The 121,896-nt window shown below is 39.2% G+C and overlaps 1 protein-coding gene and 1 non-coding gene across 2 annotated transcripts; both read left to right on the top strand.

Moving 5' to 3' along the window:
* Positions 1-690: 690 nt before the first annotated feature.
* On the top strand, positions 691-74,880 carry Impg2 (interphotoreceptor matrix proteoglycan 2). Its single transcript, XM_045148419.1, has 20 exons — positions 691-703; positions 5,362-5,589; positions 11,319-11,485; positions 17,455-17,486; positions 17,586-17,609; positions 20,017-20,066; positions 22,581-22,666; positions 27,024-27,185; positions 32,467-32,525; positions 35,444-35,464; positions 40,418-40,662; positions 46,407-46,489; positions 54,353-54,656; positions 55,619-56,910; positions 57,420-57,639; positions 64,259-64,469; positions 65,940-66,128; positions 67,761-67,959; positions 68,427-68,506; positions 71,127-74,880. Exons 1-20 carry the CDS (start codon positions 691-693, stop codon positions 71,137-71,139), a joined length of 3,678 nt encoding a protein of 1,225 aa, XP_045004354.1. The 3' UTR covers positions 71,140-74,880.
* Positions 74,881-116,872: 41,992 nt separating this feature from the next.
* Positions 116,873-116,979, top strand: LOC123460343. Its single transcript, XR_006636908.1, has one exon. It is a non-coding gene; the product is annotated as a U6 spliceosomal RNA (small nuclear RNA).
* Positions 116,980-121,896: the final 4,917 nt, after the last annotated feature.

Raw genomic sequence — 121,896 nt, 5'->3', positions numbered from 1 at the left:
ATACTCTTATCTTTCCCCTGCTACTTGTATGCTGGGGGCCCTCAGTGGAATTATTGGTATTCATTGTGAGGCCTCAATCAGTTCTTGTGAAGTAGTGGGGGGCATGCCTCAGGGTACTCCTACCCACTCTGTGGCTCTTAAAGTTTTTCTGGCTCTTCTGTTGGCAGTCTGATTTAGTGTTGAGCTCTCTATAGCCTCTGAATTTCTGCTTTGATAGCTTTTGATTGATCACTGTGTCTGTCACCATCATCCTAGAGTTGGTTGTCAAGCCAGCAGTAAGAGCAGTAGTCATGTTTCCACTTCCTCTACAATTTCTTCTGGGCCCTGGCAAATGTAATTTAGGTGACACATCTTGTGGTGGACAGTCAGCTGTCTTTTTTTCTTATCAATGGATCTTCGTTCTCCCCCATATTTCCTACCTTCTGTAAAATAAAACAGATTCTCTAACCAAGAGTGAGAGCAGCTTAGGTTAAAGTGGATGTGCAAAGTTATTTGAGAAACTTTGGTGTGCAAGTCTACTCTTGTTGTCTAGTGGCAAATATTCATTTTTGAGACACTTATGAATATGAGTAATTTTAATATTTTCTGGCAAGAATAATGGAGTATATGGTATTTTGGTATATGAGGGACTACAGTTTAAGGAATATGTTTGTGTGTTGGGGTGGGGTGTTAATGAAAGGTGGTAGCGAGATGGAGAAAGAACGTTTGTAGAGAAGGTGACACTAGTTCAAAATTAAAACTCTTAGAATTGGAAAAAAAGGAAGCCATTTTTAAAATACCTGTGTGCATGCATGCATGTGTATGTAGCCCATTACTAGACTGGAGCTCACAAACTAGTCTAGGGTGACTGGCCAGCAAGCTCCAGGGATCCTCTATCTTTGCCTCCAGAGTCCTTAGGTTACAATTATCTGCTACCATGGCCAACATTTTTATGTGGGTACCAGGCATTAACTCAGTTGCTCATGCTTGTAAGGCAAACACTATACCACCTAAACTATCTCCTCCCCAGCTCAATTAAAAAAAAAAATAGTCATATACAATCAAATAAGAAGGACTTGAATAAGTTAAATACCTCTTAAAATTAGCTTTCATATCAGGAAGATAAAATGATCTTTTTTAAGATCTTGTTTATAGAGCCCATACTAATCTACTTCCCATCTGTTTCCCATCCTCATCTTCCCATTGTACTTTGCCTTTTAGTCAAAGTGAATTGGTTATCATGCTGGACTTCTCTCTGTAGTTGCTTACAACTAAGCTGATTCTTATGGAATTTTTCAAAACATACCGTTAAAAGACATAGTTGTAGCTGGGTGTGGTGGCACGTGCCTTTAATCCCAGCACTCAGGAGGCAGAGGCAGGAGGATCAATTAGAATTCAAGGCCACAGTGAGACTACCAGGTCACCCTAAGCTAGAGTGGGACCCTGCTTCAAAAAAAAATGACATAGTTGTATATAAGGCTGCTGCTATGGACTGTGTCCACCCAGATGGTCTCTTCTGTATATGCCTTTTAGAAACTGCAGAAACCAATCCTCAAAAGGCTCCATATGGTTACGTACTTCATTTGAAATTATCATGATAAAAGCAGTGTGATGTGTTCTTCTACAAGCTAGACATGCAAGCAGGTTATGCACTGTTATTCCATGTTTATGAAACTTCCTTTAAATCTACAACTGTATCTCATTCTGCGTGGTTAGAATTGTTTCTAACTAGGTTCATCATTCTATATATTCATCTAAACTTAGTATTTGAATATAATTTGTAACTTGTAACACTTCTAGTCTCAAGCATTTTGGATAATAATACCTAGACTATTTTGCTAGACAAAATGTTTACCCATTCATGTTCTGAAAGTGCGTCTTCACTTCTGAGCCATATTGCACATAGTTATTCTTTCCTAAAACAACCTGTCACTTCTTGTAGTGAACTTTATTTTTTCAAAATTGGACTCAACATTCACCCTTCACATGTTTATAGAATGATTAATTACACAGAATAATTCACTCTCCTGTTCCCTCATAAAAATTTTAATCTACTTATCTAATAATTTTGATACGTTATTTGCATACCTGTTTCCCTTGTATGTTATAAGACCTTCAAATACTGAAACTGGATTAAGTATATTAGCAGTAAAGCATTCAATAAGTGATCTGGGGCTGGAGAGATGGCTTAGCCGTTAAGCACTTGCCTGTGAAGCCTAAGGACCCTACTTTGAGGCTCCATTCCCCAGGACCCACATTAGCCAGATTCCTGAAAACTCAAGAAATATTATTTAAGAAATTAAACATTAGAGAACATATTTTGTCAGTAATAAAGTTTGTACAAGTTGTTAAGACTTTCAAGGTTTTATGTAACCTACAACAATTAACCATCTACAATATATTCTGTACATATGCATGCACTACATGTTTAACATATGTTCCTATGTTTTAAATATTGTTTACACTAATTAAATTTATGAACTGGCTTTTCTAACTTTATTGATCCTGAACACAGTTCTTTCTGGTCAGTCAGTCCTACTAACTACCACCTTTTTTGTTTGTTTGTTTGTTTTTTTCCAGGTAAGGTCTCACTCTAGCCTAGGCTGACCTGGAATTCCCTCTGTAGTCTCAAGGTGGCCTTGAACTCACAGTGATCCTCCTACCTGTGCCTCCTGAGTGCTGGAATTAAAAGTGTGCGCCACCACGTCTGTCTGGCAACTACCACCAGTTTTGCCCACTGAAATGCTAACTAGGCCACCAAGGCCCCAGCTGAAATGTTACCTTTTTCAGTATTACCTCTACCTACTTTTTCTAGTTGTAGTTTGAGTTTTGAATGTTACAGTTAAAAGTTACAAATTACATGAAATATTAAGTTAAAATGAATTTATAGAATAATGAACCTATTTAGAAACTAATGGACCCAGCTGATTTTTTTATACTATTGTGTAGTTTTCTGAAATTTTACGAATTATATTTTGGGCTGGTGTGGTGGTGCATGCCGTTAATCTCAGCACTTGGGAGGCAGAGGTAGGAAGATCGCTGTGAGTTCAGATGACATAGTGAATTCCAGGTCAGCCTGGGCTAGAGTGAGACCCTACCTTGAAAAACCAAAAAAAAAAAAAAAAAGGTCTTATTATATTGTAATATGACTAGTACACACTGTGTTAGTCTCAACAATATTTCATGTTCCTTAGCTCTTTCATTAAATGCATGACATAAGTAGAGAGTATTATGTATAATTTCTTAGTGTGTTAAAGAGCTCAATTAAATGTCAAGTGGTAAAGACAGTATTTCAGTTAAGATTTTATCAGTTAAAATACAGAAATGTTTGCATACTGCAGTGATTCTCAGAAGTCTTCAGCTTTTTGAACTAGACCACTGAAAATAATAGTTTTTGACTAGTATTTGTTATGTAAGACATCTCCTGTGTTGTCAACAAGAAATATTCACTAAGAATTTTGTTGGGGCTGGAGAGATTACTCAGTAGCTAAGGCAGTTGCCTACAAAGCCTAAGGACCTGAGTTCAGTTCCCAAGTACACGTGTAAAGCCACATGCACAAGGTATTGCATGTGTCTGAAGTTGGTTTTCAGTGGCTGGAGGCCCTGACATGCCCATTTTCTCCCCCCCGCTTCTCTTTCTCTCTCTCAAGTAAATAAATATAAATGAATTTAGTTAAAGCATTTTCCTTTTTCTAACTGATATGGTAAAGCTTATCAAATAATTTTATAAATTTGTTAATATTTTTGCCAGATGCCAGTAGAGCCCCTGCCTAAGCCCCATAAAAGCAGACCCTTGGAGTGTCTCTTAGTAGACAGTTTCTTTCTGTTGTCTTGTCCACTGTGGCTGTACTACATATATATAATAAACTCTCCAGGTCTGCATTGTTCTGTCTTGGAGAATTCTTTCACTTCCTGTGTCGCCATTGTCCTTCAAGGCACGGGTCTCTCAATTGATAGCAAATTAGGCTACAAGGTTATCTTTATACCAATCATTTATATTAATATGTGTCAGGCATCTTGTGTGGATTAAATGAGTTTGTTTATTTAATTCTCATAGTAGCTCTACCATGAGTTTGCTTTACTATGCTTAACATATTTTTATACCAGTTTTTTTCTTTATTAGTTATAGACATATTCAGTGTGTAAACAGCACATGTGGGTACCATCCTTACCCTCGTTCCTGTCCTCCCCCTCTCCAGGAACCCTCCTCATTGGGGATGCCAGTTACCTGCATGGGGATGTGGCTCGTGCATTGTGGGGGTAGCCCTCAGTTATGGGGAAGAGGCAACGTCTCTGCTAACACAGTTTTTAATATATAAGGATGAAGACAAAATAAGTGGCTTCAATAAAAAACTTTCAGGTTTTTCTGTCAAGGAGGGAAATAAACATTTTAGGCTTATATACTTTCAGGCCTAGGAAAATACAGATAGCATATGAATCTATCATATTTGGCCAACAAACTCAGAGAATTTGGAGGAAAAAAACCTGAATTATATGTGAACATAGTTACTTGTACAAGAGCTGCCTGTTAAAGACAAGGAGAGTGTTAGTAAAGAGCTTAGCTAGCTAGATTAGAAGAAAACTGCCTCTCCCCATCTGTTCTAATTAGCTTATCTCTTCTGCTTTTATAGCATGCTGATTAGTTAAGAAGTGTGATCTATTTTGAGAGGACACTTTTTACTTACACCAATTTACAATGATTTTGGAGTGGTTGTCTGTTCTCAAACATAAATTTTTAGCTGTTAGGCCTTTTCTGTGACAATTTGTTATTGGAAATTTCAAGGCTTTGATGTTCACTTAAAGATCTTGCCCTCTCCTCATTTCTGTTTGGTTTGGGCCCAAATGATTATGTTTCCTGTTTTGGGGAAGACTTCTCTTGGTATTTTGATCTTTTTCTTGCTAGAAAGAAGCTTTTCATCACTAACAGGTAATTGAAAATTGATGTTTATTTTAGGTTTCTATTTATTTGTATTATATCTCTTAAAATAGTATTTGATTGACTGTTATTAGAAATTATAGAAATATGACTGTATTAATCTTTGACATTGCTTCATTAACTTTTTAAAATATATTCTGCAATTTGAAATCCCCTCTTCATTAATTATTTCTGGTTCAAACCTTACTTCCTTTTACTTCTTGTGTTGAAATTAGATGTATATTCCATTTCAAAGGCAATCCTGAATTCAAGGGCTAGGAATTAGCTGGTTAAGATTAAATTCCTCTTTCCTTTGATATGCATGACTGTACTCTGAGCCTTGTCTTCAAGGTCCAAACATGGTGCAAAGACCAGATTGTCTCCATTACCTTTTTGTGCATCTACTTTCCTCACCAGAAGCCTGAACTCTGTTTTCACTCTATAGTTACAATCCTTATTTTCTTTAGAAGAGACTCCAGAATCCAGGAGTGCAGTTTCTTCTCTCTCAATTGAAGACTCTACAGCTCCTTCTCCACCGACCGGGGTTAAACAGCTTGTGGATTCTAGAGAGGCTGAAGGACAGTGGGTGTTTAGAAGGCGGCGATCTATTCTCTTCCCAAATGGAGTAAAAGTTTGCCCAAATGACAGTGTTACAGAGGCTGTGGCAAGCCATGTGAAGTATTTTAAAATCCGAGGTAAGCAAACAGCCAAACCCTTGTGTTCCTTAATGGTAATCACACAAAGAATCATCACTTGTGCTTCATGTAAGAATTTCTGATAATTTAGATAAAATTGAGAAAAGGGCTTGCTTCAAATATATTAATATAATTGCAGAGAAGAGCTTATATAAGAGGAAATATTTAAAGCACTTCAAAAATATTATTGGACAAACTGATTTATACTCTTCATTATGGCATATTTATGGTACATATATTATTGTCTGGCTATACCTAACTATAATTCATGGGGTTATCAGTTATGAGTTGTGACACCACCAGTTAGTCATTGTGTGTATGAGTGTGTGTGTGTGTGTGAGAAAGAGAGAGAGAGCAATGCCTCTGGATATGTTTTCCTACCTTATGGCTCTTACAATCTTTTTGCCCTCTCTTACACAATGTTTCCCTGAGCCTTGGTGAGTGTGTTCTAAGTCTACTTCAGTGATAAACTCTCAGCAACTTCTGGATCTGCTTTGATACATTTTGAGTCTCCTCAGTGTCTATCACCATCACCCTGGTGCAGATTGTCATGCTTGCTGTGAGAACAGCACTCTTGTTTATCTTGCCAATTCCTCTGTGGTTTCACCTGGGCCCTGGCTGATGTTTGAAAGGTGGCTCATCTCATAATATGGAGTCAGCTATCTTTTCTGATCACATTGATAGATTTGGGTTGTCCCTGGTTTTCACTGCCTTCTATAAAATGGAGAGTGAAAGCTGCATAGGTTAAAGGAGACAAGCACAGTTAAGAGAGATTTTCATAGGTATAGCTTCTCTTTAGGGGATCATGATTTTGGTTTTGGATCTGGCTATGCTTAATCCAGGATCATAAAAGTTTTCTTCTATGTTTTTCTGTAAAGTTTAGGTTTTAGTTTGCATGCTTAGGTCTATAGTGTACTTTGAATTAATTTACATATGTGATATATATGGATCATAGTGACTTATTCTAGAACTATTTGTTAAAATGATGATCATTTCTTGCCTTTGTACCTTCTATATCTATTTCTGTTCTCGCCTCTGCCTCCCAAGTGCTGGGATTAAAGGTGTGTATCACCACACCTGGCTGCATTAGTTTAATTTTATACCAATGTCTATTCTTTCTTGTTTATTGTAAACTTTATAAGTCTTTGGATTAAGTAGTGTAACTTCTTCAATTATGACCTTTTTCATACTTATTTGCTTTTTTAAAAAATTAGTTTTGTACCCAGTGTAGAGTCAAGTTGGTGCCATCATTAGCCTCCTCCCTGCCCTCCTCCCTCCACAGGGACCCTCCTCTTTGGGGAATATGGGTTGTGCATTGTGGGGCTAACCATCAGTTATGGGTAGGAAGCAATGTCTCTGTGTAGCTTCCAAATCAAGAGCAGTTGGTTACCCACCATGGCTGTGTGCCACTATTGCACTTGTGTGAGCACCATGTCAGATTGTTTGATGCTGAGATGCTTAGACCACGAGTTGCTTGGGCAGATGTTGGTCATTTTCCCCCAGTTGCTCTTGTAGCACCTCCTGGCACTAGATGAGCTAACTGTCTGGGGACTGACTCTCTTCCAGATTTCAGCCAGGTCATTCCATGTTCTGTACCAACAGTGTATGGTGTCTTTGGCAGCAGGATCTTACCACTAACCTTTGGTGGGTCATGAAGTACTCTGTCAGAAATCTGTCTTCTTTTGGGAAAACTTGTAGGTCTCTCTGATCAAGAGCTAATTGTAGATGATAGCCACATGCTGGTACTGGGAGTTATAGGTCAGTGCCCAAGAAGAGAAGGAAGAAAAAGATAAGTGATATAAAATATATAGAGAGGGAAGAGGGAGGGAGGGAGGGAGAGAGAGAGAGAGAGAGAGAGAAACAGAAACAGGAGAAGATTAAGGTCAGTCTTCATCATACCCTCTCCAGGGCCTTGTGGTTCAGGTGTTCCCTCTAAGGGCCTGGTGAATGTTTAACCATTTACTCTGTCTTTTAGGATGAAGAATTTTATGGTACCATTGCTTTTGGGTCCAGTTTTATGTCTCTCATCCCGAATGTTACCCTTTCCTCCTGTCCCACCCACCCTGTTGTCTGGTCTTTGAGATGCTTGTTAGGTATGTTGGCATCTTGGGTAAATTCATGTTAGGAGCCATATGTGAGTGAGAGTATGGAGCAATTATCTTTCTGTGATTGGGTGAGTTCACTGAGAATGATCTGTTCCAGGGGTGTATTAGAACTGACCTGTCAATTTCCACAAAAAAGTTTCTAGTCAAGCTCCAGGATAATGTTATAAAAAAAAAAAAAGAGGTGGATGGTGATGGTGTCCCCAAAGGATGATACCTGAGGTTGCCCTCTAGCTTTATGAGTATGTGTTACTAAGGACTTAGATCTCTAGATGCTGCCTGGTAAGTGTGTATCTTCTTACAGCAATCTCTGCCTGTTCGTCTTTTCCTTCTCCCTTATCTTTCTTTGGCTCTTCCCTCCCATTCCAGTCTGCCTATTGCCTCCAGTACTCTGCACAGCTGAATTGATTACAGGATAGCAGCACATTCAGTGCTATGCAAAATAGTCTGGGGGCTGGAGAGATGGCTTAATGGTTAATAGTGTTTGCTTGCAAAAGAGTCTGCATGGCCCCACCATGGTGGACTAAACCCCTCTGAAATTTTGAGTCAAAATAAATCTTTCCTCCTTTTTTTTTTGGTTTTTCGAGGTAGGGTCTCACTGTAGCCCAGCTGACCTGGAATTCACTATGGAGTCTCAGGGTGGCCTCAAACTCATGGCAATCCTCCTACCTCTGCCTCCCAAGTGCTGGGATTAAAGGCGTGCGCCACCACGCCCGGCCAAAATCTTTCCTTCTTTATGTTATTTACACCCACTGTTGTGGTCACAGTGATGCAATATAATTAATACATACTACTTGTAGCCTTTCAGATTTATGTTTTGGAATTACTTGGAAAGTACATTTAATTAGTTTTTTATTTTTATACAGCAGCATATATCTTCTAAATATCCATTTTTATTTTATTTTATTTTTTATGGGAGGAAAGGGTTTATTTCACCCTTATGTTTTCATTGGGAAGCTTCATTGTGGTAGAGAAAAGCAATTGGCTTACAACATTACACATTGCAGCAGAGACAGAATAGTCTACTTTATTTATTTATTTAGTTAGTTATTTCCTTTCTTCCTTTCTTTGTTTTCTTTACTTTTCATTTTTTAGGCAAGATCTTGTGTATCCTATGCTGGCCTCAAATTTTCTATGTAGCTGAGACTGGGTTGAAGTCATCCTCTAACCTTCATCTCTTGATTACTGTGATTACAGGCTTCTGCCATCACACCTGGCCTCATATACAGTTCTTTTCTTTTCTCCTTTCTTTCTTTCTTTTTTTCTTTTTTTTGGTTTTATGAGATAGGGTATCGCTTTAGCCCAGGCTGGCCTGAACTTCACTAGGTAGTCTCAGGTGGTCTTGAACTCACAGTGATTTACCTACCTCAGCTTCCCATGTGCTGGAATTAAAGGCACACATCACCACACCTGGTTTTACATGCATTTCTAATATTAATATAATTTATTTTTTAGAGTAATTTTAGGTTTAGAGAAAAATTGGACAGGATGTCCACAGAGTTACCATATCCTTTCCTTCAGACTCTCCAACTGTCACATTTTATACCCAGATAGTACATATTACAATTGATATGCTAGTATTGAAATATTACTATTAACTAAAATTCAGGGTTCATACATTAGAGTTCACTGTGGCACATTTCCATTAGATTTTAGTAATTGTATAATGACATTTACACACCATTATAGTGTTATACACAACAATTTCATTGCCCTAAATATCCTCTATGCTCATTTAGTCATTTCTTTCTCAGCCCTGTCTTTTCTAGGATATCACTGGGATCACACAGTATAAATTCATTTCAGATTGGCTTCCTTGATTTGGCAATATACATAGTTTTCATAGCTTGAAAGCTCATTTCCTTTTATAATTAAAAGAGTTTGTTACCCCATTTATCTGTTGAAGGACATCTTTATCACCTCCAAGTTTTGGCAAACAGAAATAAAGCTACTTTAAACATCTGCATGTAAGGTTTTATTTAGGGAAATACCAAGGAGTACAATTTAATTTAATTTTACTTTTGTTTTGAGCTGACTTGGAATTCACTGTGTAGTCTTAGGCTAGCCTTGAACTTACAATGATCTGCTGACTTCTGCCTCTTGACTGCTGGGATTAAAGAAATGTGCCACCATGCCCAGCTAATTATTTTATTTTTATGAATAAAGATAACTCATTATCTTCTGTTTTCAGATATGAGACATTGCAGCTTGAGAATGATAACTCTAAGTGAAAATCCCCTTCCTGATTTTATGAAATACTTTCAAATCTTATAAGCCTTCAGGAGTTCCAAATATTCCCTTTTGATTTCAACTAAAGATGTATGATAAGTTTTTCAAAGAGTAGATGCACTTCATTTCTGTTTCTTTGTTTTGTCAGAATGGTCTAAGGTATTTTAAAATGTCTATCCCTTGAAAAGCTGAGACTTTAGAAGACACATTTATTTATTTGTGAAAGAGAGATGTATCAGATGCATGTATTTTAAATACTTTTCACTAGATGTCTGGTTTGCCTATTTATTTTGATTAATAATGTTTCTGTGTGGTGTGTGTACAAGTATATGTGCTTATATATGTGTGTGTGCATGAGAAAGAAAGGTGGGGAGAGAATGAGCATGACAGGGCCTCTTGCAGCTGCAAGCAAGCTCCAGATGCATGCACCACTTTGTGCATCTGGCTTTATATTAGTACCAGGGATTGAACCCAGCCTTTCAGACTTTGTAAACAAGCACATTTTCTTTTTAAAATTTATTTATTTATTTGAGAGCGACAGACAGAGAAAGAGGTAGAGAGAGAGAGAGAATATGAGCATGCCAGGACCTCCAGCCACTGCAAATGAACCTCAGATGCGTATACCCCCTGGTGCATCTGGCTAATGTGGGTCCTGGGAAATCGAGCCTCAAATCAGGGTCCATACGCTTCACAGGGAAGTGCTTAACTGCTAAGCCATTTTTCCAGCCCTACTTTTTCTTTTTAAAAATATTTTATTTGCTTATTTGCAAACAGGCAGGTAGAGATAGATAGATAGATGATAGATAAATGAGGAAGAGAGAGAGAATGGGCACTCCAGGGCCTCTATTCCCTGCAAACAACCTCCAGATGCACACACCACTTTGTGCATCTGGCTTACATGGGTACTGGGGAATTAAACTCAGGTTGGTAGGCTTTTCAGGCAATCACCTTAACTGCTGAGCCACCTCTCCAGCCTGTAGGCAAACACTTTTAACTGCTGAGCCATCTCCAGTCATTATTTAATGAGGTTACTTGTAAAACAAAGGAAAGTTAAAATTATGGCCTGTTAGGAAAACATGAGTAAATTCAGTATAGTCAATGGTAGCTACACTTTTGTAAGATATAAATGTGGATTTTCTTTAAAGCAATGGGGAACAAACTCATGACAAGGTCAATTAATCTCCTTTGTAAAGAAAAAGATTAGTGCATTTTTTTTTTCAGAACTGAAAAGTTTAAACTGGATGGCTTTAATGGAATAACATTCTCATGGTCTTTTAGAACAGGCAGTGTGGTCATGAGTGTCTTAGAGGATGTGAATGATTTGTTCTGTCCTAACTGTGAGAACCCCAGAGACATGTTTGCTTTTCCTAAAAATATTTCTCTCTGTCCATTTCCTAGTGTGCCAGGAAGCTGTCTGGGAAGCCTTTAGGACTTTTTGGGATCGACTTCCTGGGCGTGAAGAATATAATTACTGGATGACTTTGTGTGAAGATGGAACCACAAGTATATTTGAAATGGGCACAAATTTTAGTCAGTCTAGTGAACATAGGAACTTAATCATGAAGGTAAGTGCCACATGGAGGAAGGCATTTTTGTGTTTGAGCAGAAGAGGGTAGTTCAATTAAGGTATGTGAGTGAGTTGCCTTAGGGCACAGCTTGGTCTCTTAGGCCTTGTAAGAAACATGGTTAATCCAGGTAACAGTCTCAGCCTTATTTATACATACAAATATTTGGAAATAATATTCATCAAAAGCTTAAACTAAAAATAGGGATCTTTGAGTGTTAAACATTTTTGTAGAATTAATTTACATATTAATTCATAATGGAAGCCAATCATTCTAATTAAAACTGGATAGTCTATTTAACAAATGTTTAGTAAGAGATAAATATTGTAATTTAATATTTAGTTATTTTCATTGGTTTCGGTATATTTCCCATAGCAAAGGATAAATAAATATACACATAGGTAATTATTTGCCCACTTTTTTTTTTCACCACATAGCATGAATGTATTTATATCAAGTAAATGAATCTTCATAGATAATAGTAAATTGTTCACAGTATTTGGTATTCACTTCAAGTCCTATTTGTTCATGTGAGGATCCATTTTTCAGTGGAGCAGATTTAGCACTCATAATTCTTTGAGCTCCCATACTTCTTTTTTATTTTATATTATTTTTTTGGTTTTTTGAGATAAGGTCTCACTCTAGCCCAGGCTGACTTGGAATTCACTACAGAGTCTCAGGGTGGCCTTGAACTCACAGTGATCCTCCTACCTCTGCCTCCCGAGTGCTGGGATTAAAGGCGTGTGCCACCACGCCTGGCACTTCTTTATTTTTAATAATATAGTCCTTTCATTTTATTATTAGTTATATAGTCAGATAATTCCTCTACTGGACTATGAGTCAAAAAGCAGTAACTATAGAATTTCATATTAATTTTAACATTCTCATGATATAGTAAGTATGTCGTAGATACTTGTGGAAATAAAAGTGCATAAACAGGACTGGAGAGATGGCTTACTGGTTAAGGAAATTGCCTGTAACACCAGAGGACCAAGGTTCAATTCCCCAGGACCTACATAAGCCAGATGCACAAGGTGCATCTCAAGTTCATTTGTAGCAGTTGGAGGTCCTGGTTTGCTCATTATCTTTCTCTCTCTCACACACACTCTCTCTATCTGCCTCTGTCTGTCTTTTTTTTTTTTATTAGTTATGTACACAGTATATATACTGCCATCTTGGTACCATCGTTAGCCTCCTTCCTGTCCTACCCCCTCCACAGGGACCCTTCTCATTGGGAAATGTGGGTCCTGCACTGTGGGGTTAGCATCAGTTATGAGTAAGAGACAATGTCTCTGTGCATAATGTCCCAACATGTGGCTCTAACAATCATTCTGCCCTCTCTTCCACAAATTTCCCTGAGCCATGTTGGGTTTGTTTTAGATCTACTTCAGTGATCTGGTCTTGGGAGCCTTTGTGTTTCTGGATCTCTATTTTTATAGGAGTTGATTATTCTCTGTGTCTATCTCTTTCACCCTTGAGTTGGTAACTGGTTCACCAAGAAAGCAGCACTCTTGCTCATTTCCCCAACTGCTCTGGTTTCAGCTGGGGCCCTGGTGAGGTGTGATGGGTTGATTCTCTCCTCAGGATTCTCCAATGGAGAGTGAAGTGAGCACCAGATAAATGAGATAACCATTATTATTTTAGAGAGACCTTAATATATGTAGGCCCTCTTGTAGCCCACAATTGGTGGGACCTTGATAATGGGTAGTGGGCTCAATTTTGGATATGGTTCTGACTTATTTCCCAGCTCCAGCTATGGGTTCCATTCCATTAAGCAGATCAGTTAGCCAAATCAAGAGCAGCTGGTTTCCCACCATGGCAGTGTGCCACTATTGCACTTGTGTGAGCATCATGTCAGGTTGTTTGCTGCTGAATAGGTTAGACCACGAGTTGCTTGGACAGATGTTGGTCATTTTCCCCAGTTGCTCATGTAGCACCTTCTGACCCTAGATGAGCTAACTGTCTGGGGACTGATGCTCTTCCGGATTCCAGCCAGGTCACTCCATGTTCCATACCAATAGCATATGGTGTCTTCAGCAGTAGGGTCTCACCACTAACCTTCAGTGGGTCATCAAGTACTCTGACAGAAATATGTCTTCTTTTGGGAAACCTTTTAGATCTCTCTAATCAACAGCTCATTGTGGATGTTAACCACATGCTGGTACTGGGAGTAACAGGTCAGCACCCAAGAAAAGAAGGAAGAAAAAGATAAGTAATGTAAAAGAAATAGAGAGAAGAGGGAGGGAGGGAGGGAGGGAAGAAGAGAGAGAGAGAGAGGGAGAGAGAGAGAGAGAGAGAGAAGATTAAGGTTAGTCTTCTTCATACCCTCTCTAGGGCCCTGTGATTCAGGTGTTCCCTCTAAGGACCTGATGAAGCTTCAACCATTTAGACTGTATTTTAGGATGTAGAATTTTATGGTACCATTGCCATTTTGGGTCCAGTTTTGTGTCCCCCAACCTCACCCTTACCCTTCCCTCCCATGCTGTCCTCCCTGTTATCCAGTCTTGGAGATGCTTATTGGGTATGTCAGTATCTTGGGCAGATTCAGGTTAGGAGCAACAGTTGAGTGAGACAATGCAACAATTGTGTTTCTGTAATTGGGTGAGTTCTCTGAGAATGATCTGTTCCAGGTTCCACTATTTTTCTTCCAATTCCATTGTCATTTTTCCTTACAGCTGTATAGAATTCCCTCATGTAGATATACCACATCTTGGTTATCCATTCATCTAATGATGGACATTTGGGTTGATCCCAGTTCTTAGCTATTATGAATTGCATAGCTATTAACATGGTTGGGAAAATACCTCTGAAATGAGGCATGGAGCTTTTGGGGTACTTTCCCAGTAATGGAATAACTGGGTCTGTTGGTAACTCTATAGTCAACCTTTTTAGGAGTCTCCATATTGCTTTCCATAGTGGTTGTACCATCTTACATTCCTACCATCAGTGAATGAGGGTTCCTTTCTCTCCACATCTTTAGCAGCATTTGTTTTCATTTGATTTTTTGTTTGCTATACTTACTGGGGTAAGGTAGAATTTCATAGTTGTTTTAATTTGCATCTCCCTTATGATTAGGGATGTTGAACATTTCCTTAAGTGTGTGTTTGCCATTTGTATTTCTTCCTCTGAGAACCCCCTGTCCAGTTTCCTGACCCATATTGTGAGTGGGTTGTTTGACTTTTTATTGTTTAGGTTTTTGAGTTCTTTGTAGATTTTAGAAATTAGGACTCAGTTGTATAGCCGGTAAAAATTTTCTCCTGTTATGTGGGTAATCTAATGGCTCTGCTTATTGTATATTTGTCTGTGAAGAAATTGTTCAGCTTCATGAGATCCCAATGGTTGATTTATTGTTTAAGTTATTGAGTTACTGGGGTTTTGTTCAGGAAGTCTTTTCCCATTCCTATATCACAGAAAGTTCTTCCTATTTTTTCTTCCAGTAGTAGCTGAGTTTCTGGTCTTATATTGATTTTGTATCCTGCTACTTTACTGAAGGAGTTAATCACCTTTAAGAGTTTTGAGATGGAAGTTCTCAGGTCATTTATGTGTAGAATCATGTCATCTGAAAATAGGGCTAACTTATTTCCTTCCTTTCCAATTTGTATCCCTTTTTATTTTTTCTCCTGTCTTATCACTTGAGGTAGGATTTACAGTACTATACTGAAGAGCAAAGGTAAGAGTGGACACCCCTGTCTTGTTCCTGATCTCAATGGGAATTCCTTCAGTCTCTCCCCATTAAGTATTATTTGATACCTCTCTCTTCCACATAAATAAAATATTAAAAAATTATATAAGCAGTAGCTTATATAATAATGTCTTGTCTACTTGCTAAAATTTGTAAACTTTATGAATATTATTTATAATATTGGCTGTAAATATTGAATATAACTAAAATAATTATTTCAGAGGACCTGAAAAATCTTTGTTAGATGAATAGCTATGAACTATATGTGTTTAAGTCTAATCAAATCAGATTAGGTCATCTTAAAAAGGAAGATATATTATCACTTTTTATTTTTAAACTTTTATTCATAGCAAAGTCAACTATTATTTTGCCAGTTGACCCTACAGTAGTGATTTCATTAAGTGAGGAAAGCTGGGGAGAGAGGGATACTTTAGAAAACATGGTTGGGGTGGCTGGAGAGTTGGCTTAGTGGTTAAGCACTTGCCTGTGAAGCCTGAGGACCCCAGTTCAAGGTTTGATTCCCCAGAACCTATGTAAGCCAGATGCACAAAGTGGCATATGCATCTGGAGTTCACTTGCAGTAGCTGGAGGCCCTGGGGCGCTCAATTCTCTTTCTCTCACTATCTGTGGCTCTCAAATAAATAAATAAAAATAAACAACAACAACAACAACAACAAAAAACCCAAACATGGTTGGCCAAAGACAAATTGTGGCAGTAGGAACTTGAAGCAACTTGTTACACTCTGTCTGCAATCAGGAAGTAGAGAGAGATGAAAGCTGAATGCCTACTCTATTTTTTCCTTTTTATTCAGTCCAGAATCCCAGCCCATGGAATGATGCTACCAGTCAGGGTTTGTCTTCCTACTATAATTAACTTAATCTAGAAACTCCCTACATACATACCCAGAGATTTGTCTTCTGGATGATTCCAGATATTGTCAAATTGATAATCAATATTAACCATCATAGTCTCTGAGGGAAAAAAATCCAGTTACTGATATGATTTGTATTTTTGTCTGAATTCTGAGGAAATAAACATCATTTTTATCTACATAGTTATATTTTTGTGGATGAGAGTTATAAATCCATTACATTACAGAATTCTTTGATTCTAAGTCCATAGCAGGATAATATAAAATCCTATCATTCTATAACTTTGTACCTTTATTAATAATTAGCAAGTAAAGCTTGTTAATATGTACCCATTAAGAGAAAGAATAGTGGTTAAAGGTGCTTGCTTGCAAAGTCTGATGGCCTGGGTTTGATTTCCCAGTACCCTGTAAAGCCAGATGCACAAAGTAGCACATGCCTCGGGAGTTTATTTGTAGTGGTAAAAAGGCCCTTGCACACCCATTATCTTTCTCTCAAATAAATGAAAATATTTTTAAAAAGAGAGCACAGGGCTGGGTGTGGTGGTGCACACCTTTATTTTTTATTTATTTATTTATTTTTTTAAATTTAATTTATTAGTTTTTATTTCAGTGAATATAGGCAGTTTGGTACTATTATTTAGGCTCATCTGTGATCTACCCCCTCCCATTAGACCCTCCTTGTTAATGAAAATGGGTCGTGCATTGTGGAGTTAGCCCCCAGTTATTGGTATGATAAATGTCTCTGCAAATCATGACCCAACATGTAACTCTGACATTCTTTCCGCCCCCTCTTCCGCAAGATTTCCCTGAGCCATGTTGGCTTCATTTTTGGTCTGCTTCAGTGCTGAGGTGTTGGGGGCCTCTGAGGCTTTGGCTCTCTGATTTGGTAGGAGTTGATTTTTCTCTGCGTTGATCTCCTTCCCCTTTGTGCTGGTATCCGGTTCACAGGAAAACAGCACCCTTGCTTATTTCGCCAGTTGTCCTTAGTTTCAGTTGGGCCCCGGTGCACACCTTTAATCTCAACACTCAGGAGGCAGAGGTAGGAGGATCTCTGTGAGTTTGAGGCCAACGTGAGAGTACATAGTGAATTCCAGGTCAGGTTGGGAGAGAGAGAGAGAGAGAGAGAGAGAGAGAGAGAGAGAGAGAGAGAGAGAGAGAGAGGGAGGGAGAGGGAGAGAGAGATGGCACGAGCAAACACAGTAACTTTTGGGCACATAAACAGACACCAAGTATTAGGATGTTACCAGTCATAAAACACTTGGCATCATTAGTACATACTTACTTTGTTTGTTTGTCTTTGAAGAATAATAACATAGATTCCCCCAAGTTAGGACATTAATGTCTATGGGGTAAGTTTTATTTACTGCTTCATAATTGTGGCTAACTTAGTCACTTCATATCTTTGTCTTGCATAGAAACTGACTTACACAAAGGAAACTGTTAGCAGGTGAGTATGTATTTTATCCCTAAATTCACATTTGGCAACATAAACATTCTTTTCCCCAAACTCAAAAACTTTAATTATTCCTTTTCTTTTTTCTTTCAGTTCCTGCCAGGACCAGGTTTGTGGGTAAGTTTCAAATGTTCTTCCTCATCTTGAGGCCATCTTCCTTTTCAGGACACCACATTTTGAATTTGTAAATAATCTAGGAAATTCAGATGATTTGAATAGAGATATAGTATGTAGATTTAAAGTTGGTTTTACCATCTTAGTAGCTTCATGGTTGATTACACAGTAAATCCTCAAGATCTTGAGAAGATTAAGTAAGTAAGCAGTGTCTGAAGATCCAGCATGAAGAACAGAGTCAAAACACAGTTGGAGTATGTATACAGGATGTAATTTGGTATTTTGAGGTTTTTATATAGAGCATGAGACCCTACTTTGAAAAAAAAAAACTAATAGAAGATAGACTTGTTGGAAAGAAGAAAGGATTCAGTGGAGGGGGATTTGAGAAAGAGAAAAGGAAGAATGGTGGGAGGGAGATTATAATATGATACATTGTCTGTAAGTCTGGAAGTTGGCAGTCTTAGGGTGGCCTCGAATTCACAGTGATCCTCCTATCTGTGCCACCTGACTTCTGGGATTAAAGGTGTGTGCCACCATACCTGCCCCCGAATTGTTTTTTTTAAATGAGAGAGGAGAGAGAGAATCAGAGAGAGAGAGAGATGGGGGGGGGGTGAATTGGTGCACCAGGGCCTCTAGCCACTGCACACGAACTCCAGATGCATGTGCCACCTTGTGCATCTGACTTATGTGGGACCTGGAGAATTGAACCTGGGTCCTTAGGCTTCGCAGGCATGTGCCTTAACAGCTAAGCCATCCCTCAAGCCCCCCCAAAATGTATTTCTAATGTCTCTTAGCAAGCACTATTTTTAACTTTTTTGTGTATTTTATTTATTTATTTAGTTGAGAGCAACAAAGAGAGCAAGGAAGAGAGAGAGAGAGAGAGAGAGAGAGAGAGAGAGAGAGAGAGAGAGAGAGAGAATGGGTACACCAGGGCTTCCAGCCACTGCAAACAAACTCCAGACATGTGCGCCCCCTTGTGTATCTGGCTAATGTGGGTCCTGGGGAATTGAGCCTCGAACCAGGGTCCTTAGGCTTCACAGGCCAGTGCTTAACCGCTAAGCCATCTCTCCAGCCCACAAGCACTGTTTTTAGATGTTGGAGGTATACTAGGAATATGGAATGACAGGTCTCTCATCTCAGAGTAAATTTATTATTTTTATTAAGTGTATATTTGGCACTAGGATTCAAATGTAAACCCTTGCACATTCTAGGAAAGTACTCTACCACTGAACTATGTCCCCAGCCCCTTAGGAGGATTTTTATGTTTAAATTGCAATACTTGGAATCAAACCCAGCGTCTCACACACACTAGTCAAGTACCCTTCTACTGAATTATATTTCAGTCTGGAATTGAGATTCTATCCTAAATGCCATCTTGTTTAATAAGTAGAATTTTATGTGACAATGGGTTGTTTATTGTCTTATCCAGCTTGGTAGCTGTCATAGTCAGCTCCACACTGCTGGGATCCAAACCAGAAACAGTGAATAGGAGGAATGGGATTTATTTCAGTCTTACAGATCCAGGGGAAGTTCCATAGTGGTGGAGGAAGCTGACTCCACTTCACAGATCCACACAGAGATAAAAACCACCACCAGCACCAAAAAAGGAGCAAAAATCTAATAAAAGCAGCATGGAACCAGGCAGAGCGTGGCTGGAATTCATCCCCACCCACAGTGATGTGCTCGCTACTCCCTATCCTTTAGCATGAGTCTGCCTACTCGGGCAGAAGCTTCAGCTCAATTTTTTTTTTTGTTTGGTTTTTTGAGGCAGGGTCTCACTCTAGCTCAGGATGACCTGGAATTCACTATGGAGTCTCAGGGTGGCCTTGAACTCTCCGCGATCCTCCTACCTGTGCCTCCCGAGTGCTGGGATTAAAGGTGTGCGCCACCACACCTGGCTTCAGCTCAATTTTAATAACACTTATCTATTGGGGGACATTGGTTCAAACTACCACAGTAGCCGTTAGCCACAGGAGAACATTGAGGAGGTTGGATGCAGCTGGGTGAATAAGGACCTGAATTTCTATGTGCTTAATTCTAATTCATTTAAAATACTATGCCAGTGGCTACCATAATATCAATATTATTCCATGGGATTAATGGGTTCCAACCAATATAAAGTATGCAAATAAGAAAAATTACTTCACACAGTGATTTGAACTAAAGAGAAGAAAACAGGTGATGAGATATGGCTATGGAGGTACTTGACATAGTATGACTGTGACTGAGGTAGCCATCAAGTAATGTAAAATAAATGAATTATCGTGTCATGATCTTTTAAACTTTACTGCTTGGTGTCTTGTTTAGCAGCCAAAGGTGTTGTTTCCTTTTGGTAAGCAAACTCCAAATCTTATAATGCTTCCTCATATGTTTCTGTAAGTTTATTAGCTGCAAACTGTTTTTTTTCTAGGCCTGAATTGTCATCTCCAATTCCTGTGGATGATGCTTCAACACTGGGAGGTACAATTTTTTTTTTTTTTTTGCTTTCATTCACTTCTTTTTTTAAAGTTTAAGATAATGTTTTAAGCAGGTGCAGTTTTTTGATTTATATCTTAAAAGTATCATATTTTTCTTTTTATTATATACTGCTCAAGAGACTTAAGGAAAAGTAATTATTTTTAAGTTGTTTTATAATAGTATGTTGTGGGTAGTTAACAATCTTTGTTAAGTGTCTGGTTTGGATGTTCGTGCCAGCAGCGTGGAGCTGACCATGACAGCTACCATGTTGTGTAAGGCATTAAAGAGTAATTGAGCTTAATTGATGGCTCACCTGAGCCCCTGCCATCCAAGCACGAGGACATGGGCGCAGATCCTCAGCAACTCTGTAAAATTCAGGGCGTGGTAGCACATACCTATAACCCTAGTGCTGCGATGGCAAAGACAGGATCTTTAGAACTTGCTGGCTTTCCAGTCTCATCCAACCAGTGAGTCCTGGGTTAATCAAGAGACCCTGTCAAAACAAAAGCTGGAGAGCCAATAAGAAAGACATCTGGCATTGACCTGTGGTCTCTAGGCACATGCACATACATGCATGTGCATCTGTGCACACACTTGTGCCTAGACACAAATGTGCACAAACACAAGACAGTTTTTTTTTTGTTAAATGTCATATGAATAGACCACAGCTTCAAACAAAAGTATGATATAATAAATTATTTTAAGGCAGATACACGGTTAACTACAAAGGTAGAAACTTTCACCAAGACACATCTTTGTCTTGAGCTTTCCCTGAGTAAGGATTTTTCTGATTGTGTTGTGTGGAATATTTTAACATGTTCCTTTGAGCTCTGTATTTCTTATAAAGGTAATCTACCTACCTAGGAACTCACTAATTCAAATAGAGTAGCTAGCCAGAAGGCCCCAGGAATCCTCCTGCCTCTGCCTGCCCAGTACTGGGGTTACAGGCACATTGTACCGCACCTGGTATTTTATGTGTGTCCTGGGTGTCCAGACTCAGCTCGTCATACCTGCATGTCAAGCACTTTGTTAACTGAGCCATAAGCCTCCCCAGTCCCTCTTCTTTTGCTAGGAATTGAACATAAAAACATCTTTTATGCCAGGAAGGTATTCTACCACTAGTCTACATCCCAAATCTGTGTTATTTTTTAAAAACCATATTTTTATTGAATTTATTTATTTGCAAGCATTGAGAAAGAGAGAAGAGAAACAGATGGAGAGAATGGGCATGCCATGGCCTCCAGCCACTGCAAATGAACTTAAGATGCATGTGCCACTTTGTGCATCTGGCTTTGTGTGGGTACTGGGGAATTGAACCTGGGTCCTTTGACTTTGTAGGCAAGCACCTTAAATGCTAAGCAATTTCTCTAACCTGCATGTGTTATTTTTATTTATTTGTTTATTTATTTTTGAACACTTTTTATTGACAATGTCCACAGCTTGTGTTATTTTTAAACAAAACCTACAATGGGCTGAAGACATGGCTCAGTGGTTATGAGCACCTATGCAAGTACGAGGTCCTGAGGAGGCTAGAGAACGCTTGAGATTGATCTCCAGGAACCACGTAAACAGTTGGGCATGGCTAAGCACCTCTGTAATCCTGGTCCCATGAGAAGCAGAGACTGAAGAGATTCTGGGGCTTACAAAAACAAACAGCCGGGTGTGGTGGCACAAACCTTTAATCCCAGCACTGGGGAGGCAGAGATAGGAGGCTCTCAATGAGTTCAAGGCCACCCTGAGATTACATAGTGACTTCCAGGTCAGCCTGAGCTCGAGTGAGACCCAACCTCGAAAAAAAAAACAAAACAAACAAACAGACAAACAAACAAAAAACCCCATAAAACAAAACCACCACCACCAACTAAACAACTACCCCCTTCCCTCGCCCTCCCCTCCCCCTGTCCCACAAGCTACAAAATCAGTAAGATTCCTGTTCAAGTAACAACGGCTAGGTGAGCACTGGAACAGGATGCCTGATGTTCCACTCTGGCTGCACAAGCAAGCACACCCTGCTACAGGCAAGTTTGCAGGGTGCTACATGGGCACATACACTTGTATACTCCATACAAACATGCCACGCACACACACACACCACATTATATGCCCCTTGCAAAAAATATACTTCTTTCCATTAGAAATTTCAAGCAAATACAAAATAGAATAGCATGATGTACCCCCCTTTCAATGACTGCCAAATAATGATCAATCTATCATTTCACTCGCTTCCTTTCTCTTTCAATGCCTGCTCCCTTTACTAGGTAGGTCCTTTAGGATAGACACTTTCTAGTTTTCTCATCTATCTGAGAGCCTGGCATACTAAAAAATACTTGTTCTATGTGTCATAATTATTTGTTGTTCTAGGAAGACTCTATGCCAATATACCTTGATGTTAAAATGGAAGGAATTATCAGTATAAAAAAGCAAAAGATTTATAAGAATGGCTTGTAAGGTCATCCCTTTATCATGCAATATTAATTTTGACTTACTCAGTGACTAATATGTAGTTTGTTTCTCTAGGTTCCACTTTCAGTGCTCCATATCCAGGGGTGGCCTCCTCCCATGAAGATGTCTTAGATAGGAGTTTGGAGTCACCAAAGGAGAGTGTGAGTAATATATATATATATATATATATTTTAAATTTATTTGAGAGTGACAGACAAAGAGAGAAAGAGGCAGAGAGAGAGAGAGAATGGGCATGCCAGGGCCTCCAGCCATTGCAAATGAACTCCAGACACGTGCGCCACCTTGTGCATCTGGCTAACATGGGTCCCAGGGAATCAAGCCTCAAACCGGGGTCCTTAGGCTTCACAGGCAAGTGTTCAATCACTAAGCCATTTCTCCAGCCCCATACTCTGATGTTTTTAAATTTACTTTCTAATATGGAGATCAGAAGTTAAGAGTTAATATACCATTGCTGTACACAAACTTCATATGGTACCTTGATATGAAAATATTATGATTCTAAAATCAGTATGTTAAAAAAAATCTGACATTTGGGGCTGGAGAGATGACTCAGCAGTTAGGGCAGTTGCTTGCAAAGCCTAAGGACATGGGTTGATTTCCTGTTACACATGTAAAGCCAGATGCATGAAGTGGCACATACATCTAGAGTTTACTTGCAGTGGCTAGAGGCCCTGGTGCATCCATTCTCTGTCTCTCTTCTGTCTCTTTCTGCTCACAAATGAATAATAAATAAAAATATTTTTTGAAATATGACATTCCTTGGAGACCTGAATAAATCTGTCATATTCATAGGTTTTATTGAGAGAGGGCTTTAAGTTATAAGAAATGACTTGTGGACCAGGAAATTCTGATAGTGATAAACCTATATTTATCTAGCCCTTAATATATCATCTTCACCTTCTCTTCTTTAGACAGAAAGAGTATAGATTTTATGCAGTTCAAAATTCAAAAAGTGCCATGCATTAAAAATATACCATTATTAATAGGAATGTGTCTACTAAGCAACACTAAATCCTACATCTACACTTTTATCACAAAAGTTACAGATTAAGTAAAAAATTACATTCTGCCCAGGCAGATAAAAGCATTTTGTTTGAAGTTTTGTTAAATTATGCATTTAGAAAATGAAGAATTATATGTCCTGGCTTATTTTCATGGAGCAAACTCTGACATAAAATATTCCCTAGAAAAATGCAATAGTACTGTGCCTTCCTTTCCCAATGTGGACATTTTAACCAATATGAAGTCAAGTTCAGTCACTCCATTTTGCCTTCCCACCTTCTTTGTCATGAACAAATCTGGTAGTAACTTGGAATCCTTTGAATGATGTCCAAATCAATTCTTTGATTCTAACTAAGTACAACTACATCCAAAGCAGGTGATGTCAGAAAATATTGTCATTCCATAAACAGTTGTGAATGAATGAATAATAAAAGTGACATTGTATTTCTGAACTTGAGGTGGAATGGCTGAGAATTTACTATAATAGAAATGAAGGAAATATCTACAATCAGAACATTAATATCTAAAACCAAGAAGAGAATTTGAGTCAATTTATACAGTCACTAGGAAACAAAACACCATAGAGATCTAGTTGAGATAATCTTTCATTTTCTTTGTATATATGCTCAATAGCAGAATTACTAGACCATATGGTAGCTCTATTTTCTGTTTTTTGAAGAACTTCTGACCATTTTTCACAATGGTCATTAACTAATTTATATTCCCACTGACAATGTATAAGGACTCTCCTTTTATTCCCATCTTCACCAGTGTTTCCTTTTTTTGTGTGTGTGGTCTTTGGAGAGAGAAACCTTGTGGCTTTAATTTGCTTTTCCCTGATGACTACTGATATTATGAATTTTTATATTTTCTTTTGAGAAATATTTATTCCGATGGTTTGCCCTTTGAGTTCTTTATATATTCTGAATATTAATATACCATTAGATATACAGTTTATAAATATTTTCTCCTACCTGTGGGTTGTGTCTTTACTCGATTAATCATTTCCTTTGCTGTACAGATGCTTCTTCGTCCTGCATTTTAGGCGTTTTCAGCAGCAAAGCACTCAAGATATTTCTTTTACACAAATACTAGACATGGAATCTCTGTCCAAATTTAGCTAGATGAAAGTTTAATATGCAAAATGCAGTCTTGAGTAAGTTTCCATAAGACGATGAGTTTTTCTTGATATTAGTCTTGGTATGACTGAGCAGTGTGATGCAGTTACTTGAAGAAAAACTAGTAAAGGCTAGTTCAATTTTAGCACACATTAGTAGAAATACAGAATCCACTTTATGGTGGTGGTAGTATTACCATATCTTAATTAATTAGAACTTATTTGTGGATGTCACAGTCTAAAGGAAATAGTAAGATCCTGAGAAAAGTCAGGAAGAGAGAGCTAGTGAGAAGTCAGGGGAGATGTGGTAACTGCCTTCACATATTTGAAAGGACCTCTGGGGCTGTAGTTTTTTACCCAGATTATAGAATTTAAACTAATAATGGAACTAACAGGGAAGTATAAATGGACTTAATATTAAGACTTTTCCAACTATATTAGCTTTTGGAAGTCTCTGAAAGACATGCCCATCAACAGTGATAGCCTTTTGTCAGGGATACTGTAAATTCAAGCATCAGAAAGGATGGGGCAATATTCAAGGTTTTATTTCCATTCTGAAACTCGAAGGTCTCTGATTACATGATCTATTAGATGAAAAATTTACACTGAAGATAAAAATTACCAATATCTCTTCCTAACTCTGCTTGCTGAGAGTCTTGTCATTCATCCTTCCCATGTTTCCTTATGCATCAAAAGTGAGGGACTTGGGTTAAAAGAGCTCAGGGGTCCCTTGTATGCAGCCATTATTACTAAGTGTAGTAATGAGGTAGAGTTCATTCCTTCTGTATTGATTAAATGGAGTTCTTCTGGAAGAAACAACTGTTACCTCACACTCATTTATTTATTCAGTCTTTTATCTATATGAGTGGATTTATGAATTTCTTATTATTTGGAATATATGCCTTTAGTAATTTTGTTGCTCCAATTATTTCATATTTGGCCACTGGAATATCTGTATTTTTTTTTTTTTGAGACAGAGTCTTGGAGTTTCACTCTGTAGCTCACAATAGCTTAGAAGTTACATGGAGTCCAGGCCGATCTTGAACTTTTGCCAGTGCTGCCTCAGTCTCCTGACTGTGGGATTATAGGTATTAACCATTATGTCCAGCTTCTGCATTTTGTGAGGGTGGAGGTGCTGCTGGGATTGAACCCAGCACCTTGCACATGCTAGACAAGTGCCCACCAGCCAAGAACAAGATTTAAAAGTTACAGAGTGCTACACAAAGTGAGGCCGAGTTTTCTTTATGTAGCTTCAACTAAAATAGCAATTAATTGAGTATAGAAATAAATATGAGAATTCATCTGTCTTGTATTAAGCCAAATATATAGGAATTGGTATAAATATAAACAATGTCATACTTCTCATTATTTTATTTTATTTTTTTGGTTTTTTGAGGTAGGGTCTCACTCTGGTCCAGGCTGACCTGGAATTAACTCTGTAGTCTCAGGGTGGCCTTGAACTCACGGTGATCCTCCTACCTTTGCCTCCCAAGTGCTGGGATTAAAGGTGTGCGCCACCACGCCCGGCTTATTATTTTTAATTTTACAGAACAAGCTGTTTATTGATTTACACATATGTATGTATGATATTTGCTGTATGCATATGTGTATTCAGATGCATGGGTACCATGTGCATGCATGCAGAGGCCAGAGGTGTCCTTTTTATTTCTCATTCATATATTTCTTTCTTTAAGATGGGATTTCTCCCTCAACCAAGAGCTGATTTCTGTGAGCAAGTCTGTGGTCCCCTTTGCCACTCTCCATCACAGATGGATGGATGTGGCACTGCCTGGCTTTTTACATGGGCTCTGGGCTGTCAAGCTTGGTGGTCTTTGGCTAGAGGGGCCCCATGCTTAAGCAGCAGGCGCTCTTAACTGCTGAATCTTTTCTTTAGTCCAAGGCTATTTATTTTGACAGGTATTGGTATATTTTGTCATGTTAAATGGGTTAACATATGTTTTTAAAATATCTTTTGATGTTTTGTTGGTAAATATTTATGGGCATAATACATATGAAATAGCACTTCTTTGAGTTGCTCAGTTACTTTTTAATATTTTAAAAGGATTATAGGACCAAAATATTTGGGAACTCTTACTCACTTTGATGGTTCCCATGGAAAGTTTTCTACCTTCTTTCTACTCACTGAAGTTGTCAGTGAGTGTTCACAGGAATACAAATGCACAGTGATTTTAATAGTAGCCTATATCCTAAAGTCTACCATTTTGTTCCAAAATCAGATACTGCATGAAAAAAAAAAAAAAAAAAAAACATCTTCAGAACTTGATTTGGTGAAATGTCTGGAATTTTGTGGGCAACCATTTGACATATTTTGAATGAAAAAATGAATACTGATATTTATTATCCTCTTCTTAATCCAGATTAGCAATGAAATTGAGAATGTGACAGAAGAACCTGAAGGACCAGCAGCTGAACAGATGGCGGAGTTCAGCATCAAGCTCTTGGGGAAGCAGTACCGTGAAGAGCTGCGGGACCCCAGCAGCGCTCACTACCAGCACCTTGAACAGGAGTTTATTTCAGAGGTGAGCGATTTTTGTTTGGTTAATTTGTTTGATTGGATAAACATTGCGGTCTTCTGGGAATATAAGTTTCTCCTATCCACAACACTGTTTAAAGGTAATTATAAGATTTAAGCTGCCTATCTACTTGATTCCTACAGTGATGACTTAGCCACTTCTTTAGAAAGCTCTGTGAAAACTTCATAGAAAAGTACATTCTTTCATAGAAATAAAATTTTTCTTTCCACTAACAAATAAACTCTTTTTCTAATTTATCGTAGCCAAGGAAGATTGTGTTTTATGCTATAATTTCTTTGTATGTGTGTGGTATGTATGCATGCTCCTATGTGCATGGGCATATGAGTGTGTGCAGACCAGAGGTTGATGTACGGTGTCTTCTTCTGTTGTGTCTCCTCCTTGCTCTTTGTGACAGGGGCTCTTGCTGAGCCTAGACTCTCCATTTGGCTGGACTAGCTGGCCAATGAGTTCTAGGACTTCCCTATCCCTGCCTCCTCAGCACTTAAATTACAAGCAGGCAACACCATACCCAGCATTTAGGATTCCAAACTTAAGTCCTCTTTCTTTCTCAGAGAGAGAGAAACCTCTTGACATTGCAAACAAACTGTAGACCTTGTGCCACTTTGTGCATCTTGCTTCATGTGGGTACTAGGGAATCAAACCCTGACCATCAGGATTTGTAAGCAAGTGCCTTTAACTGCTAAGCCATTTCTCTAGCCCAAAAGATATGTGTTCTCTAGTCCAAACTATATGTGTTCAGATGTTATTCTTGGTGTTCATAAACTTGTGGTTCCTGAAGTTTAATTTTTTTAAAATTTATTTGCAAGTGTGTGTGGGCTGGGGTGAGCATGTCAGGGACTTCTGCCACTGCAGTTGAATTCCAGATACATGTACCACTTTGTGCATCTGACTTTTTTTTTTAATTAATTAATTAATTTATTTGAGAGCGACAGACACAGAGAGAAAGACAGATAGAGGGAGAGAGAGAGAATGGGCGCGCCAGGGCTTCCTGCCTCTGCAAACGAACTCCAGATGTGTGCGCCCCCTTGTGCATCTGGCTAACATGGGACCTGGGGAACTGAGCCTCGAACCGGGGTCCTTAGGCTTCACAGGCAAGCGCTTAACCACTAGGCCATCTCTCCAGCCCTGCATCTGACTTTTACATGAGCACTGGGGCATTGAAACTGGGCCTCAGGCCTGTGTGAGCAAGCACCTTAACCTCTGAGCCGGTGCCCAGCCCTCCAGGTCCTCACTTTTGCACAGCACGTTCTTTACCCCTGAGCCATCTCCCCAGCCACTGTGTGCTATCACTGGGATTGACAATATTTGGAGAAATGAAGTTTTCTGAAAAGCTATGTATTGTATATTATTTTCTGAAAGGAACATTAAATTTAATTTTCCTCTTTAGTACCCTTGCCTTAATTTGAAAAAATGTTTAGTAATTAACACATGGTAATGCATATGCCAACTTTAGAAACACAAAAAGAAATATGGTAAAAATAAATTTCTCTCTTCTCTCTGAGTTCTGGTAAGAGGTAGTTTTAAAAAGAGATTTAAAAAATAATCTCAGATTAAACCATGTCATAACTTACTTTGTAGAGGAATTCCGGATAGGATATGAACTCAAGGCTTTTCCAATAAAAATCCCCCATACCTGGTCTACTTCTAATATCTTTTGGCATGTGTAGCTAAGCATTGAATGCCCATACACCCCTGTCTATTCATGACAGGACACATCGTTATTTTTTTTCTCTTGTTTATTTCTTTTCCATTCTCACTTGATTGATTTCTCCTTGGCCAAATTTGTCAGTTTCATTACCATAGATTAATTTCCTTCCACAGACATTGTGTCCAAATTGGAAATAAAAATACGTATCTTTTAGCCAAACAGTATCATTGTAGCCATCATATATGGAAGTATAGTCCAGACAATTCATTTTCCTAACTGTGCAGCCAAGTTTCAAAGCTTTATGATATGTGGGAGAAGTGTCAGCCAGGCCAGTGGCCACCTGGCATTGGATAGTGTCTTGAATTAGCTGTCTAGTCTTCTTGCCCTTGGATTAAGGAACCTTTAACAAGTCTTTGTGCTTGGGTAAACAACTACATGGGATGCCTAGAGATTTAGAGAAGATCTAGTAAGGACTCTGACAAACATCTCCAGTCAATAGTTATGAGAGATGGTAATGCATGAGGTGATTTGTGAGAGTGATGAATGGTCTGTGCCTACCATGAAACAACTCCTGCTCTGACCTACCTCTGTGTCACCATCACCTCCTTACTTGGTGTGAACTGTCTACCAGTATAACAATATGTTTCTCTATGTGCAGCAGCAGAGGGGTGTGTGTGTGTTAGGGTGGCATGTCCTGAAGGAACTTGTCACTCTACTTAGAGAGCCCTCTAGCTCTCTCTTTCAATGGCATAGTCATGTTTCCTTCATACTGCATCCCAAATAATATTGGAAGTCATGTAGAGAATGGAAGGCTGTTTGGAAGGGATGACATTGAGCAGCTACTACCCCCCCCTTTTTGAGGTGGGGTCTCACTCTAGCCAAGGCTGACCTGGAATTCACTATGTAGTCTCAAGCTGGCCTTGAACTCATTGTGATCCTCCTATTTCTGCCTCCCAAATTCTGGGATTAAAGGTGTGTGTCCTCATGCCCAGCTTAATGAAGAGAAAGGTTAGAGGAATAAAGAGTATGATAAAGTTGTGATAACACCGAGTACATCAGACAGGGAAAGATAGTGTGACAAATGTGGAAGGATTGGTCCCCAAAGGGTAGTCACCGTACCAAAGTAGTATCTCTCCAGTGTAGCCATGTGGATAAGTATCTTCATTTTCCAGACAAGGTTTCAGAGGCCAAGTGACTTACCCATGGCTATTCCAAGTGTCTCTGTGATCAGAATATAAAGCTAAGTCTCCTTTTGCCTGTCAAAGTCATCCTTTCTTTTTACCCTGTACAGAAATCCCCTATTTTAATTCAGAGTAAGTTAGTGAATTTCTTAGTTTCAAACATGTCTTGAGGTGGGAGAAACAGGAAAAAGCAATGCAGTTCAATGGAAAGAATGCTGACTTCAGTGCTAGAGATATGTGGATGTAAGTAAATTCTGATTCAGTCACCAAATATATGACCCTGACCAACCCAAATTAGTTGCCGTCTCAGTGTCTCAGCTTTCTCATTTATAAAGTTAGGATAATATGTGTGCTTTGGTAGTGTTCCAAGGATTTTAGAAGTAAAATTGCAAAGCACAGACATAGCAATCACTCAGTAAGTTGTACCTGTTATTAATATTGGTAGATAAAGTTAAATGACTTTTTGCACTGGAGCCGTGTACATTGCTAACTAGATGCAATGACTTATAACACTGGTGTGTGTTTAGACTCAACAGATGGCAAACTGAAGGCCTGGGCAGGCTTAATATTAACAGCATTTTGCAGTTAATGGGGTACTTTCATGAATGTTCATTTTAATGTTAAAAGGCCGACGTGGCTGAAGGCAGGGCCGACTTAGTTCCTTGAGGGAAGGTTTGGTGCACAGTCACTGTGAGAAAGCATAGAGCTGGTGCTGAGTGGTCCTGACTTTGATTCCTTCTCCTATTACTCTATCTCTATCCTGCTAAAACTTCCTCTTACCTCTTAAGGAGTAAAACAAGACAAGCTACTGAATTCTTTATTCTTAGGGTATGAAGATCTTCAGCAAACCAAGATTTAAAAAAAATTCTACTCTCTTGATTTTATGAGGACTTGGTTAAAAGCAGATACTCACAGATATCTTCAAAGTTCATTGACTCATTTCTATTGTTCTTGTGTTATATCCACAGTAACCCACCTGGTGAGCCACTTTTAGAAATGTTATGAATTAAATGTACAATTTTGTTAAAATATGTATTTGTAAAATCTGGTTATTTTTTAGATCCTCAGCTTAACATTCTTTCTCCCTCTTCCAGTCACCAAGCTTATGTTGAGTTGCATGTCTGGATTTTAAAGACCTGGTATTAAAACCAGACCTTGTGGATGTGATGCTTATAGGTTGATCTTTTGACCAGCTGAGTAACCTGGCTACTGCTTCTTAACCTCCTTAGTGACAATCAGTCTATGAGGCTTCTATCTTGGTGTTAATTCTGGGCCTGTGTGCTTTTTTCCCCCCAAGTTCTGGGTTTGTTCATGGTTTTGTGTTGTAGAAACAGGAAACAGGTGCTATCAGGCACTTTTAACACTTAGAGAAGCAGACATTTGACTCTATTGGTGTGTGTTAGGGCCAGATTTCTTTTCTTTTCAATATTTTTTATTAAGTTGAGAGAAAGAAGCAAAGAGAGAGAGAGAGAGAGAGAGAGAGAGAGAGAGAGAGAGAGAGAGGCAGATAGAAAGCGAATGGCTGTGCCAGGTCCTCCAGCCACTGCAGACAAACTCCAGATACATGTGCCACCTTGTGCATCTGACTTACATGGGTCCTGGGGAATCAAACCTAGGTTCTTTAGCTTTGCAGGCAAGTACCTTAACTGCTAAGCTATTTCTCCAGCCCCTAGGGCCAGATTTCTAACCCAAACAATAACATTTGAAAATGCTATTATAAAAAACTAATGTAGCTTCCACATATTATCATGTTAAGAGAGTTAAGATAGTGCTTTACCAAAAAAAAAAAAATGTGTGTTTTATATTTTTTTTGTGTGTGTAGAGGACATATAATGTGTGGTGCATGCACATGCATTTGCAGATGTGTGTGCCCTATGCACACCCATGCAGAGGCTGGGAGAAATGTTGGGTGCTCTTCTCTTTTCACTCATCTGCCTGTTTCATTGAGACAGTCTCTCAGTCAGCCCAAAGCTCTCCTTGTTTTCAGTGAGCACCAGGGGTTCTCCAGTCTCTGCCCTCTGCAGAGACTCCAGGGCTACAGAATCTGCGAGCCATACCCAGCTTTTATGTAGGAGTTGGGAAACTGAGCTTGGGTGGTCTCAGACCCTCCAGACCCTCATGTTTGTCTGGCAAGCACTCTACCCAGCTGATCCATCTTTCCAGCCTTTCTATAATTTTTAAAAAATTAAAATTAAAGCACAATAAAATCATGGAAGACAAAGAAAAAAAGAAAAATGTGATAATACTGTGGTAAACACTATGTTCTAACATTATAACTATTGTAATATTTTAATTTTGGGACTCATGTATATCTATCTATGTGTATAAGCTTTGATAGTTGTTAACAATATACTTTTTATTCTGCTCTTACAATCATTTTTAATATACTTTTTCATACATCATTATATCATTCATATTTTTATTTTTTTTTTAACAGGTTGAGAATGCATTTACTGGGCTGCCAGGATACAGGAATATTCATGTTCTTGAATTTAGGTAAATGGATTTACTCTAAAGATGCATGTGTACAGAAGTCAAACAATAGATGATTGAATGCTGTAATTCAGTGCTATTTCTTAGTTTTGTTTTTTTCACAGTAGGGTCTCACTCAAGCCCAGGCTACCACATCTGGCTATTTCTTAGTTTTTTGGTGTGTGTGTGTGTGTGTGTGTGTGTGTGTGTTACTGAGGGTTGTTCCTGTGGCTTCACACATGCATGTAATTGCTCTGCCACTGAGCCATGTCCCTAACCATCTTAGTATTTTTAAATGCTAATTTTTTTCAGGCAAAAGTGAGTTAGTAAAAGTCAAAGTAATTCAACCTCCACAGGTTTTCACCAAATGCTTCTCCACTTGTGAATAAGCTTAGATGAGAGCTTGAGCACTCCAGGCCTCTGAAGAGCCCCCTCCCACGTGGCAGCATGTGAAAGGGTTCATGGCTTTTGGAGCCAACTGGCCTGGCTCTGAATTTATGCTGGGTGGTTTGGGGTACATCACTGTTTCCACTTTCCATTAATATAAAAATTTACCTATAAACCCTGCTTTATTTAAAATGTTTTTGAGATACTTTGGGCAAATTAGTTACCTACTGTGTTCCTTAGTTTCTTTGTATGTAACATGTGGCTAGTAATAGTCCTTAATGAATCTTAGTGAGGATTAAGTCAATTTAAAAAATGTTTATCAGGTGGGTGTGGTGGCTCATGCCTTTAATCCCAGCACTTGGGAGGCAGAGGTAGGAAGATCATCGTGAGTTCAAGGCCACCCTGAGACTACAGAGTAATTCCAGGTCAGCCTGAACTAGAGTGAGACCCTACCTCGACAAACAAAAGAATCAAACAGACAAAGTTTTAGGTATATGGAAAGTTCTGTGTTGATGTCTGCTACAGAAAATTGCAAAGGAAGGTTTGGATATAGACTCTGCTCCTTTTCACAAGTTTAAAAAAAATTTTTTTTTTGTTCATTTTTATTTATTTATTTGAGAGTGACAGAGGCAGATATATATATATATATATATATGGAGAGAGAGAGAGAGAGAGAGAGAGAACGAGCGAGCCAATGAGCACGCCAGGGCTTCCAGCGACTGCAAACGAACTCCAGATGTGTGCGCCCCCTTGTGCATCTGGCTAACGTGGGTCCTGAAGAACTGAGCCTCCAACCGGGGTCCTTAGGCTTCACAGGCAAGTGCTTAACCACTAAGCCATCTCTCCAGCCCGCTTTTCACAAGTTTTAAAAACATGATCCAAGCCAGGCGTGGTGGCGCACACCTTTAATCCCAGCACTTGGGAGGCAGAGGTAGGAGGATTGCCGTGAGTTCAAGGCCACCCTGAGACTACAGAGTTAATTCCAGGTCAGCCTGGACCAGAGTGAGACCCTACCTCAAAAAAAAAAAAAAAAAAAACCAAAAAAAGAAAACATGATCCACTTGAGTGGGACTGACTGCTCTCTATATCAGAAACTATATTATATTATAAAGTGTGTTTTACTTGTCTTTTTTAAAAAGGTTCTAGTTATTATATTTTTATTTGTATTTATTTATCTGAGAAAGAGAGAAAGAGGGAGGGAGGGAGGGAGGGAGGGAGGGAGAGAGAGAGAGAGAGAGAGAGAGAGAGAGAGAGAGAGAGAGAGATATTTTGAGAGAATGAGTGTACCACGGCTTCTAGCCACTGCAAATGAATTCCAGATGAATGCTTCAACTTGTGCATCTGGCTTATGTGGGTCCTGGGGAATCAAACCTGGATACTTAGGTTTTGCAGGAAAGCACTTTAGCCCATAAACCATCTCTCTAGCCCTTTCTTTTACTTTATAATAACACAAGTAAGTTTGACCCAGGAGTGCATAGCTAGAAACCATATTTCCTAACATCTCATTTTGTGGGCTTGATTATATGTTATCAGTGATAGTGTATGAGTGGAAGTGAAGTGTGTGAATTCCTGCTTTAATTTCTCTGAATTTCTGCTCACCCTTTTCCCCCACAAGCTGGAACATAGATATATTAAGCTTTAAATATAGATTAATACCAAGATGAACAGAACTTTGACCCCTGAGTACTTTTTCTAAAGCACAAATGTTCCTTCAACTTGTATTGCTGATCAATACCAGTGGAATTTACATGAGAACTTTTTGCCTTCTTTTAAGTCACTTCACTTGGGACACTACTTTGCTTATAACTAATCTACTGTCATGCTTGTCTTTTTGGAGGTGATTGGAGGCTCCTTTGTTCTCTTTGTGGATGATGATAACTGTTCTCTGATCTGCTGCCTTACTTTGGTGGAGCACAGCAAAATGTGGGAGAGATAATTTCATTGTTTCATGCATGTTTGAAAATATATGATACTCTTATTGAGTTACTAGTTTAATTAGGGTTGGAATTATAACTGATAAATAATTTTTCTTTAGGATTTAAAATTATTATTCTATTTTGTTGATTATTCTAGAAAGAATTTATTGTGACTTTGAGTCCCCCCTACCTCTCTCTTGGGTTATAGGACCATCACTTTTACAGTAAGATTCTGAATCTCCCAGTGCCTTAATATATGAATGTATACATATTATTTTATTTTCATTTACTTTAATACTACATAACACACTTTGTCTCCATAAAGAAGGTTCCCAGTTTTATTGACAACAACCAAAGTCCTCTGGTCATTTTCCAGAGCTTATTTATAAAGGGACAAATCAAATATTAATTATTTAAAAATCATTTAGGCAAAGATTGTAATGGCCATTGACTTTAAATTAAAAAAAAAATTTTTTTCTGTAATCTATAGGACTGTGCCAGTATCTGATACTGGATGGAATTTTTGTTTAAGAAGGCATTTTATAGCAAATCAGAAAAAAATATATAAAGAACCTGTACTTTGATGAATGATGTGACAACTATAATTGTCTTGAACTCTGTTACTTTTCTTATTTTCAGGTCTCCTAAGGAAAATGTCAGGTAAAGTTCCTTTTTTGGTACTTTCTATACTGTTCATTGAGTCATGAGGTAGTTTAGAAACTTTGGCATCCATAGATGCAGAGAAACATAGCTGAGTTCTTTACTCACTTCCAATACCACTGTGTGTCTCTTTAAAGTCTGATAGGAGATGAGATGTCTGAGTGTCTCTGAAATTTTGATTAACTTTGATGATATGTAATACCACCATTTTTCCTTTTTAAAATGTGTACATTCAAATAGCCAAGGATATTTAAAATGAGTAAATAAGGACAGGTGAACTTTACCTTCATGTCTTTGATGTTTAGAAGTGTCTTGTGCACATGTCTGTTCAGTGGAGTTCAGAAGTGCACCACAATAGTGCAGTGGTGGTTGTGTTTGCTCAGCTGAGGTTATTGAGTATGGAGAGCCAGCACAGCTTCCTTCAACCAGACACTGTTCTTTAGACTTTCTTGGCCTCTTGTTTTTCTTTTGTACTCTTTTCTTGGGGGGGGGGCCGTGTAGGGGCATTTGGGGTAGGGTCTTACTGTAGTCCAGGTTGACCTAGAATTCACTATGTTATCTAAGGCTGGCCTCAAATTCCTACCTTAGCCTCCTGAGTGCTGGGATTAAATGAGTGTGCTACCACACCTAGTAGAGAGAGACAGAGAGTGGGCATGCCAGGGCCTCTAGCCATTGAAAATGAACTCCAGATGCATGTGACATTTTGTGTCTCTGTCTTTATGTGGGTACTTGGGAATTGAACTTGGGTCATTAGACTTTGCAGGCAAGTGGATTAACTGCTGAGCCATCTCTTTCCAGCCTAGCCTCTTGTCTTTCTTTTACTCTTTCTCTCATCCTGAGACATCTTTGTATTCTATTACTTGCCAGAACTCAGTCATTCTTGGTCACAGAGAAGTTCTTGGCCCTAGGAACAAGTACATAGTTTCTCAGTACTTAAAGTATTTCTTTGAGTTCTTTTTCCAGGACAGAAACATGATAATATATACAGCATCTCTCCCAATCATTTTGTCTTCTTTAATAAATTGTCTTTACTAGAAAAGGCAGATTAAAATAGACATGTTATTAGATGGCCAATGAAGACACTGGGGAGCAAATCATGTTTGTTTTTTTTTTTTTTTTGTAAAAGGTAAAGCCATTCATTTAACCCAGGCTGCCTGATTTGCATAAAGTTCATGATTCAGGAATATCTCTCTTGATATTCTCCCCATGATATTTAAAAGCCATACAAGGGTCATGGTAGGTTTCCAATAAATGCTCAAGTCTCCTTGTCTGCTTTTCTGTGTGATAAGAACTAAGTAAAGTTTTCATTGACACAATCTTTTCTTCATCCTGTTCTTTATCATCATAACCATCTTCATCACTGCTACCACTACAAGTAAGCATAATAGTTTGTGCAAAAATCTTAAGGAGAAGTCCAACCTTTTGGATATATATACATGGTCTGTCTGAGCCTGTAAAGAGAATGACATCCTCACAGAACTGGGCACTGAAGCAATGGCTCTAAAATGATTCCTAAGATACAAATGTAAGGAGATAATATGAATTCTCTATAGATTAAAACTGTTCTTTTTATACATAGGGTCTGAAAATGTTTCACATTAAGTTGGGAGTCATTTACTATCCTTTCAGTGGCATAAGTTCAAATTGTCTTATCTGTTCACATTAGTGAGAAACCTTGCCATGTTTTCATTATTTTAAAAAGTATTTATTGAGGTTCTATGAGCTAGGCATTATTCTAGATGTTTGGAACACAGAGGTGAATAATAATTGTATTTGTATGAATGGTGGGACAGATAGAACATAACCTACATCTTTCAGTGTTATGCAGAAGTTCCTTGAGGAGGTGACATCTCAGCTAAGGCAAAAAAGACATGGCTAGGTCAAGAAGGTGTGTGTATCTCTATGTTCATGTGTATGTGGGGGATACCTGTTATGGGAAGTAGTAAGACATTTCAGAGAGTAGGACATAGGACATACAAAGATCTAGAGACCAGTAGTTTGTGGGGTTTGTGGTCTGTTAGTCCGTCTATCAGAATGGCTGAAGGCTCCTGAAAAGCAATGGGGAATGTGATGTGGTGAGTGAGTTCTGGCCAGCAGGTGTCTCTCTTACTGTTTTTTTAGTTCAGCTTGAAACTGTCACTTGGTTATCTCAGCATGTTTTACAGAATTTCATATCTTTTTTAAATTTTTTTGTTCATTATTTATTTATTTATTTGAGAGTGACAGACACAGAGAGAAAGACAGATAGAGGGGGAGAGAGAGAGAGAGAATGGGCGCGCCAGGACTTCCAGCCACTGCAAACGAACTCCAGATGTGTGTGCCCCCTTGTGCATCTGGCTAACATGGGACCTAAGGAACTGAGCCTCAAACCGGGGTCCTTAGGCTTCACAGGCAAGCGCTTAACCACTAAGCCATCTCTCCAGCCCCAGAATTTTATATCTTAAAAAGAAAGGTTGAAAGTTATTTATGGATTAGCACATTTTAATGTACAACTTTTAAAGACTTTACTTGCTTAAGGGATTGAAGGAGGTTCTAGGAGAGGCAACTTACCAGATTGATGAGAAAAGCAGTATTGAAGCAACCCAGAATTTCTCCTCCCCTGTTTAGTTAATTAGCTAGTAATGCCTTCTTATAGTAAGGAACAGCAGAGAGTCTGACAATGTGTATATAGATTGGACTGTCAGGCTCATAGCATCCCTACGGACCACAGTGTCCTGTGCACTGTGTAGTCAGGACCACTCAAAAGTAGCCAGTACTGCCAAGAAAGAAAGGTCTCTTAAGACCAGTTCATGTTTCTTAAACTGCAAAAGACAATTGTCTCCCATTGGTCTATTTAAAATGAGAAATTCATCTACCAATAGCTACAATTTTAGCATTGGCTGGTTCATGTATTCTCTCCCCATAGGATAATCTGTAGAGAATTATAATAAAAAACTTCCTTTGCAAGCTTGAAATCAGAAAGAGGAAGTTGGATGATCGTAATGACCAGTATCATCAAGCCATGAAAGGTTGTTGTAGCAGTCTCTAATCTAGGGATCTATTTTAGAAGGAAGCCTCAATATCCTGCTCAGGGGCTTTCCACTAAATAGCAGCATAAATTGTTGGGCAACTCTTTTTTCCTATAAGTCATACTATCATCTTTCTGTTGACATTTTCCTTTAGTAGTATAAATAATCTAATTAGTCTGCAATATTTCTTTTTATAGTTTGACAAGGACAGATTTTTGTTCATGTAGGAGACATTAACTGAGTAACTCTCAGTGGTAAGTGTTGAGCTTAACTTTGGGAATAGAATCTCAAGGAGATAGAGGCAGCCATCATAAGAAAGGTCTTTTAAGAAGAAAGTTAAAGCTGTCATCAAGGGTTACCTGTGATTAAGTAAGCTTGGAGGAAGACACTCCTTCCGGTGCTGTGAGTTGAAAGTCACTTTTTGGCCACAGCATATCGGAACTAGAAAGCGCTTCCATTGCACACCTATCTTGAGTAGTTAACTCTGGAAGGTCATTCTCTTTTCCTCTGGAGGTGTCTTCATGTGGCCTGCACAGCACTGCCTTGATGGCTTTGTGCAGAGACAAGCTGGAAGCCAGGGCAGTGACCAGCACACTGCTGTCCTCATGATGACCTTTTCTGGTACTAACTTAGTTCTAGCTGTGGAGAGTGTAGCATAGTAGTTTTAAAAGGTGCTGGGATCAGACAGATCTGGGTTAAAGCCTGACTCTACCATATCTTTATGATGAAATTTTAATATTTAAAAAACCTTACTTTCTTTAAGTCTTTCTCTGCTCAGCAGCATTCTGAATATAAAACATGTTTCATGAGGTTTCTGTGAAACACAAAATAATGCATGTCCAATGCCTACCACATTATGAGCCCTTATAAAATGTTGGCTTTTAGTTAGAGAAATCCCAGTGACTGTTTAGTTGATATAGTCCTATTTGCTTTAGAATTATATCTTCTCATGTTATTTTTCCAAACGACTAAGAAAATGTTAAATAACACATTAGCCCCCCCCCCCACTTATTTTTTTCTTGTCCTTTATTCTGTGAAATCTTCTCTTTGTTTGCTTGTGGGAAGGTAGATAATAAGAAGCCTAATTCCTAGGCAAAGCTATTTGTTAGGCCATATTAAAGATTTTATTTCATTCATTAGTGAGTGAACCAGAAAAAGAAAAAAGGAAACAAAGAAAAAAAGCTTATATAGTTCATTGGAAAAGGGTTACTCAGTTAAATACAAAATTGGTAAATGTCATAGAGTGTTATAAAGTCTAAACTTTGTATTTATCTTTCTTATTAGGGCAAGAGAAAAATCGCATCATAACAGCTTTTTACAATTTAGCTTTGAACTTTATTGAACTATAAATTTCCTGGGCTATCAAACAAAAATATGTCTCTTGAAAAACTTATATATAGATATTGTTATAGAAAATGATCTTTATATATTAAAGAAATCACAAATTAGCTTGTTTTAGTTCCAAGCTTAAAAATTTTATTACCCAATAAATAGCTACATTTAAGTACCTAACTCTTCTGAGAACAATAATAAGGAAGTGTGAGCTGATTTTTTCACCGATAGGAGAAGTTAGAAAGGACTTAAAAAACAAGGAGGAGAAATAGTGTTAGCAAAGAAAGAAGAAAGAAGGGTATCAGTGAAAAGAAAATTGGCCTTGAGAGAAGAAACAGGAAAGAAAGGGTGAGAATGTGGAAGATGAAGAGGCTTAGGTAATTCTGTAGAGTCAACTCTTAGAACTCTTGTCCTGTTCTTAGAACTATGACCCTCCATTCTCTAGAAGAAGCACAGAGTGGGATGGTTGCCCAGAATCTTCACAGAATGTTGATGGAATCCATGCCACCTTGGATTCCTTGTCTAGGTGTATGTTTGATGTTTACAGATTCAAAGTTCCTTTCTTTTGTTGTTCCTTAGCTGAACCTAATCTGTTTTCCCTTTTCATCCATAGTGGTATAGATGTTCTCTATGCAGTCACCTTCAATGGTGAGGCCATCAGTAATACCACTTGGGATCTAATTAGCCTTCACTCCAACAAGGTGGAAAACCATGGCCTTGTAGAACTGGATGATAAGCCTACTGCTGCTTATACAATTAGTAACTTTAGAGACTACATTGCTGACACACTTCACCAGAATTTGATGATGGGGAATTCTTCCTTGAATCCAGATCCTGAGTCTCTTCAGCTTATCAATGGTAAGTTGAATATCCATCATGAGGGTCTTGCATAGCTTTTGATTCCTTCCCAGTATGATCTGGTGGAGACTGCCTCCATATATATGCACTTCTGAGCTTTCCTATCCAGCATGAGACAGGACTTGTCTTTTTTTAAAAATTTTATTTATTTATTTGAAAGTGACAGACAGAGAAAGAGGCAGATATATATGTGTGTGTGTGTGTGTGTATATATATATATATATATATATATATATATATATATATATATATGGAGAGAATGGGTGCACCAGGGCCTCCAACCACTGCAAATGAACTCCAGATGTGTGCACCCACCCCCTTGTGCATCTAGCTCACATGGGTCCTGGGGAATCAAGCCTTGAAAAGAGGTCCTTAGGCTTCACAGGCAAGTGCTTAACCACTAAGCCATCTCTCCAGCCCAGGACTCATCTTGATATGGGGAACTTTAGCCAGGTAGATATTTGGGATAGATTAATCATGGGATTTTTGGAATATTTCTAGGCAGAAGGTAACAGAGCATGACATTTAGAAATGGTTTGAACAGATGGGATTAGAGTGTAAGAAAAGGAAAGTAGTACCTGGAGGTATGAATTGAAATGGGCTGGGGTGCTGCAAGGCAATCACAATGTGAGCTCTGTGAGCAAAGGACAGTTCGTTCAGGCTTACTTTGAAAGTCAGGAGAAAAGGAGACGCTGAGGAAAGCTGCTGGAAGATGTTGATTACCGAATTGAGGGCCAGGCAGAATCCCAGGGAGCTCAAAACTAAGTTTGTGTTGGATAGCTGTAGAGATCCCATAAAGAACAAGGATATTGTGTCATGCAGGAGAGGGTGACATCTCAGTGTTTGGAAGCTAGAAAGGTATTCTGGTTAACTTTGGATTAAAACTTCTATATTCATTACCTGACAAAGCATTTTGACAATATTCATGAAGGGGACAGAAGGGGGGGAGTGAGAAAGAGAGAGAGAAATGCTCATGTTCAGCTAGCCTTCTTTTTATGTAGTCTAGGACTTAGCCCTTGGAATAGTGCTGCCTAGATTTGAGGTGTGTGTTCCCACCTCAATTAACCTAACCCAAAAAATACCTCACAGATTTTCCTAGAGACTTGCTTCCATGGTGATTCTAAATCCTTTCAAATTGCTGATAGAGACACAGCTTTTTTTTACTGTCTAGCTATTAATTTATAGCACCTTAAGCCACTAAGGACATGATGTCCTAACTTACTTGCTATTATTGCTTATTTCATGTTGACTTCTCCATGATTCATTTACTTTATTTACTAGTATTTCAGCTTTTAAAAATTCCAACATTTGAAAAGTAGCAGTTGCTGCAGAGGAAAATCTATGTATGAAAAACATACTTAAAATGATGCTTACTTGAAATTATAGTTTTATAGCTTCTTCACATACCATACTCTTCAGAGAAAAGAGTTTCTATCTTTTGTTAAAGGAAGATTTTCAGACAAACTAAGTGCATTACTTTAATTGAAGATAGAACTATTTGTGAGTCATGCATTCCTGAGACCCAGGACAGGTTCTGTGACTCCAGGGCTGCCATAGGACCAGATATGTTTATAGATAGAAAGTGAGAAATGACATACAGAAAATGGTACTGAAGTACAGAGGTGGACCAGTTGGCTAAAACCTGGTTTTTGCCTTATTTGAACTTGGTTTGATGGATGTCCAGCTTCTATGATTGGTTGACACCCAGTTTTGTGCTACAAATTTCTAAGTATAGGTTATATATTGTTTACACACTGAATACATCAGGCTTCTGCTCAGTGTGGGAGGACTGAGGTGAGTACAGAAACTTGCTTAAGCAAAATTGGTTTGATGTAACACATCTCTTTCAGCTTGAGTATGGGTGTGTGTGTGTAATAATCAGTTTCAGTTGCTAGGATGAACATCCAGAACAGACACAGTGTATGGGAAGAAGAAGGGATTTATTTGAAGCTTTCAGATCCAGGGGAAGTTCCATAATGGCAAAGAAGTTGGACCCCTTTCACAGATCCAAGTAGAAAGAAAAGCCACCACTGACACCACAAGCAAGCACACTTCAGGAACTCAGGCAAAGTTCTAGGACTTTCCCTATCTTTAGATTGGCATTCAGATCCATCCCCAGTAACACCTCTTCCAGCCAGGTAGCTGGAAATCCAAGAAGTTTTAGCTCCTGAATCTATTGGGAGCCATCTATTCAAATTACCACATTCTGTCCCTGGCCCCCAATAAAGTCATAACTATCTCACATTGTAAATTGTATTCAGTCCAACTTTAAAGGTCCCATAGTCTTTACCAACTTAAAATAGTTCTAAAGTCCTAAGCCTCATCTGAGATTTAATATTGTCTTTTAACTTTAAGTCCTGTAAAACCAAAACAACTCATATACTTTCAATATATAAAGGCACAAAATAAACATTTTCAACTACTAAAAGGCATAGTGAGGAGATTCTGGAATAGTGAAAACTCAGTAACCATCAAGCAAGCATCAAGTATCTGTAGGTCAAGTCCAATATCATAACCAGTGACCAGTCTCTAGATTTTTCAACTCCGCCCTTCCAGTTGGGCTGATTAGCTAGGGAGAATTTTCATCCCTAGCCAAGAGCCTCCCTTGTAAAGTCCTGGTATATCCAAAACATCATCAGGTCTCCAAGCAAACTATGGTCCATTGTCCTTAAGGTTGCTAATGTGTTTGGAAGTAGAAGCTTCAGCAACCAGTCTCTGTGCCAATAACTTTAAACTTGCTTGAGGTTTTCCAATTTTAAATCTTGTATCTTTCAGTCCTATATTTTTAGGTAAGTATATTAGTCAATTTCAAATTTAACCTTGATCAAACTCCATAGACATGGATTGCAGAATGCAGCCAGTCTTTATACCAGTAGCCCAGTTCCAACAAAGTTTTCTGCAGTCCTTCCTTCTCCTTACAAAGTTCATAAGCCAAGCCTCTAAATACAGTTCTCTTCGTACTTAGCATTTTCAACTCTCATCAGAATACTCTATAAACTTGGTTTATTGCTCCAGAAGGCTCCAGAAGGCTTCAGTTGCAAGCACCAACTTTCCCATTTCTCCAGCACACAAGTTCCAAAAGTCCAAAATCCACATGGCCAGATTCATTTCACACACCCTACTTCTGGTACCAATTCTGTAGTCGTCAGCTATAGTTGCTAGGATGAACCTCCAGACAAGACACAGTTTATGGGAAGAAGAAGGGATTATTTGAAGATTACAGATCCAGGGGAAGTTCCATAATGGAACAAGAAGTTGTACCCCTTTCACAGATCCAAGTAGAAAGAAAAGCCACCACTGACACCACAAGCAAGCACACTCTAGAAACTCAAACAAAGTTACAGCACCTTGTGTATCTTTAGATTGGAATTTAGGTTTGTCCGTAGTGCCACCTCCTCCAACCAGATGGCTGGATATCTGAGAAGATTTAATAACACTCCAGAATCTATTGGGGGACATCTGTTCAAGCAACCACAGGGTGTATGTAAAGATTCAATCACACAAAGACACTTGAGAAACAAAAGAGGCTTATTGGATATATATACATAGGAGGGGCAAAAAAAAAAATGAGTGGAGGAAAATAGAGCTGGACTATGAGATAGAGAAGTACTAAGGTAATGAAAATATTGGGGGTTAGCAATTGGAGACACAATTTTTAGAGAGAAAAATAGTCTTTTCTTTCCAGGCAGGTAAGCGTGTGGGTATGTATTCTTATGTGTGTCTACATATACTTGTGTGTAAAAGACAAATAAAAATTTTCCTCTATAATTTGACTCCCTACTCTGCAAATAAAATTTACAAAACTATTGGACTAAAGTTGGGCATGGTGGCGCATGCCTTTGATCCCAGCGCTTGGGAGGCAGTGGTAGGAGGGTCACTGTGATTTTGAGGTCACCCTGAGACTATATAGTTAATTCCAGGTCAGCCTGGACCCGAATGAGACACTATCTTGAAAAACAAAACAAAACAAAACAAAGTATTATTGGGCTAGACTAAATTTTCAAATTACTTCTCAACTATTTTGGAAGTGGGACTGATGCTTCTTTAATGTTGATCCTGTGCTGACATAGAACCACAAATGGTCTGAACTTCATATGGGTTACACAGGACCTATTTAAGGTGGAAAGACATCCCTTTTAGCAGATGGTAGTGGTATAAAACTATTGATTTTCATATATTATAGGGACTTTTCATTTTGGAGCAGGGTGAGTATCTTATGTTCTCATATGAAATCTGTGGGCCAGATACAATAGTGACTAGAGAATATTCTTGTAATCTAAAACTAGGGATTAACCATGGTAACAGCATGTGGGCAGGACTCTAGGAATTTGAGTGCAGGTCTTAAACAGAGAAGCTTGAGCAAATTCAGCAAAAGCAACTTGGCTTTTTAATACTTAAAGCAGCCAGGCATGGTAGCATCTGCCTTTAATCCCAGTACTTGGGAGGCAGAGGTGGAAGGATTGCTGTGAGCTTGGGGCCACCCTGAGACTACCTAGTGAATTCCAGGTCAGTTTGGGCTAGAATGAGACCCTACCTTGAAAGACAGAAAAGAAAAAAAAAAATTAATATTTAAGGCCACAATTTTGGCAAAGCATGTCATAACTAAAATGGATTCAGTAAATGTTTATTGAATTGAGTTACACAATATGCTCTCTTCCTTATTTTTTTTGTTGTTGTTTGTTTATTTTTTATTTATTTGAGAGTGACAGAGAGAGAGAGAGGGAGAAGGAGAGGGAGAAGGAGAAAGAGGCAGAGAGCGAGAGAGAAAATGGGCGCACCAGGGCTTCCAGGCACTGCAAACGAACTCCAGACACGTGCACCCCCTTGTGCAACTGGCTAACTTGGGTCCTGGGGAATTGAGCCTCGAACTGGGGTCCTTAGGCTTCACAGGCAAGCGCATAACCGCTAAGCTATCTCTCCAGTCCCCCTTATTGGTTTTTAATATCAGTATAGCAATAAAGCTTTTTGACATCTTAGTCCATTTTCATAAGGCTCTTTTTGCCAAAAAGGAAATCTTTTTGTGCACTTTTCTACTATACTTGCTCTGGCCAAGTTCATTAAAATTTCAGTTCAACTTTATTATTTAAAATGCAATAACTAAAATAAAAAAAAAGGAAAAACAAGATGCAATAACTAACTAAACAAATAAAATCTGGGAATGTGGTACATACCTGCACTCTCAGCACTTAGAGGCTGAGTGTTGGGATTAAAACATGCACCACCAAACCTTACTTAATAGGAAGAATCTTTGTTTTATGTTGGGTTATTATCATTCAGACACATTGTGCCAATATGAGTAAAAATACCCGAACATCACATACATTTTCCAAGCAAGTCTGCTTGTGTCCTGCCCAAACCTTACCCACAAAGAGGAAGAAATTGGTTTTTAATTGCCCCTGTACCTCAAATACAATGATGTTTTCATTAAAAAACCCAGATTTAATATTTGTACATATGTACATAAAGGGGGACAAATGTGGGTAAATCCTAAAAGGCTAGAAAGGTGATCAAGAGGGGATAATAAGAGATGGCAAGGAAGGAGGTGGAAGAAGGGCAAAAGGACACGTGGCACATAAGCAGGAAAGAGGCGAGAAAGTACAGGGGGTGGAGAGAGAAACAAATAAATTGTGTTTGAAAATGTCATACTGGTACCTGAAACTCTGTATGGTAATTAAAATTAGAAATAAAATTAATGAAAAAATAAATAGATTTAAAAATGTTCTTTAATATTGTTCTCCCCTCAGTGAAAGAAGTTATGCTTCCCCAAACTAAAGACCTGGTTGAGGACACCCATAGTTCAACTCTTCAGACACAATTTGGTATTCAGGTATGTTTCTATGCCTTAGGCCTAGAACCATCACCGTAAGCTTCTCACCTCACCTTCTTACTTTGGCACGATGCGTTTCCAAGCTGTTCCCATTTTAAATGCTCTCTTATGTCATCCCTGAGACATTGCTCATAGCTGTCAGTTCATGTGTATGAAGTATTGGTTCAGAAAATTTCAGACTTCCACAGTTGTTGAAAGAAGTCTGCATTGCCAAACTCCACACATACTGGAAACTCATTATTTGTGGTTCATACTTGTTTGGGGATAATTAGGCTGTAAGTGCCCACTGAGTTGTTTTCTAAGTTAACCCAAAATAGTTTTTATTGCCAAAATTACAAATTGATGTACATAAATATAGTGGACATACTTTTTTGGTGTGTGTGGTAGGTGTGATGTATGTGACGTATGTGTGTGTTATTTTTTGGCATGTGTAGAAGATGTGATGATGTGTGGAGGGTGTGTGTGTGTATTATTTTGGTGTGTGTAGTATGTGATGTGGTGTGTGGGGTCTATCTGCATTTCTTTTTTGGTGTGTGTGTAGGAGGTATGATGTGGCATTTATGGTGCATGTGTGTGCCATATTTTTGGTATGTGTAGTAGGTATGATGTGGCATGTGTGGTGTATGTGCATTTTTTATGTTTATGGTAGGTGTGATGTTTGTGTGGTGTACATCATTTTTTGGCATGTGTGATGTGACATTTCTGGCATATATGTGTGTGTTTTTGCTGTGTGTAGTAGGTGTGATGTGGTGTATCTATGTGTCATTTTTTGACATGCGTAGATGTGATGGGGTGTGTGTGTATTTTTTGATGTGTGTCATGTATGTGCTGTGGTGTGTGTGGTGTATGTGTGTTTACTTTTTGGTGTGTGTAGGTGTGTGTCAGTTTTTGGTGTATGTAGGAGACATGAAGTGGTGTGTGGGATGTATGTGTGTTTCATTTTATGGTGTGTGTAAGAGATGTGATGTGGAGTGTGGGATGTATGTGTGTGTCATTTTTTGGTGTGTGTAGGAGGTGTGATGTGGTGTGTGGGATGTATGTGTGTGTCATTTTTTGGTGTGTGTAGGAGGTGTGATGTGGTTTGTGGGATGTTTGTGTGTGTCATTTTTTGGTATCTGTAGGAGGTGTGATGTGGTGTGTGGGATGTATGTGTGTGTCATTTTTTGGTGTGTGTAGGAGGTGTGATGTGGTTTGTGGGATGTTTGTGTGTGTCATTTTTTGGTGTGTGTAGGAGGTGTGATGTGGTGTGTGGTATGTATGTGTGTGTCATTTTTTTAGTGTGTGTAGGAGGTGTGATGTGGTTTGTGGGATGTATGTGTGTGTCATTTTTTGGTGTGTGTAGGAGGTGTGATGTGGTGTGTGGGATGTATGTGTGTGTCATTTTTTTAGTGTGTGTAGGAGGTGAGATGTGGTTTGTGGGATGTATGTGTGTGTCATTTTTGTGTGTGTAGAAGGTGTGATGTGATGTGTGGTATGTATGTGTGTGTCATTTTTTTGTGTGTAGGTGTGATGTGGTGTGTGGGATGTATGTGTTTGTCATTTTTGGTGTGTGTAGGAGGTGTGATGTGGTGTGTGGGATGTATGTGTGTGTCATTTTTTGGTCTGTGTAGGAGGTGTGATGTGGTGTGTGGGATGTATGTGTGTGTCATTTTTTGGTGTGTGTAGGAGGTGTGATGTGGTGTGTGGGATGTATGTGTGTGTCATTTTTTGGTGTGTGTAGGAGGTGTGATGTGGTGTGTGGGATGTATGTGTGTGTCATTTTTTTAGTGTGTGTAGGAGGTGTGATGTGGTTTGTGGGATGTATGTGTGTGTCATTTTTTGGTGTGTGTAGGAGGTGTGATGTGGTGTGTGGGATGTATGTGTGTGTCATTTTTTTAGTGTGTGTAGGAGGTGAGATGTGGTTTGTGGGATGTATGTGGGTGTCATTTTTGTGTGTGTAGAAGGTGTGATGTGATGTGTGGTATGTATGTGTGTGTCATTTTTTTGTGTGTAGAAGGTGTGATGTGGTGTGTGGGATGTATGTGTTTGTCATTTTTGGTGTGTGTAGGAGGTGTGATGTGGTGTGTGGGATGTATGTGTGTGTCATTTTTTGGTCTGTGTAGGAGGTGTGATGTGGTTTGTGGGATGTATGTGTGTGTCATTTTTTGGTGTGTGTAGGAGGTGTGATGTGGTGTGTGGGATGTATGTGTGTGTCACTTTTTGGTGTGTGTAGGAGGTGTGATGTGGTGTGTGGGATGTATGTATGTGTCATTTTTTGGTGTGTGTAGGAGGTGTGATGTGGTGTGTGGGATGTATGTGTTTGTCATTTTTTGGTGTGTGTAGGAGGTGTGATGTGGTGTGTGGTATGTATGTGTGTGTCATTTTTTTAGTGTGTGTAGGAGGTGTGATGTGGTTTTTGGTATGTATGTGTGTGTCATTTTTTGGTGTGTGTAGGAGGTGTGATGTGGTGTGTGGGATGTATGTGTGTGTCATTTTTTTAGTGTGTGTAGGAGGTGTGATGTGGTGTGTGGGATGTATGTGTGCGTCATTTTTTGGTGTGTGTAGGAGGTGTGATGTGGTGTGTGGGATGTATGTGTGTGTCATTTTTTGGTGTGTGTAGGAGGTGTGATGTGGTGTGTGGTGTATGTGTGTCATTTGGTGTTTACTTGTGTCTAGCTGTGGGAAAACCAAGGAGAATAAGGTGTGTTCCTCTGTGTGAAATGTCTCCATGCTTGTAGACAGGTTTCTAAACCGACCGGCGACACAAACACTGGAGGTGCATCCAGCGCGTGTGGTCAGACCCAGCTGCTGGCACTTCCCATCTCAGCTGCTTCTAATCTCACCAGCCTGGGGCTTTTAAAAGAGTTTTTATTTATTAATTTGTGTAGTGTATGTATATGTGTTTGTGTGTGTGTGAGAGAGAGACAGAGAAAGAGAGAGTGAGAGAGAAAGAAGGAGAAAAAGAGAACGGGCACACCAGGGCCTCTAGCCACTGCAGATGAACTTCAGACCCATGTGCCACTTTATGCATCTGGCTTTATGTGGGCCCTGGGGAATGAACCTGGGTCCTTTGGCTTTGCAGGCAAGTTCCTTAACTGCTAAGCCATCTCTCTAGCCTAAGGGTTTTTTTTTTTTTTTTTTTTTTAAACTACTGGAGATTTGTGATGACATTTTAGGAACAATGTATAAAGACAGGAGTTTCCATATCAGATATGGACCAACTGATCTGGATCAGCTGTAAATATACACTTTGGAATCAAACTTTTAAAAAATAGACAAATATCTAAAAATTAATTTTTTACATAAATATTCAGATTTTCAGTTGATTTTGAGAATCAGGAAGACCTGGTATCATGAAATTCACATTCCTTTGTGCCAGGAAGTGGCTAGAGCTTGGGTGTGGATGCCAGGGTAATTGTGGCGCGCGCTGACTGGCAGGGCTTCTTGTTCAGGTAGGCTGCAATGGTTCTATTTTAACTGAAGCCAAAGCTCTCTATGAGTAATGATAACTGTAGGACATTAACTAAGAAATTTACAGAGTAAGGCATGTTTGAAAAACTTATTGCTACTTAGTAATTGAGCATATTTGTAGAGTAATTTTTACATGAATACATTGTGATCAAATGATGGTAATTACAGGCTGGAGAGATGGCTTAGCAGTTAAGGTGCTTGCCTGCGAAGCCAAGGACCCAGGTTTGATGCCCCAGTACCCATGTGTAGCCAGATGCATAAGGTGGTGCATGTGTCTGGAGATCGTTTGCAGTGGCTAGAGGCCCTAGTGCTCTCATTCTCATTTTCTCTCTCTGTTTCTTTCTCACTTTCTCTCTCTCTCTCAAATAAATAAATAAATAATATTTTTAAAATGAGAGTAGTTAGCATACTGGTCACCAAACATAACATTTATAATTTTTTTAAAAATTTAATTTATTAGTTTTCTTTTCAGCAAATACAGGCAGTTTGGTACCATTGTTTAGGCTCATCCATGATCTACCTCCTCCCAATGGACCCTCCTTGTTGATGTAAATGGGTCGTGCATTGTGGAGTTAGTCCACAGTTATTGGTACGATAAATGTCTCTGCATATCATGACCCAACATGTGACTCTGACATTCTTTCTGCCCCCTCTTCCGCAAAATTTCCCTGAGCCATGTTGGGTTAATTTTTGGTCTGCTTCAGTGCTGAGGTGTTGGGGGCCTCTGAGGCTCTGGGTCTCTGATTTGGTGGGAGTTGATTTTTCTCTGTGTTGGTCTCCTTCCCCTTTGTGCTGGTATCCAGTTCATCAGGAAAACATCACCCTTGCTTGTTTCACCAATTTTCTTTAGTTACAGTCAGGCCCCTTTTGAGGTATGTTGGGGCAGCTCTCTCCTTAGGATCTGCATCTGTCTAAAAAAGAGAAGCAGATTCTCCAACGGAAAGTAAGTTAGCACCCGTAAAATTGAGATAGCACTCACTTTTTTGATAGAGAGTTTAATAGGTGTAGGCCCTCTTGTACCCATGATTAATGGTAGCTTGATATTGGAGAGTGGGCTTATGTTTGGATATGGTTCTGACTTGTTTCCCAGCTCCAGCTATGGGTCTTTATGTGGAGAGTAGTTAAACTTAGCTATTTTGAAATATATCAGAAAATATTGTTAGCTATAGTCACCCCACTAATCTATAGAATACTAGCTATACTCTTGTACCCATTAACCAACCTTTATCTTTTCTTCTCCACACCCTTCTCAGCCTCTAGTAAGCACCATTCTATTTTTTAAATTTATTTTTATTTATTTATTACAGACAGAGAGAGAGTGAGCGAGCATCGGCGCGCCAGTTTTGAAAATCACTATTTTGCAGTATGCTTTCTATAGCATCAGAATGCTATTCAGATGGTATTAGCAGAAGTCAAACTGGCCAACATAAGACTAAACTTGTCAATATACTACATTGTGTTTAAAGAGAATCCATGGCTTGAATTTGTTACTATGGGAACATCTACTGGTCTAAAAATAAATGAAGTGTTATTCCTGGCATGATATATGCACCTTTAAAAATGTATAAGAAAGCCTCATTACCATGTATTTTTAAGAAGTACTTATTGAAATAGAAGCTCTTCCTGTTTTACTTGAAAAGTCATTATTTAAAACTTTCTCACTATGCTCTGTAACTTGACTTTTATTTAAGATATTATGTGTAGTTCTAGTTTCAGCTTTTTAAAAAAATTTTATTTATTTATTTGAGAGTGACAGACACAGAGAGAAAGCCAGATAGAGGGAGAGAGAGAATGGGCGCGCCAGGGCTTCCAGCCTCTGCAAAGGAACTCCAGACGTGTGCGCCCCCTTGTGCATCTGGCTAACGTGGGTCATGGGGAACCGAGCCTCGAACCGGGGTCCTTAGGCTTCACAGGCAAGTGCTTAACTGCTAAGCCATCTCTCCAGCCCTAGTTTCAGCTTTTATGAAGGGAAATGGCATTTACTTCTTAGGTACACTGAGGTAACAAATGCTACTTGAGGACGTTTTAACATTGAGCATTCATTCCACTGCTTTCCTAACATGTATCGGGTCATAGGCTTAGTTTGTTGAAACACAGTCTCTGAAGCATAGGCTAACTGGTTTAAGCCACCTTGCTTGGAACTTTTTAAAGAGATAGTTGGAATTTGCTGGCTCAACTGGTAGTATAAGTTGCTGGAACATGCAGAACATGTAGAAAGTTAGGAAAAAAGTCAAATTCCAAATATTGTATAATTATGATTTCCATAACTACTTTTTAAACAGACTCTAGTATTGAACAAATGGCCTTACTTTCCCATAAACATATCATTTTAGAGACTGGGAAAAGAGAGGAAAGAAAGGAACTTTTCTTTCTGTGCAAACAGGCTTGCTAACCCATATGGCAGGCTTAAATATTGACAAAAGCCCTCTCCCCTCCTCCTCCTCTCTGCTCTCCACCTGTGGGGCCTCAGCCTTGCAGTCAGTCTTTGTCTTCAACACGCACAGTTGGACCACGTGATTCTCAAGAGTCTTCCTAGCTCTAAAATTTCATAGACATGTTCATACATATGCATGTTCAAACCTCCTTCTCAACATAATGTTTTTTTCTTCTTCTTTTTTTTTTTTTTCAAGGTAGCGTCTCACTCTAGCTCAGGCTGACCTGGAAATCACTCTGTAGTCTCGGGGTTGCCTCGAACTCATGGCAGTTCTCCTACCTCTGCCTCCTGAGTGCTGGGATTAAAAGTGTATACCACCACACCTGGCTCCATAATTTTTTTTATACACCAAAGTATGGCCAGATAAAGCCTCTGAGCATTGGGCAAGGCAAAGTGGGTATTATTCATTTTTTTTTGCCTTTTACAGTCAAGATTTCAATATATCGTTTTCTTACTTATCTGGATTTGAACACATCTAGTTATTTGAGGATAGTCCTCAATTTCCCTCTTTCTCTACATACAGAACATTTGTACATTTTACTTTAACAAACTCATTACTAGGTTGACTGCTGTGCAATTGCCTAGCATAGATTAAAATACATAAATTTCCATCAAATGTTATGGCTATTTTACCTATTAATATCATCATTCAACTTTTCTTTTTTAAATATCTTATTTATTTATTTGAGAGAAGCAAGTAGAAAGAGAGAGAGAATGAGAATACCAGGGCCTCTAGCCACTGCAAACAAACTCTAGATGCATGTGCCACCCTGTGCATCTGGCTTATGTGGGTACTAGGGAATCAAACCTGGGTCCTTAGGTTTTGCAGGCAAGCATGTTAACCACTAAGCCAACTCTCCAGCCCCTAAACTTTTCTTATGTAATCTTTTTTATGTTTTTTTTTTTTTTTTTGAGGTAGGGTCTCACTCTGGTCCAGGCTGACCTGGAACTAACTACTTAGTCTCAGGGTGGCCTTGAACTCATGACGATCCTTCTACCTTTGCCTCCCTAGTGCTGGGATTAAAGGCGTGCACCGCCACACATGGCTTTTTCTTATATAATCTCTGTAAGACTATAATTAGCATGTTCAAAGGTTATCTTTCTGTTTTTTTATTCCTAAAGTCAAATTTTGAAATAAGATTATAATACAATAATAAAAGTCACTAGGAAAAGAAAATTATATTTGAGATATTAAAAACAGAGAGATGAGGGGCTGGAGAGATTGCTTAGTGGTTAAAGCACTTGCCTGCAAAGCCAAAGAACCTCAGTTCGATTTCCCAGAACCCATGTAAGCCAGATGCATAAGGTGGTACATGTGTCTGGAGTTCATTTGTGGTGGCCAGAAGCCCTGGTGCACCCATTCTCTCTCTCTTTCTCTCTGTCCTTCTTTCCCTCTCTCAAATAAATAAATAAGTAAAAAACTAAAGTATTTAAAAAGAGAGAGATGATGCCACTTTATGAGCATGACTCTTTATTTGAGATAATCACACTACACTTTGATATGATAGATTCCTGATAAAATAGAGAACCATAGTTAATTAGCTATAGTTCAGGACTTTAAGTAATATTGCTAATTACTCCTATCTGCTGGGGGCAATGTGTTTAAGTTTTATCAACAAATTACAAATATTAGTAATTTCTACATATTTAAAGTACTTTAAGCTAAAAATATGGAGGGAATTGAGCCATTCTAAAGCAAAAGAAAGCATTCTCCCCAACAAATCCAACTTGCTTAGGGTCTTTAAAATTCTTACTTCAACTAACCCCTTTAACAGGTGAGTTTTGAGAGCTTATCCAGATTTTCAGACTATAAAGTGCTTGAATTGGGGTTTGACTCTAAGCCCTTGTCCATCTCCCCTTCAGTATTTTATTGCCTTCTTGTCCCTAGACCATTCAGGAATATGGAGAGGTAGTTGGTATTTAAAATCATTTTATGTGTCTTTTATCGATGATATGATTTAGCCTTTTTCTCCCCCCAGGATAATACCCTTCCAACTGAATGGCCCTCAGCAGATGAGCCTACCACCAGCAGTATTTCACCACTTGATTTCAGCTCTGGTCCTCCCTCAACCACTGGCAGGGAATTCTGGTCAGAAAGTGCTCTAGGTGATTTAGTATCTGCACCTAAATTAGCATCTCCCACGAAGGTGGTCCTCAGTCCTTCTCTAGGGGTTTTAGAGGGCAGCAGCTTGACTCTTCATTCTGTCACCCCAGCAGTGCTTCACACTGGCTGGCCTGTGGCTTCTGAGGAGAGGACTTCTGGATCTCATGGATTAGAAGATGGTGAGGAGCTTTTCACATTTCCTTATTCAATGGGATGACAAGGGTTATGAAGAGATGAAATAATTTTGGGGAATATAAAAGCATGGTTAACATTCATTGTGAGTGTGTGTGGGGGGGAATATCTTGGGAAACCTGTGGGAAATAATCATTTAATTAGTTAGATAGTACAAATCACTAAATACTAAGAAATACATTTTGATAGATGGGGTAGAAATCAATTAATGGGTATTTTGATGCTTATATTGAAGAATATATAGTTTAAATTATTGTAACTACTACTATCAAAGAACTTGACCTTTTGGAAATTAGTGAATAAGTATTATAGAAGATTATTCTAGTAATTTCTAATTGTATTTTTCTAAAGGTCTTAGGTTATACTACATAGTAGTATTGAGAAGAGGGTCATCTGAATTAGGAAAGTCTCAGGAAGAGAGAGAGAGAGAGAGAGAGAGAGAGAGAGAGAAGGGAGAGAAGTGAAAATAATATGGATGATCTTCTAGATGTTGTGAAAGAAAGAAAAGCAGCAGTATGACACAGGGTTGTCTATAGATGTGGAAGAAGAACATGAGCAAAGATATCAATAATGAGTTCAAATTTTAATATTTTAAACCTGCAGGATGATAAACAATAAGATAATAGAGAAAGAGAAACATTTCTCAAAAATGTTCTATCTAAAAGCTTGAAGGATTCAACCTTGGTTATTGATATGGTTGCTGCAATTTCTTTATTTTCATGGAAAAAGCCAAATGTTTGAGGATTTTTCCAATAGCTAAAGTCTTATCCTCAGAGAAGAGGTCATATTCACGAGTGTTTGTCCCTCATCATGAACATATGATCATTACTTCTTGTATCTTAGATATAAAAGTCAACCATTATCCCTGATAACTGGAAAAATAAGTAGTTTTATTAGAAATATGTTTTGGCAACTTTGTAGATTAATTAATAGAAAATTTTATTTTTAGAGTTAGTCAACGTTGAAGACTTAGAAGATGTTCTTCCTGTTGTTCCATTGCCTTCAAGTTCACCCATTCAACCTGCGCCAAAAGAGGCAGTGTCTATGGAAGACCTCAGCATTCCCCTTGTGGCCTCCTCATCTTCCCTGACCTCTTCTGTTACAACAGATCTTGCTAAAGATAAAACTGTACCTTTTGGCTTAGACCACTTTGCCTCCAAAGTCACAGGTCAATTAGAAGTAAACCCTTTGTTTCCAGATTCATCTGTGGAAAACGAGTTTATATTTGAAAGTGGGTTAGGTTCAGGGTCTGGACAAAAGGCAGATCTGATTACTTGGCCATGGAGTGAGACTTCCTTAGAGAAGAGCACTAACCCTCCATCAAAGTCATGGCTTGAAAGCGAGGATTCACTCTTGCCAACTATGGGTATACATGAGAAAGTACTTGCAGATGATAAAGTGGATTCCACAGATCAAATTAGTGAGTATGAAAAACACAAGCATGATGATAGACTTACAAACGTTGTGGAGGAACAGTTCCTTGGTGGACCTACTATGTCTATCTTTGCAGACTCTGAAGCTCTGTCTGCATCTCTGAGTTTTTCTAAGCACACACCAGAGGTGCCTGACCTTGATTATTACTCAGTTACCAAAGCACCTCTCTTTCTGGCAGCTACAGCAATCTCCGATTCTACTGAGAAAACAGACCAAGTGAATGCCTTCCTAAAGGAGGATACAGAACAAACAACAGAGTCAGCCAGCCATGAATGGCTTGACAGGAAGGCCTCAGTGGTGAAGCCAGATATGCAGCCTGTATGGACTATATTGCCAGAATCAGATAGAGTTTGGGCAAGAACTTCTTCCCTAGGGAAATTATCCAGAGACACATTGGCAAGTACACCAGAGAGTACTGACAGACTCTGGTTGAAAGCTTCCATGACACAGTCTACTGAATTGCCTCCAACTACCAGGTCCACCCTGTTAGAGGATGAAGTAATTCTGGGCGTACAGGATATTTCATTAGAACTAGACCGGGTAGACACAGATTACTATCAGCCTGAGCTAATCCAAGAGCAAAATGGCAAGATTGGTAGCTATGTGGAAATGTCTACAAATGTTAACTCCACAGAGAAGCCTATTATGGCTCAGCCCACAAAAAGAGGTGACTTGAGTCACACCCAGACTGTAGGAGCATTGGTGGTGTTCTTCAGCCTCCGAGTGACTAACATGATGTTTTCAGAAGACCTTTTTAATAAAAACTCTTTGGAATATAAAGCCCTGGAACAAAGATTCCTAGAATTGGTAAGCACAAAATGTAAAACATGCGTATTAGTGAATTATCAGACATGAATATCTCCCCAACCACAACACATGGAGTCTGAGCCCAAGAAACTCATCTGTTGTAGGCACTGACTTCCTGTATTATCAAATATATTATTATCAAATATATTATCAATTGTCCCTATTTTTTTTCAAGTGGATATATAAAATAAAGAGCTTATGACATTTTCATACACACGTACCATATTTTGCTCATATTCACCCCTTATCATTAGCTACCCCCACTTCTGTTCCCCCTGCCTAGTCTGCTTCATACCCCAATAGTCACTCTTGTGCATTTGTGTCATATATATGTATGTAATCTATGTATATGATGGGAGAGTCATATATATATATATGGCCTTGCATTTTGTTGAATGCATACCAAAAGGAAAATACAACATGCATTGTATGCATTAAAAAGCCTTTTTGGCATGGAGTCAACAAAATGCAGAACTTACCCAATAAACATAACTTTTCATGTATTGCAGCTGGTTCCCTATCTTGAGTCAAATCTCTCAGGTTTTCAGAACTTGGAAATCCTGAACTTCAGAAATGGCAGCGTTGTGGTGAACAGCCGAATGAAGTTTGCTAAGTCTGTCCCTCCTAATGTCAACAATGCTGTGTACATGATTCTGGAAGATTTTTGCACTACTGCATACCAAACCATGAACTTGAATATTGATAAATACTCCCTGGATGTGGAATCAGGTAATGATAATGCCTGCCATTGTAGGGTTTTGTGTGATTATATTTGTGTTTCTTTTTCATTGAGTCAAGGTAGATCTAATACTTGTAAGAAAAGTACTGTCAGAAATTTTCCACATATTGAAAACTGGTGAAGTAATCTTTGCCAGGGCCTATCAAAGGGTTAAAGAGACATGTATTACCTTCACTATTTACCTGTCATTCCCTTATCAGCACTCTTTCTAGCTCTTTTGTTTGTTGATTGGATCTGTTTTTACTTTGTTTTTATGTTGCTACAACTCTCAACTCTGACCTCTTTTTCCCTTCCTCCCTAACTCCCTCCCTCCCTCCGTCCCTTCCTTCCAACTGACAGAGAGATAGGGAAATTTTATTTCTGTATGGATTCTTTAATAAGTTTTATGTAAATGTCACTCTCTTTTTTATTTTTGGCAGCACAGGGATTGAACCCAGAGCCCTCCACATAGTAATCAAGTACTGCACCACTGAACCACATGGCCAGCCCCCTTTTTCACTTTTTAGTTTGAGACAAAATTTCACTAAATTGCTTAGGCTGGCCTTGAACTGTCTCTCTCTGGGAGCATAAGCAGGCCTTAAGTTTGCTATCCTCTTGTCTCAGTCCTCACTTCCCCACCGGGTAACTGGGATTACAGGCCTGTATCCCAAATGACCAGGCTCTGCTCCACTCTGTATTGTTATATGCAGATTATGCTTCTTTCTCGAGCTTCAGAGTCATTATCTAACTACTTACTTGACAATCTCTATGTGTGTGCATAAAATATATTCTATGTGTATTAAATCCAAGATAGTTTTTGTTTTTTAATATCTCCCTATCCTCTATCTGAATCTGCTCTTCTCAGCTTCTCAATATTGACAAATGGTGGGTTTGTCTATTCAGTTACTTAGCTAGAAGCCTAGGAAAACCTAGGAAGTCTTTCTTGATCCCATAGTGTCTATCATCCCCAACTTTCAATCATTCACTAAACATTAGTACTGAATTCTAAATTATGCCAAATCCAATCTCTTGTCTCTATAATCACTGCTACTAATCTACCCAAATTATCATCATTTCTCACAGAGCCGGTTTTCCTACGTCTCTTTCTCCCCAACCTAGCCATTCTGCAGATAGCAGTCACACACTCTATCTAAAGTAGCAGCTGGGTGAGCTCCCATTGCTGCTTTTCTATACCAATGGCTGTCTGCTTCAGTAGCCACAGGCCTGGCCCCTATATTTCCCAGTCTCATCCAGAGAAACTAACCTTCTTATGCACCATATTCCAGTCAAGGTCACTTGTTGTAGCTCCTCTGATACAAAACCCTCTTTGTGGTCATAAAGCCTTCACACGCCCCTTTGTCTGGAGCTTTTCTCCACATTCCCCTCTCAGGCATTAACATTGCCTGATTCCACAGACTTGACTTGTTGGCTCCTGAAGACTTTCAATGTTCTCCCCTAATCTTGATGGTGCCTTTCAAATTAGTCTTTCTTATCAAATCATGTTCTTATCCCCTATGAAGTTAGTACCTTTTAAAATGTTAATTTTTAAAATGTTTTTATTATTTATTACAGACAGAGAGAGGGAAAGAGAGAGAAAGAGAGAGAAATAATGGGTGTGCCAGGACCTCTAGCCACTACAAATGAATTCCAGATCCATACACCATCATGTGCCTCTGGCTTATGTAGGATCTGGAGAATCGAACCTGGGTCCTTAGGCTCTGTAGGCAAGCACCTTAACTACTGAGCCATTCCTCCAGCCCTTATAATGTTAATTTATGTGAAAGTTGCTTGGTGGCTATTTTCTCTTCCTCAGCTTTCCACAAGGACTGGGAGTATATCTGCTGTGTCAACCACTTTCTTGTTAGAGCTTAGCACAGTTCTTTGAATACATGAGGTACCCAGAAATACTGTGGGTGAATAAAATTAACAATTTGAAGAATTGAATGCAGAGAATGCTGCTGGAGCCTAAAATTTTATTCTTTTTTTTTCTCTTCCTTTTACCACAGAATAGTGGTTTTGGGAAAAGGAATAAGGTTGAATGTCTGGGTTCATATTTCTTCAGTGTCTTTTGTTCTCAAACTAGTTTGAAAATGAATACTACTTTTCTCTTGGGAAAGAAGAAAGCATTCTTTCCATGGAAATCCTTGAAGGAAAATGATTTAACTAACCTTTCATGTTCACATTTCTTGCCACTAGTTCTCAAAGGCTGCTTGCATCTTCTTTGCCATGTGGTGTTATGGAAGAAGCAATCCATTATAATTTGGAAGCCCAGGTTCCCCCTTTACTCTGACATCCATCATTTGTGTGACTTTAGATGACCTACTTTTTTTTTTTTTTTAAAGAATGCTGCCAAGTGTGATGGCGCACACCTTTATTTATTTATTTATTTATTTATTTATTTATTTATTTATTTGAGAGTGACAGGCATAGAGAGAAAGAAAGATAGAGGGAGAGAGAGAGAATGGGCGCGCCAGGGCTTCCAGCCACTGCAAACGAACTCCAGATGCGTGCGCCCCCTTGTGCATCTGGCTAACGTGGGACCTGGGGAACTGAGCCTCGAACCGGGGTCCTTAGGCTTCACAGGCAAGCACTTAACCACTAAGCCATCTCTCCAGCCCTGACCTACTTTTTTTGAGTTTAGTCCTGCACATGTTACATGGGATACTTTTACTTGACCTATATGTTTTATGGGGCTATTTAAGGTTTAAACACATATAAAAAAGAATTTGTCTAGTGTGGTAGTTTGAATAGATGCCCCCCCCAATATATTCAGTTTTTTATTGTTTGTAGTTTGCATCTGCAGCCACCTGGCTAGAGGTGTGTCACTGGGTGGATCTTAAGGTGTGGTGGTGGGTTTCAGATTTCAATCTAAAGATATGCAAAGTGTGCCTAGCTGGAGTTCCTGAAGTGTGCTGTCCTGTGTGGCTTTTGGCTTGTGCTTCTCTTTCTCTGCTTGTTTCTGTGAAGGCAGGCCAGCTTCTTTTGCCATTTATGGAACTTCCCCTGGATCTGTAGGCTTCAATAAATATCCCTTCCTCCATAACTGTCCCTGGTCTGGAAGTTCATCTCAGTGAACATGAAGCTGTCTGCTACATCTAGTTTCACAAGTGCAAGCCATTATGATATATGAAAAATTTATGAAAAATTTCCAAAAATTCTCTTCTTCCTCCTGCTCTTCCTCCTCTTCCTTTTTCTTCTGTTCTGGGAATCAAACATAGAGCCTTAGACTATTACCCAGGTATTCAACCACAGGTGTATCCTCTATATCAATCACTTTCTTTACCAAAAAAATATAGCAATAAAAATATATTTACCTCATTTTTTTTTTTCAAAGTAGGGTCTCGCATTAGCCCAGACTGATCTGAAATTCATTACGTAGTCTCAGGGTGGCCTCGAACTCACAGTGATCCTCCTACCTCTGCTTCCTGTGTGCTGGGATTAAAGGTGTGCCTTACCATGCGTGGTTTAACTCAGTTTTTAAAAATTCATTCATTAGCTGTATGCTAAACCTTCCACATATATGGGATTTCTTTTGCTTTACTTGAAGGTGCTCCAGCACTAGGCCCTTTGCACTAGTGTGGTGTAAGTAAAATCTGCACTATGCTCCTCCAGGCCCTCAGTCTACCCCTCCGTACCGCTCAGCAGTTAGGGATCTTAAATATCTCTCTATTACCTCTAGCTCTGAGTTACTTCTGAACGTTCAAACTCATAAAAGACCTATGCTGGTCTTTTATACCAACTTAACAGATCATAGTCCCATTTTTATTTAAAAAATTTTCTTTAATTCAGTTTTTATTCATTTAAGAGAGACAGACAGAGGGAGGGAGGGAGGGAGAGAGGGGGCGAGAGAGAGAGAGAGAGAGAGTGAGAGAGAGAGAGAGAGAGAGAGATTGGGCGCGCCACGGCCTCCAGCCATTGCAAACGAACTCCAGATGTGTGCGCCCCTTGTGCATCTGGCTAACATGGGTCCTGGGGAATTGAGCCTTGAACTGGAGTCCTTAGGCTTCACAGGCAAACACTTAACCACTAAGCCATCTCTCCAGCCCCCATTTTTATTTTTTCTAGAACCATCCTGAAAGCCCTCAGTCACTCTCCCAAGGATGTTATTTCCCTGGCCCACTTTCCCTAGAACCCAGCCTGTATGACATTGCCCTGGCCGTGAAGCTTTCTTCCCAGACCTCCTTCTCATTTCTTCTGTGCTCATATTTTTAAGGCCCATCAGTACCTCTCTCGGGCTACTCTCAGGAAAGCAGAACATGTGTCATTCATCCTATAATTCATCTGTTTCCCATTCCAGATTTAGTTCCAGTTATACATTTGTTTGCCTGTAAAGTCACCAAAGTACTTTCCCACAGGACATATTATTCTGGCCATTCATCTTTAGTCAACACAAAGGTCTAGAAAGAGACTTTAAAACCTCAATTCTTTATTTACATAATTAAAATATTAAGCTTGCTTTCTGGAAGAAACAGGGAAACATAGTTTTCATTTTCCTATATGTTTATCTTTTTCCTAAATGATAGAAAAGAAATTCTGCTTTTTCCCTTCCAATTACACTCAGAGTAGCCACAAAGTTTTAAAAATTTCAAATAGAATTTCCCTACAATGTGCATACTTTAATAAATTATTGTTTGTGTCCACATTGGCTAAATCAAGAGTGACTTGTATTTTACCTTTAATTCACATGCAGTGTCTTAGAAAACTTTACTTTCATTAATAAAGATGATCCATGCAATACCCACTGTGCGTGCTGTTGTTTTTCACTACAGGTTGAGATTAGATTGTTTTCTAATTACAAAGTCATTAGATGATTACTAGGACATAGCTGCAAAGATGTAGGAAATTCCCAGGAGAATCCAGCTGGCTGTGCACTCCTCTTAAAGAGACCACCTATCTTCTCATTAGCGTGCTTTCCTTGTTTGAGAATCTTAGCACTGGTCCCCTCATAGGTTTCCTAAGGCTAATTTAACAAGGTACCACAAACTTGGTGTAACAACAGGAACATCTTCTTTCACAGTTCTTGAGACTAGAGGTACAGATTCAAAGTGTTAGTACAGCCATGCTCCCTCTGAAAGTTTTAGGAAAGAACCTTCCCTGCTTTTTCCTAGCTTCTGGTATTTTCTGGCATTTTTTGCTATTCTTTGGTTTGCCAGTGCAGTATCTTCCTCTGCCCAGATATAGATTACTTCATTCCCTGTCCATGTCTCTGTTCCTAAATTTTCCTCTTCTTTTAAGGATACAGTCATTAATGTCCCATCCCAATACAATATGACCTCTTCCTAACTTGATTACATCTATAAAGTCTTTGTTTCCATATAAGGTTCTGGGTAGGCATAAACTTTTAGGGGACACTAACTTTTAATACAGCCCTTTATTCCTACATGGGGCCAAAGGGTATCAGCTTTAGAAATTCTCTAAGCTCCAAGGGCATAGTCTTATTTGTAATCATTTTAAGCTCTAGAACAGTGAAAAAATAATTGATTTGTAAGACCATATTAATTTGTCTAAAAAGAGAGACTGTGTTATTCTTGAATTCTACTTAGCTTTCAAGCCAAACCTGACACATTTACCATTGTCTGTATCTGTGTTACCATGTGCTCATTTGTCATTACTACTCACCAAGGAAGAGTACCTGATAGAACCATTATAGCCACATCCATGGTCAATGTCTTATACAAATTTTGACTGGTGTTGTAGTTACCTTCTCATTGCTGGGACAATGCACCCAACCAAAGGCACCTGATGGGAGAAAGGTTTTTATTTTGGCTTACAGTCTCAAGGGGAAGCTTCATGATGATAGTCGAAAGCATGACATGACTACAGGCTGGATATCACCTCTGCCAAAGCTGGTGGAAAATAGCAGCAAGAGAGTGAGCTGAGCTCTGGCAAGAGGGAGCTGGCTACAACACTCCAAAGCCCACATCCAACAATACACCTCCCTCAGCAAGGCTCCACCTTCTAAATGGCCACCAGGTAGAACACATGAGTTTAGGGATGAAATCTGATTGAAACCACCACAACTAGTTATTTTCATAATTATTTTTTTCATTTCCTTTTACTTTAGCCGTTAAAAAATGTAAATTACTAAAGCTGAGATCTTGTTTGGAATGGTTTGAGGAGATGCAGGAATGGCCTGTCTGCTTTCACAAACCTATACTGTTCCTAAAACTGCTTTTCTTAGGCTATACCCAATTTAGAAGCTCCTACCATTTCTTTTCTGGGCTCTCCCCTCATTCTATGGTCTCAGTGTGGGATAGGCAAGTAGGAGTATTACAGAGTGGCCTATAACAGGGTAGAGTTGGAAGAAATGTATGGTATATGAAAGCTGTGTTTAATTAGATTTGCAGTTACCTGATATAGATTTTAAAGTTTTTACTTACTAACCAGATAAAACCTGTAGAAACTTGCCTAGGTCCTTGGGTTTTGTTATTTGCCTCTGAGTGATTTTCTAAGAAATCTGATACTAATTTACTGAGAGTGGTATCTGCTAGGTGATGATGTAATTGAATGGTTCAGGATAGGGCTTGTCTCTGGCAGCTTGAGGGAGGGGCTTTGATGAAAGGATTAAGGAACCCCTCTTCCTGGACTTTGCCTTTCTTTGCATCATCCCCTGCTTTTTTGATGTCTTAGGTCATGATGCCAACCCTTGCAAGTTTCAGGCATGTAATGAATTTTCTGAGTGTTTGGTCAACCCTTGGAGTGGAGAAGCCAAGTGCAGATGTAACCCTGGGTACCTGAGTGTGGATGAACTTCCTTGTCAGAGCCTCTGTGACCTACAACCTGATTTCTGCTTAAATGATGGAAAGTGTGACATTATGCCTGGGCATGGGGCCATTTGTAGGTATGTTGTACCAGTTATATATCCTTCCTGTGAAGAAAATGGGTTGACCTTATAATGTTAGAGAAATTGTTACAATATTTACTACAGAAATTATATCTAGGTAATGGCTGCTATCTAATTCTTCACTGAAGACTGGGCCATTTAATAAGCCTAAATTATATTCCCAGTTCAGTTAGTTATTTTATGCTGTTAGGGAGCTGTAAGACTTTTTTAAATATATACTACTGAGTATTTGGAATAACTGGAGATCTGTGTGTTACAGTTTTTAGTGGTGATGATAAAACCAACAGTGATTAGCTGCAGTTTGGATACAAACTTTTTTTTTTTTTTTGGTTTTTCGAGGTAGGGTCTCACTCTAGCCCAGGCTGACCTGGAATTCACTATGGAGTCCCAGGGTGGCCTCGAACTCACAGCGATCCTCCTACCTCTGCCTCCCGAGTGCTGGGATTAAAGGCATGCGCCACCACGCCTGGCTTGGATACAAACTTTTTATCTGAAGGTAAAAACAAAGGAACTTTATTGTCCTGCTTGGACTGTCACTCTTGTTCATTTTTTATTTATTTATTTGAGAGCGACAGACACAGAGAGAATGACAGATAGAGGGAAAGAGAGAGAATGGGCGCGCCAGGGCTTCCAGCTACTGCAAACGAACTCCAGACGTACATCTGGCTTACATGGGACCTGGGGAACCGAGCCTAGAACTGGGGTCCTTAGGCTTCACAGGCAAGCGCTTAACCACTAAGCCATCTCTCCAGCCCTGGACTGTCACTCTTAATGACACTGAGGTTCTTGTAGTCCTGTTGTATACTCAGAAGTATAGAACCAATAGTATTTACAGTTTTCAACGGGATGACAAGTATTTGTTCCATTAAGTGCATCTGAGACCATTTTGTAAAGGCAGAGCTAATGTTAATACTGCAGATGCAGACTCATTTAGCACGACCACTTTTCTGCCCACTCCCCTTAAAAAGAACTGCAAATTAACTTTGCTGAGTAGAGAATACTGAAACCAAGCTGGAGAAACACAAGTAAGGACAAACTGTGACTGTCAGAAGTGATCAATTGTTGGTATAGGTACTCAAAACCAAGAATATCTGGAACTGATCCAGGCCCTTGTATGTCAAAAAGAATAAAGTTTAATTAGGAGACTAAAAAGAGTAACAGTTTCTTGATATCCAGAAAAATTTACATTATTTTGTTAAGTGGTGATTTACTTGCTACTCTGTGGATTGAAGACATTTGATACCTGTATAAGGTCTTTAAAAGTTTTTTCCTGCTGTAGTTTGAACCCAGAGCTTTGTACATACTTGACAGACATTCTACCAATGAACTATATCCACAGCCATCTGTTTAACTCTTTACACATAATCAGCGTTTATATCTTTACCTTTCCCACTCCCTGAAGGTTTTTCTATTCACTGTCATCTTGAACAGAGATTTGGATCTTAAATTTGGTGACTGTTCTTACAGATGCCGGGTGGGTGAGAACTGGTGGTACCGAGGTGAACACTGTGAGGAGTTAGTGTCTGAGCCCTTCGTCATAGGCATCACCATAGCCTCTGTGGTTGGCCTTCTCTTCGTCTTCTCTGTCATCATCTTCTTCCTTGTTAGGACACTTCAAGCTCACACTGTTGAGAGAGAACGAGACAGACCTGGCAGGTAAATATGGGAAACATTCTAGGATGGGATTGGGACCAAATGTTCTGTTTATTTGTTCATTTAATATATATTATGTGCCAAATGTTGGAGGAAGAGGTGGGAAAGGGCAGAGAACTATAAAGTTGAATGAAATATCATCCCTGTTCTCAAACTGATCACATTAGAAGTGTAATGTGCATAAATAGTATTATGGACGAGATGTCAAGAAGCCTAGATGATTGAACTAGGTTTGTCTGGGGTAGTCATAAAATTCGTTGATGATTGTAATATTTAGCCAGACAGAAGAGTAGACATTTTCAGGGAGTGGGTGGCACTTTTTCTAGCTGGTTGAGTGAACATGAGTCAATCCAGGAAGGCACATGGGAGCCTCTAGACACACATCAGTGAGTGCAGCTAGAATGCCTGTGCTGTGGTCAGGAAGGATGTGGAGAAGGGTTGATGGAGATTACATGGAAAAGGTGAGCTTCCTGGGGAGAGGGATAAACCTATTAGAGTTTGTTTCTCTTTGGCTCATTCCAGTGACAATTTGCCAGATTATGTTTGGGTAAGAACATAACAAGAAATACAACCTTGTTCTGTTTTAAATGTGGCTTCATCAATGGGAGGCATCTCTGGGCTAGGCCATGGTTTCTGTCTTGATACTAGAGATTACACCAGTAATCCTGTGTCATAAAGTTTGTTCTTTTTGCTAGACTAGGGATCCAGGAACCCTTTGCACTGTAATCCCTGATCACACTTGGCTACTAGAGTGTACAAGAGTTACTTCAGGCTGGTCTTCCTTCCCTCACCTCTGACTTGGCTAAGAAGACACCTCTTCTTTGGCCCTAAGCACTATCATACACCATTATCAGTGCCCTTATTCTTTCTATTGACTCTGAGGTTTCAAAGGACTAATGTTATTTATGGCAGAGATTTCAACAAATTCTTTTTAAAAATATTTTTATTTTCAAGCATAGATAGACAGAGGAAGAGAGAAACAGAGAGAGTGAGAGGGAAAAAGAGAGAGAGAGAGAATGGGTATGCCAGGGCCTAAAGTCCCTGAAAACTCACTCTAGATGTATGTGCCACTTTGTGTATCTAGCTCTACATGGCCACTGGGGACTTGAACCTGGGTCACTAGGCTTTGCAACCAAGCACCTTAACTAGTGAGAAATCCCTCCAGCCCTTAAACAATTTTTTTTGTATCAACAGCATATAGAACCGTCAATGCTCAAGTGAAAGTAAATGCTCAAGTAAAACTGAATTTGACTCCCAGAGTTTTACATCTTCTAACATTTGAATTTTTGTCATATACTCTATGATTATACGCTGATTCTACATAAGTGAATGGGAATGATGGAGCTCTATTTGTTTACTGAAATACTATCTACTGATAGACATAGTTTCAAACCAAAATTTATTGAGTGTCCAGGCACTGTGGGAAAATAAGATGAATGAAGAGGGAACAGTGATGGTGTCTGGCAACTTCAGAGATTAATCTGGATACCTTCACATTTACCCTTACATCCATGTCCACTTCCTTTCTTTTTCTTCTCCAACAGAACTCTTGCTCAGAAAAAAATAGTCTTTCACTTAGTTGAGCATCTAAAGGAGACCCCGAATCAATCATTTTTCTTCTTGTGGCTCCCACAGGCAGCCTGATGGCCTGTCATCTGTTGAGAACGCTGTGAAGAACAACCCTGCATATGGAAGTCACATGGCTGGGTGTGAACAATATGAGGAACCTTGTCCTCAGCACCCCTTCTGCGGCTCTGCTCGTCAAGAGGTGATCGGGGGTTTGAGCAGAGAGGAAATCAGGCAGATGTATGAGAGCAGTGACCTTTCCAAAGAGGTAGGAAACTTTGTTTCTGTTGCTGCATTGCTGGTGTGTGTGTGTGTGTGTGTGTGTGTGTGTGTGTGTGTGTATGTTTACATGTATGGGCTTGAAGAAAGGATGAAAAAATACCTTGCAGTTCTTTCATGGTGATATCTCCCAGTTGATAATAAAGAGGGTATTCAGCTTTGAGTTTTATTGTATTTCCTGCCAAATAACTTCCTTTCCCACAATCAACAAATACTCTCTCCTTCCTCCATTCCTTCTTTAGAAGTGTCTGTTGGAGTTTGGGAAGTTCATGTAAAAACTAAAGCATTCTATATAGGACCTTTTGTCTTGCTAAGAGAGGAATTCCTTTTTACAGCTCTCCCTTAGGTAGTTTAAAAACTTAACAGTTCTTTGCAGTAATCAGAAGTCCTTTAAAAGGTCTGTTGAGATTTTCCTAATGCAGCATGTGGCCCCTTTGTCTTTTTTTTTGTTTAAAGGAAATTCAAGAAAGAATGAGGATTTTGGAACTGTATGCCAATGATCCTGAGTTTGTGGCTTTTGTGAAAGAACATCAAATGTAAGCAATAGTTCCAACTCACAGCTGAAATAACCTGTCTTAAAGAAGCATCACCATCACAAGCAAGTGACTCCTGCTCACGTGGCAGAGGCCTTGGTGATAACTAACATTGACTGTTTATGTGTGTCTATATGATCATCTCATTTATTTCTTCAAATGGCTTCATGCAATGAATGTTTTTTAGCTAAAGAAGGGAAGCCTTGGGGAGATAAAGAATCTTATGTCAGGTGGTATTGGTAGCAAGTAGTGGAGATGATTTAAAACTAAGACACTCTCTAGTTTGTCCCAGAATTGTTGGGCTAGGTCATGGTTTTTCTCTCAATACCAGAGATCTCACCAGTATTCCCCTGTTACAAAATACCTTTCATAGATGCTTCCTCTAGAGTATCCATAAGTCTCACATATTTCAACATAGTCTTACATTTCCTTCTCTGTGCATACTTTTCACTGTACTTGAACCACACATTTCATTAGAGTGTATCTCTTGCCTTTCTCAAGTTTTATTCTGTTTCTTTCCATTGGCTTTAGCCAATGAAAAGTCATACATCTTGGGCAAGTTTCTGTACCTTTCTTTTCTTTTTTAGAGGTAGGGTCTCACTCTAGCTCAGGCTGACCTGGAATTCACTGTGTAGTCTTGAACTCATAGCAATCTTCCTACCTCTGCCTCCCAAGTGCTGGGATTAAAGGCGTGTGCCACCACGCCTATCTGTAACTTTTTTTTTTTTTTTTGTTCCCCAGGATCCATAATAAGATGTAGATTACAACAATGAGCATCCTATAGAAAGACTTTTATGCCATTAGTGAATGATATGTCAGTTTAATGGTATTTCATCTTACTGTTACCTTCACACACATGCTTCCTCACAAATGGATCATAAATGGGCATCTTCATTGGAGGAATTCATGCATATTTATAGAAAATGAGTTGAAGGGCTAGCATCACATTCATGTCCTTAAGCAGGACCCCCATCCCTTTGCTCCAAGTCCTTTTTCTCTGATAGACAGTCCTGTTACTCAGTGTCTCTCTCTGATAGATGGAACAAACTTCACCTGTATAAATTTAACTTAATATGTATGATGGAGATGCTTCTAAAAATCTGACTTGACTTCCAAGAGATACTGCCAACCTTCTGCATGCTGTCACACCAGTAATAGTAGTTGCCTTTTAAACTAGGACGTCCACTCCTCTCTACATCTCAAGGTAGAAAGTGGTCCATGGATCCATTCCAGTATTATCCAGTAGCAAGAATGTGATTTTTTTTTTTTTGTAAAAAAGAACATGATTTTTTTTTTGCCCAAGAACTTTGGTGATTCTTCCAGAGGTTCCTGTCTGAATGTGTTCCCTGAATTAAAAAATGCATTGGATGGGTTAAAGTCACTTGCTTGCAAAGACTGCTGCGTGGGTTCAATTTCTGTGACTCCCAGTTGTAGGCCAACACAAAGTGGCACGTGGGTCTGCGACCCTAGTTACCTACTATAATGGGAGGCACAACCAGGAGAGTCAAAAGCTCAAGGACCATGCAGGCCAGGCTCATCTGTAGTGTCATGAGACCTTGTTCCACAGAAACTCAGAAAAAGTGAAGCACAAACACATCACAGTTTTCCTCTTACCTCCACACATACAGGCAAATAAATAAATAAATATTAGAAAACTGAAACTACACTTGAGGGGCTGCTGAAAGGCTCAGTGGATAAAGTGCTTGCTGTTCACACCTGAGGACCAAGTTTTATCCTCACGTCCCTTGTAAAAAGTTGGAAGCTATGGTGGGCCTCGGTAATCCCAGCCGATGGCAACATGGGAAGATGAGCAGGAGAATTTCTTGGAAGCTTGCTGTGAGCACAGCAAAAGAACAGTAGCATGGCGAGATTGAGAGAACCCTGGTGCAAATGAGTGGAATGGTGAAGACACAAAGTTGTCCCCTGACGTCTATCTTCCATACATGTGCATGTGCACTTGCGTGTACACACACACACACACACACACACACACACACACACACACACACGAGTACATTGGAGTCAGGTATAGTGGTACATGCCTAGTACTTGGGAGGCTGAGTCAGGAGGATTGAGAGTTTTAGGCCAGGATAAGCTACATAGTGGAACCCTGTCTCATGAACAAACAAGTGAAAATGTATCTGATCTAGGCCAAGATCATCAAAGAAAGGAGTCATTCCATTAAGGATCCTGACCACATGCCTCCTTGTCTTCTGATGAACTGCCTAGCATTAGAGTATACACAAAAATATCCTTGAAACGAGATGATCCTGTGAAACAAAAGAAAGTGTATACAAATGTTTCAGCCCTGGGAAGGGCACTCTTAGAGTACAGACTGTATTGAGAGAAGATAGGCCTGTAATCCATACAGCGTTTTCACACTGTGTATTCTTTGAGCTCTTACTCACCAAGAGGCCCAAGAAAATATTAGTGGGTTTAATTTAAGATTCCATAGACTCATTAAATGATACTCTGGAGGGTTTTGTTTTTAATTTTAGCAGAGCACAAAAAATTTCTTACAGAAATAGCAGGAAGCACTAGTGAATTTAGTATGTACCTGCTGGTGTGCATTTCAGTAATCCTTGCTTTTCCAGTGAATTGCTCTCTGTTTTCTTTATGACAGGGATGACCTTTAACCTAAATGCCTGTTTTTGACACCAATCAGAAGTCTGGAGAAGATGGAGAATACTTGTTACCCATCTTAATAATTAACCTGGATTTTGAGTACTGTTGGAAGAAGAGATTTTAGTTAAAAAATAAATGAATCTGGGACATACTTCTTCACCCTAGCTTAAGTTTTTGGGATGTACCTAAAGTTGTGAACATTTTTTTTCCTACAAAGACCAAGAGATATGGCTAAAAAAATTCAAAGTGGCTTGAGTTCTGGTTCTAGAAAATATTCTAAAAATAAACAACACAAACAAGCTGACAAAAACAAAAAAAAATTAAAGCAAAACCAAAATAGGACATGATATTAGGATTGCAGGGTGTTTGCTTCTGAACCTCTGAGGGGTCTCATAAGAATTATGCTTTATGTTTCCAACAGGAAAGTCTGGTGATATTACAGAGAGATGTCAGCCATAGAAAGCCACTATTTTTAAGACATATTTGCTAATGTTGAGTGAAATAAGAAAGCCTTTGAAGTAATTTTAATATAAAATCAATTATTCATTCAAAAATGTTACTTTTTGAACAAAGTGCTGAATTAAGAAACCTTTTGCAGTGTTATAGAAATAGTTTCGTATCTGATGTTCCTACTAGACTTTTGAATTTCCTGAGTATACCAATCAAGACCACAGTATTTCTTTGTTAGCTATCTTTAAGATTTTGAGTAGTATAAGTGAATAAAGTTTAGATGGTTTCCAGTAGTCTAAAGACAAATGTAATCATGTGGCTAGGGAGAGAGTGATTATTAAATCAAGGCTACAGCACTGAGGATCTACTTTGCCAATTAATTATGGATTGGTAGGTTTCTTGATTGTTTCTGAAATGGAAAAGTATGTTGGACAAGTCCAGGATATTCTGGCATCCCTGGCATATTAATTTGGAAAACAGCACTTAACTACCTCACATAGTGTAGATGTGTTTGTCTGCATTGCTTCTCTACGGTGTAATACCTCCTGTGTACATTAATACATACACAAAACAGCACAAAGCTTTATTGCAGTTAAAATATTCTTAATATTTCCAGCTTGAAAAAATCTGTACCATATATAAGTTTTAACTGATAGTGGACATTTTTCCCTCCCCTGCCAGAATTGTTTTGCAGGATAGCTTTGGGTGAAAGCTAAATACTTATCACAATTGATTTTAAATTCACAGGTAATGGGTTATTAGTAATGTTAGCATTTTATGTGAATGTTTCACATTTGCAAAAACAGTTCTTTACCTCTTGATTTTTTTTTTTTTTGACCAGATGTAATTAACTTGGGGTAAGATAGCCATAAGATAAAATACTTGGCTCATTTACTTTTCTTAATTTGATGATTAAAAGTTTCACTCATATGAGGTCAGCACAAACTAAAGGTCTGGACTGGGACATGGATCACTAATACCAGGAAAACCTTGAAAATATCCAGGTATTTTGCAAAGTACATGTGGGTAACAGGATCTGTTTATACACACACATGCTCCTATCTCTGTGAAGGTAACTCCTTTATCTCAGTATTCTGTTTTATTAGAGACTCAATAATAGGTCCTCAATTAGTTCATTATGAGTATAAGTTACTAATGGGACATAATCTCCTGAGATGATTTGAAAATTGAGTTATCTTTAAAGCATTGTAAGTGTTAAAGATATTTGCCACTAGTAAATGCTTGATATTATTTGTAAATCTTTGATAGATTTCTGCTTATGATTTAAAACTTTTAAATCAAAATTATTGTGTTAGATAAAAATGTTTCTTTAAATCACAAATTAACCTTAGTAAGTAACTCTTTGAGTGCTTACTAGAAGTATTGTAGGTGGACAGTAGAGGTTGTCTAGAGCATGCCACCATGCCAATCATGTAGGAAAAGTACTGAGCCAAGGGAGGGCTGTTGTTTTCCATGAGCCTAGTAGTGAAGTAGAGATTTGGGAATTCTGACACATGTCACTGTCTCTAATTTCCTCTTGCATGACCTTTTCATGAAAGGACAAATTGTTTAGCCATAAATGAAATCTGCTCCACACTAGTGAGCAAAGGATTTCTACAGGGAAAAGAACAGGAGGCCTTAGCTTAGAATAAAGCCTGTTTGCTTTGAGACAGGCTGTTATAATGTAGTATAAACTGGACATGAACCCACTATATAGTTCAGGTTGGCCTTGATCTTGTGATAATCCTCCTATCTTAGCCTCTTGAGTGCTGAGATTATGGGAATCAGAGCAGAAATAGACTTTTTATCTTATGTCTAAGATAGCTGGACCAGAGTAGGAAAGATTGAAGAATAGTTTCTCCAGAAAAGATCTGCTGTTCTGTGAGCAGGTAAAGGGTTGAAGATGCCATCAGTGATGAGAAACCACCCACAAAGCTGCTTTTCAAAAGAGCTTTCCCAAGGCAACTTAATGGCATAGAGACATTGAAAAGTCTTAGGCCAAACTCTGTAGGCTACATGATTGAGGGAAAAACTGTTCTGCCCATTGGAATATTTCAATTAGTCTAGTAAATAATACTCAACAAGACTAACATGTTATTTGAAAACAATAAGATGCAGTTAAGCAGTAAAAATGCATAGTAAATAACCTTTCTTTAAAATAAGGTTCTGATTCATAAGGTACTGGAGAGTCTTATTCAAAGCCTTTGTAATTAAGTTGCATGTTTCTTTTATCAAAGATTCTATATAAAGAGGAAACTGTAAGTAGGACCACACTTTAAGCATTGAAATGGCTTATGGGGATTTGTTCATGTTTGTGTGGCTCAATATTATACTTGCATACTAAAACAGGGGTAGATTTTACTGATCTCATTCTACCTCTGTGGAGTATCTTCTGCAGTATCCAGTCAACTTGAGTTGGCTTCCCACCTTGCCTTGAGTTTTTTTTTTCTTTCTTCTTTTGGCCACATAGTGAACTATAATGTAGTTGGATGACTTTGACTTAATACTGCCTCTGACAAAAAGATGGAAACTGTGAAAACTTTCTTGTAGATTCTAAAATATGTTGGTTTAAATATGAAACCTAACATAGTTGCTCATTTACATGCTTGTTTTTATAAGTTTGCCTTCCACTTCATGAGTTTGTATGAACTAATTGCCTAAAAAGATGCAATTCTCATGTTTTCAACAGTGGACACCTTGACACTACTACTTTGCTGAATTTCCATTTTTCAATGGAAAGAGAGGACAGCATATTTATTCTATAAGAAAATAGATGATTTATGAGAATTACTTGTTTATTAAATTATGGTGTTTTAGCCAAGAAAAAACATGGGTCAGTTTTTCTTCCCTAAAATGTTTATAACCATTTCTTGTAGAAATGGGTAAGACCAGTCTTAACTAACAACTCAGCTTCAGTGAATCAGCCCTAGCTCATTCTATTCCCAAGTATGAAATCAATGCAGAAATGATGTGAAGGTCACTTTTCTCAAGTCTCATGCATTGTGTTCCACAAAGGATTCTGGCTGAATATGGGAAGATAGGAGGGTCTCATAATGTAGTTGTTGATGACAAGAATTCGCCTGGAAATTTTCTCAACTTGTAATTTATTACTCTCAACTTTGTAAGTGACAGATGAAACCACTCCCCTCAGGGTAGTAAGTCACTAGCTAAAACATAGTAGTAAACGTACAGTTACTACTCAGCCTAGACTAAATGACTCCAAATCCTGTGTTTTTCTCCCTGGTATATTTGATTACCTCTTTAGAGATTAAGGAAATATGTGGATAAAAATAAGCATGGCACCAGAGAATACAAATATAATTATATTTGATGACTATGTGGTGATTCTTGCTAATGTAATATTGTAATACATGTGTAATATAATGTGATTAATGGAAAGTTATTCCTTTCCTTCTTATTTAGAATGACAGTTTATCTAATTGGAATCAAAGTTCTTATTACAGTACTCCTTTATTGAAATTTTCTGTCTTAATATTACCTAATTAGAAATAAAATTTAATTCTTTATCTATATGTGGGGTTTTCTTTTCTTATGTATATAACTGTAGCACATTCATTGGTAATAAATATGTCTTTCAGGAATGTGTGTGTTTTTTGTCAAGTAGATAGTATATCTTTGTAATAGTTAAATTGTGCTCACCACTCAAACAGAAATAATATGTGAACACAGTGTTAAATGAAAATGATTCTTTGATTGATTGTAGTGTAGTGAGGGTTACAAGAGAAATCTGGAACCTAGTTGTGGTCTTGAATTTTGTTGATAGTTAATGGCACTGAGTCATTATTTGTCTCTGTTGAATTTTATTCCTTAAACACTTTCAGTTTTTCTTCATCTGCTTAAGTCAGTGCTGGAAAGAAAACTGATAAAGTTGATTAAAGAAAGATTAAGTGGGGTAGATAGTCCCAGCTGACTTTTAAGGATAAAAACTCATAACCTGTCTAAAGAGAACAGAGAAGCCAAAATATGAGAACAGTAATCTTCCATGGGAGGAGGGATCAATTTTCATTTTTTTCTTTCTTTTTACATATGTATGATGTCTTTTTGGCAACAGGGCATGTGAAAATGCTAAATCAATATTGCAAAATAGGTGTGTTAGAGGCCTTGATTAGAGCACAAAAACCATATGTAAAAACATAAGATGAGAGAAACAGCTCCAATGGCTGATTGATTTATTAGTGATCAAATTTTAGAAGAAATTGTGAGTGATAGCCCCAACTTTTATTAAAAGTCTGGATAAGTCCTAGTCAGTCTTAGTTCAAACCTTCACAAAGCTGCTCTATTTTTGAGGCCTTGTGAATTCATGTCTCATCTGAGCTTGATAGGCTATGCCCACAAGTTAACCTTTAACTTATTTTGTTACCAAACCATACAAACCAGGTGTCCTGCCCATTCATATTAGAATGAATTTATATCAATGTAAATAATAGATGTTAAGGCACCAAGCTTTTCCATATAACACCAAACTGTGTGGGCTTCTGGAAATTTCATTTTCCTATATGAGCTACTTCTTGACAATAGGGCACTGCACCTTGGCAGGTTTGGGGAACAATATACATGTTTTAGCCCATTCTTTCAGTGAGTCTCAAGCAACAAAAATTCCAAAACTACTTTCCTACCTTTTTCTGTACTATGTACATGCTGCCATTCTGTTATTCAAGATTTTTATTCTATTGTAACAAGATTGTGTTGTGACTTTTTAATTCACGTCATTGACATTCTACTAAACTAAACTAAATTCTATGACATGTGTCTATGTCTGGTTCACTTGTTATTTGTAAAACCAAAGGGCACCTGATACAGAATTGAAAAGTACAGTAACGATTAATTCAATGATATGTAGATATTTATTTTATTCAATGATATGTAGATATCTATTTTATGACTATCAAGCAAATTATTATTTTGTATTCCAGGAACAAATTAGATAGACCTATGAACACTTTAAAAATCACTTTTAAGAAAACAGCCACAGAGATTTAAAAATAACTGCTTCAAGAATTCAGACTCACACATTCATATCTATTGTATTTTATTGAATAATTCAGAAGTTGTGACAGTAAACATTTTAGAAAAGCCCCACTACACAGAGACTATAACCAACATCTAAATGTAGTAACCTGTGTGAGTTTCTCAGCCAAACACTGAAAGAGCATAGTAGTGTGAAGTGGTGGCTATTACAGGTGGTGACACTGGGGTGCTGGAAATAAACTTATGGTGGTAGAGAGTGGTTAAAACTTGGGGAGCTGGACTTTTCACATTTTGTAAATTGTGAAGAACCCAGGTGTGAGCAGCAGAACTACAGGATACTAGTTTATACCAGAAGTCTGATGGACAGCAAGTTTTATGAGAATAATATTTGGTTATGGAAGTGGCTGATGCTGAGTAAATTCTCATTATTTTTGTTAGGTAATTTCTCACTTATAGACTTAAACTGTAAACTGGCTTAGTGTTTATTAGTTAAAATTTGTAAATATATATATATATATATATATATATATATATATATATATCACACACTTGTTTTTCCATTGTATGCAAAATGAAAGAAAAATGTACCATTTCTCTGTTATGTGTTGAATTATGTAGGAAATGTTTGTGAAAATTCCAAAAAAAAAAAAAAAAAAAAAGGAAAAGTTACTGTGGATGCTTTGTGTAGTATCTTGGCATTTGTATTGATAGTTTAAAATCTACATCCAAATAAAACTTCCATGATGCTAAAAAAAAAAAAATTGGGGAGCTGTGGGATCAAGTGGTGGTAAAAAAAAAAGTTGAGAAAAAAAAAGTTGAGAAAGTTGAAAGTTGAAAGTTGAGAGCATGGTGCAAGTAATAGAGTATCTGTTTAAAATAGCTTTTGCAGAGCTGGGGAAGTAGCTCAGTTTGTAAAGTGCTTAGTGTGTGCTGATTAGACTGACCTGAACTCGATTCCCAGAACCCAGGTAAAGGAGCCAGCATGATGACACAGAAAAGGTCCAGACAAGCGGATCCCCGGGGCTCAGCCATTCTAACCTAATTGGAGAGCTCCAGGTAGTGGAAGGTGGGTGATATATGAGAACTGATAAGGTTGTCTTCTGATCTCCATATGGCTGACCTGGAATTCAAAGCAATCTTCCTACCTCTGCCTCTGCACTCAAAACCTGTACACATGTGTACCTCCACACATGTATACATACATGCATAGAAATGTTAAATTTATTCCTTGTTTATTTCTATATTGTGAGGGGCAGAGCAAAATAAGTGAGAGAGAGAGAGAGAGAGAGAGAGAGAGAGAGAGAGAGAGAGATCACATGCCTAAACTATGATGATACCAAGCTTAAAAGCCCGCCTAGTCCTTGGATCCTACCTTCTGTGTCAGCACCACTGGGGAGAGACGTACTTACCATCCCCTTCTCCTTAATGCAACTTCCTGTTCCTGAGCATTTTGGGTTGCTGGATGATTTCTTCCTCTGGCATCCTTTTCCTTTCTGGCTGTGGAGACCATGTGTACTCATGGTTACTATGTGAGATCATTGTCCAAGTTTCAAAATCGCTGTCACAGAAAGCTTACGTTTGAAGTTGTATAATACAAGCTGGCTAGATGAGAAGTCACCTTGGCCCAAGTGGCTGCAAACAGAGGCTGAAAGTACAATTTGTTGTTAAAGTGGCTGCTAGAAATGTACGGATAAATTACACTACATCTTTATTCCTAGCCCAGAGGCTGCGGACTGTGGTTAAGATGAACTAAATGAAATCATATGGTTAATGAGTACATTTCTATCAATCTTAAATTCCCAAAGAAATATGTTTTTATGAGCACATTTTATTTTTCATGCTTATGACTTGCTACTTGGTTTGCTGTCATATGTAATTTTGAAATTATTGAAAAATATGGCAACAGGCAGTCCAGTCATGGAAAATTTATATATCTTTCTGACAGGCATGTTAATTTCCTCACAGTTATTTAATCAGGGTTTTGAGAATGCTGAATATTTTATATTTGGCTAATTCAAGCATAAAAGTACTTACGAGTGAATTTGATTCATTTAAAGCACCCTGTTTCCTCAGGTTTATCTAGTATGTCATCTGAGATGTTCACATATGAGTCTAAGACTCCAAAAACCTTTGCATCAAAGAGTTTGGAATGGTGCAAAGTAGGAAATAAAGGTTGGAATTAATTCATAAACTTTGACCAAACAGGGAGAAAAAGAGAAGAGGGAAAGTTAATGTAGAATAGGAATATATTCTATAAATATCTGGCCAAGAACAGCTGTGCAAGGTCTAGGATATATCCCCTGCAACAAACACACACACACAAACACACACACACAGAGTCCTAAAAACCCTTGAAAATGTCTGGCCACCGGCAGTGAATACTGTAAGCTACATAGCTGGCCACATATGCAAGATACTTCTATTTATGTAATATTGGCATGCCTGATAATGGATGTAACCAACTACTCTCTAACTGAATTTGATGCCTGTGGTGGTTTTATTCAGGTGTCCCCCATAAACATGTATTCTGAATGCTAGGACCCCAGCAGGTGGCAATTTGGGAATTGAAGCCTCCCATTGTATATTGTTGGGAACAGGCTTATGAATGTTACAGTTAGCTTCCTCTTGCCAGTGTTTGGCACACTTCCTTGTTGCTGTTGTCCATCTGATGTTGGCCAAGAAGTAATGTCTACCCTCTGCTCATGTCATTGTTTTCTTCTGCCATCATGGAGCTTCCCCTTGAGTCCATAAGCCAAAAAAACCCCTTTTCATCCACAAGCTGCTCTTGGTTGGGTATGTTCTGTCAGCAATGTGAACCTGACTGCAACAGTTTAATTGGTACTCTAAGAGGGATTGTTGCTGTTAGAAACCTGACTGTGTGGCTTTTAGTCTTTTGGAGTTGGTTTTTGAGGAGGGAAGGAATATTAAAGAATTTGAAATCTTGGCCTAAGAGCTGCCTTGTAGCACTGTAAGTAAAGCTTGATTATTATTCTTGTCAGTGTTGAAAGTACTGAACGCAATATGAGCTATGGACTGTGAGGTTTGCCTTATGAGGGTGACAAATAGCTTTGCCTGGACTGGGCTAGAAGCAGTTTGTATGAGAGGCTTGCTGTTACATCTGTGACCTGAGAATTCGCACAGGATTGCATTTCATAGAAATGGACTGCTGTGAGTAGATGGATATGGCACAGAATTTAAATCTTTGGGATGAAACTTCTGTCCATTCAGCTGAAATTGTATGAGAGGTTAAAACCTTTGAGACTGGGCAAGATGACCTGCATGGGACAACATGAAAAAAATAGAGACTCTTCTGAGGGGGCATGCATGCTGAAGGAGTGTCCTGTTCTTCAAAGTCTTTGTTATTCCCCCCTGGATTAGCAAGTTATTAGCCTGCCCACCTTGTTTTATGAAATATAAGAAATGCAGGAAAGGAAAGGTTATTGAATTTGCAACAGTTTTGCATTTGGAAATGGCCATGGGCAATGTGAAACAGGCTTATTACTTTCATGGAGGCCCAGTGGATCCACGAAGATAAACTGTCGGTTGCAGTTGGAGATCCAGTGGAGATGTCAGCACTATGGGATACCTGCCAAGGAGAGCTGCTGGCACCAGATGATGTTTTCCGGGACTGTGAGTAACCTGACTGAAGGGGTGGAATTGGAACTACAGAGACTCATTACTGAACACTAGACAGGCTGTCTGGAGACTGGCTTTCTTCTAGATTCCAGCCAGGTCTTTCCATGCTCTTTGTCAGCAGCATATGGTATTTTAAGCAACAGAATCTACCTTTTACCTCAGGTGGGTAATCAAGTGCTATGACAGAAAGTTGCCTTGATTTGGGGACCTCAGAGGTCTCCTTCTATGAAGTCTGCATTACCTTGATACCCAAACCAGACAAAGACAGAACAAAAAAAGAAAATTACAGACTAATCTCCTTCATAAACATAGATGCAAAAGTTCTCAACAAAATACTGGCAAACAGAATAGAAGAGCATGTCAAAAAGATCATTAATCCCAACCATGTAGGCTTTATCCCAGAGATGCAGAGATGGTTGAACATACACAAATTGATAAATATAATACAGTATACAAGTGGACTGAAGAACAAAATTTACATAATCTCAATAGATGCAGAAAAGGAATTTGACAAAATCCAACATCCCCTCATAGTAAAATTTCTTTAAAAACTGGAAATAGAAGGAATGTATTTCAACATAATAAAGGCTATCACAAACCTAAAGCCAGAATAATACCAAATGGGGAAAAAGTTGAAGCTTTGCCACTAAAATTAGGAACAAGATAAGGGTATCCATTCGCCATATTTTTATTTAATAAAATACTGGAAGTCTTAGCTTCAATAATAAGGCAAGAAACACACACAAAGGAATACAAATTGGAAAGGAAAAGATCAAATTATCATTATTAGCAGATGATATGATTCTATACATAAAGGACCCTAAAGATTCTACCAGCAAAATGTTAGAGCTGATAAATACTTTTGGCAACAGACCAGGATACAAAATAAATGCACAGAAATCAATAGCTTTCTTATATACTAACAACAAACATGCTGAGGATGAAACCATGGAATCACACCCATTCACAATTGCCTCAAAAAAAAAAAAAAAAATGAAGTACCTTGGAATAAACCTAACCAAGGAAGTGAAGGATCTCTACAATGAAAACTTTAACCACTTCAGAGAGAAGTTGCAGAAGACACTAGGAAATGGGCAGATATCCCATGCTCTTGGATTGGAAGTGTCAATAATGTGAAAATGTCAATCTTACCAAAAGCAATCTACACATTTAACACAATCCACATCAAAATCCCAATGGCATTCTTCACAGAAATAGAAAAAAAAAATCCTAAACTGCATTTGGAAACACTCGAATAGCTAAAACAATTTGGACCTGCAAAAATAAGACTGGTATGTCACCATACCTGATTTTAAGCTATATTACAGAGACGTAGTAACAAAGACAGTATGGTAATGGTACCCAAACAGATATACACATCAATAGAACAGAATAGAAGATCCTGACAGCTATCAGGCAGCTATCATTATCGAATTTTTAACAAAAATGCCAAAAATATTCTTTGGAAAAATGACAGCCTCTTTAACAAATGGTGCTGGGGAAATGGATATCTATATGTAGAAGGATGAAAATAAATCCTAATCTCTCTTCATGCACAAGAATAAATTGCAAATGGATCAAAGACCTTAATATCTGACCTGAAACTGAAACTACTAGAGGAAAAAGTAGGAGAAACCCTTCAACATATTGGCATAGGCAATGACTTTCTAAATATAACCTTTGTTGCTCAGGAAATAAAACTACTAATTGACCATTGGGACCTCATGAAATTAAAAAATCTTTTGTATATCAAAGGAAACTGAATAGAGCAAAGAGGCAACTTGTGGAATGGGAGAAAATCCTTGCCAGCTATATACCTGACAGAGATTAACATCTGAGATATACAAAGAACCCAAACAACTAATAAGAAATCAAACAACCCAATTAAATGTTAGGCTATGTCATCTGCTACTGGGAAGTGCTACATGAGCTACTGGGGGAAAGTGGTCAACAATGGTCTGAGCAACCCGAGGTCTCAGCTACTCAGAAGCAAGCACCCTGACACGATGCAAATACTAGCGCAGCAGTGGCACACCACCTCAGGGGCGGCAACAGCTTCCTGATTGGCTAAGAGATCTGCTCAGTGTAAAGGACGCATATCTGATTGGCTAAGAGATCTGCTCAGTGTAAAGGACGCATATCTGATTGGCTAAGAGATCTGCTCAGTGTAAAGGACCCATATCTGGAACTGGGAATCAGGTCAGAATCCTATGGAGACAAAGATTATGTTCTCCAGTGTCAAACTCTCAATAGTCTTTGACTAAAAGAGGGACTCAATACATCAGATTCTCCCTGCATTAATAATTCTTATCCCGTTTAAACAATGCTGTCTTCACTCTCCATTGGGAAAATCTGTTTTTCTTTTTCACAAGGTAGCAAGGCCCAGGGTGATAAACTACCTCTCACACTCCAGTGTAGCTACACCTGAAACCACAGCAGAATTGGGGAGATGAGCAGAAGTGCTGCTTACAGGGCTGGAAAAGATGGCTTAGTGGCTAAGGAGCTCACCTGCAAAGCCAAAGGACCTCGGTTTGATACCCCAGGACCCACGTAAGCCAGGTGCACAAGGGGGGACATGCATCTGGAGTTTGTTTGCAGTGGCTGGAGGCCCTGGCACGCCCATTCTTTCTGTCTCTCTCTCTACCTCTTTCAAATAAATAAGTAAATAAAATTTAAAAAGTGCTGTTTATAAGGTGAACCTGACAATCAGTGTCAAGAGTGAAGGAAACAGACCGTGATGATACTCAACACTTTTCAAAGCAGAGATCCAGAGGCTCCTGAGAGGTCATCACTGAAGTAGACTTAAAACACACCCACCACTGCTCAGGGAGGGGCAGAAAGATTATAAGAGTCACAGGTTGAGATATCATGCCCAGAGGCATTGCCTCCCCACCAAAACTGACTGCTGTTCCCACAATGCATAACCCACAATCCCATTGGTAATACCTGCAACCTCCCTGAGGAGGGTCCCAAGTGGAAGGGGGCAGGGAAGAGGGAAAAGAGGGTCTACCAACATATGTCCATACAAAATATGTTAATAATAATTTATAAAAGGAGAAAACATAATAGCCTTAGGCTACATGTGAATGCAAACTGGACCAAGAACAGCCTCCCAGTGGCTTTGTCCTAAACTGCCTTGCTCTTCCCAACTCTAAGGCATCCACTTTCATGTTTCACTCCATTTCCTAAACCTCATCAGCTCAGGGAACATGTTCAATGTGTTCAGTTTCTCAGGTGTGTTTGCATTTTCACTCAGTCTCCATTGTGCACTGAAAATCTCCACACCCTTTTTAAAGCATTCATACAGATTTTACCAAGTCTTAAGCCTAACTTTAAACACATTTCCTGGGCTGGAGACATGGCTTAGTGGTTAAGGAATTTGCCTTCAAAGATAAAGGACACAGGTTTGATTCCCCAGGACCAACTTAAGCCAGATGCACAAAGTGGTATATGTGTCTGTAGTTTGTTTGCAGTGGTTGAAGGCACTTGTGTGCCCAATCTCTCTCACTCTCTCTCTACCTCTTTGTCTCTCCCTCTGTCTCTCAAATAATTTTTTTTTTAATTGGGCTATGGGACTAAATACCTAGTTTTCAAAAGAAGAAACACAGATGGCCTGCAAACATCTAAGAAAATGTTTGGCATCCTTAGCCATCAGGGAAATGCCAATTAAAACTCCATTGACATTCCACCTCACTCCTGTCAGAATGGCTATCCTCAAGAAAACAAATGACAATAAATGCTGGTAAGAATGCAGACAAAAAAGAACACTTTTACACTGTTGGTGGGAATGTAAACTGGTCCAGCCATTGTGGAAATCAATGTGGAGGGTCCTGAGACAGCCAAAAATAGATTTACCATATGACTCAGCTATACCTCTCCTAGGCATATATCCTAAGGACTCTTCTCACTACCTTAGAGATACTTTTTCAACCATGTCTATTGCCTATTTACAATAGCTATGAAATGGATCAGGCCTAGATGTCCCTCAATTGATGAATGGATAATGAAGATGTGGCAAGTTTATATGATGGATTCAGTGGTGAAGAAAAAATAAAATTATGAAAATTTCAGGAAAATGGATGGATCTGAAAAGGATTATAATTAGGGCTGGAGAGATGGCTTAGCGGTTAAGCGCTTGCCTGTGAAGCCTAAGGACCCCGGTTCGAGGCTCGGTTCCCCAGGTCCCACGTTAGCCAGATGCACAAGGGGGCGCACGCGTCTGGAGTTCGTTTGCAGAGGCTGGAAGCCCTGGCACGCCCATTCTCTCTCTGTCTCTCTCTCTCTCCCTCTATCTGTCTTTCTCTCTGTGTCTGTCACTCTCAAATAAATAAATTAAAAAAAAAAGGATTATAATTAGTGAGGTAACCCAGACCCTGAAAGCCAAACATCACATGTTCTCTGTCATATGTGGATTCTATCTACAAATATTTAGACTTGTATGTGAGTTTGAGTAAAATTTGGTAACAGAGGCCAGTAGGCTAGAAAGAGGCTATAAGGGAGGGAGGAGAGGGGAAGACTTAAGGAGGTGGTATTGTATATGTGTAAGTAAATGAACAGATTACTGGGGGTGAAATGATCTAAGTGCGGTCAGGGGAAGACATTGAGTAAAAGAAGGGTGGGGGAAAGGTTAATCAAAATTTACAATATTATGAATAAACCACATGGAACCCACTTTTTTTGGATAATGGTGCACCTAGAAGCCATATATTCTTACTAGATAAATTTCAGTGTCAGGGGTGGGATACCTTCCAGTGATTTGTTGGCCAGGAAGATCCATGATGCCCCCAAAACATAACAGGCCATTGCCAAGGCTCTTGGTTTCTCACCAGAAATAGATGGTAAGACTCTATTTCTGAAGACTCCACATGCTATGGCTGTAAGGTCACTGAGAAATCAAGCTGCAGCTGAGCTGAAAACCTTCTCCTTGAGACTAGCTGATAGAGAGCTGGAAAAAGCTACACTTCATGCATCTCTTTGGAAAAGAGAAGTCATCAGCAGTGATAAACAATAGTGGACAATGAAAATGAGCCAACATGTGCAATAACAACATGTCTGTTGTGGAGGAAACCAACCACTCTCTAATTGGATTGGAGGCCTGCTTCATGGGAGGGAATACATACCTGGTACTGAAAACCTAGTCAAAAGTGGTTCCTAACATGGATCAGCTTGAGTTGCTGGCATACTGGTTAGGCAACTTGAGACCTAGATAATAAGATGGTAGGTTTTTTTTGTTGTTGTTGTTTTTGTTTTTGGAGTTAGGGTTTCACTGTTGCACAGGCTGAGCGGGAATTCACTATGTAGTCTCAGGGTGGCCTCAAACTCATGGTGATCCTCCTACCTCTGCCTCCTGAGTGCTGGGACTAAAGGCGTGAACCACCATGCCCAGCTATTTTTAAAAGATATGTATTTATTCATTTGCAAAGGGAGAGAGAGAGAGAGAGAGAGAGATTGACTGAGAGAGATATAGAGAGAATGGGCATGTCAGGGCCTTCAGCCACTGTAAATGAATTCCAGATACATGTGCCACTTTATGCATCTGGTGTGGGCACTGGGGAATTGACCCAGGGTTGATAAGCTTTGCAGGAAAGTGCCTTAATCACTAAGCAATCTCTCCAGCTCAGAATGGTAGGATTTTGAGGGAGATGAAGGGAAGGTTTGGGATCAATAAACACAAAGCTTAACCCAAAATGAACTGGTACCATAGAAACCTTTCTGTCCTTGAAGACAGACTAAAAGATATACCACTCAGCAGAAGTATAGGGGGAGTGCCTGAAAAGAAGGGCTCTGGAGAGGGTGGGATGAAGTCTAACCTTAACAAATTTTGGCTCTGACCTGTAACTCACAGTACCAGAAATAGGTGCTACCCACATTGAACTCTTGATTGGAAGGACCTATGAAGTCCCCCAAGCAAGACAGACTCTGTCAAAGCAATTAATTACCCACCTGAAGTCAAAGGTAAGACCCTATTACTGAAGATACACTATACTGCCAACATAGAACATGGAGAGGCATGGCTGCAATCTGGAGAAAAGCCGGTCACTAGGCAGTTAGCCATCTAGTGCTGGGAAGTGCTATATGAGCTACTGGTGGAAAGTGGCCAACAGTGATGTGAGCAAGTAGTGGTCTAAGCTACTCAGGAGCAGACATCCTGAAAGGGTGTACATGCAGGGCAGTAGTGGCACACAACCTTGGCAGGTAACCAATAGCTTTCTGATTGGCTAAGAGATCTTCTCAGCATAAAGGAACCCATATATGGAATTGAGAACCAGACCAGAATCCTATGGAGACAAAGACGATGCTCTCCACTGTCAAGTTCTCACTAGTCTTTGGCTAAAAGAGGGGCTATATCCATTTAAATCTCCCCTAAATTAATAATGCATATCCAACTTAACCTATGCTGAATTCACTCTCCATTAGAGAATATTTTTCTTTTTCAGAAGTTACTTAGGCCCAAGGAGATAAACCACCCCTTGCATATTAGCCAAGGCCCAGGCAAAACCACAGAGGAATTGGGGAGGTGAGCAAGAGTGTTGCTTCCATGGTGAGTCTGACAATCATTGCCAAAGTGAAGGAGACAGATCCTGAGGATACTCAACACCTAGTAAAGCAGAGATCCAGACACTCTTAAGAGCTCATCATGGAAGTAGACTTATAACACACCCACCAAGGCTCCAGTAATTTTGCCATAGAGAGGGCAGAAAGAAAATAACCGCCACCTCAGTGAGGAGGGCCCCTGCAGAATGGGGCATGGAGGAGGGAAGAGACATAACAACACATGATATAGCCATACAAAGTATGTTTTTAATAAAAAAGAAACATAAAAAAGGAAGTAAAATTTAAAAACCTACTGCAGGGGAGGGCACGAGCCCTAGGAGTGTAATGCCTGTTGCTGTCTGGCTATATGCATATATTATGCTCACCAAACTGTCCTGTAAGCACTTTACTTAATGTTCATACCCACATATTAATGCTATTTTCAGTTTTTGTTAGAGAATCTTCTCTTTACAGATGTCAGTGACCACTGGGATGACTCAAAAGACACCATACTACTGAAAAGAAGTGACAGAGAAGTGTTCAGCACTGAGACATCTCTATCACACCCTCCAAGGCTCAGGGTCCATTGGGAAAGAGGTGGCAGAAAGAAAGTAAGAGCCAAAAGAAGGGTAAGACAGGTTACAATGCAATTTTCCAGACACAATTTGACCTTAATATCCATGACCTTGCAGTGCCTAATACTACCTACACAAGACTCTCATAATAGGAAAAGATGATGACATCAAAATAAGAGAGACTAATTGAGAGGAGGAGGGGATATAATGAAAAGTGGATTTGTGGGGGCGAGGAGGGAATTATCATCGTTTATTGTCTATAATTCTGGACTTTGTTAATAAAAAAGTTTTAAAAATGTAATGCCATTTTTTTTTGTTTTCAGTTCTTATTTGACAGTAAAGCATTTCTAGTCTTAATTTATTCAGAATACTTTAAAATTAGTAACTTTTGTGCATCTGTGGGCTAAGTGCCTTATATGATACAATATTTCATTGCATTCTTGTCATAACTGCTGTTAGCAATACTCTTGATCAGTCAATTATGGTATATTAATCAGTTCTAGAAAAACTGGAAATTGTGATGCCTCATGGCTAGGTGCACAGAAAATGTGGCATGACTGATTGAAAGAAAAGAATCCATATCTGTATTTCCAATGTATTCTTTTTATGGATGTAAGCCACTCAATGACACAACATTGCTGAACCCAGAGGAAGGGCTGAGCAGTTTCCTTCTTTGGAGCATTATCTACAGTAATAAATCCTCATTTGAAGAATTTTTGTTGTTTTCTGAGGCCCAGGTTCATCTGGAACTCATTTTGTAGCCCAAGCTAGACTTGAAATCACAGAAATCCTCCTACCTTTGAGTGCTGGGATTAAATGCATGAAGAAAAATTTGAAATTACAAGTACAAACAAGACAAACTTGTATGTGCTATTATTAGTTGATATTGTTCATGAAGACTTATTTTTCTTTATTATCAATTATGAACTTTACTGTATGAACAAACAGCATGTTGGTCATATTCATTTTTTTAACTTAAAAAAATCTAAAACATATTTTATTTTTATTTACTTATTTGAGAGAGGAAAAGAGGGAGAGAGAGAGAGAGAGAGAGAGAGAGAGAGAATGAGCAAGCCAGGGCTTCCCGCCACTGCAAATGAACTCTAGATGCATGTGCCACCTTGTGCATTTGGCTTACGTGGGTTCTGGGGAATGAAACTGAGGTCCTTTGGCTTTGCAGGTAAGTACCTTAACCAGTAAGCCATCTCTCCAGGCCATGTTGGTCATATTTATATAGGGTTATACTCTTATATCTCCTGTCTCCTGCCCCCATTCCACTGAGGGCCCTCCTCAGTGGGGTTACTGATATTCATGATGGGGTTATGTATGGGTTATGAATGCAGCAGTTAGTCACCGTGTGTGCATGCGGGGTGGGGGGGAGGCAAGCCTCTGGATACTCCTTCCCACCCTGTGGCTCTTGCCATCTTCTGCCTGCCTTCCACAATGTTCCTTGAGCCTTGACATATGTGTGTTCTAAGTCTACTTTAGTGTTGAACTCTTAGCAACTTCTGGATTTCTGCTTTGATACATTTTGAGTGTCAATGTCTATCACGATCTCCCTGGTGCAGGTTGTTAGGCTCACCATGAGAGCAACACTCACGCTTAACTAACCATTTTTTTTTTCCAGTGGTGTCACCTGGACCTTGCCTGATATGAAGTGGGTGGCTTATCTCACCATAGGGAGTCAGATATCTTTTCTTGCCTTGCTGATTGATTTTGGTTCTCCCTGGTTTTTGCTGCCTTCTGTAAGAAAGAAAACAGATTTTTCAAACAAGAGTGACAGCAGTATGGATTAAAAGTGATAAACATACTTAATTAAGAGACATTTTTATGGGTGTAACCTCTCTTTTGGCCAAAGATTAGTGGGAGCCTCTCAATGAAGTCCATGACCCTTGTCTCTATGGGATCCTTGCTCACTTCCAAGTACTAGCTATGACTTCCTTCCCACTGAGCAGGCATTTTCTCCAATCAGAGAACCACTGGTTACTAGCATAGAAAGAGTGCCACTTTTGCATAGTTGTGTACATTTTGTCTGACTGGTTGATATCCTGTCTAGCAGGATTCCCTGCTTGGTCATAACACTGATGGCCATTTTCCCTCAGCAGGTCATATTGTAATTTCCAGCACTATTAGTGCTAGCCATTGAGGAACTAGCTTCCTTTTAAATTCTAGCAAGTTACCAGACTTGGCTTCCAGTCTACTTGGCACAAAGGGACTGCTGGCAGTGGCAACAGAGCATGCCCAGGCTTGATGCTACCTCTCTGAGCTACTTAATATGGCTCAAGTCTCTTTTAATTTATTATTAGTATTTTAAAAATAAAATGTAACTTATTGTAAATAAGTTTTGTGGTTCTTGTCCACTATTTTCTTATTTGTACTACCACTTAAAAATGAATTTTAGTCTAACCAATTAAAAATATTCTTAGTTTTTATTCTAAGTTATAAATATTTGGGTTTAGTTTCAGTGCATATGATGAAGTTTAGAAAAATATTTGTTTCTTAGAATCTGGATCAAGTCTCTATTAAATGGATTTGTATTAACATCATACAAAATGAAAAGCCATGCAATTATAGAAATGTATTAATATATAAAGATGAAGAGTTTTCATCTGATCTTTGTATGGAAATTTTTACTTTTCTGGGTATGTTGGCATGTGATGTGTAAGGGGCGGAAGTAAGGAGGACAGTTAGGTAACTCTTATCATAGTCTAGGTATGGCGGGAAGATGTGGAGGGGGAGGATTTTAGAGAAATGAATGCACTTAAGAAACAAGGGACTTTTCCTTGGCACTGGCCTGTAACTCACAGTACCAACATGTGATTAATATCCACAATGAGCTGTTGATCAGAGAGACCTACAAGGTTTCCCAAAAGGAGACAGATTTCTGTACTTGATGACCCACCAAAGATAAATGGTAAGACCCTACTGTCAAAGACACCATATGCTATTGGTACAGGACATGAAATGACCTGCCTGGAATCTGGAAGAGAGTCAGTCCCCAGACAGTTAGCTCATCTAATGCCAGAAGGTTCTACATGAACAACTGGGGGAAAATGACCAACATCTGTCCAAGCAACTTGTGGTCTAAGCTACTCAGCAGCAAACAACCTGACATGATGCTCACGCAAGGGCAATCATGGCACACAGCCTTGGTGGGTAACCAATTGATGCTCTTGATTTGGTTAACTGTTCTGCTCAGTGGAACAGAACCCATAGCTGGAGCTGGGAAACAAGTCAGAACCATATCCAAAAATGAGCCAGCCCATCATTATCAAGCTCCCACCAATTATGGTCTCTGAGGGGGCCTACACCTATTAAATTCTCTCTAAAATAATAATGGTTATCCCATTTATCTGGTGTTGACTTCACTCTCCATCGGAGAATTTGCTTTTCTTTTTCAGATGGACACAGATCCTGAGGAGAGAATCAGCCCATCGCACTTCACCAGGGCACCGCCGAAACCAAGGGTAATGGGGAAAATGAACAAGAGTGCTGCTTTCTTGGTGAACCTGGTAGCAGCACAAGGGTGAAGGAGATAGACACAGAGAATACTCAACTCCTACAAACTAGTAATCCAGAGACACAGAGGCTCCCAAGACCTCATCAGTGAAGCAGACCTAAAATGTACCCATCATGGCTCAGGGAAATTCTCTGAAGAGGGGGCAGAAAGATTATTAGAGCCACAAGTTGGGTCATTATTCACAGAGACATTGTCTTTTACCCATAACTGATGGCTAACCCCACAATGCATGACCCACATTCCCAATGAGGAGGGTCCCTTCAGAGGAAGGAGGACAGGGAGGAGGCTAATGATGGTACCAACATGGCTGTATACATAACTAATAGTAAGAAAAAAAAAAAGAAAATAGAGTATGGGAGGTGTTAGGGAATGGGGAGGTAGCTCAGTCATCAAAGGATTTGCCATGGAAGCATGAAGACCAGTGTTCAGAGCCCCAGATTCCACATAAATTCTGCATAGGCACAGCAAAATGTCTATAATCTCAGAGTGTGGGTGGCAGAGTCAGGGAATCCCCAAGGGAAGCTAGCTAACACCTAGCTGACTCAATGGGTTACAGGTTCAAGTGAAAGATCCTGTCTCAGTAGATACAGTTGAAAGAAACTGAGGAAGACACCTGATGTTAACCTCTGGCCTGCACATGTGTACCCACATGTGTGCTCACTCACATGCAAACATACATATGCACACATGCATGCATGCCATACTCACATATACATGCTAAAAATGAAGTAAGGGATGTGCTAAGCAATGCTCCCAGTATTACCCCTAACCCAAACATGATACCAAGTTCCTGATGTTTTGTCTTGGAGAGTGCTCCACTGCAACATACTGAAACAAGTGAGAGAAGGTGGTCTGAGAAGGTCCATTTCAGGGACACAGGTCTCTAATTTGTTCATTTCATACACAAAAAACACATTCTAAGGAAACTAACAGAAAAAGTTTCTTCACTCATCCATCTTCAAAAGAGGAGCCCTTGTGAAATTCAAGCATGTTTTTTTGGCAGCTGTGATAGTTTGAATAGGTGCCCCCCAGTATATTCAGTGTTTTATTAGTTTGTAGTTTGCAGCTGCAGCCACCTGCCTGGAGGTGGTGTCACTGCGAGGGTCTTGAGTGTGCTGGTGAGTTTGAGATTTCAGTATAAAGACTTGCCAAGTGTGCTAGCTGGAGTTCCTGAAGTGGTCTGTGCTGTGTGGCTTTTGGTTTTTAGCCTTGTACTTCTCTCTCTCTCTCTCTGTTTGGTCCTATGAAAGCAGGGCAGCTTCATCTGCCATTATGGAACTTCTTCTGGATCTGTAAGTATCAATAAATATCCCTTCCTCCATAACCATGCCTGGTCTGGAAGTTCATCTCAGCAAACCTAAAGCTGTCTGCTACAGCAGCCAAGCAAAGAAACAGCTCAATGTGCAGTAATTCCAGTAGCCCATGAATGGTGGTAGCTTGATAATGGAGAGTGGGCTCATGTTTGGATATGGTTCTATCTTGTTTCCCAGCTCCAGATATGGGTCATGTTCCACTGAGTGGATCAGTTAGCCAGATTGAGAGCAGTTGGTTTCCCACCATGGCTGTGTACCGCTATTGCACTTGTGTGAGCATCACAACAGGTTATTTGCTGCTAAGTAAGTTAGAACATGAGTTTCTTGGACATATATTGGTCATTTTCTCACAGTCACCCGTGTAGCACCTTTTAGCACTAGACGTGCTGACTGTCTGGGGACTGACTCTCTTCTAGCTTCCAGCCATGCCATTGCATTTTACATGTCAACTGCATATGGTGTCTTCAGCAGTAGGGTCTTACCACTAACCTTTGGTGGGTCATCAAGTACTCTGACAGATCTGTCTTTCTTTTAGGAAACCTTGTAGGTCTGTCTGATCAAGAGCTCATTGTGGATGATAGCCACATGCTGGTACTGGGAGTTACAGGTCAGTGACCACTAAGAGAAGGAAGAAAAAGATAACTAATATAAAAGAGAGAGAGAGAGAGGGAGAGACTGTAGAAGAATAAGTCCAGTCTTCATTGTACTCTCTCCAGTGCCTTGTAACTCAGGTGTTCCCTCTAAGGGCCTGGTAAAGGTACAACCATTTGGTCTGCCTTTTAGGATGTAGAATTTTATGGTACCATTGCCATTTGGGTCTAGATTTGTGTCCCCCACCCCCTCTCTTGCCCTGTCCTCCCTCCTCACCCACCCTATTGTCTAGTCCTCAAGATGCTTGCTGGGTATGTCAGCATCTTGAGTAGATTCAGGTTAGGTGCTGTAGATGAGTGAGACTATGTGGTGATTATCTTTCTGTGACTAGGTAAGTTCACTGAGAATGATTTATTCCAGGTTCAACCATTTTTCTTCAAATTACATTGTGTCATTATTTTTTACTGTTGTGTAGAATCCCATTGTGTAGATATACCACATCTTAGTTATACATTCTTCTAGTGATGGACATCTGTGTTGATTCCATATCTTAGCTATTACGAATTGAGCTGCTATAAACATGGTTGAGCAAATCTCTCTGAACTGACACTTGGAGATTTTAGAGTAGATGCCCAGTAAGGGAATAACTTGGTCTATTGGTAACTCTATAGTCAGCTTTTCTAGGAGTCTCCATATTGCTTTACAAAGTGATTGTACCATCTTACATTCCCACCAACAGTGGATGAGTGTTCCTATTTCTCCACATCCTCACCAGCATTTATTTTCATTTGATTTTTTGATGTTTGCTATCCTTACTGGGGTAAGGTAGAATCTCATAGTTGTTTTAATTTGGATTTCCCTTATGATGAGGGATGATGAACATTTTCTTAAGTGTGTGTTTGCCATTTGTATTTCTTCTTCTGTGAACTGCCCATTCAGTTCTTTGCCCCATTTTGTGAGTGGTTGCTTGACTTTTTATTGTTTAGGTTTTTGAGATTTTTGTAGATTCTAGGTTTCTGTCAGTTGGATATTCAGCAAATATTTTCTCCCATTCTGTGGGTAATATATTGGCTTTGCATATTGCATGCTTGTCTGTGAGGAAACTCTTCAGCTTCATGTGATCCCATTAGTTGAGTGATTGTTTAAGATCCTGTACTACTGGGGTTTTGTTCAGGAAGTATTTTTCCATTCCTATATCATGGAAAGGGCCAGCTCCTCCAAGAAGCACCACTTTCCACACCCATTGAGACCACAGTCCTACTCTCCCTGCCCATACACTGTGATTGGCAGACCACAGCCCCAAAGAAATAACATGAAAAATCAAATGCAAGTAAATCCAGTCAGATCACCCAGTCCTACAATGAACATCTCTAATCAAAACAGAGAAGAGACATTAGGAGCAGAACACAAAAATGAAGCTATGAGCAATGCAACCCTGACCAAGCTACTGGTAGAAGTTGCAGAAAAGCAACAAAGGACTAATAATCATGTGGATGCTGCCATCACTAGACTAGACCTAATAGATAAGAAAATGGAAGGAGTTCAAAGACAGTTAAGGGAAATGAAGGAGAGTAAAAAAAAAAAGAGAGAGAGAACTTCAAAAATCAGCTGGCAATGCTAAATGAAGACATAAAGAAATGCAAGGATGAATTCTAAGAAGTATCAAGAAAATCAGAAAATTATGTCAAAAGGGAGTTTTATACGGGGATGGAAGCTATACATAGAATAATAGAAAATGAAAACCTAATTGAACAAGTCCAAAACTCTCTAGAAGCTCTCAAGAATAGAGTAAGCCATGTGGAGGATAGAAACTCCAATCTGGAAGACAAGACAGAAGAAACAGTTCAAGAGTTCAAATGTTTCAACAAGTTCAAAATTTTCTGTGAATAGAACATGAGGGAATTGTGGGATACCCTTAAATGTCCTATCATCCAGATCATGGGAATACCAGCAGGGGAAGAAATTCAGACCAAAGGCATGGAAAACTTACTTAACAAAATAATTGAAGAAAACTTTCCCACTCTCTCAAAAGAAGCTAAGGGACTTCCGGCCAAGATGGTAACTGCCTAGCTGCGCTACAAATCCTGGGGAAAGACAGGCAAGACATTAAGGGCTCACTGGGGCTTTTAAGGGAAAGAAATCTCCAATAGATTGTCAATGGGAGAGCACGGGGAGGGGGGACAGGGAATTGTGGATCCCCTTGCTGCTGGGTAGCCCACGCCTCCCCCAAATAGCCGCCATGTGCTGATCGATCCTTGTGTGTGGAAGTCGGACAGCTCCACACACTGGCCCATTTACTGCTCCAGCCACTGCACATTCAGTGACTCCTGGAAATAACAGGGAATCCTCAGGAGAGGGTAGCCCACCCCTCTCCATATCCACAGTGCAGCTGCATGCAGATCGATCCCTGTGTGTGGAAGTTTAGACTGCTCCACCCACTCGCTCATTTACTGCTCCTGCTGATGATCCCAATCCCACAACAACTGCCACACAAGCTCAGATTGCATCTTTCGCTTGCGCCAGCTCAGGTGCCATCCCCTACCTGTCTGCTGCGCCAGCCATCCACCAATGTCCTGTGGAGGGAGAGTGCAGACTGCTTCTGGGTCCCAGTGTTCCCAGCCAGAGTTTGGGTTGCTTCAGTGCTTGGTACCTCAGTGTCCCTCCTAGCTCGAATGCAGGCAGCTTTGGTGCATTACTGCTTGAGAATTTAGGCAACTTTGGTGCCCCTGCCAGGCATTAGATAGGTGGCTTTGGCAAATGAGAGCCAAAGCCCAGGCTGCATGGCAACTGCCCCAGGCTGCCTCAGATTCCCATTGTGCTTGAGCCCAGGCTGATCCACCCACCTACGTGCCCATACACTGTCATGGGCAGACCACAGTGCAAAAGAAATAACATGAAAAATCAAATGCAAGGAAATCCAGTTAGATCACCCAGTCCTACAATGAATACATCTAACCATAACATAGAAGAGTCATTAGGATCAGAACATCAAGTTGAAGCTATGAGCAATGCAATCCTGACCAACCTACTGGTAGAACTTGCAGGAAAGCAACAAAAGACCAATAATCATGTGGATGCTGCCATCACTAAACTAGAACTAATAGATAAGAAATTGGAAGGAGTTCAAAGAGAGTTAAGAGACTTGAGGGAGAGTGGAAAAAAAAGAAGACCTTAAAAATCAGCTGACCATGCTAAATGAAGACATAAAGAAATGCAAGGATGAATTCCAAGAATCATCATCAAGAAAATCAGAAAATGTTGTGAAAAGGGAGCTTGCCAGAGGATTGGAAATTATACATAGAAAAGTAGTAGAAAATGCAAACTTAATTAACAAGTCCAAACCTCTCTAGAAGCCCTCAAGAATAGAGTTAGCCAAGTGGAGGATCGAAACTCTGAACTGGAAGACAAGATGGAAGAAACACTTTGAGAGTTCAAAAATTTCAGTAAGTTCAAAAGTTCCTGTGAACAGAACATGAGGGAATTGTGGGATACACTTAAATGTCCAAATATCAGGATTATTGGAATACCAGCAGGAGAAGAAATTCAGACCAAAGGCATGGAGCACTTATTTAACAAAATAATTGAAGAAAACTTCCCCAGTCTCTAAAAAGAAAGGCCCATTAAGATACAAGAAGCCAAAAGAACTCCAAACAGAGTGGACCAAAGGAGAAACTCTCCAAGAAATATTGTCATTAAGACCCTAAACATTGACACCAAAGAGAAAATCCTAAAAGCAGGTAGGGAAAAACAGCACACCACCTTCAGAGATAACCCAATCAGAATTACTTCAGACTTCTCACTGGAAACCCTGAAAACTAGAAGGGCCTGGAAAGAAACACTGCAAAGTCTAAGAACCTATGGCTTCCAATCCAAACTACTCTACCCAGCAAAAGTATGCCTCATAATAGATGGTGAAAGACAAACTTTCCATGACAAAACTCAGCTTTACAACTATATGAACACAAAACCAAACAGACAGAGAGTATTTCAGGAAATTCTCCACAGAGAAGAAAAATAATCAAACTAAAATGCCTACAAGAAGCAGATCACAACAATCAAACTCAGAGTAGGCACAAAAAACTTCAAAGTCCATGAAAACACCAACACACATCTGCCATCACAGTATGGCAGGGATCAAATCAAATCTCACAGTCATTACCCAAATATTAATGGCCTTAATTCACCCATCAAGAGACACAAGCTAACAGGATGGATCAAAAAATTAGACCCCTCAATCTGTTGCCTTCAAGAAACCCACCTCACCACTAAAGACAGACACCTCCTTAGGGTGAAAGGGTGGAAAACAATATTTCAAGCAATTGAGAATAAGAAACAAGCAGGCATAAATATATTAATGTTGGATAAAATAGACTTCAAACCAAAAATAATCAAAAGGTCAAAAAGGCCACTTCCTACTTATCAAGGGAACGATCCATCAAGAGGATATTACAATCATAAATATGTATGCACCAAACACAGGGGCACCACAGTTCACTAAAAAAAACCTACTTGACAATAAAACAGAAATAACCATCAACACCATCATAGCTGAGGACTTCAAACACCATTATCAGTAATAGACAGATCATCCAAACAGAAACTCAACAGGGAAGTAAGAGAGCTCAACAAAACCATAGATCACTTAGACCTAAAGGATGTATACAGAACTTTCCATCCCAAATCCACAGACTACACATTCTTCTCAGCAGCCCATGGAACATTCTCTAAAATAGACCATATACTGGGTTACAAAGACTGCCTCCACATATTTAAGAAGATTGACATAGGGCTGGAGAGATGGCTTAGCGGTTAAGCGCTTGCCTGTGAAGCCTAAGGACCCTGGTTCGAGGCTCGGTTCCCCAGGTCCCACGTTAGCCAGATGCACAAGGGGGCGCACGCGTCTGGAGTTCGTTTGCAGAGGCTGGAAGCCCTGGTGCGCCCATTCTCTCTCTCTCCCTCTATCTGTCTTTCTCTCTGTGTCTGTCGCTCTCAAATAAATAAATAAACAAAAAATTTAAAAAAAAAGTCAGCTTTAAAAAAAAAAAAAAGAAGATTGACATAATTCCCTGCATGATATCAGATCACAATGCTATATTGCTAGAAATCAACAACAAAAGACCCACCAAGAATCCCAACGGCACCTGGAAACTGAACAGCACACTTTTAAACAATAAATGGATAGTGGATGAAGTAAAAAATGAAATTGCAAAATTCCTGGAATTGAATGACAATGAGAACACATCATACCAAAACTTATAGGACACAATGAAGGTGGTCCTCAGGGGAAAATTCATAGCACTCAATGCCTTCATAAAAAAGACAGAAAGATCCCAAATCAACAACCTAAACATCCACCTAGAGGCACTGGATAAACAAGCAAAATCCAACCCAAAGAGCTCCAGAAGGAAAGAACTAATTAAAATCAGGGCAGAAATTAATGAATTGGAAACCAAGGAAACAATTAAGATGATTGACAAAACAAAGAGCTGGTTCTTTGAAAAAATAAACAAGATTGACAAACCCCTGGCCAATTTGATCAAGCCAAAAAAGGAGAAGCTTCAAATTAATAAAATTCAAAATAAAAAATGAGAGATCACAACAGACATAAATGAAATTGGGAGAATCATCAGGACTTACTTCAAAAACCTCTACTCCACAAAACTAGATAATGTAGAGTAGATGTATAAATTCCTGGACTCATAGCATCTATCAAAGCTAAACTCAGAGCAGATTAATCACTTCAATGAATGCATCACACTCATTGAGATTGAAAAAGTAATAAACAACCTCCCCCAAAAGAAGAGTCTAGGACCAGATGGCTTCTCAGCTGACTTCTATCAAACCTTCATGGAAGAACTCAAACCAATCTTCCTAAAACTGTGCCACACAATTGAAGAACAGGGAAAGCTACCCAACTCCTTTTATGAAGCTAGTATCATCCTAATTCCAAAACTAGGCAGAGATGCCACAAGGAAAGAAAACTACCGGCCTATTTCCCTAATGACCTTAGATGCAAAGATCCTGAACAAAATCCTCACAAACCAAATCCAACAACACATCAAAAGCATTATCTATCTTGACCAAGTGGGATTCATCCCAAGAACACAAGGGTGGTTCAACATACAGAAATCTGTCAATGTAATACACCACATAAACAAGGTTAAACATAAAAACAACATGATCATTTCAATAGATGCAGAAAAGGCCTTTGACAAGATACAACATCACTTCATGATCAAAACATTGGAGAGAATTGGCATGGTTGGTTCATATCTTAACATAATAAAGGCAATATACAAAGCTCCAACGGCCCAAATAATACTTAATGGAGAGAGACTGGAGGAATTCCCATTAAGATCAGGAACAAGACAGGGTTGTCCTCGCTCACCTTTGCTTTTCAATATAGTACTGGAAGTCCTAGCTCAAGCAATAAGATAGGAGAAAGAAATAAAAGGGATACAATTTGGAAAGGAAGAAGTTAAGTTAGCTCTATTCGCTGATGTATTATATATGTAAGAGAGCTGAGAGACTCCATCCCAAAACTCCTGAAGGTAGTTTTTCTAACATTAAGAAAGACTTATCAAATCTCTGACCTTCATGTCCCCTCTCTATATACACTGAAGAAATAATTTCTGCCTCACAAGGGTGCAGGGAACATGAAACTGGCAATGTTCATAAACCTGCTTTCTAGAACTGAAAATTAACATAAAATAGGAAATTATTTCCTCACCTATTGTTACAGTAGAATAACACACAAACTTTGTTTCTAAAAACAACGATAATTTATCATTCTACAGTTCTGGAAGTCAAAAGTACAAACTAGATCTCACTAGGTAGAATTAAAGTGTCAGCAGTACTGTGTTCTTTTGGGAAGCTCAAGAGACAAATCTGTTTATTTGTCTTTTTCAGCTTCTGGGGACTCCTCCATCCCTTGGCACATGTCTACACTTGATTCTGACCTCTACTTCCATGATCTTATGAATTTCTGTGCCTCTTCTTCCTAAGCCTTAGCAACAAAAACAACAACAACCAAAACAACAACAACAACCCACAACAACAAAAAACCCAAAATGGTACTTGTACTTTTATTGGATCCACTTAGATGATCTGAAATGATCTCATCTCAGTGTCCTTAGTTACATTTATAAAATTCCATTTCAGCATATGAGGAAACATGCATGTTTCAGTGGTAAGGACCTGGATATGTTCTGTGGAGAATAAGCCTAGCACATTACTTCATAGACTCTGCTGGACACCCTCGGCCTGTCCCTCTGGATGACACCCCACGTCCCTCCCCTTACTCTGTGCTCCACAAGGCTGATTGTTACATGCTACATCAACACAACTCCCTTCCATTTGGCCCATAGGTAGTGCTTCCAAGAGAATGAAGGACAAGGAAAAGGTGGCCACCTGTAGATTTCATGGTGGTGCTGGACTACAGATTTCCAGTAGTTGCATTTGTTCCTCTAATAAGGGTCACTGCTCTCAGCAGGCTTTCTCCATGCAACTGCTGACTCCTCCTAGCATTGGCCTTCCCATGTACTCCATTAGTACAAGGCCAAAGGGCGATAAACAAATCTCTGCTTTATTTGTTCTGGGATGCTTCCTCCTGCTTTGTTGGTTTCTCTTGCCTATTAATGCTGTACCCTGACCTAACCCTTTACAAATTATCCTCTGATCACCCATTGTATAATAAAATAATAAATAAATAAATAAATAAATAAATAAATAAATAAATAAATATTGGGGCTGGAGAGGTGGCTGAGCAGTTTAGGCACTTGCTTGCACAGCCTAAGGACCCAGGTTCAATTCCCCAGTTCCCACATAAGGCAGATGTAAAGGGTAGCACATGTGTCTGGAGTTTATTTGCAGTGGGCTGGAGAGATGGTTTAGCAGTTAAACCACTTACCTGCAAAGCCTAAGGACTCAGGTTTGATTCCCTAGGACACACGTAAGCCAGATGCACAAGGTGCCACATGAGTCTGAAGTTCTTTTGCAGAGGGAAGAGGCCCTGGTATGCCCTTTTTTTTTTTCTCTCTCTCTCTACCTGCAACTTTCTCAAGTAAATAAAAATGGAGTTTTCTTTAAAAAAAGGAAATAAGGGAAAAGTTGATGAGCTCTAAAGACTGGCTAGAGCAATAAAAGAGCACTTAAGAATATTTAAGTAAAAGTGGAAGTTTAGACGGGCCTTCACTTTGTAGCAGGAATATCCAGCTTCAGAAAAGTTCTTTGCTTCCCTATGGTTTTTTCTTTCCTGGATTTTAATTTCGTTTTCTTGGTGTATAAGTGCTAGATAATAAAATTTTAGAGTGAGAAGAGAGCTGGGTAGTGAGTTACCAGTTAGGTTTCAAATGTGTTTTTCTAAGATTAATGAACCACTTGTGTTCCAGCCTAATTGGCTAATTAACATAATGTTACTAAGAGGAAGATGATGGCTTTTCTTCCCATTTGTTTTACTTCTGATTAGTTATCTGCCTTTGTTCTTTGGTAAGAGACCTTGTGTCTAGTTTTGAACTCACAAGTCTATATAGTCATGCTTTTGACACCAGGGAAACTGGGAGTTTTTGAGGATAGAATGAGAAAAACCTCTAAAACATGCATGTTTACAGTTTGTCTGTAGGCATACATATATACTCCCGATTCATATCTTGACAAAGCGAATTAATGTATTTTAGAGCATCTGCTATATATTTATTTATTGACTAATTTGCTATATAATAGTAGATGTTAAGAAGGAATTAGAAATGATTAAAGTGAACATATTATGCTCTCTTAATATTTAAAATGTTGATTTTGGCTGCAGGAGACAGGATAAGGTTAAATAAACCTTTTGTTCACGTTACTCTGAATAAAATTGACTTAAATAATTTTAGCACAGTAGTTCATATACTTAGGAGGAACAAAACTATTACTTTTGAATTTCTTGACAAATTAACAAGAGCATTTCTTTTCATTAGCATGTTGGAGTCCACTTTCAAGGATGTTTGAAGGTTATAGTTGAATAAAAAAGAGGCATCAAGTATCTCTGTTACCTTCAACAGTTGTAAAAGGAGAAAATAATGACATCATTCTTCACTTTTGTGGACAGACAAACCCTTGGTTAGTCTAAGTGCCTAAACATTATCAAAGAGCAATTGCAGCCAAGTTTCCCTGGGAGGGAATTGTGACTTCACAGTTTACAAATGTAGCATTGCCACACACTGAACTGTTTGCATTCTGGACTGTGTATTATGTATTTTACTTCCCTCTTGTTGAAGTCTTGGACCAAAGGGATACCAAATGACAGGGTGAGTTCAAGCACTTGGAGACATGAGGAGCTGATACTTTAAACCACAGCAAAGATATCAAATTAGGAAAGGCAAAGCTAGTCACAAAATCCAAATGCTAAAGCAGAGATTAAAAACTGGATCAAAGTGAGATAGAATGGAATCAAAGTAATATTAGGGACAAAATAAAAGTGATACATGTTTATAGAAGACCATTGTCTATGATTTGTTTTTATGAGCTATGTTGAATGCCACACTGTACATTTTGGTTTGATTTAGAAACTAAGGTGGACAACAATGAATGATAAAAGAGTTTATTAGTTATATGACTCTACTTTGATTTGATTCTATAGTTTCTTTTCTCCCATTATTGTTAAAAATATGTAAAGAGTAGCAAAACCCAAACAGGTGTTTTGGTTTGTGTTTAACATTTTCAGAAGATAGCTGTGGTGGTTTGATTCAGGTGTCCCCCATATGTTCTGAGTGCTAGGTCCCCAGCTGGTGGCAATTTGGAGATTGGATCCTCCTGGATTTCAGTGTATTTTGGGGGGTGGCTTACAGGTGTTACAGCCAGTTTCCCCTTGCCAGTGTTTGGCACACTTTCCTGCTACTGTTGTCCACCTGATGTTGGCCAAAAGGTGATGACCACCCTCTGCTGATGCCATTGGCCTTGCCATCCTGAGTTTCCCCTTGAGTCTGTAAGTCAAACTAAACCCTTTCCTCCCATAAACTGCTTTTGTCTGGGTTCTTTGTGCAGCAACTTGAAACTAACTGAAACAGTATTATTGGTACCAGAGGAGTAGGGTCATTGTTGCTAGAGATCTGACTGTGTAGCTTTTGGCTTTTTGGGACTGATTTGATGGATGAATGTGGAAGGATTTGAAACCATGGATTAAGGGATTCCTTTCCATGCTTTAAGTACAGCTTGATGGACTATTTTTGTCAGAATTGAAAGACTTAATACAATAAGAACTATGGACTGTGAGGTTTGGCGTATGAGGGTGAGAAAGAGCTTTTCTTGCACTGGGCTAGAAGCTGTTTGTGTGAGAGGCTTGCTGTTATGCCTGTGGCCTGAGAACTTGTGTAGGGTTGCACTGCTTATAAATGGACTGGTGTGAACAGTGGGATATAGTACAGAAATAAATAAATTCTTTGGGCTTAAACTGCTACCTAATCAGGGGCAATTGTTTGGGAAATTAAAACTACTGAGATTGGACCAGTTGGCCTGCCTTTGAACATGAGGAATATTTTGAAGTAAGGCTCCTGAAAGTTGAAAGAGTTGCTGTTCTTCAAAGTTGGCTTTATCTTCTGACTCTCAGGATTAAAAAGTTGGTAGTCCATCTGGTAGCTATGGAGTAGAACAAATGCAGAAAAGAGAGGGCCATTGAATTTACAACATAGTCTTTTTTGGAAATGGCCATGGGAAATGTGAAGCAAGCTTGTTGGATTACCTGCATGAAGGCCTGATGGAGCCATGAGGATTAACTGTAGATTGCAGTGGAGACCCAGTAGAGATAACAGGACTATGGGATGGCTCACAAGGAGAGCTGCTGGCACAGGATGAAGTTTTCCAAGATGTGAGAAGCCTAGTTGGAGGGGCAGTATTGGAAAGCCAGAGACTTGTCACCAGTTAGAATTATTGAACTTGGAGACTTGCCATTGATTAGAGTTATCATACTTGGAGCTACAGAGTTTAATTTTTGTCCTGTTTGTTTTAAATCTTGTATTGGTTGAATATTTCTTTGCTATGCCCAGTGCCATCTTTTGCAATGTGAATGTTTATTCTGTGCCATTATGTTTTTTATTTTTTTGTGCGTGCGTGTGTGTGTAGTATTATGGCTCAGTTAAAATATCTTGGACTATGGGAACATTTGAACAACATTTGGGTTGATCAAAACTATGGGGACTTTTAAAATTGGACTGAGTGCATTACATTTTACATCATTGATGGCTATCAGTTTATGGGGGGCAGGGGTGGAATGGAGTGGTTTGATTCAGGTGTCCTCCATAAACTTATGTATTCTGCTGAATGCTAGGTCCCCAGCTGGTGGCAATTTGGGAATTGAATCCTCCTGGTGGCAGTGTATTGTTGGGGTGGGCTTATGGGTGTTATAGCCAGTTTCTCCTTGCCAGTGTTTGGTACATTCTCCTGTTGCTTCTGTTGTCCACCTGATGTTGGCCAGGAGTTGATGCCCAACCTCTGCTCATGCCATCATTTTCCCCTCACAATCGTGGAGATTCCCCTTGAGTCTTTAAGCCAAAATAAACTCTTTCCTTCCACAAGCTGCTCTTTGTCATGTGTTTTCTGCCAGCAAGGTGAAGCAGAGTGCAACAATGACTAAGAACCTCCTGCAGGTAGACAGGATTTTTCCTCTTGCTGAGCACAGAGGTATTTTTAATGACTTTGTTGGTCGGAGTATTTCACAGTCCCAGTCAGGAAAACCTTAGCCTTCTGAACTATTCATTCATGGGGCTCTTTAGTTGATGATGGAGAAGTACATCAGTGGCACTCCAGATAAACTTCCTGAACACTCGAGACAAAGAGAAAAAAAAACACACTATTTGGGAAACGTCAGCAGTTAGGAATGAACTTTTACTTATGGAGTCATGAATCAGCTATAAAATAGCCTAATAATCTTGGTTAAGTTACTTTTCTGAACTTTGAATTCCTTGTATAAAAGTAAGAAGATTGAAAGCTTGGCATCTCAGTTGGCATGATTAATGGGAATTTGCTGTGCTCAACTTCCTGCCTTTAAATGGGTTTATAATTATTCATGAGGAAAAGTAAAAAAGATAAATTGGAATGCTCATAAAAATTATAACATATATTGGCAAGGATGTAGTCCAAAGGGAGCCCTTATATAATGTTGGTGGTGGGTGTGAGTGTAAACTAGCTACTATTGAAGTCAGTATGGAGGTTCTCTACCAAACTAAAACGAGATCTTCCATATGATCTAGCTATTTCATTCTTGTATATTTATCTGAAGGAATCCAAGTCAACATATTACACAGATACTTGCACATAAATATTTAGCACTGTCCACCATAGCTAAGTTATGAATATACCAAGATGTTCAACAACAAAGGAATTGGTAAGGAAAATGTGAGATATTTAGCCATAAAGAATTAAGTTATATTATTTGCAGGACAATGAAGGCAACTGGCGATAATCATATTAAATGAATTAAACCAGATACAGAAAGACAAATATTCTATGTTTTCTCACATTTGTTGTTCCTAGATTTTCATATATATATAAATAATGTATATATGGTATGAAGATAGAAGTAAAACTGTCTAAGCAATTCATGGGAAGAAAGAGGAGTAAGGAAAGGGCAAGTAGGGAGCATGAGAAATATGCTCAATAAAGAATATATATTTGTATAAAAACTTTATAAAATAAATTTTGCAAAAGAGAAAAGTTAAAAAAAAATCCCACCTCCTTCTTAGCCATATGAAATTAAAAAGGTTGATATAATAAGATATCATTTATTTAAAAATTTGTGATACATTTTGTAGTTCTAAAGATAGATACAGGATTGCTTCAAGTTGCTTTAGGATGATTCATGAGAGACCTAGTGTTTTCCCCCAATGATTGATTGTTACTGTAGTGGTTTGATTCAGGTGTCCCCCTTAAACTTAGGTATTCTGCAGGCTAGGTACCCAGCTGATAGAGATTTGGGAATTAATGCCTCCTGGATGCAGTGTATTATTGGGGGCAGTCTTATGGATATTATAGCCAGTTTCCCCTTGCCAGTGTTTGGCACACTTTCCTGCTGTTATTGTCCATCTAATGTTGGTGAGGAGGTGATGTCCACCTTCTGCTCATGCCATCCTTACCCCTTGCCATTATGGAGCTTTCCTTTGAGTCTGTAACCCAAAATAAACCTTTTTTCCTCACAAACTGCTCTTGGTCAGGTGATTTATGCCAGCAATGAGAACCTTGATTGCAACAATTGGTACTGAGGAGTGGTGTCATTTGCTTCTAGACACCTGACTGTGTGGCTTTGGCCTTTTGGAGCTGATTTTCAAGAGGAATGTGGAAGGAGTTGAAATCTTAGCATAAGAGATGTCTTGCAGTGTTGTAAGTACAGCTTGATGGACTATTCTGGTCAGAGTTGAAAGACCTGAATGCAGTAAGAATTATGGACAGTGAGGGTTGGCTTGTGAGGGTGAGAAATAGCTTTGCCTGTACTAGGATAGAAGCAGTTTGAGTGAGAGACTTGCTGTTATGCCCATGTCCTGAAAACTTGTGCATGGTTGCTTTGCATAAAAATAGATTGGTGTGAACAGAGGGATATGGCATAGAAACATCTTGCTGAAACTGCTTCCTGTTCAGCTGCAATTGTATGAGATATTATAACCATTGGGATTGGGCCAGCTGACCTATGTTGGGGCAACTGAAAGAATGCAGTCTTTTGAAGGGGCCTGAATGCTGAAGGAGTGTCCTGTTCTTCAAAGTCTGCTTTATTCCCCCCTGAATTAACAAATTGTCACCCTACCTGGTATTATGGAGTATAAATGCAAGAAAGAGAGAGTCATTGAATTTGCAACATGGTCTTGTGTTTTGGAAATGGCCATGGGCAGTATGAAGTAGGTCTGCTAAGGATTGCCTGCATGGAGATATGATGGAGCCATGATAATGAACTGTGGGTTGCAGTGGAGGCCCAGTGGAGATGTTGGGACAACAAGATGGCTGCTAAGAGGAGCTACCAGCCCTGGATGAAGTTTTCCAGGACTGTGAGTAGCCTAGATGGAGGCGTGGAATTGGAACTCCAGACAGTTGCTGCTGGTTAGAATGATCAGACTTGGAGTCTTGTCACTGGCTACAGTTGTTGCACTTAGAGCCATAGAGTTTGGTGTTTTCCATGTTTAAATCTTGTATTGTGGGATAAGAGATGGCTTAGCCATTAAGGTGTTTGCCTGCAAAGCTAAGGGACCCAGGTTCAACTCCCCAGACCCCACGTAAACTAGATGCAAAAGGGGGAACATGCATCTGGAGTTCATTTGCAGTGGCTGCAGGCCCTGAGTGCCCACTTTCTATCTGCCACTTTCTGTCTCCTTCTCTCTCTCTTAAATAAATAAATAAATAAAAATAAAAATAGTTTTAAAAATCTTGTGTTGCTTGAGTATTTCTTTGCTATGTCCAATGCCATCTTTTCAGTGTGAGTGTTTATTCTGTACCATTATGATTTTTTTGTTTTGCTTTTGCATAATGACTCAGTTAAAAGATCTTGGATTATGGGAATGGTTAAACATCATTGAGATTGATTTAAAACTATGGGGACTTTTTTCTTTAAGGTAGGTCTCTGACCCTGAGGCTGAGGGAGGAGCTGTGAGTGTCTATATCACGAAAATAGAAATGTCACTTAATGCTTTACCTTAAGGCCTTAGAAGAAGAAGAACAAATCAAATGAAAACTGAGTAGACAGAAAGAAATAATAAAGGTTGGGGCAGAAATTAATGAAATAAAAACAAAAAATATGAAGAATCAATAAAACAAAGAGTTGGTTCTTTGCCAGGATAAACAAGATTGATAAACCCCTAACAAGTCTGACCAAAAGAAAGAGAGGAGAGACACAAATTACTAAAATTAGAGATTTTTAAAAATATGTTTATATATATATATATATATATATATGTATATGTATATGTATATATATTATATATGTTGCTGTCACCAGAAACTTTTCCCACTGGTAAAGTAAACACACATCTCCACCCCAAATAGGGCTCTGATGACAGACCAAAGTTCAACTGTACCAATACCCATTCAGTGAACCAATGAGTTTATTGGGGGTCACTTACAGAGCATAGAGAGGGGTTTTTACAGGAATGTGGAACCCCTAAAGTAGCCACTTTGATGGGACTTCCTTGGCAACATGACTCCTTGGAAGCGCCCTCCCTCAGCCTCAGGGTCAGGGGCTTACCTAGGGAACATGGAGGTTCCAAGGAAGCCATTTTGGTGGGTTCCGCTGTTCCTTGGCCTTTCATCCTCTAGAGATACTCTGCCTAGCACTGAGGTCACAATCTCCTCTTGTGTGACTGTATAGAGCTGGCACTTGGGGTGCCTGAGATCTCAGGTGGAAGGGATCATCTATAGTTTCTGTGTTTTTCTCACTCTGTTGAGAATACTTTACCTGACTTCTATGATGTAGTGTTTTTTTTAAATTAGTACTCAGTGCATACCATTGTTAGCCTCCTCCCTGACTGGCCCCTCCGCAGGGACCCTCCTTGTTGTGGACTTTGGGTCGTGCATTGTGAGGTTAGCCATAAGTTATGAGTAGGAGGCAAGGGGTGTAGTGTTTATGTTTGGTTTTTCCCTTCAGTTTCTGTGAAGTTTAAAGTTTGTTTAGGCTTTTTCTTGGATCATTGCAAATGTCACATTCATTTAGCTAAATAGCCCATACTGATGAACTCTGTATGCAAGACAATCCCTTAAAAATTTTGTCTATGAAACTCTTATAGTTTTACAATAATTACTACAAATTTATCCAACTGAGGAGAAGGAACATAATACTATATGTCCAAAAACAATTACTGCATGCATCATGGTAATAAGTAACACAATGCAGCATGAATCAGTAGGTTCCAGAAGATTACCATTGTCTTCTCACATTTTCTTACTTATTATCTTGATACTTGTCACAAATATGGAAAATGCTTTTAATCATTCCAGGTAAATGGAGTATGTATGGATATTTGAACTTTTGTGGAGGTAGACACTGTCCAAGTTAGCACAAAAATCACAGGAAGGGGATGGAGAGATTGCTTAGTGGATAAGGCACTTGTCCGCAAAGCTTAAGGTCCCAGGTTCCAGGTTCAATTCCCCAGAGCCCAAGTAAAGCCAGATGTACAAGGGTGCATGTGTCTGGCCTTCATTTTCAGTGGCTAGAGGCCCTGGCATATCCATTCTATTTTTCTCTATCTGCCTCTTTCTCTCTCTCCCTGTCAAATAAATTAATAAAAAGTAAAAGATTTAAAGAATCACAGGCAGAATTAAAACAAATGACAGAATTTGAAAGTTAAATGGACAAACATTGTCCTATGAAAAGATTCTTTTATACTTTCCATCAAAACTCATGTACAGTGAATAGGAGAGCAGGCTTTAAGAATATCATAAGAAATAACAGATTATTACTGGGGAAATTAGTCCTGATGGAAAACATGTGCTTTCTTGTTTTGCAGCTTAGGGAGGTTCTGTGTTCTGAGTGCTGCACGTACTATTGAAAGAAGGGAAATTGTTGTTCTGAAGTTTGTTGAAGTCAAATTTAGTCACAGTCCAGGCTGAGGAGCCATGTGTTCCTGAGCTCACGTCTTTGGAATATGTGAAAGCACACAGAAAGCTTTGCCAAGATTGGCTCGCCTTTCAGACTTCCCTTTCACTGCATCACAGAGACCTTGTGGTGTAAAGATAGACCCACTGTCAGTTTGTTTAGAATCAAATGACAATATATATTGTGGGCCACCATGACTGGATGTTTACTTTCTACTTTCACTCTAACATTTTAGGTAGCTTGGGGAGCTTGTTTCTTCTAAAAAAAACAGCAACTTAGGGTACAAAGTATAAAACCTTTTTTCTATATTTGATTATAGTTGAACCAGTTTCTCTAAATGCCATAACTATAGATTAAGTACAATTGAAAGCTGACCTACTACCTCTGTTATGCCAATAGGATACTATTTAGTTACTCATTAAGTATTTATTGAGAGACCAAAGGAGCATTCACAGTTTGGTAAGTACTTGAACAAACATGTTAAAGATTAATAAATCTGGGAATCTAGCTGGGTGTGGTAGCACATGCCTTTAATCCCAGCACTTGCGAGGCAGAGGTAGGAGGATTACTCTGAGTTCGAGACCACCCTGAGATGCCACAGTGAATTCCAGGTCAGCCTGGGCTAGAGTGAGACCCTACCTCTAGAAATCAAAAAGAAAAAAAAGTCTGGGAATCTGAAAGATGCCTCAGTTTGATCTAGAAAAGAAATTAGACACAGCAAGCATCAGAGTTTGTCATTATGCAAATATATTCATTTTTTAAATTAATTAATTTGAGATAGAGAGGGAAAGAGGCAAGGGGAGAGAGAGAGAGAGAGAATGAGAATGGGTGCGCCAGGGCCTCCAGCTGCTGCAGAGGAATCCCCAGATGCATGCTACGCCTTGTGCATCTGGTTTACGTGGGTACTGGGGAATTGAACCTGGATCCTTTGGCTTTGCAAGCAAGTGCCTTGATATATATATATGTATATATATATATATATATAAAATTATATATATATAAATTTATTTATTTGACAGAGAAGAAAGAGAGAGAAAGAGAGAATGAGTGTGCCAGGGCTTCCAGCTACTGCAAACAAACTCCAGTCGCTTGAACCCCCTTGTGCATCTGGCTAATGTGGGTCCTGAGGAATCGAACCTGTGTCCTTTGGCTTTGCAGGCAAGAGTCTTAACTGATAAGCCATCCCTCCAGCACCCCCTTTTTTGAAAAAGATAAAAAAGCTGAGATTTTGTTGGATTTAAACACTCTGGCTGGACTGGGATAGGCTTCTTGTCACTTTTTAGAAGTTCTTGTACAGAAAAAGGAAGATGTGCAAGAGGATTTTCCCATGTGTGACTGGAGCACTTTATTAGCTGGAGAGCAGGACCTTGGAGTTGGCCCACTTCCATTCAAATGGCCACGACACGTGTAGGAGAGGAGCTCATGTGCTGATTCAGGGGTTCGTGCAAGCATCACAAGTGCACATTGTTCTCGACACTGTACAGCTAGAATGTTTTGCTAATCCCAAAATGATTGGTCATGAAGTTATGTTTCCAGAATAATTATTAGCCTAAGAATAAAATTTCTGAAAGTTCCTAGACTTTGAAACAGCTAAGAGCCCAAGCATCTTCTTTCATTCTCAGATGTTAATTGAATCTCTGCTGTATTTTAGGCAATAGGAAATACCAATAGAGATGAGGTATTATTTGATACAGAGACTATATGGAAGAAGAGTGATATGTCCATAAATGATGGTGAAAACACTGCAGTAGTGGCATGGATGAGATATTGTGTGCATCTGGGAGAGATAATTCAGTACTAGTTAATAATAAAGACTTTTTGCATTGAGAGGATCATATAGGCTGTTAGTTCTACACAGCGTAGGGCGGTCATCACAGCATCACTGGAGATGACCATTTAGCCTGTGGTATACCCTGTTAGCCTTAGAGGGAGTTCATTGAATTTTAAGGCATATCTACTAGTTGAATTGATTTAAATTTAAATTGTCTGAATTATTGTCAGATTTTGTTCTGATTGTATCTGTAGGTATTGCTTATCTGCATCTTTTTTTAGGTGAACTGGAGCTCCTAGAAATTAGTTTTTCCAAGTTTTTACTTCTAAAAATGACTTGAAATTGAGGCTAATCTATAGTCTGGCTTCAAAGCTTTATTTTTATTAGCTCTGATACTCTCATAGTTTCCTATTGTGCCATCTGCAGAAGAAAAAGATAATCTTCAATTTTTCCCTTAACTCTTTTTAAAAGATATGTTTTTATTAGAGAGAGAGACAGAAAGAGAGAGAGGGGGGGGCAGACAGAGAAAGTGAGTATGGGCATGCTAGGGCTTCTTTTCAATATAAATGAATTCCAGATGCATGCACCACTTAGTCTACCTAGATTTATGTGGGTACTGGAGATTCCAGGCCACCAGGGTTTGTAAGCAAGAACCTTTAACCGCTGAGCCATTTCTCTAGTATTTCCCTTAGTTCTTTTTTTTTTTTTTCGAAGTAGGGTCTCACTCTAGCCCAAGCTGACCTGGAATTCACTATGCAATCTTGAACTCATGGCGTTCCACCTACCTCTGCCTCCCAAGTGCTGGGATTAAAGGCGTGTGCCACCACGCCCGGCCTAGTTCTTTATATATTGCAAGAGACCACTCATGTGTCTAACAACCATCACCTCCACCACCCCACTCTTCTCTAGTCATTTAAGTTGTTCAAATTGTTTCAGAAAAATAGTTTCTGAACTCTTCACCATTCTGTCCATTTTTGAGGTCTCCACTGTTTGTTAGTGGCTCTTCTAAGATGTCTATAGAATCAATATGGCATAGCATTCTAGAAGTGATCTGTCTACAAAAGTAGAATGTGGCATGTTTTTAACCTGAAAAGCATTTTTTAAAAGTAGCAGATGAATTAAATTCTTGGTTTAGTTAGTTTGTTGTCAATAAAACTCACAGGTCTGTTTTTATCCCATAAATTTTGGCCTTTAGTAAATTTATTTTATTTATATCTTCTTTGGGCTATGTACTTAATTAGCAAGATTATTAAACCATATCTTAAAGCAGAAACAATCAGAAATATCTTTACATAGTGTTATGGGTTGAATAGAAAATGTTCCCCATAGACTCATATGTTTGCACACATGGTTCTCAGCTGTTGATGCAGTTTGGGGAGGTTATAGAACCTTTGGAGAGATGTTTGGCTGGGGAGGTGGGTCACTTGGGGACAGGTGTTGAGGTTTATATTTGGTCCTGCTTAATGTGGTCTGTCTGCTCCTTGGTGTCTGTTGAGATGTTGGCATTTAGCTGTCTCAAGTTCCCAGTACCATGGAACCACCCTTCAAGAGAATGTCGACACTAGGACCCTTATTTTCCATTTCTCTTTGCTTTCTGGATTCCTGAGGTGAACAACCTGAATCATTAACTCCTGCCACAGGCCCAGAAGCAACAGGCCAACTGACTATTGACTGACGCCTCTGAAACTATGAGTCAAAATATCTTCACTTCTTATAAGTGGACTATCTCAGGTGTTGTGTTACAGTAATGAAGTGCTGTAAAACACAACCTTTAGGTAGTTGCAAATGAAACATTAACAAAGTCCCTGATGTTAGGTCATCTAATTTGAAGGAAGTCAGAATGTGCCATCTCAGATATGGTATTGTGTTATATTTGATATAGTTTTCTTTGCACTTTATCAGAATAGGGTAGCTGGAAGATGATGGAGTGTGTTTTGCTGGTAGAAGAATTTGTCCATGTGTTGTGAAAGCTGTGTTCCAAATATTATTTTTAGAATGCTTGCTTATACCTTACTTAGAGTCTTATTTGGTGATTTTGGTAACCTCAATATCATTATTTCATATGTACATGTTTTAGGGTTATATGATTTGAGAGTATGATTATCTAGTCTTATAAAAGTTACAAACCTTATATTATCACTCCTAAGTCCAAATTCATACAAATGTTATAAGCCCTAGTCCTAAATTTAATGTAAAATTTAGAAGAAATCAGGCTGAAGAGATGGCTTAGCAATTATGGTGCTTGCCTGCGAAGTCTAAGGACACATGTTCGACTCTCTAGATCCCATATTAACCAGATGTACAAAGATGAGGCAAGTGCAAGACTGCACATGCCCACTAGGTGGTGAAAGCGTTTGGAATTTAATTTCAGTAGCTGTGCCCTGGCATGCCAGTTCTCTATGCCCTCCATCTTGTCCTTGCTCTCTGTAAAAAAAAAGATAATAAAAATATTTAGAAGAAATCATTGGATTTCTATGTTGAACCAGATTTTAAGTACAAATCCTAGGTCTACTTGATATTACTGCAAAATTATTTTCTTATACCTACTTAAAGCTAAGTGTATTTAAGCCTAAAATGTGTATTATAAGACCAAAAAGAACCATAAATGATGAAATGGGAATTATTTTTATTTTTTAAATATTAAATTTTAAGAAATACAGCTCAGTTTTCCATGCTAGAAATAATTACTCTGGACAATAGATATATTTTGACTCAAATGTAATGCTTCATATTTGCAATTCAATCATATGATCATGCATGGAAAATCATCTTTTAAAAATATTTTCATTTATTTATTTGCACCTGTGTGTGCATATGTATGTATGTATGGGCAAAACAGGGCTTCTTGTAACTGCAAAAGAATGCCAGACACATGTGTCAGTTTTTGTGTTTGGCTTTATGTGGGTGCTAGGGAATTGAATCCTGGCTGGCAGACTTTGCTAGCAAGTGCCATTAACTGCTAGCCATCTCCCCAGCCCCAGAAAAAAAAAATCTATCTGAAACATATTTAACTTAAATCATACTTAGGCTTAATATATTACAAATTGACCTTGATAAGTGGCTAGGTTATTTTAAGCTTTGTGGACTTATTGGATATTATGTGGCTATATTCTAATGGAATGGGACCAGAAGACATCTATTTCTATGATGATAAAGTCAGAAAACTTAGTTCATAAAGAAGACACATGCGGGCTGGAGAGATGGCTTAGCGGTTAAGTGCTTGCCTGTGAAGCCTAAGGACCCCGGTTCGAGGCTCGGTTCCCCGGGTCCCACGTTAGCCAGATGCACAAGGGGGCGCACGCATCTGGAGTTCGCTTGCAGAGGCTGGAAGCCCTGGCGCGCCCATTCTCTCTCTCTCCCTCTATCTGTCTTTCTCTCTGTGTCTGTCACTCTCAAATAAAATTAAAAAAAAAAAAAAAGAAGACACATGCTTGGCAAAGAGAAACCTCACTGCTGTGTTTTTCAGGTCATAAGAAAGAATGTGAATGGGATGAGGGAGGGAGGAGAAAGAAGGGTTGTAGGAGGGGATTATGCATATTTAAAAATATTGTTATTTCTTTGGGAGGGAGGGAGAGAAGGGGTTCTCCAAGGCCTCTTGCCATTGCATAGGATCAGGACACAGGCAACATTTTGTGCTTCTGGCTTTAGTAGGAACTGGGGAATCGAGCCTGGGTTAGCGTACTTTGCACGCGAACACCTTTGATGAGCCATTTCCCTAGCCCTGTGAAAAGTTTATAAGTAAAGGTTTTATTAAAAAAAGATTGTTCTCTTCTTTAGGAAATCAAACTAGATTTCCAAGAGTACCAGAACTCATACCGACAGAAGTGCTTTTCTCAGCGGTTCAGTCAAAATCTCCACCCTAAGATCAAGAGGAGTCATTCCGAGAAGACTACTGTGCGGTGGGAGCAGTGAGAAGCCCGCCTCTGCCCCGTGGCAGCTGCTGCAGGACACTGAGCACCAGAGACGGTGGCCAGGCAGGTGAGAGGGTTAGGGTTAGGGCTAGGGTGAAGGAATGTGTCCTCAAGAAAGAGAAAACATCTAAACACAGGCAAAGGTGACCTCAAAAGGCTGGGAGTCACTGTGTCCTATGAATTGTTTGGTGACCTTTCTAAGAGGAGTGCGCTGGCTCCTGTCTGCCTCAATCAGCTTCTCAGCATTTTTCCAAGTGGTACTCAGAAAGGTGCAAGACTGTCTGCTGAAGAGTAATAAGCACGTGGAGGACAAGGGACAAGGCTCAATGTAAAAGAAATAAGGAAATGTCTATTCCACCTAAAGGAGAGACAGAAAGGACATCTGAGGGCTGGAGAGATGGCTTAGTGGTTAAGGCGCTTGCCTGTGAAGCCTAAGGACCCAGGTTTAGTTCCCCAGTATCCATGTAAGCCAGATGCACAAGGTAGTGCCTGCGTCTGGAGTTTGGCTGCAGTGGCTGGAGGCCCTGGCATGCCCATTCTCTCTCTAAATAAAATATTAAAAAAGAAGACATCTGAGGACCTTAGCACACAGGAGAGGCCTCCTTCACCTACCTGTTCTAGGACTGTCGCCCTAATCACAGGCCAGCCTTCTGCTCACCCTCTAATGATGCTGCACAGAAAGCAGTGGGCAGAGGTGTGGAGCCCCTCAGGTCAGGCAGCAAATGGTCCCTTGGGTGGAAGGTGGCCAAGCTGAGGAGAAGCTACGAAAAGGATACGGCTGCCTGCCACGCTGGAGAAAGATGCAGGCCTCAAGAGATGGCTCAGTAGCTAAGGCTGGTGCCTGCAAAACCTAATAATCTGAGTTCAGTTCCCCAGTACCCACGTAAAGCCATATGCACAAGGTGGTCTGTGTTTGTGGAGTTCTTTGGCAGCGGCTGGAGGGCCTGACATGCCCATTCTCTTTCTCTGTCTGTCTCTCTCTGCTTGAAAATAAATAAAATATTTTTAAAAGACTTGATGCAGCAAATTGGGGGTGGGGAGTTGTCTTGATTAAAAAGAGTGAGAAAAAGAAAGAGGAAAACAGGGAAGATGAAAAACCAAAGGTTAAGTTGGCTTTGGCGCCAGTGTTTGTTTCTTGTTTGTCAAGCATTTAGTCCTCACTTAGAACTCACCCTTTTTAAAGAAAAGAAGACATACAAGGTTGTGTTCAATTTGCTTTTAAATTGTAATGGTATCTTTTTTCTGTACAGTTGTCACACTATGGAGGTTGGGCAGCCCTGTCCAGGTGGTATCTTCAAAAGCCACTAATCTTGCCCTAATCTACAGGACGGATATTGCAAATTAGCATGTATGCTTAAAGTAGGCCCTGGCGCATAGTGAAAATTAATTATATATGAGGATTCTGCTTTTTTTAAACTTCAGCTTTTCTAATGAAGCTTATGTGAAATAATTATGCTCTTAACAAAACACTACTTTAATTGTAAAAAAAGGTTAGAGCTATTTTTTTGATTTTCTGAATGCATCTAGATAAGTACATTTTTAATTAAAAAAGAAACTCTCAAGAATGAGAAAATTCTCTTTACCAAACTGCATGAAATATCTTAGCAAACCTGACTCTGCCCAGATTAATCAAATTTCTGTCAGTCCAACTCCTATCTCTTTGGTTTGGATATTGGAGCAAGGGAAAATGTTGAAGTTTGTTCATGAGGCTTTCTGTGTGTCTGTGTGTGCATAAGTGTATGTGAATAATACAACTCCTCCAAGGTTAGCGGGAGGCACTCATAAGGCCTGTGAACATTTGTGGCAGAAAATAAAATGAGTGAAATGATTTCATGTGATTTTGTTTTGCTTTTGAAGCAAGGTCTAACTGTGAAGCTTAGTCTGATCTTAAATTCAAAATCATCCTGTCTTGTGCTTGCTTCGGCAGCACATATACTAAAATTGGAATGATACAGAGAAGATTAGCATGGCCCCTGCACAAGGATGACACGCAAATTCGTGAAGCATTCCATATTTTTTTGCTTGGGGACTGAGTGCCAACCACCCATATTCAGAATAAAGGCCTGCTGTCTGCTCAAAAAAAAAAAAAAAATCATCCTGTCTCACTCTCAATTGTTAGGATTTTATAAATGTGTGTACTATAAATATCAAATAATACTCATATTTTAAGAATAGAATTATTACAGTATTACTTTAGGATTACAATTGTCTTAAATATTCTAGGTACTTTCAAATCATGAATTACTAATTGTGAATGGTCTATTTAAGCTATGCTTTAAGGCTTGCTGTCTGGGATAGCTTGTCTGGATAAACAAGTGGACGATTCTAGAGCCAAAACCGCTGTTAATATGCACTATTTCCAGGACAAGAGTCTGTCATTATGAGAAGTTCATAATAAACTTGTCATTTTCCATGGAGGTAGAGAAAAGAAAATATTATTTCTGTTTCATAGCGAAAGATATAGACACAAACATTACAGAAGATTGGACAAAATTCAAATTATAAAGAATTCTGATTTTTACTCCAAAGGTAGACCAGTTTCCACATAAGTTTTTCCTGAAGACATTAGATTTGATTTGGTAAAATGAAAGACAAATCATGTTTCCTAGACAAGTGCTATTGTATAGGAAGGTAATGTGAGTTATCTAAGCAATTTATTTTTGAGGGGGAGAGTGTCTTACAATGTAACCAAGGGTGGCTCAGAACTTACTATATCACCCAGGCTAGTCTCAAATTTACTATTCTCCTTCAGCTTTCTAAATGAAGGGATTACAGGCTTACACCACCATGTCAGGCTCATATATATAAGTACTTATAAATAGCCAGGCGTGGTGGCGCACACCTTTAATCCCAGCACTCAAGAGGCAGAGATAGGAGGATCACCATGAGTTCAAGGCCACCCTGAGACTCCATAGTGAATTCCCGGTCAGCCTGGGCTAGAATGAGACCCCCACCTCTAAAAACAAAAAAACAAACAAACAAAACAAAAGTATTTCTAAATATTCTAGTAGAAAGGTTGAAAGACACAGGTGTGATTCATTTTAATAACACATTTAGCTCAACATATGTATATACGTGATGATTTTGCCATGTAAGCAAAATAAAAAAGAGAAATGAGGTCTTCTGCATCTGTTCCCCCCATGTTGTATTCCTCAGTTGGGAGTAGCACATTTCAAGTGCTCATAAACATAGGTGACTCAGTAGCTACCCATGGAGCAGCACAATTCTGGAATCTTTGTTTTCTCTCCTTACTTCATTCTCCAATCTCTTTTCCTATCACAATTACAAATGCCTTTGCAGATGCTCATTAATCTGGGATTGTTTGACTAGAGGCTAGATGGGCATCACTTGGTATGAATATCGTGGAATACTGAATAAAGATGAGTGCTTGGAGATGGGGGAATGGATCAGCTGGCAAAGCACTTGCCATGTAAGCCTTTAGGAGGAAGAGTCGGGGAATCACTGGGCAAAGCTGACCAGCAAGACTAGCTTAATCAGTGAGCTCAAATACAAGACCCTGCCTCAGGAAAATAGAGGAGGATAATGGAAAAAGACACTTGATAACAACCTTGCCCTCCACACACATGTACATTTGCACATGCACCACCCTCTCAAGTGTACATGCATGCACACCACACACATAAATATGTAAATAAAAAAAAAAGATAGCCAGGCATGGTGGCACATGCCTTTACCCCTAGCACTTGGGAGGCAGAGGTAGGAGGATCCACATGAGTTCGAGGCCACCCTGGAACTACATAGTGAATTCCAGGTCAGCCTTGGCCAGCGAGAGACCCTACTTCAAACCAACCAACCAACCAACCAACCAACCAACCAACCAACCAACCAACCAACCAGCAAACAAACAAGCAAACAAATAAGATAAAGCAAGATGGACGTTTGGAGAAGAAAAGTCTAAACATTTCTTGAAGCCTCTAAGTTTTGTGCTGCTGTAATATTGAGCAATGAGATGTGAAATTAGGAGTTTGGAAAGGACCTCTTTCCATGCTAAACATGCCACGTCCTTCTGTTATCTCTTCATTTTGAAGTTTACATCTTCACTGCTTTTAACATGAACAAATGACCATTTATTAGAATGCTGCCTATTAGAGTTCTGCATGGCTTATAAATTCATCTCATAAATGTTTATGAGAATTTCTAACTTGTTTACTTTCTCAATCATTCGCTAAAAGCATACTGAGTTCCTAATCTTTGAGTTAGGGACTGGAAAAGTTATTCACAGGGTAAAACAGTCATGGTCCCTGGACTCAAAGTATCCATGCTCTTTCACTCTTTCCTGCTGTTCCTTGTCCCTGGTTTCTGGAATCTCTCCCAACCATCATTTGCTGTGCACCAGGAAACACAAACCTACTGATAGAAAAGCAGTGGTCGGATCTTGTGTCATGTTTGAAATGTCAAGCTATCCCTGAAGAGCTCTTCTCATTGATGAGAAAACCAAAGGTGAAGCTCTGTGTTTTCTGATGAGATTAATGCAGTAGAAAGAAGAATTTTTTTTTTTTAAAGCTCTCAAAAGGGGAAAATATCTGCTGATGTTCAGTGGCATACACTACTTGGAATTTACATTAAAAATGACTTTGCGGGCTGGAGAGATGGCTTAGCGGTTAAGTGCTTGCCTGTGAAGCCTAAAGACCCTGGTTCGAGGCTTAATTCCCCAGGACCCACGTTAGCCAGATGCACAAGGGGGCACAAGCATCTGGGGTTCGTTTGCAGTGGCTGGAAGCCCTGGCGTACCCATTCTCTCTCTCTCTCTCTCTCTCGGTGTCACTCTCAAATAAAAAATAATAAAAAAATAAAAAAAAATGACTTTGCTATTATCCAATTGCCAGTTAGACACTTAACGTCTGTGGACTCTGGTACACCTTTTTGTGCCAGAAGTTCTTAAAAAACTAAAGCTTCTTTGAGCCATGTGTTGTCAATTATGAAGTTCTTGCTTTAGGGTATGTGTATGGAACCATAACCTTCAAGGGTCAGAGCAAGCAAGCAAACAAAACTGAAACTATTTCTTTGGCATAATAGAAAAAAAAAAGATTTAAGTGGGGCGTGGTGGCACACGCCTTTAATCCCAGCACTTGGGAGGCAGAGGTAGGAGGATCACCATGAGTTCAAGGCCACCCTGAGACTACATAGTGAATTCCAGGTCAGCCTGGGCTAGAGGGAGACCCTACCTCGAAAACAAAACAAAACAAAACAAAACAAAACAAAACAAAACAAAACAAAACAAAACAAAACAAAACAAAACAAAAAACAGATTTAGTATGATGGAGACAAATCTGTAGAAGTAGTTCTTTAGTGTCCCAAGCATTTTGAGAATTCCGTTCCTAATTTTTATTATACTGGATTTATCTGGAATATCATCCAATGGCTTCATGTTACCACCAGAGAACAGCAGAGATCATAGGTAGTTAATGAGTGCCCGAAATACCATTGAACAACAGAAACTGATCACTGATTTGTCTCATTCATTACATGTTGAAGAAGAGGCAGTGAATTAATAGCCAGGATATTCAACCATTATCTTGTCTCCACCTTTCACCTTTCCTTTCTCTGGTGTGTGTGTCTGTAAGTATGTGAGTTAATGTTTTACCATTAATTGGAAAGGGTTTTCTGACTTTTCTAGGAGCTAGAGAATACCAGTAAAAACACAATTCTGTAGATCTTTCACATTCATCTACAGAGTGAAAAAACTGAAAATGGTGAATCAGAAGTCTAAAAAAGCACAGTACTGTTTCTCTAGACAAGGGATCATAAGACTGTTGTTCATAGGTCATATCATTGATTTTATAAATAAAAGTTTATTAAGACATAGCCACACCCATTTGTTCATGGCTTTTATCATGCAACCTGGCAGAATTGAGCAGTTTGGGCCATAGGAGACCACATAGCAAAATTGCTAATCTTTATTATACATCACACCTATATTTTATTTTATTTTTGGATTTTTAAGTGGGGTCTTGCTCTAGCCCAGAAGACCTGGAATTCACTGTGTCATCTCAGGCTGGCCTCAAACTCATAGCAATCCTTCTACCTTGGCCTCCCAAGTGCTGGGATTAAAGGCGTGCACTACCATGTCTGGCCACACCAGCGTTTTAAATTTAAACTATGGAAAGTATGTGAAAGCAGAGTCTTGGCCTATTTTGCTACTGTACAAATCCCAAATATGCTCCCGATTGTGTGTCCTTAGTCAACTCTCACAGTGGTTCCTGCTCTAGATGCCCTCACTGGGCTAAAGTGCAGGTAGTATCTTTGATCCTTTCTAGAGGATGTATGACTTTCTTATAAGTTCCTTTATGGAGGTATCATTTTTCTGGTTCCTTAACTTGGTTTGGCTCTATTTGTGAACCTTTCTTTGAACTCTCTACTCTGGCTCCCAATGCAACTAGCTCACTCATTTTTTTAAAATTTTATTGACAACTTCTATACTTATAGAAAATAAACCATGATGATTCCCTCCCCTTCCCCACTTTCCCCTTCACAACTCTGCTGTCCATCCATCATATCCCCTCCCTCTATCCATTAGTCTCTCTTTTATTTTGATGCCATCATCTTTTTCTCCTATTATGAAGTTCTTGTGGAGGTATTGCTTGGCACTGCGATGTCATGGATATAAGGCCAACTTCTGTTCCGACAGGCGCTTTGTAAGGAGTGGTACTCACTCCTCCCTTGGCTCTTACATTCTTTCCACCACCTCTTCCACAATGGACTCTGAGCCTTGGAGGGTGTGATAGAGATGTTTCAGTGCTGAGCACTCCTCTGTCACTTCTCAGCACTATGTTGCTTTTTGGGTTATTCCAGTGGTCATCACCACCTGAAAAGAGAAGCTTCTCTAACCAAAAGTGAGAGTAGCACTAATATATGACTAGGAACATTAAGTGTAGTACTTTCAGGGCAGTTTGGTGAGAATAATATGTATATTT

This window comes from Jaculus jaculus, chromosome 4 (assembly GCF_020740685.1).
Source record: "Jaculus jaculus isolate mJacJac1 chromosome 4, mJacJac1.mat.Y.cur, whole genome shotgun sequence".
Lineage (NCBI taxonomy): Eukaryota > Metazoa > Chordata > Mammalia > Rodentia > Dipodidae > Jaculus > Jaculus jaculus.
Note: the sequence above shows the minus strand (reverse complement) of the source record. Positions and strands in the feature narration are given on the sequence as shown.

Coding starts and splice junctions, on each gene's coding strand:
- Impg2 (XM_045148419.1), top strand. Junction 46,490..54,352: donor AGACACAATTTGGTATTCAG/GTATGTTTCTAT, acceptor TTCTCCCCCCAG/GATAATACCCTTCCAACTGA. Junction 54,657..55,618: donor ATCTCATGGATTAGAAGATG/GTGAGGAGCTTT, acceptor TTTTATTTTTAG/AGTTAGTCAACGTTGAAGAC.